General features: G+C 46.3%; 1 protein-coding gene and 1 pseudogene across 2 annotated transcripts; both read left to right on the plus strand.

The window, feature by feature from the left end:
* The first annotated feature begins 5,370 nt into the window (after positions 1 to 5,370).
* CTDSPL (CTD small phosphatase like) lies at positions 5,371 to 119,257 on the plus strand. Of its 2 annotated transcripts, XM_037148277.2 has the most exons (8): positions 5,371 to 5,805; positions 86,431 to 86,585; positions 94,848 to 94,880; positions 101,388 to 101,489; positions 104,582 to 104,638; positions 107,993 to 108,085; positions 111,435 to 111,620; positions 115,656 to 119,257. In XM_037148277.2, exons 1-8 carry the CDS (start codon positions 5,502 to 5,504, stop codon positions 115,779 to 115,781), a joined length of 1,056 nt encoding a protein of 351 aa, XP_037004172.2. In that variant the 5' UTR covers positions 5,371 to 5,501; the 3' UTR covers positions 115,782 to 119,257. The 2 variants fall into 2 exon arrangements, with proteins under 2 accessions (XP_037004172.2, XP_037004173.2); XM_037148278.2 differs by lacking the exon at positions 94,848 to 94,880.
* Positions 19,740 to 25,059, plus strand: LOC119051472 (uncharacterized protein C3orf38-like; annotated as a pseudogene).
* Positions 119,258 to 123,624: the final 4,367 nt, after the last annotated feature.

A 123,624-nucleotide genomic window follows, 5' to 3' on the forward strand; every position in this document is an offset into this window, starting at 1 on the left:
AGGAGCCAAAGCCACTCCTGCCAAAGGGCTGAGACACACAGGGCTGCCCTGCCCACTCTGCTCCGGTGGCTGTTTCTTTGTAACAGGTTTCAGGGTGGGGCCACGTCCTCCCCCCTGCCAGTCCAGTGCTCCCCAGAGAGGGCCCATGCACAGCGATGTGTCCCCTAATTCCACCCAAGTTCCCTGGGCCCGCTGGGCCTGGGATTTTCGAGGTAGGAAGAAGTGACTGGGGTGTCTTCCTCTAAGAAAGCTTCTTGGATTTCTGTGCACCTCAGAGTCTGTCTCAGACCAGGCTGTGTTTGGCTCTCAGATTTCCCCAATACTTCCTGACCACCAGCTCTATACCAGGTGCCCTTCTCTCTGTCCTCTGGACCACAGGCTCCCTGCCCTTCTCTCCATCACCTGTAGCCAGCATCAACTCCGCCATTCTATCTCTACTCCGAGGCTGGCTGCCAAGTGGGGTACATTCTCTCCCACCCCACCCCAGACATGCACACAAGCCCTTCCATTCCTGGGGGCTCTTCTGCTAATACCCTGGGGGAAGCTGAACAGGAGTGCAAAGCACAAGAGCTAGGTGAGATGAAGGACAGGACTGGGCCCAAGGAGCTGGCAAGGGACGAAGGCCAGCTTTTGTATCCATTTGGGCACATGGAAAGGACCTCACAACACAGGGACCACCAGGGGGCGGGCTACACCTGCTGGACCACTGGGCCATTAGGGGGCCTTTTTTGTTCAGAGTGAAGTGTCCTTAGGTGACAAGGATGCTTTACACATGCCCCTCGAGGGGCCAGTCGGAAAGCACCCCTGGGGATAAAAGCAGAGGAAAAAGAGAGCTAGGGTGTCCTAGGTGTCAGTGGACTTAGGCATTTGGTTGGAGAAACCCACGCATGATGGGGAAGAGGGAGCCTTGGAAAAGAAGGATCAGGATTCTGGGAGCATGGGTGCTGAGGGCAAAAGGATGAGCTCTTGGGAGCCCTTAGGGATCACGTCCTGGAGCAGCTAAATGGGAAGACAAGACAGGATGTGTAGGGACATAAGAAAGCCCTCTGGCTTCCCTAACAACATCCTGGCCTTCCAGGTCATGGGGAAGAAGGGCAGCTGGAGTTCACAGCCTCCCCCTCAGGACCTGCAGCTCCACACTTCAGGGATGCTGCTCCTAGACCACTCCGGCCCAGGCATGCAACCCTGGTTTGCTCACATGGACCAGTGGAGTCCCCATTGTTGCTTCAGCCGGTTTGAGTTGTTTTCCACCTCAACCTACACAGAAGAGAAAAAGCAGCCTAAGAACAGAGGCTGGAGGGGAGAGATTCCGAGATGGTGAGCAGAGGAGGGGCAGGCTGCGGAGGGCAAATCCAGAAAGCATCATCATTCTCCTCTCTGGATTAATGCAACACCTTCTGTGCAGTTCCCTGCCTCTTGCACTGCCCCTGACCCAACTTGTCAGTCAGTGGGGAACTTTCTAAACATGTGTCTGAATGCATCATGCCCATGCCCCCAAAGCCCAGATCCTGTTCCTGAGTTAAAGGGCTCTGTTCGATGTGAGCCTACACAATACCAGACCCTTAAACTGCAGCCACTGCAGACAGCCCCGAGCATGCTCTCCCTTGCCTCTAAGCCTGGAAACGTGCTGCTCCCTCTACCTGAGACACTCCTTCTGTACCACTGCCTCCCCGGTTCCCCTTTCCTCAAAGCACCACCTCACTTTGACCTTGAACTCAGTGTTCCTTTGCCAAGGGCAGCCTCTCCCTCACCCTGAGAGCAGTCTTGCCACTCTCCCCCACCTTCTGGTTCAACTGTCCCCTGCACACTGGAGCTCTACCCCAGGGCTCTAGCAGAGACCCCAGATCGGGCTGCCCTCACCACTACCTGCCCCGTCTTCCTGTCTGCTCCTGTCCTTGGCCCCTTGGGGCCAGGCTTGTCAGCCCTAGTCCCACATCCCCCTGCCAGTCTTTGTCCCCTCGCTCTGTGCAGCTCTTCCTTTCTGGGATCATGGTCCTTCCTACATTTGCCATTTGTCCTTAAAAAAGTCATATCCACTAATTTTCTGTTTTAAAAATGTATTTAAACAAAAATGTATTAAACAAAAACTAAGTTAACATAAAGAAAGAATTAAATAGTACAGGTGGCACATTTGGGGAATGTGACTCAGACAACATTTTGGTGCCCTGCTCAGATCCCCTTAGGTCCCTTTTACCATTTCTGGGCGTTCCTCTCTGGGCTTGGGTGTGCTTTGGCCTCAGTGGTGGGCGCCTGGCCTCGGGTCGTAGGAGCTGCTTTGCTGTCATTCCCAGGGAGCCAGGACAGCCCAGGTTTAAGGGACGTGTGAGTGTGATAGGCCAGCTCCCGAAACCTCCTTTTGGACAATTCGGAGATTCTGTGTCTAGAATGGAACCCAGTACATAGGGGGCACTCAATAAATGTTTGTTTGATGAACAAATGTAGCCAAACTTATCAATCTTATCCTTTGTAATTCCTGGAGTTTTTGTCACTCTTAGGGCTTTCCCATTGAGGACGAAAAAGGCATTTACTCATACTTGTTCTGCTGTATTTACTTGCTTGTGAATTTTGTGTATTTAATTACTCAATCTCTCTGAGGTAAATACGGCTACTCAGTTGTCCCAATAGCAACTCTTGAGTTTCCCCTTTCCTGTAAAACCAAGATGCTCTCGTACTTACGACTCGCTGAATGACAATGGTAGTTATAATGATTATATCACCACATGAAACAAATACTCACCTTGTAAGTTTAAACATTTCCTTTAATAGCTACATAAAAATGAGGTCGACATCGAGGCAAGGACAGGAAGAAATGGAGGGAAATAGGTTGATTGAAGGATGGGGCCATGAGTGGGGTGAGTTTTTCTTTGATTTCTATTACTATGCATGGCATTTAAAAACCTGAACCTTTAAATGAACAGACTGTGGAATAGGACTTAAAAAAAATAGCAAGCTGTTTCCTTGCCTGGACCTGAGACAAACACTGGGTGAAGGTAGGTTTAGGGGGTTTTTGTTTGTTTTTTGGAGGTGATCTCAGGAAGCTAGAGGATGCAGGTAAGGGAAGGTGGTTACTGGAAGGCCCTAGGGAGTTACTAGTGGAGGCAAGGCCAGACAGTAGAGAACCTGCGTATGAAAACCACTTCCTTTGGCCCTGCACCCTGAGCTCTGAACTCCTCCCCAGGGTAGACCAAGTGAGCAAAACCTCAGCAAGCCCCCCACCCAAAAGGAATCAGGCCCCAGGCATGTGGACCAGCAAGTCTAAATGCTCCCATTACCTTGTGCTGGCTAATGGGATGCAGCAACATCCAGGCAGCAGGGATGCTCAGCTCTGTGGTTATATGCTGAGAATTGTATGAGGAACCCTATCTCTGGAAAATCCCTTGCTGGCCCCTTAGAATTCAGTAATTTTTAAAAACTGAATTCAGAAAATATTTTAATTCGCCAGACTCTGGGGCAGTCATACCCTCCGCATAACAAAAGTGGAGAGCATGGTACCCTCCCTGGGTACCATGAGGGCCTAATCCAGTCTGCACTTGGGAGGGCTAGGCACGGCCTGTCCTGGAGCCCAGACTACTTAAGTAGGGATTGCCTTCCTAACCAAAAGGGCGCTTCACTAACCCTTCGGGGCTTGGCTGTCCCAGGCAACTCACTGGGGGCCCAAAGGTGAAGCAGAAGCTACTCACAGGTGAACAAACGCCAAGGCAACGGACGCCAAGACCCATCCACGGGCAGAGAGCCAAGATGTCAGTTGAGGTATAGATTTAGGGGCAAAACACCCACTGCTTGCCTACCTACCTATCATAGAAGTTGCCCTGAAGGGCTCTCCCACTTGCCTCAACCCCAGAAGCCCTGTCCTGGAGTCATCTAAGGCAGTGACTAGAGAAGTCTGCCGGCTGCCCCTCCCCAGAAGCACCCCCTGAAGTCTACAATACGTTTTTGGAAAGGCTCGCTGGTTCCCCGTGAGCACTCGACCTGGTTGCATTGGGATCCGTGCTCCAGGGTATACAGAGCAGAAAGGTCCCATTGGGCCTCTCCTTCTTTAAGGCACAGCAAGCCTGGGCGAGCCTACGAGGCCTGAAGTGCGCGCGCAGCACAGCGCCCCGCCGCAGGGCTCTACGAGCGACGTCCCACCCCCTTAGCCTCCTCGGTACGTAAGGCTCCCGCCCAAATCCTCCTGATTGGTGGAGACCGCGCGCGAGTGCCCCTGCTCCGCCCCCAGATCCGAGCTCCTGCGGCACTGCACCGCCCCCTGATTTACAAAGCTGCCAGTGTGGCTTCCAAGTTGGAACTCGAAGGCGCGGGCACAAAAGGGCTCCGACTTTCGGAGGCTGAAGGGGCACTTTTCCGTCATGCTCCCGCTCTGGACGTCGCCCCAGGCTTGCCAGTGGCTGGCAACTCTTCAGAAGCACAGTTCGAGCGCAATTCGACCCTCCACAGGTCCCTTCTCTTCATCCTGCGATCTTCTCCCCTAGCCCCCTTTCTGCAGAGCACCCATAAATTCTCATTGCCTGGCGGTCCCTCGAAGGCGACACCACCACATGCCAGGAGGCTGATCCTCGAGGACCCGGCAGTGGGCTCTTGGGCACAAAGCTGATGCGGGTTCCGCCGGCACCCACTCCCGGAACCTCCAGCCCGACCTGCAGGCGCCCCCTTCCTGAGGCCCACTCACTCCTGGGTCCCTCATTCCCGGGCCCCTCCGAACTTCCCCGCAACCCCGAGGTCTTCCTTACGGCAGCCCCCGGGGCCCCTGCGCGGCCCGCCGCCGAGTAAGCCGCCACTCCTTAGCAGCCTTTGCGTCGGCACGCCGGGGCCCTCCAGTACACCGCGTCCCGGCTCCTCGGTCCCCCCCAAGGCAACCTCACGGGACCCCCACTCCCGTCCCACACTCCTCTGGCCTCTTCCGGGTAGATATCCATCTTCGCGCCCGCAGCCATGCGATCCTTCCTCGGCGCCCCGGTCCCCGCACCGCGCACCGCACTGTACCCTACCACACACCCACGGGCCCTGACAGTCGCCCCGCGCCGTTCCCCCCACGGGTCTGCCCGACTCCTTCCCACGACCCTCACCCCCCAAACCCCGCACCCCACTCATTTTTTCCGGCCCCCAAACACCCCCATACACCCCGAGCCCCTCACATCTACCGCCAGAACCCCTCTGACCCCCTACACCCCAAACCCTCACCTCGCCCATCTGCCCAGGACCCCCCGAGGCGCGCGGCCCCGCCCGCCCGACCTACACTCACCGCCTCCGTCTCGCCCCGCACCCCTCTCCCCCCGGGGCTGGCGGGCAGAGCCGCTGGCGGCGGCGGAGGCCGGTCCCTGGGCCGGGACACACCCACCCGCCCGCCCTCCTGCCTTCCCTCGCTCCCTCCCTTCTTCCCTCCCTCTCTCCCGCCCGCGCTCCGCGTTCACTCCTTCCCCCTCGCCAGCTCCTGCTTTCCTCGGCGCCCGGCCTCCCTCTCCGCCTGCCCGTGCGCGACTCTCCCGGGCGCGGCTCCGGGGTTCATGGTGACGAGGCGGCGGCCGCTCCAGCCCAGAGGCGGCGGCGGCGAGAGCTGGGACACGGGCGCGGGCCGCCTCTCCCAGAGCGCGGGGCCGGGCGGCGGGCGCGCCCAGGCGGCGGCGGCGAGCGCCCCCCGGCCCGCGGCCCCGCGCGCCCCCCGCGCCGCGCCCCCGCGCGCCTGGCCGGCGGGGGGCCGGGCCGGTGGGCGGCCGCCGCGCCGCGCACCCATGGACGGCCCGGCCATCATCACCCAGGTGACCAACCCCAAGGAGGACGAGGGCCGGGCGCGGGGCGCCGGCGAGAAAGGTGAGGAGGGGCGCGGGCGGCGGCGGCGGGCTGGGGGTGTGAGCACAACCCGCGCCGCCGGAGTTCGCTGGTACGGCCTGGAGGACTGGTGCGCCCGGGTGCGAGGGTGTGGGGTGCGCCCGCGGGGGAGGCCGTGAGGGTGCGTGTGCCGACGGGGATAGGCCGAGCGTGCCTGCGCCCGCGGGGAGCGTGTGGGTTGTGTGTGTGCATTCTCCACAGGAGGTTGTGAGTGTGCGGCGTGACCCTGGCCGGCGGCGAGTTTGTGTTCGCGCACACGCCGGCGGAGAAGTTGTGAGCGGGTGTGTGTTCCTGGCAGGTTTTGAGTGTGCACTAGACAGAGGGGTTGTGAGGGTGTGTGTGCACGAGACAGAGGTTGTAAGTGTGTGTGTGCCAACGTGCGTGCACACTCCAACTAAGAGATTGTAAGGATGGGTGTGTACCTAACAGAGGCTGGGAGTGCATGTTTCCCTAACGGGCTGTGAGTTAGTGTGTGTCTCTAATGTAGAGGTTTGTATGTACTTCAGAGGTTGTGATGTGTGTGTGAGTGAGAGAGATGGGGCGGGGGCTGGGCGGCATGAGAGAGACACACGGAGACACCTTTGCCTGCATAAGCGTGCAGAGATGTATGTATATTCACTCCTGATGGAGTTTGTGTGCGTGTGTGGGATTGTGTTCCCACACCACTCAACTGGCACTGGAAGGGGGTGTGTGTGCATGGGTCCACCAGACAGGCTGTGTGCCTGGGTGTGTTTCATTGGCTGTGCAAGTGCTAGTTTGGGGGGGTGGACAGCACTAAGCACCACCCCCTTCTCTGTCCTGGTGACACCAGCCTGTCAGGAGCACCTGCCAAGCGTTTCTCCTGGGCCCGTTTAAGGCCCAGCTCTAACAGGTACTCCGGGAGCCCTGGGGTGCCAGGGGTGCCCTTTCCCAGCGAGCTGGCACTGTGCTGCAGCACCGGGTGTGACTTGGGCACATTTTGGCCCCGCGGCCCTCTTCTGTTTCCCTCTTCCTCCTCTTTTTGTTTCTGCCCCCCTCCGAGACTCAGTGTCCCCTCTTTCACGTGCCCTGCTCACAGTTCCTCTAATGCACTGTCCTGAGGGTTGGACAGACTGGTTTCGAAGGGCCAGGGAATTCCACTTGTTTGTTCTGGTGACTAAAGTTCACCTCGCTTTCTTACTGCCTTACCCCAGCAAATACCTGGATGGAGGTCGGGCGCAGCCCACCCAGGCCTCTGCAAGCCTGGCCTGGCCACACCTGCCTCCGAAACAGGGTCAGATTTCTTTCCCTGTGTTGTCACCTTGGCTGTGCCCATGGGGTGAGGTGTGGGAACACGCCACTGCCTCTCCCCACACGGGGACTGCCAGCCCACCAGGAAAATGCCAGAAACCACGAGAGGTATCCTCAGATTGGAGATTTGGCAACCCATTTGCACTTTTTTAGACTGTAAACATTGTGTCTGTAGTCTGGTTTTCTTTTATGTACAATGAGAATTCAAGCTCCTACAGGCATTTTTCTGTGCCTTACAAACTGGCTAAAAAATTCTATGGGCGGGTGCTTCAGGTGAACCTCCATGTCCACCTGGGGCCCCAGCTGGCAGCACCTAGGTGGCCTGGTCTTCCTGCCATAGGAGTAGTCAGTTCTGGGGCCCTGGCCTTTGGGCTCTGGGCTGGGTGTGACCCCTCTGAAGGTTTAGTAGAAGGCATCAAGGAGGTCTGATGCATGTGCTCCTCACCCGCTGTGGGCTGAGTGCTTTGTGGGATGCTTTGCCAGAGAGAGAATCCACAGCTCTGCGAGGAGAGGCATGGCGTACAGCAAAGAAGTATTGGTCAGGGCCTCGGCCCTCCTGCCGCCCCACACCTGACTCCAGGAGCTGGGGCCTCCCCGGTTTTCTGTTTTCCTCTAGCTGCTGGGCTTTCTAAAGTAGAGTCAGTCTATCCAAACTCCAAACCATGTCCAAATACTCAGGACCGTGCATGTTCTGTTCTACTTGTTTACATTGCTTCTCACCACAGTCTTTTATCGTCTTTAACAGCTCATTCTGTTTGTTTTTTCTAGTGTCAGACTGCCTGATTGTTAACTGACGAGAGGAATTCTTTGCCTTCTTGATCTGGGGTGGGATAGCTAGCTAGTAGCTTCTTCTTGCTGAAGTATTAAAATCCTACTCGTTTTTTTTTTTTTCACTTTAAAAAAATGGAAATAATTTTGGTTAACTGCAGTGTGGCTCCAATAAACTTTGGAGCCAAACTTTGGAACAGTGTCTTCGGATTCATGAACCACCAAACATGGGGCAATGCTTCTAAGTTAAGCATGTTGATGTATTTAGATAGACAGGCACAATATATTTCACATATTTGTAATTTTAGATAAACACATAATCATTTTGTTTTTAAATGTGAGACCTGGACTGTTGTTAAGTTTTGTGGTAGGAGCGAAACTATTGGTTTTGAAACTTCACTTTCATCACTTACTCTGTAAAATGGGAGTAATAATGACTACCTGGTAGGTTTGATATGAGATGATGTATGTTAAGGACTCGGCCCAGTTCACCAGCAGGTCGCTATTTCATAAGTCTTCCTTAAGGTGCAGATTTGTAAAGGAAGTGCTAAGCATGGGCTGTCGTGTTTTGCACGAATTGAATTACTGCTTGACACACTGCTCTGTGATAGTGTACCAGTCAGAGATGACTGTCACAATTGTCACCGTCAGCCTGGCCTGTCATGGAAGCTTTATTTCTCAGTTGCATTTGACTGGATTGAGAGTGTAAAGATGCAGAGACAAATTTCCCTCTGAGTTTAATTCAGTCTGCTTTGCTATCTGGAAACTGACTCTTACAAATCAATATGAAAAAGTCAATGCAGTAGAAACATGGTCAAGGGATATGAACAAGAAAGTCACAGAAGATGAAATCCACATGCCCAATAAATGTACGGAGTGAAGTGATGCTCCACGTCATAGGAAACATTTTCGTGACAGCTTGGTTAAACATTTAAATGATTGACAACATCCTAAGTAAATAAACGTTTTAGGTAATGGATACTCTTAAAGATTTTTGTGACTACAGATTTTTTTAGGGAGTAATTTAGTACTGAATCATTTGGCTACAAGTGACAGAAAACCAGACGTATACTTCGGCTTATACCAGTGTAGGAGCTCATTCTTCCCACCTAACACGCGGTCTGGAGGTGGGCTGCTGCCGGCTTTGGTTCAGCAGCTCATTGGTCAGGTGACATCACCGTGATTCTCTTGGCTCTCCTTCATGTTGTAAAAGGACCTCCACCCCTCCAAACACCACAGCCACCGTTAGGGCAGGAAACAGGGACAGTGCCAATCATGTCTATCCCTTTCACCTGCAAAGGAAAAGCATTCCTAGGGACCCCTTAGCATGCTTTTGCTGATGTTTAAGTGGCCAGAACTGGGTCCCATGGCACCCCTAGCTGTAAGCAAAATGAGTTTCCAGCTTTTTTAGCCTTTGTTGTGGCAGGAGGAGAGGAGACGATTGGAAATGAGTGGGAACAGGTGGTGGTTCAGTCAGGGAAACCATGTTGGCCATTCCTTCAAAGCTCCAGAACCAGTTCTAGGTTTCTCTCCCAGGGGAATAAGCCTCCTATGTGCCCTCATGTCAGTGAAGGCCTTTCACCGATGGCTCCATTACTCACAATAGCAAAAGCTGGAGCCTTCGTGTCAGCAGGCAAACAGACTACGATACATCAGTACCACAGAGGACTGCAAAGCAATTGAAAAGAATGAGTTAAATCAGATCTAAAGATACTGACATACAAACTTCCAAGACATTTTAGGGGCGGAGGGTAGGAATTTCAAAAACGGTATAAATAGTATGATTCTATCTTTGTAAAATCACACACACGCAAAGCTGTACATATGTCTAGAACTACACATACAAAAAAAATCTAGAAAGAAATACTTCAAACTGACAACAAAGATTTTTCTCTGGGGAGAAGACTGGGATGGGAAGTGAGGGAATTGACAGTGTGCTTGTGTTTTACAGATGAAATTTTAAAAACTAAAATAGAAAAGAAACTTTCCCTAGCTGTTTGGAGGAAAATAAATATTAATAATTTAAGGGAATTGAATGATAATGAAACCAAAAAAGCCTCAATTAATATACAGTATTAGCAAGAACATATCAACTGTAGCTAAATGGTTGATTTGTAAGCTAATACATGCCCCTCAATGAGATTTTTGCAGACACATTTGGTTTTGGCAGATATTTTGGCCTAAGGTGCTAGGTAGATTTCTCCCAGATGTTTTCCGCCCTTGAGCTTAACTCAGAAACCTTTAACCTTTGAGCTGCTAACAAAAGTACAGCAAGAAGAATCTTGGAAGCTATAGTTCTTTCAGATGCCAGAGAGATTTGAAGTAGATTCAGTTTGCTCACCGTTTTTAAATGAAATTTTTTTATTTAGAGATAACTGTAGATTTACATGCGGTTGTCAGAAATCACACAGAGACCCCCTGTCGCTTCTACCCACTTCCCCCGCATTGTCAACATCTCGCCAAACTATAGTACAAAATCAGAATGTCAGCTTGGCCATGATACAGGAAAATTCCATCACCAGGAAGGTGCCTTTTATAGCCACCCCTACTTTTCTCCCATCTCTTCCCGCTCCTTAGCCCACGGACAACCACCATTCTGTTCTTCATTCCTAGAACGTTGTCATCGGGGATGCATATAAATGGACTCAAACAGTATGTGATCTTGGAACTGATTTTTTCACTCAGGATAATTCTCTGGATTTTCACCCAGGTTGTTGTTTGTCTTAATAGTTTGTTCTTTTTTATTGCTGAATAGTATTCCGTGATGTAGATCTACCACTGTTTGTTTAAGCATTCATTCCTTGAAGGACAGCTGAGTTGTTTCTGGGTTTTGGCTGTTACGAATAAAGCTACTATGAACATTAGTGTACAGGGTTTTTTGTTTTGTTTTGTTTTTTAGATTTTATTTATTTATCTTTAGAGGGGAAGGAAAGGAGAGAGGGAGAGAAATATCAATGTATGGTTGCCTCTCATGCATCCCCTGCTGGGAACTGGCCTGCAACTGGGAATCGAACCTCGATCATTTGGTTCGCAGGCCCACTCGAGATCCACTGAGCTACACCAGCCAGGGCAGTGTACAGGTTTTGTGTAAACACAAGTCTTTATTTTTCTGGGCTAAATACCCAGACATGCAATTGCTGGGTCATGTGGTAGTTGTACATTAACTTTTTAAAGAAACTGCCAAACCATTTTCCAGAATCAATGTGCCATTTACATTCGCACCAACAATGTGTGAGTCATCCACTTTCTCTGCTTCCTCACCAGCATTCAATGTTGTCACGTTTTTTATAGTGGCCGTCCTGCTAAGTGTATAGTGTTGTCTCGTTATGGTTTTAATTTGCATTTCCCTGATGGCTAATGATGTTGAACAACTTTTTATGTGCCGTATAACTTTGGTGAGATGTCCCTTTGTATGTGTTGCTTGTGTTTGGTTTTGTTATTGTTGTTATTTTGCTGTTGAGTTTCGAGAATTCTTTACATAGTTTAGATATCGGTCTTTGTTATAGAAGTGGTTTGCAAATATTTTCCCTTGTCTGTAGATTGTCTTTTCAGCCTAACAGGGCCCTTTGCAGATAAAATTTTTTAAATTCTGATGTGCAGTATCAGTTTTTCCTTTTATTGATCATACTTTTGATGTCAAGTCTAAGAACTCTTTATTCAGCACTAGATTTCAAAGAATTTCTTATTCTTTTTTTTTGTAGTTTTGTAGTTTTTACATTTTACATTTAAGACCGTGATCCATTCTGAGTTAATTTTTTTTTAAGGTGAGAAACTTGGGTTCAGGGTTTGTTTGGGTTTTTTTTTTGGCCTGAGGGTTCTAATCACTTCAGGCACATTTGTTGGAACGGCCATCCTTCCTCTTTTGAATTTCTTTTGCAATTCTGTCAAAAATCAGTTCAGCATATTTGCGTAAATCTTGTTCTGAGTTCTTTATTTTGTTCCACTGATCTGTGTGTGTTCTGTCTATACCATGCAGTTTTGATTACTATAGCTAAATGTTACATTTTGCATTAGGATAGACTGATTCTTCCAAATTTTGTTCTGTTTCAAAATTGCTGTAGCTGTCCTAATGTTACTGTCTTTTATATAAACTTTACAATAATCTTGTCTATATCTACAAAAATCTTACTGAGGTTTTGATAGGAATTGAATTAAACCTGAATATCAATTAGGGGAGAATTAATATCTTTACTATGTTGAGTCTTCCTTCAATCCTTGAATGCAGTATATCTCTTCATTTATTTAGATATTCTTTGATTCTTTCATCAGGATTGTATAATTTTTAGCATACAAATTCTGTTAATGTTTTGTTAGATTTTCATCTATGTTTCTTTTTTTTTACTTTGAAAGTTTCTTTTTTTTAATTAATGTTCAAATACAGTTGTCTCTATTTTCCCCACCACTTCACCCTGCCCCACCCTCTAAGTGTTTCTTTTTTAAAGTGATTTTATTATATTTTTAATTTAGGTGTTCAAAAGTGTTCAGTATATAGAACTCTGTAGTATAGTACAGCTAGTATGTAGAAATACAATGGATTTTTGTACGTTTTTCTTTTATCCTGTGACCTTGCTGGGGTCCCCTGTTATTTGTAAGCAGCTTTGTAGATTTCTTGGGGATTTTTACATAGATAAAGATGTCATCAAATAAGACCGGTCGCATTTCTTCGTTTCTGATTTGTATCCCTTTTATTTCCCTTTCTTGCCTCATTGCATTGACTAGAACTTCTAGAGGTTTGCTGAGTGAGAATGGTGAGAATGGATATATTTGTCTTGTTTCCAGCAGTCTTTGCCCATTAAATATGATGTTAGGTGTAGGGTTTATTGTAGATGTCTCTATCAGGTTGAAGAAGTTCCCCTGAATTCCAGTTTATCTGAGTTTTTATCAAGAATGAGTGTTGAATTTTATCATAAGCTTTTTCTGCATCAATTGATATGATCATGTGAGTTTTCTTCTTCAGTCTGTTAATATTACATTGATGCAGTTCTTAATATCCCTAGAATAAGCCTCATGTTGTTATATGTAATTCTTTTTATATATCACAATTCTATTGGTGAGTTCTATTTGCTAATATTTTGTTAAGAATTTTTTATATCTGGATTCATGAGTGATATTGCTCGATAGTTTTTTGTTTTGTTTTGTTCTTTTCTAATTATCCAGTCTAGCTCAGCTTCATAAAATAAATTGGGAAGTTCTCTCTTCTCTTTTCTGGAGGAGATTATGTAGAATTGGTGTCACTTCTGTAGTGGAGTCATCTGGACGTGGAGACACCTATTCGGGGGAGTTTTCAACACAAATTTAATTTTCTCAATAGTGATAGAGCTAATCAACATATCCCTCTCATATTTCACTTTGTTTTTTGAGATTTTATCCATTTCATCTAAGTTGTCAAATCGGTGTTCATGGTACTGTTCCCTTCTTGCCTGTTAGATGTCTGGGGGACCCAAAGGGACATCCCCTGTTTTATTTCTGATATCGTTCATTTGTGTCTTCCATCTTATTTTTTGTCAGTCTTACCAGAGGTTTCTCGATTTTCTTGATGTTTACAAAGAACCAACTCCATGTTTCATTGATTTTTCTCGTTTCAACTCCATGATCTCTGTTATCTTGTTATTTCCTTCCTTCTGCTTGACTTGGGTTTATTTTGCTCTTTTCCTAGGTTCATGGAAGAGAGCTAAGGTTATTGATTTGAGACTTTTCTTCTTTCATAATGTCTGTATTTAATGCTACATATTTTCCTCTTAGCTCTACTTTTGCAATGTCCTACACATTTTGGTGTGTTTTATTTTCATCTTCATTCGGTTTATTGTACTTTTAATAGACTTCATTTTTTAGAGCAGTTTTAGGTTTACAGGAAAGTTGAACACAAGGTATAGTAAGTTTCCACATAATGTTGAACCCCCCCCACTATTAATACTATTAATATAGTATTATACTATTAATACTGTTGGTGTCTTGCACCAGAGCGATACAGTGTTACCTGTATCACACTGTACAGTTGATGAACCTGTATTGACACATCACCCAAAGTCCAGGTTTACACAAGGGTTCATCCTTGGTGTTGCACATTCTGTGGGTTTTGACAAATGTATAAATGGCCCGTGTCCATCATACAGAATAGTTTCACTGCCCTAAAAACCCTCCCTGTTCTGCTTATTTGCTCCTCCCCCCCACCCCACCTCCCCCAATTCCTGGCAAACACTGATCTTTTTCACTCTCCCTAGTTTTGTCTTTTCTAGAATGTCACATGGTTGGAATGATAAAGTATGCAGCCTTTTCAGATTGGCTTTTTTTACTTACTAATAGGCATTTAAGTTTCCTCTCTGTTTCTTCATGGCTTAATAGCTCGTTTTTTTTACTGCCAAATAATATTTCATTGTGTGGTATTCCACAGTTTGTCCATTCACTTACTCAAGAACATCATGGCTGCTTCCAAGTTTTAGCGATTATGAATAAAGCTGCTGTAAACATTTGTATGTAGGCTTCTCTGTAAAAGTGAATTTTCAACGCATTTGGGTAAAAAACAAAGAGCAGCATTGCTATCTTGTGTGGTAAGAATATTCTTAGTTTTGACCCTGGCCAGTGTGGCTCAGTTGGTTGGAGCGTTCTCCTGTAGTGGAAGGGTTGTGGGTTTGATTCCCAGTCAGGACACATACCTAGGTGGCGAGTTTGACCCCCATTTCAGGGGCATACAGGAGGCAACCAATGATTGTCTCTCGTATCAGTGCTTCTCTCCCTTCCTCTTCCCTTTCCTCTCTCTCTAGAGCAATAAAAAAAATGTCCTTGAGTAAGGATTTAAAAAAATAAGGAATATATTCCGTTTTGTAAGAAACAAACTGTCTTCCAGAGTGACATTACCATCTTTAGTTTTCAGAAGTTTAGTTATGAAATAATTTGGTGTGTATTTCTTTGTGTTTGTCTGGTTTGTGGCTCACTCAGCTTCTTGAAAGTTTGTAGGGTTGTGTTTCTTGCCGAGTTTTCAGCCATTACTTCCTGATGTACTTTTTTTTTTTTTTTTTAATCTTTAGAAGGGAAGGGAAAGAGAGAGAATTATCAATGTATGGTTGCTTCTGGTGCATTCCCTGCTGGGAACTGGCCTGCAACCCAGGCGTGTGCCCTGACAGAGAATCGAACCACGATCTTTTGGTTCACAGGCCCAAGCTCAATCCACTGAGCTACACCAGCCAGGACCCTGATGTACTTTTTTAAATGCTGCCCTTTGGCTTCTCCCTCTGGGACTCTGCTGACACAGGTCCTTTGTTGCAGTCCCCCAAGTCTATCAATACCGACTTTAAAGAACATCTTTTCTTTCTGTTGATTCAGGTTAGGTCATTTCTTAATTGTTCTGCCACCGAGTTCATTAATTTGTTTCTGGTCCCCTCCATTCTGCTATTGAGCGCACCCATTTCAATTTTTGTATTTTTTAGTTCTAAATTCTCTCTTTAGTTTTTCTTTGTATCTTCTCTTTGCTGAGGCCTTCTATGTTCTCTATTTGTTTTAAATGTGTTCCTAATTGCTTTTATCATAGCTGCTTTCAAATCTCTGTCAGATAAGTGTAATATCTCCAGCATTTTGGTCTTGGCATCTATTTTATTTCATTTGAGATTTTCAGATCCTTTGAGTAGCGATTGGATTACAGTTGACACCTGAACAGTTAAAACTCTGCATCTTATGTAAACCTGCTGTTCTAGTTGGTTCTCTCTGACGCTGCTCCAGTAGAAGAGGCAGCTCTGCCTCAATACTGCCAGGTAGGGGCGGAAGTCGGGCACCTCCACTTGGCCTCTTCCGGGAGCTCCACCTTCCACGTGGTCTCTACCTGACCTGCAGTGGGAGTGGTGTCATTACTGCCAGGCAGTGGCGGAAGCTCTGACTCGGCCTCCGCCTTCTCTGGCCCCACCCCAGTTGGGAGGAGAGGAGCACTTCATTACCGACGAGTAGGGATAGGAGTCCCAGCCAGCTGTGTGGTCTGCACTGACCACATGGGAGAGGAGAGGACTCATAACCATCTCTGAGGGGTGAAGTTCTTGGCCTTCTCTGACGCCACCCCAGCAGAGGGTGCGGGTCCTTTCTCCCTGATGAGGGTGGAAATCTAGGTGCCCATTGGATTTTGCAGGCACGGGTGGGGGTGGGGCCAGTGTGTGTGTTGCAGGGGGTGTTAGGCTGCAGTAGAGCAGTCATTGGGAAAGTTTTCTGTCCTGCTAGACTGTCCTTTTTTCCTGGTCCCTTGATTACAGCTGTCTGCGACTGTTGGCATTTCTCTGTATCCAGCCTCTCCAGCTGCAGGTCTGGGCGGCATGAGGCAAAAAGAGAGGTCGGCCTTGCCGTTGTGTCGTTTCAGACGTCAAAGCCCTTAGCTGGGCTGCCGCCTTCTCTCCACCTCTCAGAATCTCCTGATGTGTGCTCCATAAACAGTGTTTTGGTTGTGCTTAGTAGGAAGACTAAGAAGAGCTATGGCTACTCCATCTTTCTGGAAGCAGAAGTCCCCTAATGTACTTTTAGACCTCTCTAAAGCGAGCATTTTCAGGAAGACTGGGGTAGGAAAGTCGCCACTTTAAAGGTTCGTTTCAACAGTGTGCTAATGACCTGTGTAAAAGGCAAGCTGGGTTAGTGTTTTGAGAATTCTGATTGTCCCCTAAAAAAACAGTAATGGTGATGAATTTGATGTGAAATCATGTCTAGATCAATAGCGGTCCAGGGACAAATGTCTTAAAAGAAAGGATTCATAAGTTTGGGTCGTAACACCAAAATTGTAGATCAGAGTTCAGGAGTGTCCTGATTTCAGTGTATTTTTGATCTGATATTCTATTTGACTGGCAGGCAAGTGCATTTAAACACGTCTTATCTCTCATTGGATTACTCAATAAAGAAAGAATTCACTAAAATAAGTAGAGAAGTTTTCATGGGGCCAACTCCAAGGAGCTTGTCTTTGGACCCAGCACTCCTGACCACTGGACATTGTCCCTGGCCGGTGACCGGGAAAGACTGGTTCCAGTCTGCACCGCCCCGGAAGTGGGTCTGAGGGCTTCAGAGGCTTGCCCCGCGCTGCACTTGACCAGAGTGCCCTGGCTGCAGAGGAACCCCCTTTGAAGTGGTAAGACTGGGTTTCGGGAAGGACCACCCAACCTCCAGTTTCATGCTGAGGTATTAGTTTGTGTATCTTCTAGTTTTATTGAGCTCTGATGGACACACAGCACTGGTTACATTTAAGGTCTGTAGCATAATGACTTGCAATATGTCTGTATTGTGAAATGATGACCACAATGAGTTTAGTTAACACCTAACACTTCATAGAGTTACAAAAGAATTCTTCCCTTATGATAGGATTTTTACTCTCTTAGCAACTTTTAAATATATAGTATTGTTAACTATAGTCATTATGTTGTGTATTACATCCGTAATACGTACTTATTTTATAATTGGAAGTTTATACCTTACAACCACCTCCACCCAATTCCTCTCCTCCCACCTCCTTCCTCTGGCAACTGCAATTCTGGTCTCTTTTTCTATGATATTTTTTAAAAATTGCCCATCTAACTGAGATCAGACAGTATTTGTCTTTCTCCGTCCTACTTGTTTTATTTAGCATAATGTCCTCCAGGTTCGTTTGTGTTGTTACAAATGGCAGGATTTCCTTCTCTTTACAGCGGAATAATATTCCATTGTATATACATACCACATCTTCTTAATTCATTCAGCCATCGATGGACACACGTTGTTTCCATGTCTTGGCTATTGTAAATAATGTAATAAACGTGGGGTGCAAATATCTCTTCAAGATGCTGATTTCATGTCCTTCAGATACGTACCGAGTAGGGGGGTAAATGGTGTCGGGGGTGGGAAGAGCGGGCATATGACGTCGCCAGCGGGTTCACTGGGTCCCCTCAGCCAGGACTGGCGGAGATCGGGAAATACTCTGGCCGCAGGTCATTCTAGAGTCAAATAAACTTTTTCCCCCCATTTGCTTTGACAGTGATGTATTTCGCCACAGTCATCAGCATATATTATGGCTACTAAAAAAAAGAAATATAATACAATGATTCTCTTGGGAAATGTTAAAGGTACAACATAAACCCTAAAACTTATTTTCCAGATCTTCAGTCTTGTTTTACCAGACATTTAAAGTTCAGTATTTAGAATGACCTTTCTTTTAAAAATCTTTCTTTAAATACTTTTTGCCTTTAATCTTTTCACATACATTTATCTATTTTTTTTAAAAAATGAGAATGCACATTCTGTGCTTTATTTAAAATAAAATTAAGCAAATATTTGCCTTTGTGGCTTTGAAATAACATCACAGAATGGAGCAAAGACTCAGGACCTGCTTGTAGCACTGGGCTGGGATGTGGACATTTTTACATTTGGGATCGAAACTGAAAACACTGGTGGCTTTAGTGCTCGGAAGCCGGGGCCTAACAAACAGCTAAGGATTATGTAACCGCCCAAGTAATAGCTCATTTTGATTCTGAGTAGCTGCTTCAAGTTAAAAACTGAAAGGTTTCTTTGTAATTATAATTTGTATGAAGGCTATTTGCCAAAATGTTTTAAAAATTTGGTCCTTAAAGCACTTGAAAAACTTCAGAGAGCCGGCTTAAGATTTGATGACTAATTCTATTCTTCTTACCTTTCAAAATTAGTGTTTCACCTAAGCTTTCAGTGTTCCGGGGCATGTTGGAGAACAAGCTGCTCTGCCTTGTCAACATGGCTTGAATAAATGTAGCCTTTTAGTACCAGGGAGAAGTCAGTGTGACAATAAGAATTCATACTGAACTTTAAATTGTATATCATGTCTCCCTCTGCATTCTTCTCAAGATGTAGCTTTCATGCTTAGCATATCATAAATTTGTTCTAAGTACACGGCTCACTTCTGTTCAAGTCGGAAACCATTGACTTGAATTCCACGGGCTTCAGTGAGAGCTGTACTTTCTTTAGCCTCTTTGAAGCAATGGCTCAGCATATTCCTTTTTGTTTTGGTTCGAACAAATACATTTCATAGCAGTAATCAAACGAGGGTATAATTGGAGTAGCTATTAACTCTGTCAAGTGTATAAGCACTTACTGGTGAGCATTAATTTTTCTCCTCTGCGGTATGCCCTGACTCACTAGCACAGGCCTGACTTCTCTCCTTGAACTTCAAGTTTATTTTTTTTTATTCAGGTAAATTTGCATACAATAAAAATCATTCTTTTTTCTGTTACCCAAGGTTATGAAGTTCTGTGTGTGTTCTGACAAACTCATACAACACAAGATAGAAAAATCCAGATAGAAAACATTACTCGTGCTCCTTTGCATTTACCCTCCCTCTACACTCAGCCCCCAGCAGTAACTGTACTGCTCTTTTTTCTGTCATTTTTCACCTTGTACAGAATATCATATGAATGGATCGTGCAGTGTGTAGCCTTTCGGGCTTGGGGTCTTTCACTTAGTGTGATGCTTTTGAAATTCATCCAGGTGGTTGTATGTATCAGCAGCTTGTTGCTATGGTATCCAGATGTATGCCTGTACTGCCATTTGCGAGTGTATATTTAACTTTATTTTTAAAAAACCCTTCCAAATTGTTTTCCAAAGTGGCGGTACCATTTTGCATTTACACCAGCAGTATATGACAGTCCCAGTTCCCCCGTACCCTTGTCAGTACTTGGCATTGTCAGTTTTTTATTTTAGCCTTGCCAGTGGGTATGTAGTAGCTATCTTGTTATGGTTTTAATTTGTATTTCCCTAACTACTAATAGTGCTGAGATTCACTTTATGTCATTCTCTGCCATTTAAATTCCTTGGTCAAATGTCTGTTCAAATTGTTGCCCATTTTATTGTTAAAAAATGGGATTGTTTCATTTCTTATTATTAAGTCCAAAGTTGCTTTACATACTCTAGATACAGTGGTTTGTTGAATTTTTGCAAGTATTTTTTTCACCATCTGTGGTTTTGCCTTTTCATTCTCTTAGCAATGTCTTTTCCAATTTTTAAAGCATTTTTAAGTGTACAATTCAGTGGTTTTAAGTACATTCATATTGTGCAACTATTAACCACCATTCCATCTCCAGTACTTTTTTCCTCTGGTAAAACTAAAACTCCGTACCCATTAAATAATAACTTCCCATTCCCCCAACTCTCCAGCCCCTGGCAACTGGTGTTCTTTCTCTCTCTGATTTTGACCACTGTAGGTATTTCCTATAAGCAGAATCATACAGTATTTGTTTTTCACTGAGTATAATATTTTCACTTACTGGCTTATTTCACTTAGTATAATATTTTCACGGTTAATCGGTGTAGCATATGTTAGAATTTGTGGAGCGGCCATACTGTGTTGCCCAGCAGTCGAACCAGTTTACGTTCCTACCAGGGGCACCGGGGCTTCGGTCTCTCCCCGTCCTCACTGGCACTTGTTGTTTTATGTCTTTCTCACGGTGACTGTCCCGATGGGTGTGAGACGTGAAAGGCATGTTTTGAGAAGCAGAAATTGAGATTTATTTGTTTGTATATAGATGCCCAAATGTGTCCACATCAGGTATTGGAAAGACCATTTTTTCTCAATTGCATTGCCTTTGAACCTTATTAAAAATCAATTGACTGCATATGTGTGGGTCTATTCTGGACACCTCTCCTTAAATTTTGATCAGCCTCCTTAATGTGAAGCAGTGTTAAGCTTAATATAGTACCAGCACTCCCTCAGAAGTAAATTTTGGGTTCATGATTTAAGCAGAAGAGAAGATCAAGACATTTTACAATCTGGCAGGGCGGACTTATTCTGCATTTTGCAGTGGAGGGCGGGGGGTAGACTCTGAAAGATAAAATCTATGACTTTCTCCAGTCTTTTTTTAGGAGCTTACCCAAACACATTCTGTACAGTATATCTTTTCCTCAAGTTTAAAATTGGGGCTGAGAATTTCTTCTAATCATGTGTATTCTTCCACAGGAGGCTAATATAAAAGTACAAGATAAGCTGAATAAGCATTTGAGTTTATAGTCTCCTGCAGTTATACAATAGTAAAAAAAAATAGTGACTATCTTGATGGAGGCTAAGAGAACAAAGGAATAGAATATCACTAGAAAAGAAACAAATGGGCTGAGGTCCCAGCTCTCCAGAGAGAGCCTGAGCTCTGGAGAGTGTGGGGACACCTCTCAGACCGTCCCCAAATGTCTGCGGTAGAAAAGGAAGTGCTGGTACTGCCTGAAACTGTAGGGAGGAGCTGTGCTCATTCACTGGGTCGCTTGAGTTCTTTGGCCACCAGTTAAATAAACCAGGCATGACTTTTCTAAGAATGAAATCCTCATCCAGGAAGCGTGACCCAGTTTGTAGAGAGATCAAAGTTCTGTTTGCCACTAATGTTAAGACATCACTTAGAAAATAATGTGGATGGTGATCGGAGTCTCCGAGGTGGGACGAAAGGCTGGGCAAATGGCCAACGTCACATTCTGTCTTCCTGCCTCCTGGCCGGGCTCTCATTCCAGTGCTGCCTTGGTGAGGCCGCTGGGTGTGCGTTTCTAAAGCACAGCTCTGATGGTGCTGCCCCCGGATCAAGCTGTCTCAGTGGTTGTCCAGCGGCCCCAAGATGACAACAGGACATCTCACTGCTGCAGCCCTTCCCGGGCCGACCGCAGACCACCTCCACAGCCTCCCCTCCAGGCACACCTTTCATGCCGTGATGGACTACTTGGGAAGCCCAAGCAGGCTGTGCTTTTCACTCCACTATAAGTGTACCGGTCCCTCTTGTCAGAGCGCCTTTTCCCTCATGTGCCTGGTAGATTCTTAGTCACCCTCTAGGCTCCAGTTGAAGCACCACCTTCTCTTGACACCTCCCCGCACTGCCTGAGCAGGATGCAGTAGAGTGTGATGTTCAAGGCCATAGGCTTGGGTTTTAAATTCCAGCTCCAACACTTAGGCATTGTATGAACTTTAACATGTTACTTCATCTCTCAGGTTATTATGAGGATTAAGTAATATATATGTATTGCATAGTACATATCAAAGTATATGTGTTTAATAAATGCCTTTATTAATACTATCTCTAATTCGTGTATTCCGTAAACATATTGTGCACCTTTTCATTTGTACCAGGTGCTTGGATTGTGTACCAGGTGCACAGATGAATGAGACTGGGCCAGGTATCTGAGGTGCTCAAGTACAGTCCCTTAAGAAGAAGGTACGCAAAGTGCCATGGAAGCTACCATTTATTTTGTGACTACTGTATGCCATGCACGTTACACGTGTATCCCATTCCATCCTCCAACAACCTTAAGTTGTAGGTGTTACAATTCCCATTTTACACCTGTGGGTACCGACTCTCAGAGAGGTTACATAACATGCCTATGTAATTTGGGCATATACCTATCAAATCATACAGGCAGGAGTTAGACCTAGACTGTCTGACTCTGTTAAAAGGAAACCTAAGAAATATTTGGGGAATATTATAAGCCTGTTGAGAGTCACATCCTGAAAGGCACAACTATATTTTTCCAAAAGATGCTTCTTTCTACTTCTGCCAGAGACAGCATGAGTTCTGGGGCTTACCCAAGTTGACAGGCCACATCGTCTCACAATCCATGTTCTATAATTTGAACAGCAAATTCTGTTTCCTCGAGTCTTGCTCTTAACTCTTAAGCCTCTTCCATGTTCACTTGTACACTTTGAATAGCAATAATGAGAGAAGTTAAAGTCTATAGTAAAGGTCGAGAATGCAGTAGCTTTTGTCCCTAAACCTCTGAAAGAAGTGACAGGCTTGACTCATCATTTATACACTATATCTAGGTGTATAAATGAAAAGTAAAATTTTAAGATGGTTTTAGTTTTCCATAACCAACTCCCTTTTGGGAGGTTGATGTTCTCGGTGCTTCCCTAAAGTGAAATCCATGGGACTTTGCCTGGCCCTGGCCAGCCCAGAATGAAAAGTTGGAACACGGCATCCTGATTGACCTCACTGGTGATCATATCTGCCCAGGGGTCTGGAACACCCAAGGCGCTCCGGCAGGGAAAACCAGGAAGGCACTGCCAGTGCCATTTGCCAAGTCGCTGGCCCCTGGGGCCTAAAGGAGCAACATGTTTGTCTTTTTCCTCCCCTTCCTGGGGGTCGGGTTGTCAGGGCTCAGCTGCCCAGAGAGAGAGAGGTCTGCCTAACCTGCTCGGCCTGCTGGATAACGACAAGGTCATGGCCCTTATGCAACACTATCCCCAACTGCTCGGAGCAGCCTGAGGCCCGCCAAGATGCTATTTGTGCAATATTAGTGTACAGTCAAAAAACGCCCACTGAGATGTCACGTTTAAGTACTTGACATCACAAGGGGTCTTTATACCTCAGCTACTAAAAGATACAATCTTATCCAGCGCGCAAAGGATTCCTGGATCAAGCAGTTACATCTGAAATTGAAGACAACATCAGAGCCAGTTAAGACCTCTAAGGACATTAGAGTCTTTCAACAGCAGGAGAAAGAAGATTTTAAAAAGATGAAAAAGTTGATTTTCGTCAGGAGAGTTCTGTCACTGGTTCTTTGAACTTCTTCATTCTCAGAATTCTTTTCTTGGATCACCTCAAGGTGAATGGGGCCACAACACTTCTGGCATGATATCAAGCTTGGGTTTTATTACACTGTGTCTGAACAAAATGTGGTAGACTTTCAAGGAGCAGAAATTGTGAGTCTTCATCTGCTTCTGTCCCCAGTGAAAGAAGATCTTTTTCTCAGTCCCAACCTTGATTTCCCGCTCGGCTGAAATGTGCTGCCTCTCCCCGTGGTCTGGTTATGGTTGCAGTTGCCAGGACTGTGCACCAAGTAAACACTGGTTTGGGCATTGTTGAACAAATTTTTGAACTCACCTGCAGCCCTTTTGTGGAGAATACTCGGAAAATCAAATGCATCAACCTGAGAGTCATTGGAGAGGCTGCCCTTGTTCCTGGAGCATCAGTGGAATGAGCTACAGTATTTGAACCCAGTGACCTAGAGGCCTTTTATAACATAATCACTTGATATGGTACGGACAAACTACAACATAAAGTAAGGCAGGCACTGGATAGTGGGACTGGAGACCAGGCTTTGTGTAGGGGAAATGAGGCATTCTTGACCAAAAGAGAACTGAGTTTAGGCCCCCCCGGAAGGCAGTAGGGCCCAAGTTTTTGGCACCTCTGGGCCACCCTGGAAGAAGAAGTGTTTTCTTGGGCCACACATTAAATACATGGTGACCCATAATCACAAAAAAAGTCTCATAATGTTTTAAGTAAATTTACAGTTTTGTGTTGGGCCGCGTCCATACCCCCCTGGGCTGCATGCTCCCTCAGCTGCAGGTCCGACCCCCTGCGGGCACTGAGCACATATGTCTGCACAGAAACTTTCCCAGGTACTAACGTGGACACATTATAGTCAAAATATCTTTTTTTGACTACAGACTGACATATTATGTGAATACCTGCCTCTTTCTAACTGAGTTGCAGCAAATATTCTGAGTGCTTAACGCAGTTCATCAAATCTCACTTCAGATGCTTTAAAAAAAAGATGTTTTTAGAATGAAAGGGTGCTAAGAAGGCTTTTAAAGATGTTTGAATCCCATTTTACTGGTCATAGTTATTAGTGGGAAACACAGACTCCAGTTAAACTATTTTAGTTGGAAAGGAGTTTGTCAAAAAAATTATAGTGGCTTGTAGATGGATCTTCTCTTATGGCCAAAGAACCAGATTTAGCTGTTTCACAGCCAAGAAAAAAAAAATGCTTAACTGCACCTTAAAGCTATTCCAGTGAAATATACTGCTGCCCCCACCTGCTGGTGATTGAACTTAGAAGCTTTAACGTAAAAGTCCTTATTCTCCCTTAAACTTGGTGCTCATTTTCCAGGAGCTACTACAAATAAAAGAAAGGCAGTCCTTATAGGTATATTCGATTCTATTTAGCTGTGCACTCTCTCAAGGAGCTGAGCTGAGATCTAGTTAAAAGAGGTCCTGTAAAAACAAAATCCAAGTGCAGGCATGTTTAAACAATGAAATCATGTATAGCAATGAAAAGGAATAAACTGGAGCCAGATCTATTAATAGGGCTAAAATTTTAAAATGGGATGTTGATCAAAAAAAGCAAGTTCCACAACAGCACATACAGTGGGATACCATCCATACAGATTTTGAACACTTGCAGAAATTGTTTCTTATAGAGTGTGGATATATGCATATACTGGAAAACCGGACAGACATCCTGAGGAATGACGAATAACGAGCTCTTGATAGTGATTATTTCTAGAGGAAGGAGGAAGGGGGGTGGGGTCAGGGAAGGGGACACAGGCAGCTTTAGTTGTATCTCTAATGCTGGATCTGAGTAGTCGCTTGCCCAATAGACAGTTGTTCGTTATATTTATTCTCTGTAAGCTTAAATATGTCATAATTTAAAATGTTAATCCTAGACTTTTGAGTATTAAGATACATTTTAGTTGGGTATTAATACACATTTTTTAAATATTACGTTTTTTTACATAGAGATGAATTCAAAAGAAGTGGTAAAAGTGCAGTTACTGACTTTAGTTGGTTCCTTTCCCTCTAGGAAAGCGTTCAGGAAGATAGCCAAAGCCTTGGTCGTTGAGCTTTCCAAAGGGGGTTCATACGATCCTCAGTGGCAGCTCGGGCTCTGCCAGGTATGTGAGCTGGAGCCAGGTCACACCCCAGTCCTATTATGTTTCTCTCAGGTGACCTTCCAAAGGATGTCATGAGTGCTTGGTCTAGAGCCAAGTTGGCTTTGTGTTGAGTTCTGGCCACAAAAGTCCATGTTGGTTTAAAATGTTCTGTTTACAAATGTGTAGTCAAATAGCCTGGGTGTCATCAAAGGAATGATTTGCTTGACTTTGCCAATTCTACCCTGTTATCGTGGGAATTTATTTTGGGAATAAAGGAACTGAAATGTTCAGTCAAGTCCTTTATAATAAGCAGAGTGAAATCTCATTGGAAGGAGAACAAAGAAATGTGTGAAATGCAAAATCAAGAGGAGTCATCTTAAAAGAAATCAACTGAAAAAATGTTTGAAGACTTGGGATGTCCCTAGCAGAGAGGCCCCCCTGAAGGCTTTGAACTGATGAGATTTCCATTTGGACTCTAGCTCTGGCTGCCTCCGGCATTGTTTTTGTTTGTTTGTCTTGTTGGTTGGTTGGTTGGGGTTTTTTGTGCGTGCGCAGTCATTTTCAGCCTGGCATCCACAAATCCCGAAGTGGTACATGAATAGACTTCAGAGATTAATTTTTATGGACCTCTAACTAAAATTTCTGTTATGGAGGTAATGGGCAACAAACCACTGTAGTATTTTTGTCTCTATTGTTGACACTATTTCAGACGTCCCCATTTTCCCTTGCTTTGCCCACCTCCACCCAGCTTCCCCCGCCTCGGGCCATCAAACCGCTATAGTAAAAACAGTGCCAGTAACTTTATCATTATGTCCAAAACAGACTGGGCTGGTCTGTGATTTTCTTCTCTTTACATCTCCTTGTGAGGTTTTGGTGTCAAGGTTATGCTGACCTCAAATAAGCTGGTAAATTATATTCTCTGGGAGAATTTGTGTAAGGTTGGTGTTATTTTTTCCTTAAATATTTAATAGAATACATTGGTAAAGTCTGGAGCTTTTTTGGTAAGAAAAATTTTAAATACCAATTTAATTTACTTAAGAGAGGCAAGACTATTTAAATAATTCTATTTCTTTTCAAATAAGTTTTGGGAGGTCTCTTTGTCCTAGGAATTTCTCTATTTCATCTACAGTTTCAATGCTAATTTTAACTATTGATTTGAGAGAGAGAGAAAGAAATATCAGTTTACTATTCCATCCATTTATGCATCCATTGGTTGATTCTCATATGTGCCCTGACCAGAATTGAACCTACAATCTCGGCATATCAGGAAAATGCTCTAACCAACTGAGCTATCTGGCCAACCTCTTATCTTTTTAGTGACTGTAGTAATGCCATCCTCTTTTTAATTCTTGAAATTTTGAAACATTAAGAAAACTTAGGATTCTTAAGGGTTTAGGAAAATGACAACAATTAATAGGAGTTTAAATTCATACAATCTTTTTGGAAGATTGTTTTGTAGTGTATATCAAACAGAAAAAGTAAGTATGTTTTATTTATCCAACAACCCCTTTTAAAGAATTCACCATAACTAAATAACTTCACAAGTGCCAAAAATATTGAGCACAGCATTATCTATAGCAGCAAAAAAAAAAAAAACACTTGTAAACAAATGAATGGAGAACAAGGAAGTAATTGTGTTATTTACGTTCACTAGAATACCTTTCGTCGTTACAAAGCAGATGCTGTTGACATGGAAACGTGCTGTGGAAATATCGTTGGCTACCAAAAGCAAAGCCTAGAAGAGCATGTACAGTGTAACCTCTTCTGTGTTAAACACATGCCTCTATATGTGAATTGGTACATAGAGAATAATTTGCAGGCACGCTCACCAAATTTCTAGCAGCAGTTATCTATGAGCAGTAGGATGTTGGGTAATAGTTATTTTCTTTTTGCTCTTCTGCATCATTTAAAATGTTTGCATGAACATGTATCACTTTAACAAAAATAGCAAAACTTTCTAAAGAACTTGGCAGTAGCAAGAAGATGAGAGGGTGTTAGGGGAAGGGAGTGTCAAAGCATTTTTCTTGCTTGATGGAGGAAAGCTTGAAGTCTACAAGAAGGAAGGAATAATCAACTGAGTAGACCTTTAGAAAGACAGGGAGGCCTGGACTGAGACACAGAAATTAGCCTTAAAGGGACCCGTCCCCACTTTTCTTTCCAGAAAGGGGGAAACAATGATTGGAGGGATGCATATGTTCACAGCCGAAGAGGAGGGAAAAGGAGAATGTTCATAACTCAGGGCTGTCGATTTCTTAGTGAAACTGGAGGTAAGACCGTTCACTAAGGTGGGGGGAATGAGAGTGGATCGAGGGTCTTAAGGACAGTGGTAAGGGTCTCCAATAGGATCGACAGTAGCATTGGGATTAAGTGGGGTGTGGACAGCTGAGCAGACCCGGAGCCTTGCTGAACTTTCGTAAAGGAGCCCGTGGGTATGCCGGGCAATTATTCTCTGGTTGGTACCAGGCTTAGCAAGAGCTTCAGAGGATGCTGGTGGGGGCGATGTAAATAATTGGCTTTAGAATCCAGGATGCTTGGCAGGAAGTGAAATTGAAAGTGTCCAACAACTGGATATTTAGTTGGAATATGGACATCCAAGAACTGAGAAGACAGCTGTCCATGGTGAAAATGGGGTTCCAGAGTTTGACATGTTACAGGAGTTCTGGTGGACATGAAGTTCTGCTAGGCAGGCAGTCACAGGCCTACGGGAATGGTCCAAGAGGTTGGGAAGGTCAGAGGAGTGTGATACTGGCAGCATTTCCCGAGGCAATGACAGGAATTCTTTTGGAAAAGATGTTGAGGCAGGTACTGTGCAATTGGCCTCAAGGACTGGAAAGAAAGCTAACTCCTCAGAGAACGTTCCGTGAAGAGAGAGGTGGTGTCCTGGCCTGGAGTCCCTGTGGGATCGCAGGGCGTTTATTGGCCTCCTCTCCCAAGGCCAGGATTCTGGGATCCCCTTAGGCAGAGAGGCAAAGCCAGGTATGCGCTTCGAGAAGCTGGCAGGAGGAATGTCCAGAAAAGGAGAAGGAATGATCTGCAGAAGCTGAGGGACAAGAGGTGTGCGGTACAGATGAATCGATAGAAAATACGAGAAAGGGGTTTCTTGAGAGAAACAAGACTAGCGAGAGGAAGGGCTAAGCTGCAAGAGTGGAAATTCGTTTGCTGGTTTCCCGAAGGAAATGCTGAACTGTATGTTTCTTTTTCTTATCACAAAGCAGTATCTGCTCACTACAGAGAGAACAGAAAATACAGATAAGCAAAAAAGCAAAACAAGTAAACTGAAAGAACCATAAAAACTACCCTCGATCCCAGGGTCCTGGACTTTTTCCACTGACGTGTTTTCCCTGTTCTGTTCCCACTGCCACAGGTCCAGGTCAAGGCCACATCATCTCTAGAATAAGCTTGTCCTCTGGGTCACAGATGTCTCCCTAGCCGAGCCACCAGGCCTGCCCCAGCCTGCCCCCCCCCACTCTTCCCGCCTTGCACCCTACCCTGCACAGGCCATGCCGTCATCTTCCCAAAACACCACGTTCCACTGTCGCTTCTCTTTTCAGTTTCCATAGGACACTCCATCACCTCCCTGGCTTTCAAGGGCGTCTGTCTCCTGAACCATCTTACCTCCCTACCCTGCTTCCAGACCTTTTCCTTCCCTCAGACCTGCTTTATTCCCCCCCAACTCACTTCCCCCACATCCAGTCTCTCTTCGCTCACCATGATGCCTGCCCTGTATGCGTAACCAAGGCCCAATCCAGATTCTCCGCATTGTCAAGGCCTAGTGCTCTCCTCAAGCCCATGCCGACTGATCTTTGCCCTTCTAGGTACTCCCCTGACCCCGCCTTTTAGGACCTCATCTGCTCCGTGTGAGTAGCAACTCAGGTATGGTGAGCATACTTAGGCACACCTAGGTAGGAAGCACTGGATTCAGAGCTGGGAGGAACCTAGTCCCCCAATCTTACTGATAAGGAGCCTAAGATTCACAGAAGCCAAGGGACATCCCCAAAGGCACCCAGCAAGCTATTAATAGAACTGAGACAAGATCCCGATTCTCAGACCTGAATGCTACTAGTTGAGTCGAGCATTGACTTTAAAGTACGACTTTCCGCTGATGCCTGACAGGAAACCTGGGAGACCCGAAGCAGTGGTTCCCAGTGTTTAGAATACCTCATAATTACCTGGGGCTACTTCTAGAAATCCAGACTTCTAAGCCCAATAGTGGAAAACCCTGATTCAGTAGGTACAGGGTAGGGCCTCAATATCTGCATTTAAAACAAAACAAAAAACTCCCCAGATGATCCCCAAACAAGGAGCCACAGATCACCCTCTGAAACACAGAGGTCACACCTTGGTTTCTGCTTCCCTCTTGAGTTCCTGGTTACTGTCCCTACGGACGCAGTTAAGCTTTTCTGAAGCTTCCCGTCCCAGATGCAGGTTTGGGTCACCCCACCTCCAGATTTCCATCCCGAATGTGACCGCAGCAGCTCACTGCTATAGCCTGTGTACCTTCTCCAGCTCAAACTGGCCTGGGTCCAAGCTGCTGTCCATCCCAGGAGCCAAATTATTTTTCAAGGTACTTTTGGGCATACCTTGGCAAAGCATTGAGTGTAGTGGAATTCTTGCTGGAAACAGCCCATTTGCCAAGGTGTTTCTGAGCACCTTCTGTAGTGTGGGTGCCCGGCCTCTGTGGTCCGCCAACTGCCCGTGCCACGGAACACCCAGGTAAACCAAAGCCAAACATGTGCCTAGAGGTCCCCACACCCCAGCACACATAGCCCTGCGCCAGAGTGACAAGGAGGAAAGGCCGTTTGTGTCGTGATTAGGGCGAGACTCTGAGCACACTGATTGCCTGGCTTTGTGTCTCAGTTCCACCATTTCTAGCCACAGGACCTTTAACATCCCTTTGCCTCTGTTTCCTCATCTATCAAGTTAGGCTAAAACTTATAAAAATAGTATAATTATATTATAAAAATAATTCCCGTCACAAGATAGTTGTGATAACAAATAAATGCATGCAAATCACCTGATACAGTGTTTGGGGCATAGTAAGTGCTGAATGAGGGATTGCAATTAATACAATTATTTCATGAAAACTGCAATGGATTGAGAGTCTAAAAAGGTGACTCACTGTTCTCTCTGCACAGTTACCAGTCTGCAGGTTTCAGTATGCTCCTTTTACATGAGCATAGATCAGAGGAATGGCAAGCAGTGTGGTAATCGCTCTTCAAAATGTTTCCTAAACCTCTGTAGACAATTGAAATATGCTAGGTATTTTCTAGCAATAAGGTCAAGCCTTGTATAAGTTAAGAAATATACAGAAGTTCAGCATTTCGGTGCCATGATAAGGCGGCAGTTACATAACGGGCTGCAACCACGCAGATGAGCAGAGCCGAGGGTGGGAGAAAGATATGGTGCTTTTAAAAGATATGTTGCTGCTGGAGTGAAGGGTGTGATAGATGGAGGACATGGCAGCAGCTGCAGGCTTCATAAAAACCGATTCAGGGAGATTCATGCACTCCCTGAGCCGTTTTGGGGGGCACGTGTTGGCTTGACAGCAGGAAAAACAGCTCCCGACATTTACTCTCAGGCTCACACCAATGGGAGGTATGAAAGCTTGTCTTGCGTTAGCCACATGGCCAGCATTTTTAAGCTAAAACTAAGATTGCATCAATCTCTGAAGTGACACAAAGCTGAATCACTCTCTGAAATCGTATGTTTTATCAATCTTTTCAGTAAAAACTGAACCTAACAGAGTTACCAAAGCATCAGCTTTGGTTAACCCTGCATCACGTCGCCGGGTTAACCTTCCTGGTGCTTCGGACTTAGAGGCGCCGTCCTTCAGATCCCGAGCACAGGAAGGTGCCGGGAAGCAGATTCTCACAGCTTATTTCTGTTTGAGCATGCGAGATGCTAGTCCACGAGCGCTTAGCAAGTGATCTCAGGGACTAGCCACCAAAATACTAGGACTGCCCTGTTTGACTTGTGCAATATTTCTTTAAAGAGGACTGATAGACGTAAACAGACTGCTTGGTGCTTGTCACAACAGAAGGCTCAAACTTCTAAAGACCAGAAAGCCATCTTGTTTCTGGAACCATGTGTAGGCCCGGCATCCTCCTCCTCTCCTGCGAGGGGCCAGAACAGTCATTTGTTGCCCAAACAAGGGTTCTTTGGATCCACGGATGGGGAGAGTTCTAGACGGAGCCGCGGCCAGCCAGACCCGGCTCACCACTTCGTAGCTTGCTATTGGCTGTAGCAGGAAGTTGCCGTGGAGGGAGTTCCTGGGAACAGATGAGGCCAGGGAGGCCTTGTCGGACTGAAATCTGTAATCTTACCTCTAGGTCTTAAAATAAATAATGTTTAAATACTTCGAAAGCAAAATGTGAAGTGAAGATACTCTTTTTTATTGCTGTCTATCCAAGCAACGTGGGGATCAGAATGCTGGCTCGATGGCTGGGCGGCAGGCACTAGCCAGGAGGCCCTAACTAGCCACACCTTTTATTTATTGACGTAGTGCCTCCTTCATACTGGACACGGACCACACGGTGCTGTCCAGGAGGGATGGTGCCTGGGAAGTCTCGCTGAGCACATGTGCCTTAAGGCGTTATTTTGAATATCAGACTTTGACATTCTTTATAATAAAGTTTTTAGGTGAATATTTGAGAACAGGAAGGAGACCTTGGAAAATTAAAGTGTAACTAACTTAAGTTACTTTTAAATGTAATGAAAGGACAGAAAACAAAATCACTGAGTTTCCAAAAATAAACCAAAAAGATGAAGAGATAGAAAACAGAGGCAAAATAATAAATAAACACTTTAAATGGCATGTCTAGGAGTTTTAATATCTGACTAATAGAAGTTCCATAGTGAAAGAACACAGAAAGGAGAGAAAAGGAAATTATCAAAGAAATAATAAAAATACATATTTCAGGACTGAAGATCAAAACTCATACCAAAAGGTGCTTTAAATCTAGGGCCCAGTCCCATGAATGAAAAGAGTAAAATAACCCATATCAAGGCATGTTATCCTCAATATTTAAAACTCAAGACACAGTGAATTATAAAAGCTTGGAGGGGGGAAACTTGTCACAAATGAATTCTGTTAGTCAGAATGCTATCAGAGTTCTTAACTTCAATATGGAGAACTAGAAAATGATAGAACAAAGTCAATGAAATTCCAAGAGAAAATCATTTTCTTCCTAGAACTTTATATTCAGCTGAACTTCCAATCAAGTGTGAGGCTAGAACAAGGACATTTTTAAATCTGCAAGCACTCAAGATTTTGCTTCCTGCTACTCCTTCTCTAGGAAACAACCAGAATAAGTACTTCAGCAAAATGAGGAAATAAAAAAGGGCAGAAGAAGGGAATTCAGAAAGCAGGGAACCAACACAGAAAAACAGCCTGGAGAAGCCAAATATGTATAAAACAGGCCCGGTTACTGTGGAATTCACAGATTATCTGATATATTTGGCTATTTGGAAAATAGCATTTATGTATATTGGTAATTCAGATAGAGTGTTTAGGAAATTCAAGTGTACGTGAAAGGAAAACAAGCAAATGAAATAAATAGGAAAGTGTTAAAAGAAAGCAATGTCAGACTAAACTTGTTTTTTCAGCAAACAGTTCTTTATCATAGTAATGTAAGGGAAGGGGAAATGTGGTAGGTTGTGTAAAAAACTAAAATCTAAACTATTATAACAGGAATTTAATAGATAGAGGATAAATAGATAAACCAGGAAATGGCAATATTAATGTATTATTTGGTTCATAAAAAGCTAAAATCATTGAAAGTGTTTGCTTCAGCATGATGTTTTTTGATTTCAGTATTTTTGAGCAGTTTGATTTAAAATGCGATTTTGTTTTCTTTGATAAAAATGAAAAATAATTTTAAAATTATGGAAAAGGTCCAAAGTTTGACCAACAGGAAATTCAAATCTGCATCATCTAACAAGCTTTTGCCGCTGACAACACCGCCATCATGGTGGACGGTAGTGCACAGTCGAAATCTTGAGCAAATCTAGGCTCTCTTCTCTAGGTTCTTTGTCACAGGATATACCCTCCCTTGTCCTTTGGCAGGTGACTGGGCTGTCTGTTGCCAGAGTCATACCAAGTTACAGATGAGGTTAGAAGGCTGAGCGTCGTGCCTGCCTCGTAACAGGAAGGAAGGAAGGAAAGAAGAAGAAGAAAATCCCTTTATGATGGATTTAGAAAACAATTTGCCACTTTGCTCTTGAGGCAGCAGCTTCAGGGAAATTCTATCTGAAACACACCAACCAGCTGAATATGGCATCAAGTGACGATTCACCTTCTTTACTCTCTGAAGCTTGCTGGTATGACTCAACAGTGTGTCTCCAGGCCCTCAAGTGGCGGGTGACCTTCGCTCCAGCCACCACCATTGCTGACTGCTGACTGCAGCCTATAGGGCTGGGGCCTCACTCAGTCCAGACTAATCCATGTTTGTGCTCACTGAATCTGGTTAGAATTGGACCACCCAGACCATGGCAATATTCAAGCAGCCATTCACTTCTCTGTACCCTATTGCTGTTGACCTGCACCCTCTGAAAGAAGTGATTGTACAGGGAGGGGCCTTTCTAATTCTACACGCAGGTGTGCAGGGCACCAGGCCAGACACAAGGTAGCACGCAGCTGTTTGCGTAGACTGGTCTGCATCAAAGCCCAGACTGTCCTCCTGTTCCCGGCATGGGGTGCCGGTTTATAGTGGAAACTGTTGTTCAAGACTCCTGGGTGGGGAGGGCTCCTTGTACTTTCAATCAGTTGTAGTCTAACCTGTTTACGGAAGTGTTTTCCTTTGAAAAAAAATTACACAAGCGTGTTTATTATATGCTTATAACAGATGAAAACAATACAAACGTATGTTAGAAAAGGATAGTATATACGTATGTTCATAGCACAACTTTGTACAACATATATAAGTATATGTATGTACATATGTATAACATGTACACATGTATTTCACAACTGTGACTACACATGTATAGTTATTCAACAAAAGCGAGATTTTACCTATGAAATGGAACTTGGTTTTTTTATTTACATATAGATATCTTTTCATATGTAGATTTGCCTCATTCTCAGGAATATTCTTTATACAGATACACTTTGATTTACTTCAGTTCCCTACTGATGAGTATTTAGATGCTCCCAGACTTACGATATTATTCACGCTACAATAACACCCTTTACTCTGAAGTCAGACAGCCTTAATTCAGACTCACATACCCCATTTCCTTACTTTGTGTCCTTTAGCAAGTTATTTAAAAATCTCTGTGCCTCAGTTTCCTGATCTGTAAAATGGGGATAAAATTAAATCACAAGGTCCCTGTGAAAGAAAAGCTAAGTTGGGTAATATGTGTATATATCTAATGCACTTAATGTATTATAATGACAGCTGTCATTTATTGAGTGCTTACTATCAGCCAGGCACTGCAGATAAACAAATATCACACTGGTTTTATGTGTTAGCCTTATAACATATTTTTTTAATACCTGTAAAGGCATTGTTATTATTAAAATGACAGCTATTCCTGTTCATTTACTCCTCCAGGTAAATTTTTAAATCCACTTTCCACCTACTTCCCATCAATATGACAAGTTATTTTTTTAAATCCAGTTGGAATTTTGAAGGGTATATCTACTCTTAAAGGTTGTCAGAGTGGAATGACCCTTGGCCTTGAGTCAAAGAGAACTGGATGTTCACATGGTGTCCCTCCAAACCCACGACCATGGGAAGTTCATTTAAATTCTCTGAGCAGCTGTAACTTTCCTACCTGTAAAATGGGAGAGACAGCCCTCACAGGAGTGTGGGGATAAGAAAGCATTACGACGCTGCCTGACACTGAACAAATGTGCTTGCTTCAGAGGCAGGGATTTTCACATTATCTGCTGGCCCTTTGTCACCAGCACCATTTTCAGTGGCACCTCTTAAGATGATCGATCTCCAGCAAAAAGTGTTTGTGTACGAGCAAGAGCAGCAGTGTGTGCGCAGGATGAAGTGTAAGGCTCCTGCTTCCTGTGCTAGACGAGCGGAACATTTATGACCAGTGAAGATTAGCCAAGAGGGAGGAAAGGGAATCGGGACAAACATAGGCCATTCCATTGTGCAGGCATGTGCCACCAACCATGGAGTGGACTTCCTGCTGCAGGATACAGCTGACCTTTGGAGAGTCACTGTCTGGGCGAGGCTGCCCATTCGCAGGATAGAACACAGCTGCTGTTCAGATGTCAGAGGCTAGTTAATAACTGTTGGGCAGTTAGCTTGGGATGTTAACAGTTTGGAAAACAGTCTGCTTCTAGGTTTCAGGAAGGCCGGGATGAAGGGAATCTTTGTTTTGTGTGACCAACAGGTTGTTTGGTAATCCTTCTTTGAACAAAAATTAACACTTAGCAGCAGTTTTAAAAAATATTAAGAGAACTCATAAAAGAGCAGATGTGCAGCGGAAGGTCACACTTGCAGAGCTCTCTGGGGCACTATTTCTGGACTAACAAGTCCAACAAATGTGTTAATTCAGGTTGAGATTTCTAATGCAAATATTGACTCAGTCTCAATCTCTGCAGTTAATTCTGCGACTTGAATGTGTTCTTTCAGGATGCCTTCTCCTATATGTTTTCTTTCCCCCTGCCTAACAGTTTGCCCACCCTTCATTTTCAGCTGTTAGCAGGTGAGTTTTTAATGGTCAGTTCTGAATTCTTTCTCTAGATCTGAAAAATGCATAGAGGAATGAATTGAAGTATTCCTTCATCTTCCTAGTAGCATAATTGCGGAAAAGGAGAGAGAAGAAGAGACAGACACTTGAATCCAGAAAATCTTGGCAAAATGTAAACGATTCTTAGTCTTAGATCTGATTACATAAAAGTAACTTCTTACGCACTATCCAGTAGTAAAGGAAAACTGAAGACAGATTTTGTTGATTCCCCCCAGTTCACATGATACTTTAATTAATATTAATTTAAAAACGTGTTTTAAAGTTTCTATAAACTGGTATGCAAACTGCTGCATGGCTAACTTTTAGTATAAAGGTGAAAGTTTTGACTCAAACATGACAAATATAGTATATATTTCCTTCACTTCATTCTCGAAGGGTATTTTCGCTGGATATAGAATTGCGGGTTGAAGACTTTTTTTCCAGATGCTATCATACCACGTTCAGGCTTCAGGGGTCACCAGAATCTTTGTTATCTGTATGTAATGTATCGTTTTTCTCTGGTTACTTTCAATATTTTATTCTTTTTATATTTTGTTTTCTTTTGTTGTATTTACCCTGCTTGTAGTTCATTGAGATTCTTGAATCTGTAAATTTAGGTTTAATACCAGATTTGAAGAACCAGGAGCCATTATTTATTTTTCCACCCCATTCTCTCTGTTCCTTCTGGGCCTGTAGTTACACCCATGGGAGGCTTTTTAGTGTCTAGAGGCCTGAGGTTTTGCTCAGTTTTTTTTTCTTCCACTTCTTCAAACTGAATTATTTCTCTTGGTCTATCTAGAAGTTCACTGACTTTTTCCTATATTATCTTTATTCTGTTCAGCTCATCCAATGATTTTTTTTGAAAGTTTTATAGATTGTTTGTTTTAGTTCTAGAATTTACAGTTGGTTCTCTTTTATAGTTTTATTTTTCTGCCCAGGTTTCCTATATATTTCACATATTCTTTTATGCCATTGAGCATAATTATAATAGCTGCTTAAAAAATATTTTATTCTAATTGCAACATTCGGGTCATCTTGGAATTGTTATTGTTTTTTTTTTCTCGAGTTCAGGCTGCAGTTTCCTATTTCTTTGTTTAATTTTCATTATATTTTGAACACTACTATTATGTTACAGAGACTCCGGATTCTGTCCCTCTGAAGATGTTTATTTGGGAGCAGGGTGAACTGTTGTTTCTTTTGGGTTTTGCCTTAGCCAGCAATTAACCTAGTTGAACTAAAGCCCCAAACGTTGCCTCTGTGGCAGCACCTCCGTTCTCGGCTCAGTCTTTTTATCCTTCACTAGTTGCTCAGAGGCCGTTGCATGCGAACATAGTCAGGAGTCATCCAGCAATTTCGGCAGGTAGCGCCTTTACGCTGAATTGGAGGCTCTTTCTCTCCGACTCCATACTTACTGGGGTGCCTTCTTCACTTTCTGGTGGCTGTGGTTGTCCCCAAGTCTGTCGCCCAGATAAGCGTGCTTTCCGTCGCAGGTTAGCCACTCAGTGTGGCACTGCCTGCAGCCTGCCACCAGGCTAAAGGCCGTGAAGTTGAGAAACACATCTAGTTCTTGTCCCGTCTTCCAAGTGCCAGCCCTCCTCTGGAATCGATCTAAGTTTTCGTCTTTCCGCAGTGCCTTTAAGTAGTTGTTTTTTTATATTTGTCTCGAGTTCATAGTTCTTTTCTCCAGGAGAATCGGTCCCAGTAGGAGCTTCCTTGACCATCCCGGAATTGAAACCAAAGCACACTTTTTAAAATTAAATTTATTGGGTTGACATTGGTTCCAAAGGCACACTTTTTAAAGAACAGTTGCAATGCAGGCTGCTCCTTCTCAAAATTAGTTTAGGTTGGTGCTATATCTGTAAATACAGAAAGACATGGAACTTGAAAACTTCTAAAGGAAACTGTTAGTGTTGGGGCCTTAGTAAACAATACTAATGTAACACCCAAATAGGAAGCATAGGTCATTGTACACTTCAACAATGAGTGAGGCACTAAAAACATCTTTGTCCTATCATTTAGTCAAAGCTTTTTATTTCATTCAAGCCAAGTAAAAGTTGCATCGCAGGCACTTAGATGCCAATTGATGGAACTAAAGGGAGAAACGAAACATTCCTCAATCAGAGTTGGAGATTTTTCCTGTCAGCAATTGATTGAACAATTATACCAAAAAAAAAAATCAGTAAAGGCGTAGGTATGGACGTAAACCTATGCTACATTCAGTGGGCACATCCTTTTCAAGTGCAGATGGTATGTTTACCAAGTTGCTCAAATGCTAGACCATTAGACAAATCTCAGTACACTTTGAAAATTTGAACTGTTTAGAGAATACAGGGTATCCTCTGATCACAGTGGAATTAAATTAGAAATCAATAACAATATACCTTGGGAAACACCAAGTATTTAGAAATTCAACAGCATACTTGTAAATAACCTGTGGTTTAAAGAAAAAATCATAAAGGTATTGGAAGATATGTTCAGCTAAATAATAATGAAAGACATCAGAATTTTAGGGTGCAGCTACAGAAGTATTTAAAAGAAAGTTTATAATGTTAAGTGTTTGTATTAGAAAAAAAGAAAGGTCTTGAGTGTGCTCTCCAATAGAACTTTCTGTGATGATAAAAGTGTTCTGTGTCCATGTTGTCCCGTCTGGTAGCCACTGACCGTGTGTGGCTATTGAGTACTTGAAACATAGCTAGTGCAACTAAGGAACTGAATTTTTAATTTATTTAATTTAAACTTAGATAACATGCATGTCCTTCTTACTACTCATTTTTAATAAGTATTTAAGTGGAAACCTTTAGTTACTATAAGAAGGACATGATAAGAGCATAAATTAGTGGGGGGAAAAATCAGAGACAATCCATAAAACCAAATGTTTGGTCTTTCAAAGATCAGTAAAAATTATTAAATATAGGAAGAGCATGCAAATGATCAATATCCAGAATAAAAGAAGGGTTATCAACCCTACAGACATTAAAAAATTAATAGGGCTATGTGGTGAACAACTTTATGCCAAAAACTCAATAACTTAGATGAAGTCTATACATTCTTTGAAAAATACAATTGATCGAAACTGACACGAGGCTGCTGTGGCTCAGTTGGAGCAGCGACCCATGCACCGGGAGGTTGGGGGTTCAATTCCTGGTCAGGGCACATACCTAGGTTACAGGTTCAATCTCTAGTCAGGACATCTATGGGAGGCAGTCATTCATGTATCTCCCCACCTCTCTCTCCCTTCCTCTCTCTCTAAAATCAATAAACATATTTTTTTAATGTAAGGAAAAAACTGACCCCAAAATGAAACAAAATAGGAATAGCCCTAGTCTATAAAAAAATCTAAGTCAACATCAAAACCCTTTCCACAAGTCATTTGGAAGCCTCACACGATATTGGTAGGAATGTAAAGTGGTAACAACACTCTGGGAAAAGTCATTTTTCATTCAACTAAATATATATCTCTTTGACCCAATCATTTTACTCAAAGCTATTTATGCTAGAGAAGTGGAAATATATGTTGACACAGAAAACATGTGTAGCCTAGCTGTCCCCATCAATAGGAAAATGATAAACAAACCATGGTATATTCATACAGTAGAAGACTGTTCGGCACTACTACAGAGAAAATTACTAATACATGCGACAGCGTATGTGAAACTAGTAAACTTTCTGAGTAACAAAAGCCTTCCACAAAAAGGTATATACTTCGTGATTCCGTTTACATGAAATTCTAGAACAGGCAAACAAGCTATAGTGGGGGCAGGAAACAAAACAGTGTCTCCCAATGAGGGAGTGAGGGTTTTTTTTTTACTCAAATGTATATTTTTGTTTCTATAAAAATTCAGGAAATGTACACTTAAGAGTTGGACACTTCATCAAATGTAAATTTTACATAAGAAGAAAATTAATATTGAATGTTACTTAATGGTAGGCATGCTGAATTATTTAGGGGAAGTTGAATGATATCTGTAGTTTACTTTGAAATACTGGGTTGGCCAAAAATTGCATTTGATTTTTTCCCCATCAGATGGCTCCCGGAGGGCTTAATTGTCTTTAACTTCATTTGAAACAATTTTATTGGATTGCCTTGTGTCAGCTGTCGTATCAGCATGCATTTTTTTTAAAAACGTATCAAAGTTGGTGAATTTTGTGTAGCCATTTTAATATTGAAGATGGAAGAAAATACACGTTTTCAGCCTATTATGCTTTATTATTTCAAGAAAGTTAAAAACATAACTGAAACAAAAAAGATTTGTCCAGTGTATGGAGAAAGTGCTGCAATTGATCAAACATGTCAAAAGTGGTTTGTGAAATTTTGTGCTGGAGATTTCTCACTGGGTGATGCTCCACAATCGGGTAGACCAGTTGAAGTTGATAGCAATCCAATCGAGACATTAATTGAGGACAGTCAGCATTACACCATGCAGGAGATGGCCGACACACTCAAAATATCCAAATAAATAGTTACCGGTGAAAATGAAAAATGTCACTTTCATCTTATGGAAAAAAACTCTAAACAGACTTTTTGTCTAACCCAATACATCAAAAGGATCAGATGGATTGATAGATGGATAGAGAATGGATATGTGTATGGAGAAGGGATAAAGCAAATATAGTAAAATGTTAACATTAAAATCTAGGTGGCCTTAAACATATTTTGTTGTATATTTGAAAATTCTCATAAAAAATGTTGGGAGGAAAAAGTGTGCTTTCAATTTCATGTACACAGAATTACTGAAGTGCAGTTAGTTGAATCTTCATTGGAATCTACTTTTATAGACAAAAAAAAAAAGTGTAATGAATACATTTGTTCTGTTTCTTGAGAACTACCATAAGCAAAAAGACTGGAGTAATGAATATGAACCAAGCATTTTCCCTGTCCTCTAGAAACTTGCAATCCGAGGGATAGAAAAGAAATACACAAATTAGAGTGCAAAGTGAGATACACTCTCTGATAGAGATATGTCTATTCAGGAGAGCAAGAAGAGCGTGTTAGTTTAGAGAAACCCTGGAGTCTGCACAGAGGAGGAGATATTTCATACAGCAGGACAGAGGGTTTGATGGAGGAGACAGTATCCCTGACTCACCAAGGGGCCTGTGCAGATGTTTGGAGAGATGCAAGATAAAGCTAGATAGGTGGAAGACATTGTGTCCTTGAGTAAGGGAGGAAGATGAGTGTTTCAACATTAATGTCACTTATTGGTCCCTAGAAATGCTGGACACCCAGGTGGGAGCCCTGCCCCCACTCACTGTGAGGCTTTATTCCAATTACGCCCCCTTTAGAGGGGAACCCAGGCCCAGACTTTAAATTGAAAGAGTTAGATGAGCACATCTCCAAGGTCCTCACTGGTTCTAGCATTCCCTAATCAGGTGGCTGCTTTAAAATCTTGTTGCCCAGATTAAATATTTCCCTTTGCTGTGTTACATTGCTCTGTTAGCCAACTCCCTTATAAAGTCTGGATTGTACTGGTAGGTATGGACATATTACAGATAACATGTTTGGAGTGGCGGAGCTCATAAGCTGTCACTGTGTGGTCATCTTGTTTTTCACAGAGGTGTAGCATTTCAAGCTGTTGAACTTTCACCCTATGAAAAAGCGACTGTGTCGTTCAGCTAGATGAGGGTCATAGGGGACGCCTTACAGCGCTTGTCTCGCGTGGGATCTAGTAACTCTGCCTGTGCCACAGATGAGTCCAACTAACCCAAACTTGAGATGAAACTCTTTGTAGAATGCTTATATCATTCTGGCAATTCCCCAATGCAAGGAAATGAAACCTTAAAATTGTACAGGACAACACAATTTCCTCTGTTGAAAAGAAATCTATTACTACATGAGTTTTTCATACTGCTTTTATCATTACCTCTGATGTACTAAGTGTTTTGATCTTTAGCCCAAAGGGGAAGAAAGTCCCAAACAATATATTAAACCATTGGGTGAGTGATGAAAAGTTCACTTTTCATCTCTAAGCATCCCAGTCTAGCTGGATATCTGTGTCGAGAGTGAAGACAAGATGCTGGAAATTCTGTTACTTTCAGACCCCACTGGGGTCAAGTGTTGATGTGAAGAAGGAGCGATAAGCGGAGGAAACTGTGTGATGTGGGAACACAGGCCTCTGGGAGGAGAAACAGAAAGAAAGGTGGCCCAGGGCACTCCCGACCGTGAGCTTGCCATCGCCGTGGCGGTGTGATGCCTGGCTCAGACCCAGTTCCAGAGACACGAGCTTGATCCGCAGTGGAGGGCCGGTTATGCAGAGAGCAGACGGAACGTGTTTCTTAGCATCCCATTCACTTTTCCTCTTACGAGGGTGGAAAACCATGTGCTGACTCCATCCAAACCGTGTGAATGAACCGAGCCGCACTCCTCCAAGTGTCCCACGTATTTGTGCTCTGTGAATTGGGCAGAGGTGGTTCACATTCAGATTTATTGCTGGAATGAGTCCCGAGCCATTTCAGAACCACCAGAGTCTTTTACAAAGGGCGTTTTCTCGCAGGGAACCGCAGTGAGAGCGGTCTCAGATCAGAGCTGCTTCAAAGGAGTAAGGGATGCGGCTCCAGACCCAGGCCCCACTAAAGAGAGGAAGTTCTGCTGGGAGGTGGAGAGGCCACACCAGGGACTGTCTTTCCATTTTCAAAATACTTCACTGACATGTGCGCTTTCTGGCTCTTAGCAAACAGCATGTTTTGAAGCCAGATATCCTGTCCAAATAAAAACTGTGTTGCAACTTCTATCATTAACATACTTTCGCCTCTCAACATATTTCTAAGGGTTTTCCTTATGGCTATAAAAGGAGGTATAGAAATCTTAGAATTATAGAAAAATGTAGAGACCAGAAGGTCATCCATAATATGGCAAATGAAAGAAGTTAACCAAGTTCTTCTAGCTTTTAAGATTTTCCTTCTTGCCTTTTTAACTTGGTTACATATGTATACGCATAAATGTCATAAGGGGATCTTGGGAAATGCACCACATGGATAGTTTAATATGCCAGCTATTTGTCACACAACAAGAATTTTTCCATAAGAAAAGATGAAACACTGCCGTTTGTGACAACATCGATGGGTCTTAAGAATAACACGCTAAGTGAAGTAAGTCAGCCAAAGTTAACGGCCATATGATTTCACTCATCTGTAGGATATAAAACTGAAAGCAACAAAGGAACTAACCATGAAGATACACAAAAACTCATGGACACAGACAACAGTGTGGTGGGTACCAGAGGGAAGGGAGGTGGAGGTGGTGAAGGGTGAAAGAGCCAAATACACGGTGACAGGAGACCTGACTTTGTGCCGTGGGCTCATAATGCAACATACAGATGACGTACCAGAACTGTACGCTTGAAACCTACACAATTTTATTAACCGACATCACCCCCAATCAATTTAGTTTTAAAAAATAATTTTCCCATGTTATAAAAACCCTTAGAGAATATCACATTTGATGACTACAGAATATTCCATTTTGTGGGTATAACATCACTTTTTTAAATAGTACCTTACTGTTAGACATGTAAGTTGTTTCCGTTGTCCTGTTGTAAAGGTGGTGGTATCCATTGTTTTAGGAGACACACTTCTGTGTCTGGGGGAGGAGGAGGAATGTGTGAGTTTGCTATGGTGCCTGATACCCCTAACTGAACCCGTTCAGCCCTCTTCTTAGGCCTCTGTCTGGCTTCCTGTGTGTGCTCCAAGGGGACCTGGGTCCAAATGGAGGGAACAAGGAGGGAGCACTCCATCTGCCAATATGCCAGAGGCCATTTTTTATCTGTGCTGCTCCTCCCGGGGAACGATCAGGCTCTGGGAATGGGAGTTGATAGTGGACAGCCCCTCTGCTCTCAGGATGCCTGTTAGGGCAAAAGGCCTAGCCCTTCCCCACTCTCTCTTCCTTTTTCTGGGTTCCCATTTGTCTTTAGTCTTGGGTCTATGGTCTCCTAAATCAGGAGCGTTAAGCGGCTTGGCCTAATAATAATGGTAATAACAGGGACTCATAGGTATTAGGCATTTGCTATGCTGTGTCCAGTGCTTGACGTATATATACAGCATCTTGTTTAATCTGCATACCTCGTGTTCCGAGAGCAAGAGATAGTGTGCTGAGAAATAAGCAAGGGGGGCTCTGATGTTGTACAGACCTTGGATTCTCAGCTTCGCTGTTTACCAGTGACTCTGTGACTTGGACAGCTGTTTCATTTGGGAATGCATTCAGCTGCAAACTTTGAGAGTGGCTCAAACAAGTAGGTGGTTCTTTTGCAGACATAATGAGAATTCGGGAGGGAAGCCAGCCCTGGGCTCATACCATGTCCTGAGGGACCCAGTCTCTTACCTTCCTCCCAGCGCTATCCTTGGCACACAGCCTTCATCCTCATGGTTCCAGTGTGGCTGCTGCATTGTGAGGCCTCGTCCCTCAGTGATCCAGGCAGGAGAAGTAGAGAAGGGGAGGCGGGCAGGGGCAGTTCAATCAAGAAAGCAAAAGCTTCTTTTGAAAACCTCTCAACTTACGTCTCATTGGCCAGACTTTGTCACATGGCCTCCTAGCTGTAGGGAGCTCTGTGGGAGAAGTTTTAGCTGGGCTCATTGCCATCCCTAAAGAAATCAGGGTTCAGTTAGAAAGAGAGACAAGGGCATGTTTGATGGGTTAGCAGCCATCACCGTCTGTATCAGCAAGTCGCTTAATCTCTTTGAAGCTCAGTTATTCCTCCAGTAAAAATTCCTCCCTAATCTAGCCAGGCCCTTCCAGTTTCTTTCCAGTTTGCCTCAGAGTAGGGAGCCCCTTGTGGGAAGGAAGATCCCCGGGGCCATGGGCAAACTCAGGCCCAGGCCCCAGCAACACATAGTCCATTCACCGTGGGTTTTGTGTACTTCCCAGTGGGCCCATTGACACCTCATCGTTCAGGGGATGCCAGAGATCTGGGGACTCCCTGTCATGCCATCACTTTAGAATCCAGCGTCCGTGCTCGCCACCCAAGGGAGACCTCCAGGCACGGAGAGCTGGCCTCTTGCCCACCTCCTTCTCTTGCTTCTGCTCCTCTCTCCTGCCTCATCCCAGCTCTTGTCTCTGCTGCCACTGCTGCATCTCACATCCAACCCACCCCCAAAAGAGATAACGTCCTAGGTTGGTCGGTCACTACTCTGTAAGGAACATCGCAGTCAGGCAGTCTTATACCAGGCCATCCCGGTGGTCACTGACTGGTCATCCTTCAGCCACAGAACACATTGTGGCTTCTTTCCTCAATAGAGCCTGATGGCTGTGGCAAGTGCTAGTGCACCCCAAATCCTCTCCAATACCGCACCTCAGAGAGCCTCAGGTGCCCAGGGCTGCACACGTCCAGGGGCACCACCCATAATAAAAATGGGAGTTGTTTTCCAGGAAACGCCTCTCCCTGAGGTTGAGTAGCAGGGAAGTACAGGCCCCGGGTGGGCCTCAGCTGTTTGAGACCATTCGAGATGGTGGCGGGTTTCCTGTTACCTGGCGGTTAGAGCCCCAAGCAGCAGCCTGGGCCACTGGCATACGAACACCGGGCACGGGGACAGGGTGGGTTCTGAATGAGGGGAGGACGTGGGAAAGAGCAGCGGATGGGCTGGCCAACATTCCTGAGCAGGACCTTGTCATTTGAAAAGGAAGCTGCTGGTAGCCACATTCCTCTTTATCCCAAGCTGCTGAAAGGTGAGGGACGTTTGTTAGGACAAATGAGGGAATGTTTGTGCTCAGATTTTGAACCGGTGACTCACTTGAGAGGCCTCCTTGGTGCTGTTATCGCAGCTGCTGCTGCAAACAGCTTTGAGCCCCGAGGTATCAGGCTGCCCTGGAGGCTGGGCAGCGTGTGGGGCAGAGTTGTTTGGCGACAGAGGACGTGAGAGCTTGCATTCAGCAGTGGGGGATGGGCCATGAGGAGGGTTGAGGAATAAGGCTTATCCGTTTCCTCAATAGTCTTTCAGGTATTTGTATAATTCTTGATGCAGACAGAGAAGAAAAAGCACAGCTGACCCCTGAGCGTCAAACGCAAGGGTCAGGCAAGGATGCCTTTGTTACCCAAGAGTTATGACAAGGTTGTCTCGGTGAACAATCAGCAAAGGACATGTCAGACCTTCTTCACTAGACTCTTCTTTTGGGGGCAGGGAGTTAACTTCATAGCAAACCACTTACAAGCTCAGAGCCTCTTGAGATGGAAGCCCAGTAGCTCCTCCTCCCTTGTCCGCCCTGCGTTTGTACTCGTCCACAGAGAAGCTACAGTAGGCGGGGAGCTGCCGCTGCTAGAGTAGAGTTCTTCCAAAACTCACGTGCAGTTGCTTCTGGCTGGTCAAGGTCCCCCAGCCAGCTTTCTGCTGCCACTGCCTCTAGCTAACTGGTTCATTCCAGCAGCACATGTGTGGGCCGTGACCGTGTAAACAGAAAATAACCAGATGGCTCCGCCTTCCTCACAAGGTCCCTGCCCCATGTTCCTGGGGCTCCAGGACTCCTCCTGCAGCCTGCCCTTTGGGCTGGAGGTCTGTACAGTAAAGTCTTCTTAACACGAAGAATTCTATACAAAAAAAGTTGGCTCCATGGGCTGGCCGCTCCAGGCTAAACACCGAAGCTCTGAGCTAACTGGATTGTGTGACGTTTGTATCTTAAGCAGAGAAGGAAGCCAGACTGGACTGCTGAGCGGAGCCACCCCCCGGTTACGGTTCATTTTTTGGCTGTTTAGCCCTATCATTCCCTTTGAGGGAGGGCCTTCACGCGGCCCCTTCTTAGACTCCCAGGAGGAAAAGGAGTAGTGTACTCTGTCAAGGTTCAGAGGGAAGGGGCCTCCCCAGTGGATGGATGGCCCTGGGTACTATTCCCACCCGAGCTGAGAAAAGACCTCTGGTGTGAAGAGCTGTACAGAGGAAGAAGCAGTGACCCCACTGGAGCAGAGATGGGAGCAGGGGGAGCCTGTCAGGATCAAGAGGTCCCCTTGTAACTCCCTGGCCAGAGCATGACTGCCCCAGGCTCCCAAGAATCGGCACCTGTGGCTGCCAGACTCAAACTAGGTACCAGGAATGGTGCAGCCCCCTTGTGCTGGCACTCAGCCCGCAGCTCTCTGCCCAGCCTCCTGGTGTTCAGGGTACATCTTCCCCCTGCTGCATCTCGCTGGCCTGGCACATGTCTCAGCAACTTCCTCCTCCAGATTCTCTGATCTGGGAAAGTGGTCTGTCTGCCCCTCCTCACCTCTTAAGGGCAGTATTACAGTGGCCTCCTAACTAGGCTTCCTGCCTCTGCGGCTCATCATCATCCTGTACCTGTTTGCAGCATAACTTGCCTGAACATGATGCAGTCCCATCGCTCCCCTGTTCAGAAGTTGTCAATACCTCACCTCTGCCTGTAAGAGTCAGGAGAAGGTGGGAGAACCTTCCTTTGTGATTTGGAACCCACCCGCCTGAGTCTTACTGCACTGTGTTCCGCCTACACCTCTAAACAGAAGGACTCAGGAAACATTTCAGAGACAGACTGAATGAATATAAAAATTAGGAAGTCAAACAAGAGTTCTCTGGTGTTTTTCATGTTGTAGTTAAATGGAGCTATCATGCTAATAGCTGCATTCGATTAATCATAATGGGCTTTTCATGGTTACCTTAAAATAAGCCTATCGTGTGAAGAACTGAGAACTTCCAAATGTCTTACTTTACAAAGGGGGCAAGGCTTATGAAATATATATGGAAACTGAGAGTCTAACATTTGGATCTTCCATTTTGAATTTGTAGATCAGTTAATGCCAACAAAAATGATCTCTGTGATTTGCTCCTTTTTTAGCCAGCCAGTCGATTCGAAAAAGGCTTGGAAGAACATGTGAATTTTTTTTTTTAAATATCCTGGAGGATTTTTCCAGGCCTGGGCAGCTCATAGGTCAATGCACTGTTGCTATTTCTGCATGTAAATAGAGTGGGAGAGTGCTCTGCTGCTTCACCGAAGTTGCCTGCACCGGGAAGGCGGATGGAAGGACTTCCTTCTCGCCTCATTGTGCCGCAGCTGGGCTTCACTACAGAACCGCACCCAGGTTCTCCTCGCCCACCTGCATTTGTGTGCCTGTACCTGCTTCAGGGTGTCTTACTCTGAGCCGGTCCCTTTGAATTGAGAATTCTGACTCCCTTATCAAAGGGGCAGCACACAGGTGTGAACAAAGTTAGCATTTGGGGAGTGGCCCTGGGGAGCGGAGAGTTACCGCAGTAGGGTAGCTGTGGACACAATCCCTGAGAATAAACAATTCCCAGCTGATTTAAAAGCCTGTTCGTTTTCAAGCTTTGAGTCATGCTTATTGGAAAAGGAATCCTGGGGTGAAATGGAGAGTGGAGGAGTGTGGACTGGCACCCAGGGTTCCCAGCTGAGCTCCGCAGCATCCACTGATTTCGCCCTGAGGCTCGCAGTACCTTTCCAGTTAGGAGGTTGGGTTAGCCGGTTCTGTTTGCCCCTCCGGGTTCACTCTCCACCCTTCTCCACCCAGTCCTGTGCTCTAGTTGACTAGTGGGGACTGTAAGGAGGGGCTCCCTTGCTTCCTGGCCCTCTACTGTGTTCTTGGCGCCGCTGGGGTTGGAGGAGGGAAGGGGAGCACAGAAAAAGTAGTGCACACCCTGGCTCCTCCCAGTGGCATCGCCAGGTCCAGACTCCTGGCAGGCAGCCCTCGCCACAGGACACTCTGTCTCAGGGTTCCAGTTGCCTTTCCTCCCTCACCCCTTTGGTCCTAGGGGTGTAAATGTGACACTGTTCCTGGTCCCAGAACACTGTGCTGTGGTTCCCCTAGCCGTGCCCACCCCTCTGTAAATGGTCCCTTTATGAAACTCTCCTCACGTTACCCAGTTTGAGAGCGCCATCTGTTTCCTGCCAGGACCCTGGCGGATACGGTTCCTGAGATCTTTTCCAGCTCCGAACAAAGATGCCTATAAGCAGGGGAGGAGCTGGTCCTTTGGGGCTCCCGTTTTTCTCTGGTGCCTCCCTGTCCTGCACGGCTCACCAGGATCATGGGAGGGAGGGACTGGTGGAAACACGATCTCTAGAGCCAGAGGCCCCGGGACTGCAATCTCTGGTGTCTCGGTAGGCACAGGCCATTTGTGTCCTGATTTCGAAGGAGTGCACAGGCATGCAGTCCCACTGAGGACCGTCAGGTCACACCAACAGAGGCTGGACTGTCCCTCTCACCTCTTTCTGCCTCTGTGATTTCTTTACGTCACTTTACCCCTAGCTTTGACTTTTTCCTTCCTCACCGAGGGCTGATAACACCTACCCTGGCCCACACTGGATCGTTATGAGGTGCAGAGGGGGGAGTCTGTGTGAAGCCGCCTTGTTAGACATAAAGTGCAGGACTGAAGAGAGTTGCAGTCATAAACAGCTTTTACTGTGGCAGGGGTCACAGGCAGGGCACAGAGCCCAGTGGGGACATTACTCCTGCTCCTGTCCCAGCTGAAAACCTGCTTTCTTACTTCCCTGCTGTGCGTGCTTGCTGAGACATGCGTGTTTCCCAGAGTGTCAATTTCAGGATCAAAGCTTGACCTCTGAGATACCAGACTGCAGAATCATGCCATCAAACGGCGGTGACAGCCTTCTGACATCTCTGGAATTCGGATCCTGACCTTGAGGGCCTCAGGTGGTCACGTATGGCCCTTCTGAAAGCAGCAGCTCCGAAAGAGGTCTAAGAGCAGATGAGGGAATTAAGACTAGAATTTTTTTATTACATTTTTTAGTACAAAGTTTGAACATGGACTTCTCGATATACAAGAAAAGTACATTCTTGAAAGCTACACATCTCAAATACAGCTTTCTCTTTAAAAAATAAAGGGATTTTTAAGAACTTTAATCATACTCAGCACTATCAATGTTTTGTCACGCCGTATACATACAATCTGCGTGCAGTTCATCCTCAAGGTGAGTGGGAGAGTTGAGGAAGGAGAACAGGAGGGAGGGATGACAGACCAGGAGAGTCCGCAGCATTAAAGGCGGGATACATACCTGATTGTGTTTATTACAGAGCAGTTAGGAACTCAGCAGTGGATCTCAAGAACATAGACAGTGTGTAGTGGGAAGAATAAGAATGAGATGCCCAAACTGATATTTCCATAAGTTAAAAAAAGCCTATTGCACATTTTGTGATCATTCTCGCAAACAAAGGTACACCTCTAACACATTAGAAAGCTTGCCTGTGGGGAATGGGAGCAGCCTATAGGGATAAAAAGGAAATAAAGCATAGTGCGGGCTTTTGTCCAGACGGTGTTGAGCGTGTGCCAACAACTATTGCATATGGTAAATGTGACCTTCCGCCCCAAGGTGCAAAGCAAAGTCCTCAGGTTTTCTTTCCCTTTCAGGTTTTCAAAGAAACCTAAAAGAGCTTTACCTTAGGTTTGCTATCATCTTCCTCCGTAGTCCTCAGTGTAGCCCCTTAACGACAAGTGGTTAACGGAACAAAAGTAACCTTTGTAGGGTCAGAACACAAACACTACACAAACGCTTCCTAGAAACCACATGAAAGGAGGGATGCTGGGAGCCGCCCTTCGGGCTCACCTCTGGGAACTCAGCACCTGGCCGGGCCGCCAGGTGGGCCAGCATCCGTCACAACAGGAAAGAGTATTCCAAATGGGCTTCTCTTTTGTTAAAAAGCAAAGTGCCTGCTGGAAAGTGCAGAGACAGCACATGCACGTAAACCTGTCAGAAGAGTGTGCATAAAATATTTGGAAAAATAGCCCTGGCTGCTGTAGCTCAGTGGACTGAGTATCAGCCTGCGAACCAAAGGGCCGCTGGTTTGATTCCCAGTCAGGGCATATGCGTAGGTTGTGGGCCAGGTCTCCAGTGGGGGGCATGTGAGAGGCAACCATACATTGATGTTTCTCTCCCTCTTTCTCCTTCCCTTCCCCTCTCTCTAAAAATAAATAAAATCTTTAAAACAAATATTTTGAACAATATACCCTCTTGTCTTTTTTGGGTATATTTTCTCTTCATCTCCTGTCATGGGTAATTTTTTTTTTTTTTGCAAAAGTGATATCACCTGTCTACATAATCACATGCTGCATCAATTACATTGCTTATAGCGTTACCCCAGTTATTCTTTCCTTAATGTTGCATTGACCAGTATTTTCCAATGTGATACACAGACTCTTGTCACCATCATTTTTAATGGCTGAGTAATACTTTATTGACCAAATATACCAACACTTATTAAAATGACAGGCTGCCTTCCACTTATCTCCCACTTATAAGTAGTGTAGAAAAGGAAGTTCTGTGCTACATATAATGTCTTCATATTTTAAATAAATCCCTTAGGATAGGTTCAGGAAATGGAATTACTGGTTGAAGCTTCTATGACTCTTGGTACAAATTACTAAATTGCTTTCCAAAAGAATTGTAGCAATTTACACTTCCAGAAGTAATATGTTCTTGTACAAACACTGTGTTCTGTTAGTTCATAATGGCCAATTTAATAGCTAAGTTACGTTGACTTTATTTTTGCATTTCTTTGATTAATAATGAGGTTGAAATTTTTTCAAGTTTGCTAGAGATTAGTATATCTGTTTATATTACTATTGGGGGTGATCTTGGACTTTTCTTTTCAATTTGCATGCAGCCTTTACCCAATATTGATATTTAATCTTTGTCAAAATTCTGCAACTATTTCGTGTGTCCCTTAAATTTTTTGTTGTTGTTGCACAAAGTGTTTTTCTTTAAAGGAACTGATGCTGATTCATTGGTGTTTTTGTTTACCTTGGTGGCTAGATAAAAATCAAGATACCCTGTGGGTTAAACCTGAGAAAGAAATTTTATAGCACAGCACGATGAAAAAAATGCATCCAGTGGAAGACTTTGAAAGAAGACAAAGCCAGGTTCCAATCCCCGCCCGTGATGCCTTGGCTGAGCAAATTAGTCAAGTTCTGTGAGCCTCACTGTTTTCACTTATGCCATGGAAATTATGACCCACGTTCCAGGTATGGAGCTGGGATCGTGAACAAACAGTGGCATGGTGGGTGCCCAGGAAGCATGGACCCTTTGCCCGCTCCTTGCTCTCCACGTTTCTGAGTCTGGCAGGCTGCCTGGGGTGGCCAAGTGGCTGGTTAGAAGGAATGACTCCTGTGGCTTGCCCAACACTACCCTGGGGCTGGCTGTCTCCTCCCAGGCAGGAGGCCCAGGGACACGGCTGTGCTTCTTGCCAGTGGCTCAGAACAGCGGAGTTGTTGTTCTTGCGTATCTGGTAACCGGCTTCCTGTTTTTCCTGGTGTGGTGTTGTTCTTTTAGTCAGCAGTGGGAGGGAAAGAAATAGTCCTGGATGGGTAACCTCACTTCTGTAATCCCTCCTGCAGCGAGAAAGGCTGGCCCTCTCCACCAGGCCCTCGAGGGTCACAGTCACAGGCTGTGTGACCTTGAGCAGGGCCCTGACGCCAGCTCCCGCCAGCGGTGAGGGAATGAAGCAAGAGACAGCAAGTTGCCATTACTTGGAATTCAGGATCGCGGTGCCCATGAACTGATGCTAATGGATTATTTAAACATAGGCTGATTAAACATTAAACTTTTGTTTCCCACAAAGTGAATGCCTCCCACATTCCCATTCTCTTCACATTCTGGGGAGAATGGTTGAGACAAGCACTGGAGCCAGACTGCCGGGATTCTAATTGCAGCTCCACTTATTAGCTATGTGATTTTGGGCAAGCAGCTTAACCTGTCTAGGCTTCAGTTTCCTCATCCGTAAAATGAGAGAATAATAGTACGTACCTACTAGGATTATTGTAAGGTTTAAATGAGCTTGGGCGAGTAAAGCATTAACTGAAATCTAGGCCACATAGTAACCATAGGATAGCATGAGGTCTTAAGATTTTATTTGCAAAACCCCATTCGGATCTATGGTACTCAGAGGCTGGACTGCATTTTAGAGATCTGGAAATTCAATTTAAAGGTAATTTGGTGAAATAACTCAGCCCTTTATAAGTACATGGTATTTATAAAGAATATGCATCAATAGTATAGTAGATATATTCCTTAAAATTTTACTGTAAAATATAACTTTTTTCCCATTGGCTTTGATTTTTTAAATTCAGGGATACATTCCCTAAAAAAAGTTTGCTTGCTGCTGAAATAGATGTCCCTTTGTCTCAGGGAAACACACCGAGGCTGAATGACTCCGTTCCACAGGGCAAGAGGTGTGAGCTCACCGCATGTGAATGTGGGCCCCGATGTCTGGGGGAGGTGAGCAGTGGGCTCCAGCTCTGCTCACGCTCCAGTGGTTCCAAGGTCAAGGCTCCGGCCCTGTGTACACAGTTTCAGCATCTGCCCTGTTTTATGTACATAGGGCTTTGTCAGATGATGGTGTTGTCCTGTATCTTCCAAGGGTGCTGGACAGATGTGGAGCTTACATTGAGCTTGTAGGTAATTTAGGTCACTTAATGTCCTTGCCTCTTTCAAAACAGTTTCTCACAGGAGACTGCCTTGGCTTATTGCTAGACTCAGGACATCAAAGCAAGGGGTGAGTCCTAGATGTGATCACAGCATCTGCTGCATTCACTTTTCCACAGTGTGCTTTGCCGAGGTGACTGAATACTCAGTCAGAGTGTAGTACTCTTTAGGTTGTACAAATCGAGGGGATCACAATTTTTTATAACACTTTGCAGTGTAAACTGAGTCTGGGCTGGAGGGCGATGACTTCCCTTTTGTTACTCAGTGAGAACTGGGAGTGAATTCAGAAGAGGGCCAGCAAGACCCGAGAGGGCAGACCCTGGAGGGGGGTAGAGCCATGTGGCCGGAACAGAGAAGGCTGAGGGATGGCTGAACAATGACACCTTCATTTGGGGTGCAGATTAGCCGCTTCTAGTTCCACTGAACATCCAACAAGAAGAACATTTGACAAATAACAGGGACAAAGTACCATTGGAGAAAAATGGGGGTTTTTAAAACATGTCATTAGATTTTCAAAACAGGTGCAGGTTCTCTTAACTGGAAGGGACAAGAGGAAGGGCAGCAGCAAGAATTAGGAAGCTGTACAAACACCAGGGGGATAGGTGCGACCCTCTGCAGTGGAAGGAAGAGCAGGATTCTCATATGCTTGCAAGTAAAAAACTGTCACTAGGAGAACCTCTTCCACTAATGACAGTGTAGCACATGCATCTGTGACTTTAAACACACCTTGATTTATAGTGTCTTAGGGGTTGGGGGCATTCAGCACACTCCCCCTTGGTAGGGTCCAAAAGTCATATGACTGTTTCAGCAGGGAAGGCCCACTCCTTCCCGCAGTCAGGCCTGGCCACTCCTCCCTTCCTGGCAGATGTTTTCAGGGCTAAAGTATTAAGCTCTACAATATGGCTTTGTAGTACCCAGATTTTTGTTGATTTTGAACTATTTCCTTTATAGGCTGGTTTGTGTGAGGAATCTCTGGGTAAGATGGACCCTCAGGAAAGCACAGGTTTACAAGGCAGAGGGGCCCCCCCTATGTTCAGGATGGGAAGAAGGGAAAAGATGTTAGCTGAAGCCAGAGGTAGGTGGATGGGAGGGGGGTGGGTGTGTTTGTGTGTGGTGGGGGTGGTTTGGGGCCTTGGGAGAGAACCCAGTCTTTAATGGAAAGCAGAAATGTATTAGGAATCCAATCATCATTTCAAAGCAAGCCTAACACTATAAACAAGGGGACATTAACTACAGGATTGGTGAGAGAGCCTGGTAAATTAGTAACTGCTCCCTTCCACAGATATTTATTAAACAGTAACCACACATGAGGCACTGTGTGATAAACCCTCACAAGTCTAGTTTCTTATTCCCGTTAATCTGTCTTCATCATTAGGAAATAGCCCCAACACCCAGCCCCACTGTATTTTCAATAATGGCTTTCACTGTTTAAATGCTTACTATGAATCAGACACTGTCCTGAGTGCTTTACAAGCATTAGTCAATTTAATCTTCACAATAACTGTCCTTTCACAGATAATTGAGGCTCAGAGAACGTAAAGAGTTTGATTAGAAACTTGATAGACATAGAAGCGACAAACAGTATTTAAAAACAAAGGCCTACCTGATTCATCCGCTACCTTGTCTGCCTTCTCAGTGAGCAAACATTGCAAGACTCCGCGGTTTATACTCTTCACACTCAGACTGCCCTGGAATATTTTGGACTAACATCTGAGGGTGGCAGGGCACAGTGTAAGTCCCCCGCTTTTCCCCTTTCCTGGACAGCAGAGTGGAAATGGTTTGCTGGAAGACTGGGAAGACCCTGCAAACTGGAAACGCTTATTAACCTGTTTATTTTGGTTTCAAAACAGAATTTTGTGACCTAGTCCAGATTACAGACGTTGTAGATGAAGAAACTGAAGTCCAGGCAGGGGAAGAGCCTTGCCCAGAATTACACAGAGAGTAAGGCCCCAGAACCCTAATAACGCTGTTGTCTCTCTGTGTGAACGTAGAGTGCCCGAGACTTTCTGGGCCTTCTGTTCTAACAGACCGATGTCATAGATCTCTGTCCCTTTGCCGAGTGTATACCTTCGTAATCACTGCTGCTGTGTAAGTTTCAGTATCCAGCGGAGCAAGTCTATTATTGGCCCTTTGCATTCCCACGCAGTTCTTAGAGTCAGCTTCTCTGTTTCCAGTTTCCACAAAATGAACAAACAAACAAAAACCGCTATGGTTCTCATTGAGAGTACGTGGAATCTATAAACCACTCTGGGATGATCTGACATCTTTACAGCATTAAATCTGCAAAACCATGAATATGGTATGTCCCTCCATTTTTTATGGGCTTGTAAATTGTCTTCAAATAAAACTTTACGACTTTCCACATATGGGTTTTGCATCTTTCAGTTTATTCTTAGACATTTTATATTTGGATATTCATGTAAATTATAACAAATTTTTTCCTTTTTCTAAATGTTTATTCTCGGTGTTTAGAAATGCAAGAAATATTTCCAGATTGACCTTATATTTCCCAACTAATTGTGGAGTCTGGAAATTTCTCTGAAGATTCTTCTGGATTTTCTGCGCACACAATCGAAATATCTGTAAATGAGATTTTCCCCCTTTCTTATACCTCTTTTTGTTCCATTATAATGTTCAATAGAGATGGTGAGTCAGGCGTCCTTGTCTTGTCCTGGATCTCATCAGGAAGCCGTCCACATTTCACCATCCAGTGTGATGAGTGCAATAGGTTTTCGTAAATACCGTTTATCTAATCCAGGAAGTCCTAGTTTGCAAGGTATGTATCATAAAAAGAGGTTGAATTCCATCAAATTATTCTTCTGAATCTGTTCGTGTTTTCCCCTTTACACTGTAAAGGGGATGAATTGCATCCTTTAAATCCATTTGCTAGAGATGTATTATATTATCATTTTTCTATATTGTTGGATTCACTTCCCGAATATTTTGTAAGGATTTTTACATCTATGCTCATGACAAGGATTGCCTATAGTTTTACTGGTTGGTAGTACCTTTGCCATGGTGCAGGTAGTCCCATAAAATGAGTCGGGAAGTACCATGCTTTTTGTTCTCCAGAATTTATGTAAGACTGCTGCTATTTCTGCGTTGAGTTTGTTTAAAAGTAGTGCCTGTTGTTTTTTAAACATTTGGATGTTTTCTTTCAGCGCTTTGACAATATTCCAGTGTCTTCTGGCTTCCAGTATTTTCGTTGAGAATTAACTGTCAATTTTACTGTTACCCATTTGATAATAATCATCTGTCTTTTTTCCCTCTGGCTGCTTCTGAGATCTTCACTGTGTCTTTGGTGCACGTCAGGTTACTGTGTGCCTAGGTACCATTTTCTTTTTATCTATCTTGTGTGGAGTTCATCCACTTAAGATCTTGGATCTGTGCTTGATGTCTTCCTTCTTTCACTTTGAAAAGTTCTTGGCTGTTATTTCTTCTGCCTAATCTCTCCATCCTCGCCTGTGATTCTAGTTGCATATGTACTAGTCCTTTTTTTTTTTTTTTTTTTTTTGCTGTGTTGCATCCCCTGTGTCTCTTACCCTCCCATCTTTATTTTCTATCCTTTTGTCTCTCTGATTTTCAAACCAGATACTTTCTTTAGACCTATCATTTAGTTGACTAATTTTCTCTTCAAGCTGTATTTAAGCTGTTGTTAAACCTACCTATTGAATTCTTAATTTTAGTTATTTTAAAGTTTCAGCATTTCTATCTGTTCTTTTTGTTTTGTGTTGTTTGGAGTATTCTGAGAAACTTTTTGCTCTTTTTAACTCTTCAACATAGTTGTTTGTTTGGTTTTTTTTTTCAGTTCTGTGTCAGAACTTGTGAGTCTGTTCTATTGTCTATTGTTTTACTTGCAATCCATTCATATCATCTTTTTTTAAAGATTTTATTTATTCTTTGAGAGAGGGGAAGGGAAGGAGAAAGAGAGAGAAAAACATCACACCCAGTAGGTGTGGTTGTCCCTCGTTGCCCCCTACTGGGGACCTGGCCCACAACCCAGGCCCCTGGCTGATAATGGAACTGGTGACTCTGGTTCACAGGCCAGTGCTCAATCCACTGAGCTACACCAGCCAAGGCCCATTCATATCATCTTGTGTCCTCATCCACCTGGTTGTTTTTGATTGAGCGTAAGACATCACAGATAAAAATTTACACAAACAACTCGAGGCCTTGGATGATGTTACCTTCCTTTAGAGAGGACATATATTTACTTCCAGCAGGCCAGGGAACACTGGCAATCTGTTACCACTGTAATCCAGTTCCAGGGATTGAGAGGGAAGGGGTACCTGTGGGAACCAGTCTGCTTGTGGTTCACCCTTACTTTAGGAATGGGGCCCCCACTTCAGTTTCCCGAGCTCCCCAAGTTGTCCATGGTGCTGCTCAGCCTTTCCGCCTCTTGGCCAACTCTTCCGTAAGCGGCAGGCATCCTTAGAGAAAGAATGTCCCCCAGTGCCAGGCTCACCTCTCTCAAATGCTTCTCTGCCTTTTCTCACTGTTTTCAACTGAAGGGATAGTCTGAATGGCGAATCTATCATTATTTCACTGGTTTTCAAGTGTGGTGCTTATATTCACATGGCGCTTTTAGGGATTAAGTTATGTACTGCAAAAAGATAAGTTGAAGTCCTAACCCTCGGAACCTCAGAATGGGACCTTATTTGGAAATAGGGCCAGTGCAGATGCAGTTACGGTCAAACCTTGATTCTCAAATGTCTCCCGTTGCTAACAGTTCTGTTGTTGAACAACACTTCAGTTCCTGACCCAACAGCTCTTTCATACTAATACCAGTATGATCTGTCACGTGTCTCTCAGGTGACAAAAGAGCAAATGCTCAAGTATGAGTACGATTTGGTTTTTGAACAAATTGCTTCTCAAACAGGCTTCCAGAACAAATTAAGTTGGAGAACCAAGGTTCTGCTATAATTAAGATAGAGTCTTACAGGAGAAGAGTGAACCCTTAATCCAGTGTGGCTTCTGGCCTGGTAAGAAGAGGAGAAGAGATACAGAGAGGCACACAGAGAGAAGATGCCATGTGATGATGGAGACAGGGATTGGAGTGATGCAGCTACAAGCCACGGAAGCCAAGGATGGCCAATGCATGCCAGAAGATACAAGGCAGAAGATTCTCCCCACAGGTTTCAGAGGGCCGTTGGCCCTGCCGACACTTTGATTTCAGACGTGTGGCCTTCAGAACTGTGAGACAAGAAATGTCTGTTGTTTTAAGCCAGCCCACTTGCGGTACCTTGATGTGGCAACCCTGGGAAACGAGTACAGTGCTTTACTGCACACAGAGCACTTTCCCGGAGACCACCCGCGCTGTTCAGCATGACCCCAACAGGAGAGCGAGAGAGCAGGTGGTGCTGGAGGAGATCAGAATTAGAGAAACCGAGGCCCAGAGAGGAGGCATAGCATTCTGGGTGCCACAAGCCACAGGCAAACTTTGGGTGTACCTAAGTTGCCTGCTTCTTTCGACCCCACTGAGATGTCATAATTCTTGTCCATCTTCATCCCGGTGACCCTGCATTGATGCCCATTGCCTTGTAGGTGAAGAGGGCAGGGCATTTCCCTGACTGGGCAGTGCATGCATTCATTTGGTCAGCAGAGACCTAGTGAGGACCACGGTCCTATGCCTGGGTGAGGGCAAGGGCTTCGTACACAGGACAAACGCAAGAGGGACGGAACAAAGACTCAGTCCCTTTCCATGGGAGCTCACAATGGCAGGGAAGATTCATGTTTGCACTTAAACTATGGTCGCTTTTAAGATAGAAATCAGCAGAGTATGAATAATTTTACTCATTTAAAGTGGATTTCCCACTCTGGTTTACATACAAATGAAATGTAAGAAAGCATTTGTATATCCTGTTGAATATTTATGGCACATCCTTTGCCCTAAAGCATTAGACATTCTCGCTGTAATTATTTAGAAAATTATCTGCTGATAAATTGTCCTAAATTATATCCCAATATAGATGAATAAATTTAGACCTTATTAGGTTGATGTCATCTAGTTAGGAATGTAGACTTCCAGCAAATGCCAGACCACAGTGTACTGGAGATAGTTTTCCTAGTAAATGTTTCTCTTCAGTACACCGTGTTACTCAGTCATCATATTTTTACTTAGAACTTCCAAAGGAGTATAAAGGAACTGTCAGGTGGTTCTTGCGCTCAGCCAGAGAAAAACTGTTAAGGGATGAAACCTTTATCTTCCCATTAGTTCAACCTTAATTTGAATGTCCAGGCAGTAGGGGTATGGTATTGAGTAAGACATGAATGAGCCAAGTATAAAATTCAGTGCTATTGTGTTTAACAGCAGAAAGTTGAGAGAAGAGCTGGCTGAGTAGGTTTGGGAAGAGAAGCGTGGTTTGGCGTGTTTACAGAAGAATTCCAGAAAGCCTCATGGAACTGGACCTTACAAGTAAGAGGAAGGCAGAGGCAGGTCTGGGGGAAGCACTGAGTGAGGCAACACGGGGAGCAGAAACAGGGGCGGGAGGAGGCCAAAGCACGCAGAGAGGTGCTCCGGAGGGAACAGACGCCTCGTGCGCTCGGTTGCGTGCCTACTTGCTTCACTGGACAAGAGAACAGACCGCAGGGCCTGGAGAGCTGAGTGACGTCTCTATCTGCCTCTAACCAATTCTGACATCACGCAGGTCCCTTCATATCTCTGTGCCTTTTTACTAAGGGACTCAAGAATCCTGCTGGCATCAGAACATTCCTCCAAGTCTAATTTGTGAGAGCTCCTTGCATGCCTACCTAGCTTGCCCCCATTGCTTTCCTCATCAAGCCAAGGTCGTCGCCCCCTTTGGAAGTCCCTGCGTCCGCTCCGGCTAGCCGGGGTCCTTGAGGCCCCCTGCGAGGTGTGCTTGATCTTTTCTTAGCCTCGTGCCTGTGCTCCCAGACTGGCTCACTACCTTCGGGGACACATATGGAATATTTCCCAAACCTCCTTGCATTTCATGTGTTTCTTGAAGTCCTGCAGCCCAGAGGTGTCATCTGGGCTCACATTCCCAGAGGACTGTAATTCCATTCTGTCCTTCCTGGCACATTCCGTGTTCTTAGCAGTCAGTTCTCTTCCTAGTTTTCCCATCACAGGTTCTCTTGATTTAATACGAACACAGGCTGGATAGGCCAGAATTTACATTGCTCTACAGTGACACTAAGAAATTGTATTCCTTAATTGCGGTCGGGTTTGTTCGTTTGTCTTGTCTTTCTGCATCACACGGATAGGGTCTTAGACAAAGAACAGCACGAGGAGCTTGGAAACAAGGTGGACCGCTCACCCAGCGAACCTGATGAACCCGCGAGATCTGGGCCCTCTGCTGTCGGCCTGGTCAGATCGAGCAGAACCGTCCCCTGCCCCCCGGGAGCCCCCACTCTTGTCAGGGAAACAGGCCCTGTTCTGAATGAGAAGAGTAGACTAGGGGACGTTGTGGGGGTAGCAGCAACACCTTTTATTTAACAGGATTGGTGCCAGTTGGAATATTTATTATTACGAAGATTATGCAAAATCTAGATTCTGTGTGATATCAGTGGCTTTCGAGCCTTGAGCTGAGTAGATGGAGACAGTTCTTTCTCCACTCTGCCCTCCCCCGCCCCTTCTCCCCTCCCCCCGACATAGCAGCTCCCCGGAAGTAGGTGCCCATGTACAAGTCACTTTTTAAAAATGATACCCAGTATATTTATAAGTTTGAAAAGGAGACTTTTCTATGGAAGGCACTTCATCAAGGACTCTTGAACTTGGACTCCTGAACTTGAGGAGGTGCACTTAGGGGTCTCGAGAGCAGAGGATCTTTGTTGTTTTCGGGAGGCTGCTCCAGGATAGAACCCCTCATTCAGAACAGTGTCCTCGAGATAGAATTTAAACCTTGCCCCTTCTCTGGGGAAACGGGATTGGAATTTTGCCTCAAGTTGATAATTAACATGACATACCAGACGGACTGATTCTCTGAATATATTCTCACCTCCATCTTTATTTTAAAATTGAAGCGTGAGGTGGAAACCCGGACAGGAAATAGGGGTAGGTATCGAGGACAGTTTCCTTGAGAGATTATTTAATGACAACCGGTATTTTCTAATCCCAAACCAGAGGAGTGTGTGGGAGGCTGCGGTTTGGAGAGCTGGAATGTTGGCTGGCAGACGGGAGCCTGCCGCTGAGGGCCGGATGGGAGAAGGGCCAGGGCTCCCCTTCCTCAAAGTAGTGGGCTCTCCAGCAGCATCAGGCTCCGTCTGGGTTGCAGGAGTCGTGTGGGAAGATCACTGTTTGGTTGACATCACACATCCCCTTTCACCTGCTGTGCTCTCAGTAACTGGGGTTTTGATGTGGTGCATTTCACTTGCTGTTTGCAATAAGGCAAATGTTTTGGTCTGATTAGCTCACCGAGGTTTAAGAGGAGCTAATAATTCGGCCCAGTTCCAGCCTCTTCTCTGCCCCCAGCCTCCTGTGAGCCCCGCTGCCTTCCACACTTCCTCGGCCCTGTGGGCCTGGCTCCAGCCTGCGCAGCGCCCTCCCTACCCAGTGCGGGGTTTGAATCAGAGCCCTCAAGATAGGAGGATAAAGGAGAGCGGGACAGTCCTCCTCTGCCCGTGTAGCCATCCAAGTACTTTCCTGCCCATTATTTTATCTCTCACAACAGCTCCTGGAGGTGGCCAGCTCATGGCCTTTTCCCCCCAGATGGCAGAGTCAAACTTCTGATTGGCTAAAGGACTTGCCTGGGGAAAAGGATGCTGCAGACTAGATGCTGTCTGGGATTCTTTCCACTGCTCCTGTGGGAGGGGTGGCACCCCTGGGCTTGGTGACTGTCACAGCAGTGGCCCCTTGGTGCTGTCTCCCAGACGTGTTTGCCCTAGGTCATAGTCAATACCCCCAAGTTTAGAGACTGAACTGTGGGTAGGGATGTGTACTGTCTCCTCCCACTAGTTTGACTGTTTCCCCAGGAGAAAAACAATGTCTTAGTTAACTGGTCTTCATCTCTCGGTGCCTGGTCAGCACCTGGCACATGAATGGTGGAAGAAAGCAATCCCAGCCCCTAACACAACCACCCCACACACACACAGTGTGTGTGCAAGCTGTATGCTGATTTAGAACTGTTGTGAAGCCTCAACTCTGGGGGAAGGGGACACACCCACGGTCAGAGCGTCGTCCTTACAACTCCTGGTCAGGCTGGGACATCCTGCTTCTTTGCGCCCTCTTCTCTTGGGCTTGTCTCTGCCGAGTTCAAATGTGTTTCAGGGCCTTTTCCTGGGTCTTGGGTAGGAGAGCACTCGTGTGCCTGCAGATTTCTCCTTGGCGCAGGAGTGGGAGGGCGCAGGAGTGGCACAGCCCCGTGGAGTACCCAAGGGAAAGCCCTGAAGTCGACCACATCCAGTGGCCTTTTATAGGTAACTCGGAGTTTGGTTCTTGAGTGCTGTCCCCAGACTGAAGGCTTGCAGGGCTGTGAGTGTCAAGGCCAGGGTCTGTCCCCAGAGTGAGCCCAAGTGGTCTGGGAACAGTGCCCTGAGGAACCGGGAGCAGGGACAGTGGTGGCCAGTTGGATTCCCAAGGTGAAAGTAGATCTCAAGACAGGAAATAGGCCAGAAACACCAATTGCTCCATCCTATTGGGAGATTCTCTTTCCTCAGCTCAGGAGAATCTTTACTAAATACGTTGCTACTCTTTTTCCTTGCAAATGTGGGTCTGTTGAGTTATGGGTTAAATTGGACCTTATGGACCAGTGTGGGCACCCCGTCACTCTTTATCACGTGGTATTCATGGGAAATGGCATTCCAGGTCCCAAACAAGTGACTGGCAAGTGAGGCTTATGAACACAGTCTGCTCACCTGCGGGGCCTTGCTGCCTGCTGCCCTGAAGCACTGAAGTGCATGTCCAGTGTCAGGGCTGCTTTCCGGGCTGCCGCCCAGCCCAGGCCCAAGGCCCACAGGCCTGCAGGACTGTGCCAACACTGGGTATTTGACAGGCCAGGACAATGCTTCCATCAGGGACAGAGAAGGGTGAGTCCACCAAGCAAGCATCCTTTCCTTCCCTGTGTCACTTGATCTTATGCGACATTACAACAATCCAGTCCGAGTCAGGTAGGGCCACCACGGGGCTATACGCAGGAAAGGGGCCTTACCACACCTGCGCTTGAGAAAAGATCAGTCTGAGAGAGTGGGTGGGGAAAGAACTGTCAGCAGACTGTTGCACGGTTTCCAGGGAGGGCGGGGCGGCGGCGTGGGCCAGGATGACGGCTGAGCAGATGGGGAGAAGAGCCCCGGCCTGATCGCTGATGGATCGTGGGGGATACAGGAGGAAAAGCTGGGAGTCGGTGTCCACATTCCTGGTGTTCTGAAAGTGACAGCGAAGTAGTCAGTTGGAGAAAGGAGCCCTGAGGTCTTCTTTTTGGGAAACCCTGAAAATGCTGTGAAGACTTCCAAAGGAGTGCCATCCCAGCTGATAGTTCAAGTGTGTTCTTAAAATATCTGATCTTGGCAGAGCGGAACTCTGTGTAGGAAGGATCACGTGGTTCTTCTTCTGCCATGTTCAGTCCCCAGAGTGTGGCGTTTATTTAGAAATACATGGTATATGCTTTTTCACCTAGAGCGGTTTCTTTGTTAATATTTTTCCATTTAAAGGTCTTATACCCTAGTAAATTCCTAGTAAAGGAACAAATAACCCAAAATACTTCTTATAAAGCCATGCTGTTATGGGAATTCAAATTGTACAGTTAAAAACAATAGGCCATTGACAGGGACATTTTAATGCACGTATTTCCATCTGAATTATTAAACTGTTAGCTAGTTAATACAAACAAGCCTTCTAGGTTTTCCTTGCTTTTCTCTGCTTTTTTTTTTTTTTAATGAAACAATACACAAACCAAGACAAAATCCAAACAGTATTAAACCACTCATTTAGGCTCTCAGACAACTACAATAGTAGGAGGGACACAATGCAAACATATCATTTAATGAAATTTTCAGAATTAATCTGAAAACACTTGCCCATACGCATTAGAGCTGATGCCTCTTCTGATCAGAACGTGGCAATAAGCGTAAACTTTTATATTTTACCCTCTCTTGTGGAAACAAAGCAGAGAAGAGTTTCTATGTTTGAAACCTGGGAACGAAAACAAGAGGCCTTTTGCCAGGTATAGCGTTCACACCAGTCCAAGGTGCGATTTTCCCTGTCTGAAAATTCCCGAGGCAAGAATTCAGAGTTCATTATAGTTCATGCTGGCGCTGTTTCCATTATCCAGCCTAACAGGAGAAGAAGCACAGTGTGTCCTGTTTATAGGATGGAAATAAACATCTCTAGGTCTGCCGTTTGCTCTTTTGTCCCTTGTGGTTGCTGTCCCACCATTGGAAGGCTTGTTTGTCCCTGTGAACAAGGAATTTGGAAGGGTTCTGAAGTCCAGAGTTGAGGTTTAAGAGACTGAAAACCAGTGCTGACCGACCCTACGCCAGCAGTATTTACTTCTACCAGGAGACTCCCTTCTGTCGTCCCTGCCAGCTTCTCAAGTAAGGGACCCCAGTGGGCAGCCTGAGGGATTGTCCTGGTGGGTAACATGCACAGCGTGCTGTGGCTCGTGTTGATCTTCCTGCCTCCACCACTGCAAAATCATGATAAAAGTAAATATTTGGGGCTAGGTTTATTTTGGTGAGACGAGTTCCAGTCTGGTTTCTAAAATTAGGAATTCTGCGGGATGCACGTGGTTCGAGGCATCCTGCCAGAGAACTTTGTCTCGGGGATGTGCCGTTCTCTTGTTTGTCGCCGCTTGCCTGGAAATGTGCGTCTGCACCTCCTCTCAGGTCTGTCCATCTGTGCGGACCCACCACCAAGGGTAGGAAGGTTCTACCCAGCTAATCTGGTGGCTTCCCGCCCCCCTGCCCTCACCAGCCTGACCCCTGCTTAGATGAGGATCTAAGCCTGCCTTCTGTCCTTCATACACTGCCAGACAAGCCTTCCAAGAGCACAGCTCTCATCCTGTCCCTGTCACTCCTCAAAGCATTCCCTGATAGCCCCCCACACACACTGCCTTCAGGCTGAAGCCCGCCCCCCGCAACTCTGGTCTCACTTGGTGGGACATCCTCTGCCACCGGCCACATTGGCCTCCTCGTTGCCCCTCAAACACACTGGCTGCTTGTGCTTTCCTCTGTAACCTTCCATTTTCCCGTGTAAGTGTTCCTCCATATGCCCTCTGTCCATCCTTCCGGCTCAGCTGCAGTCCCACTTCCCCAGGAGACTGCCCTGCCCAAGGGAAGCCTCGACCGACCTGCATCATTCCATTGGTGTCTCTTTCCCTCAATGCCCAGGGCCAAGGACACACTCGGGAACCGTCGCTGTTTGGCCCTCTCTTTTAGTGTCAGCCTTCCCCTCCTGGAGCTGGCCTCGCCCTCTAAAAGGCTGCCCTCCCAGCACTGGTTCTTGGTAGAGTGTGTCAAGGGCTGCTGTGACCCTACACCTCCACCCAAGGCTGCGTTGGAGGGGGTGGGGCCTGCATTCCCCTCCTACCTGTGTCTGCCACCTTGGGTAGAGCAGGAATGAGCAGGAACACTGGCAGAGGCCCCTCTGCCCCATCCCTCTGTCCCCTACATTGGTTCAATGCTCTGCTATTTCTTTCTTGAAAGTCTTACTTTTTGAACAAGGGCCCTGCATTGCTCTTTGCACTGGGTCCTGCAAATAGGTATGTATGTGGTCTTGGGAACAGAGCAGGTGCTGACAGGCAGGGAAAGGTGGGGAGCGTTACGGAAGGAATGCTGGGGGAGGTCTGTGCGGAGGCCAGGGGAGGGCGGGTAACAGAGGGGGAGGAAAGGTGGAGGACGTACATCACCCGTGCAGTTCCTGCCCTGTGGAGGTGATGGTTCTCCAAAGCCAGGAGCGCACCTCAGGTGAGGTGGCTCTGCAGCACCTGATTCGGGCCCTAAATAGCATTTTTTAATTTGTCATAAGCCTGCCACGGTTATGGCGCTGTTCCAAGGACTTTCCTAGCTCAATCAGAAGAAGAACCAAGTTCTTCCAGTGACCTGCAGGCCCTCCCTGACCCAGCCCTTCACCACTGACAGGGACACTGGCCTGACAGGTAGGTGTGGGAGGGCCCTCTGAACAAGGGACCTTCTTGGCAGAATCACAGGGAATCCAGCGGTCCGAGTCTTGCCTCATAGACCACAGAGACTCAGGATAAATGATGCACATATCACAGTTGATTGGTGGCAAAGCTGATGCAGGAATTGAAGATTTACTGACCAGTAGACAGGAGCTTTTTGTTTCGTTTCTGGCCTAGGAAACTGTCAGTTCTTTGGGGAGGATAATTGAGGACTCTACGGCATTATTTGGGGGGGATTATTCCTTTTCTAAGTTTTGAACCAGTACTTGGTATGGCGAAGAGAGAGCAGAATGCACACAGGGTGACATTTTAATTGCAGAACCAACGTAGAAGTGGAATAATCTGAGTGAGCTGACTTGCCACTTTAGTAATTTTCATTAAATACATTGGAAGAAGTTTGACCCAATCATAAGCACTTTTAGTGCAATTTTGGCTTTTGTCAACAAGAATAAGAAGCAAATGCATTCATTATCTAAAGAATACCTACAGAGGCCAACGTTCGGCAGTGGTGGCGGTGAGCCAGGAGGGAAGGAGCCCCTGCACTTGGGTCACTGACCAGCCAGAGGGAGGGAGAGATGTCTCCCACCGTGCGTTAGTCATAAAGGTGGTGGGCAGGAAAGCACAGGCTTTGCGGTCTTAACAACCTGAGTACAAATTCCAGTTGCACCACTTAGCATCCTCGGGCGAAGTCTGCTCCACTTCTGACCGCTGACACGGGGGTGATGATACCTGCCTGCGGTGAGGCTTGTAGAAGGTCAAGCACATGAACCACCAGCACAGTACAGAAGGCATTCGGTCAGCAAGGTGTTGTGGCTTCCACCAAAGCCACCTTTTTTTAAATGTGCCCAAGCAAACTCACAAACACTTAACATGAAATCTGCCCTTTCAATGAATTTCTAAATGAACAGTAAAATGATGTTAACTGTAGGAACACTGTTGTACATGAGATCTCTAGAACTTCTTCATCTCGAGTGACTGAAACTCTGCACCACGGAACAACAAGTCCCCGTCCCCCTACTCTGCAGCCCCTGGCAACCACCACTGTACTTTCTGCTTCCTGCTTTGGGTGCCCCCCAGAAGCAGAATCTAACAGTACCGGTCCTTTGGTGCCTGGCTTATTTTGTCACTGTAATGTGCTCCAGTGTCGACCATGCATAGCACGTGACAATACTTTTTCTTTTTTGAGGCTGAAGACTGTTCTACTACATAGAGACCACATTTTCTTTATCCACATTCATCCATTGATGGGCTCTTAGGCTGTGTCCATATCTTGGTTATTTTCAGTATGGTTCAGTGAACGTGGGAGTGCAGCTGTCTCTTTGCTACGCCATTTTCAGTTCGGTTTAAGTTGTTAACACATTCTGTTGATTTTTGTGTATGGGGTAAAATAAAGATCCAGTTGTATTATTTTGCATGGAATATCCAGTTTTCAGAAACACCATTTATTGAAGAGACTATACTTTCTTCACTGTGTCGTCTTGGCTGTCTGGTTAAAGATCATTTGACTATGGATGTGTGGGTTTATTTATGGGCTATTTCGTTCCATTGGTCTATTATCTGACTGTGTGCCAATACCATGCTGTTTGGAGCTTTGTAATAAGTTTTGAAGACAGAAAGTATGAGGCCTGCAGCTTTGTTCTTTTTTCTCAAGATTGTTTTAGCTATTAGGGGTCTCTTGTTCCATGTGAATAGTAGGATTGTTTTTTTCTATTTCTCAAAAAAATAAAAAAGCCACTGGAATTCTGGTGAGGATTACATTGACTTTAGATTGCTTTAGGTTGTGTGGACATTTTAACAATATTAAGCCTTGCAGTCCACGAACAAGGCTGTCTTACCATTTATTTGTATCTCTTGTAATTTCCTTCAGCATTGTTTTGTACTTTTTAGTATATAAGTTTTTCACCTCCGTGGTTAAGTTTATTCCTAAATGTTTTATTCTTTTCAATACTACTGTTAATGCAGTTTTGTTCTTAATTTCCTTGGGGATTTTTCATTGTTGGTGGATAGAAATGCAGTTGATTTTTATGCTTTGACTTTGTAGCCAGCAATTTTGCTGAATTTGTTTATTAGTTTCAATAGGGTTTTTTTTGTGGCATCTTTGGGGATTTTCAACCGATAAGATCATGTACTTTGTAAGCGATGCAAGTGTCTAATTACTAAATTGTACTTTTGAAATTAATATAATATTGTATGGCAACTGTAATTGGAAAAAAAGATAAGATCACGTCATCTGCAAGCGGAGATCATTTTACGTATTCCATGCCAATTTGGGTGCCTTTTATCTCTTTCCCTTGCCCACTTGCTCCAGCTGGGACTTCCAGGACTGTGTTGAGTAGAAATGGGAGAGTGGGCATCCTTGCCTCGTTCCTATTCTTTGAGGAAAAGCTTTCAAATTTTTCACTTTGAGTAGGATGTTAACTATGGGCTTTTCATATACAGCTTTTTTTATATTCAGGTAATTTTCTTTTATTCCTAGTTTTTTTAGTGTTTTTATCATGAGAGATGTTCAGTTTTGTCAAATGCTTTTTCTGCATCTATTGATCCTGTGATCTTTATCTTTCATTCTGTTACTGTGATGTATCCCGTTGACTGATTTGTACGTTCAACCATCCTTGCATTCCAGGGATAAATCCCACTTGGTCATGCTGTATGATCCTTTTCCTGTGCTGTTAAATTGGTCTTGCAAGTATTTTGTTGTGGGTTTTTACATCTACCCTCCTCAGGGATATTGCCCTGAGGTTTTCTCTTCTTGTAGTCTCTTTGTCTGGCTTTGGTATCAGGATAATGCTGACCTCATAAAATCAATTTGAAGTGTTCCTTTCTCTTTAACTTTTTGGAAGTGTTTGAGAAGAACTGACATTAATTCTTCTTTGAATGTTTAGTAGAATTCTCTAGTGAAGCCACCTGGCCTTGGGCTTTTCTTTATTGGGTGATATTAGATTACTAATTAATCTCCTTATTGGTTATGGGACGCTTCAGATTTTCTATTTCTTCATAATTCAGGCTGGGTATATTGCATGTTTCTAGGAATTTCTCCATTTCTTCTAGACTCTCCAGTGACACAGTTGTCTCTTGTGATCCTTTATATTTCTGTAACATCACTTGTAATGTTTCCTCTCTAATGTTTGACTTTATTTGCATCTTCTCTTTTTTGTTAATCTAGTTAAGGTTTGCCAATTTTGTTGATCTTTCCAAAGAACCAACTCAATTTCACTGATTTAGTTTCTATTCTTTGTTTTATTTCTGCTCTAATCTTTGTCATCTCCTTCCTTCTACTAACATTGGGCTTAGTTTGCTCTTCTTTTTCTAATTCCTTGAGGTGTAAAATTAGGATATTAATTTCATCTTTCTCCTTTTTTAATGTCAACATTTTTTACCACTATAAACTTCCCTCTGTGTACTGTTTTTGCTACATCCTATTAATTTTCATATATTGTTTTCATTTTCATTTGTCTCAAGAGATTTCGTCATTTTTCTTTTGATTTCTTTTTTGACCCATTGGTTATTTAAGAGTATGTTATTTCATTTCCAACCATTTGTGAATTTTCCAGTTTTCCCTCTGCTGTTTATCTCTAAGTACCTCCCATTGTAGTCAGAAAAGATACTGGGTCTGATTTCAGTCATCGTAAATTTGTTAAAACTTGTTTTGTGACCTAATAGATGATCTATCCTAGAGAATGTTTAGTGTGACCTTGAAAAGAATATATGTTCTGCTGCTGTTGGCTGGAATGTTCTCTGTGTGTCTGTTAGTTCCATTTGTTCTACACTGTTGTTCCAGTCCTCTATTTCTTTGTCTTCTAAGATGTTCTGTTCACAAGTGAAAGTGGGGTATTGGAATATCCTATTATTGTGTCATTTCTTCCTTCCATGCTGTCCATATTTGCTCCATGCATTCGTGTGCTGGGTGTATATGTATATATTTATAATTGCTATGTCTTCCTGGTGCATTGACCCTTTTTCATTAGGTAACATTTTTCTTTACCTGTTGTGACAGCTTTTGACATAAAATTTGTTTTCTCTAATGTAAGTATTGCCACTCTCCTTTCTTGGTTAACATTTGCGTGGGATATCTTTTTTCCATCCTTTCACTTTTAGCCTATGCGTCTTAAATGTAAGGTTTAAATTTAAATTTATATGCTCTCTTGCAGACAGCATATAATTGAATCTTATTTTTTATCCATTCAGACTCCTTATGTCTTCTGATTGGTGGTTTTAATTTATTTAAATTTATAGTGATTATGGATGGAGAGAAACTTACTATTGCATTTGAATTGTTTTCTGCCTGTCTTATAACATTTTTGCCCCTCTTTTCCTTTCTAGCTGTCTTCCTTTGTGTTTTGTTGATTTTTATTCACAATTTTATTCTTCTTATTTTCTGGTGTATCTACCGTAGGTATTTTCTTTGTGGTTTCCATAGGACTTACATAAAAACCTAGTTATGACAGTCTATTCTAACCTGATAACCAAGGCCTCTTTTAATCTTGGCAAATTTTAGTAATAAGGTACAACAAATGGATTTTTTTTTTTACTTTTCCATTTTAACCTTTCTTTAATTGCTTTAATGGAATTAACTATAATCAGTGTATGTATATTTTATGAGCCTAATGTAACTAAATCCCAAGGGTGTTTTTGTAAAACTTGATAAAGTGATTCTGACATTCACCTGGAAGTGTAAAAGGTTAGACTATCCAAAATTTTTTTGAAAAAAAAAATAGCAAAGGGGAACTGGTACTATTAAATATAAAACAATAAATCTATAGTAGCAAAGCTGTGTGTTACTGGCATAAGTAGAAGAGTGGAGTGGAGTGGAGTGGAATGGAATGGAATGCCCAAATTAGTATATGAAGATGAATTGTTCAATAAATATTGTTAAGATATTGGTTTACTCTTTTGTGGGGAATAATAGATTCATCTAGCCTACTAACAGCAGAATAAACTCCAAACAGATAAAATATTTACTTTAAGAGATATTTGCTCTAAACTGAAAAAAACCCACAACAAAAATATGAGTGAATAGTATGTTATATTAGGGTGGGAAAGAATTATTAAGAAAAGGTTGTTAGATTTGACTCCCTATAAACTTAAAATTTCTGTTTATCCAGAACTACTACAAACAAAGGTTAATGCTTAAAACAAACTGAGACAATTTCTAACATACAGAACAGTGCAAGGATTTTTGTTTCTAATACATGACAGAGGAACCCTTAAAAATCCAAAGGACAAAATAGAAAAATAGGCAAAAAAACTTATAAGCACATTCTCAAAAGCATCAACAGAAATGGGCAGCAAGCATACCAGAGATTGTGGAACTTGAGTGGCAGTCAAAGAAATGCAAATGAAAGCAACGAGGAGTTGCCACTTTTCCCTTTCAGACTGTCAAAGGCTGTTTAAAGTCCCAGTGTTGGCACAGTCGTGGCGTAACACCCCATGGGTGGGAGTGCACATCAGCACAGCCTCTCTGAATGACAGATAGTCCATAGGTATCAAGAGGCTTGACATTTTTTGAAAGGCTTTGGTCTCAGCAATTACACTTCTCAGATTTTCTTGTAAGGGAATCATCAGACATGCACATAAAATTATGGACGCTATGCTCACTGCAGTATTATTTTTGATGTTTTTACTTTTTACTTATTATAATGCATAATACATGATACAGAGTTACTATTTTAATACATAATACAAAATTCAAAGAATACAAAAGTGAATAGAGTGAAAACCTAATTCTCCCTCCCACCCAGTTCAGTCCTCTGTTTCTCTCCTATGAAGAAGCAACCCGTTATTTATAAATCTTTCCAGAGATACTCTTTACACATATAAGAACTTACACATCCTTGTGCCTATTATTTTGTTAATTTAAGCACAAACTTAATTTATTTAAGTTTGTATTTGGAGGTTGATAGTAATATGCTCTATGTACCATTTGTGTTGCTCTCAGAAGGAGCTCCATTTTCAGTAGGCAACACAGTGCAGAGGTTAAGAGCACAGCACTTGGGTCTGAACGAACTCGACTACTTACTAGGCAAGTTCCTTAACTTCTCTGGACCTTAATTTCCTCATTTGTAAAAAGAATATAATAACAGTCCTTACTTCATAAGATTACTGAAAGGATTAAATGAGTTAATGTACATCAAGTGCATAAAATAGCACCTGGCACATCTTACTTACGGTAAGTGTTGGCTATCATCTGTACAGATGGAGCTGCAGCCTTCTTGTTAATGGCTGTGTACTATTCCACCCAGAGATATATTATATTTTGTCCCATACTGATGGACAACTAGATTATTCTCAGCATTGCTGTTGTAAACAAATTGCAGTCATTGTTATCCAACATGTTTCTAAAGGAAACAACATAAATATCCAAAGTTAGTTTAAATATGGTACAGTGTTCATCCATACTGTGGAATAGGACACAACCTATAACAATTAGGTTGTAGACTCCAGTCAAGATGGCGTAGGCAGACATGGCCTGCCTCTTCATACAACCACATCAGAATTATAACTAAAATATAGAACAACCATCACTCAGAACTATCAGAAATCCAAGTGAATGGAAGTCTCACAACTACGGAATTAAAGAAACCACATCCATCCAGACTGGTAGGAGGGATGCAGACACGGAACAGGCTGGTCCCACACCCATGTGTGGTAGATAAAAATTTGGGAGGGATCTCTCAGGAGCGAGGAGTCCCAGCCCCACACCAGGCCCCCCAGCCCAGGGTTCCAGTGCCAGGAAGATAAGTCCCCACAACTTCTGGCTACAAAAACCAGGGGGGAATTGAATCAGTGGCAGAAACTTCTGGAGCCCCAAGCAGTTCCTCTTAGAGAACCCACACACAGACTCACCTACTCAGGCTCACTCTCTCTGGGCTCCAGCACTAGGGTGGCAGCTTGAAAGGCCCCAGTGGTACACAGGGAGAAACTGAAATGTCTGGCGTCAAGGTGAGCAGAGGCCGTTGTCCCTTTTCTAAGCCCTCCCCCCACAGAGCCGGCAAGCTTGTGCCATAACTGAGACTCCATCAATCTGGCTAACATTGTTTAACCCACCTTGGAGACCCCTGGAGACTCTGACCCATCTAACTTACAAGCCCACCCAAGCTGCTTTTCCATATGAATGGCCAGTCTCAGCTCATGCTACTCAACTTCCTAAATTCTCTCAAATAAGCAATACCTGACCTCAGTGAGCCCCATGCCTGGCACTAGCAGCAGCCAGCCTAGATTCACAGCTTGGCTTCACCTGGGAATCTCCAAGCACAGCACAAGTAACAGCCATCTTAGATTGCTTTATAGCTCAGGCAGGGTGGTGGCCCTGGGCAAAACACAGGTGGGGCCTGACCTTGGCCTACACCACCTGGGAAATCCCAGAGCCAGCACACCCAGTGGACAGCTACAGACCATGTGAGAGCATTATCACCCTGCCCTGCACAGCTGATCCTCCACAGAGGGTCGAGGTTGGTGGTCAGTGGTCACAGACAGTCCTTGCAGCTGACTGGCATGGATAAAGCCTTCCCATTGATCTGCCAACAGCAACCAAGACTTAACTACAAGAGGAGGGTGTACTCAGCCCACATGAAGGACACACCATGAGTACTCAGCTTGGGTGATAGAGGAGGCTGTGCCACTGGACCCTACAGGACACCTACTACACGAGGCTGCACTACCAAGACACGGAGTCAAAGGAACTTTACTTAATACATAGAAACAAGCACAGGGAGGCTGCCAAAATGAGGAGACAAAGAAACAGGGCCCAAATGAAAGGACAGATCAATATTCCAGAAAAAGAGCTAAGTGAAGTGGAGATAAGCAATCTATCAGACGCAAAGTTCAAAACACTGTTTATAAGAATGCTCAAGGAACTCAGTGAGGACCTTAGCAACATAAAAAAGATCCAGTCAGAAACAAAGGATACGCTAATTGAAATAAAGAACAATTTGCAGGGAACTAACAGTAGAATGGATGAAGCCAAGCATCAAATCAATCATTTTGAACATAAGGAAGAAAAAAAACTACCAATCAGAACAAGAAGAAGAAAAAATAATCCGAAAAAATGAGGCTAGTCTAAGCAGCCTCTGGGACAACTTCAAGAGGTCCAACATTCACATCATAGGGGTGCCAGAAGGAGAAGAGAAAGAGCAAGAAATTGGAAATCTATCTGAAAAAATAATGAAAGAAAACTTCCCTAATTTGGTGAAGGAAATAGACATGCAAATCCAGGAAGCACAGAGAGTCCCAATTATGATAGATGCAAAGAGGCCCACCCCAAGACACATCATGATTAAAATGCCAAAGGTTAACAATAAAGAGAGAATCTTATAAGCAGCAGGAGAAAAGAAGTTAGTTACCTATAAGGGAGTTCCCATAAAACTGTCAGCTGATTTCTCAAAAGAAACTTTACAGGCTAGAGAGGATGGGCAAGAAATAGTCAAAGTCATGAAAAGCAGGGACCTACAGCCAAGATTGCCCTATCCAGCAAACCTATCATTTAGAATCAAAGGGGATCTAAAGAGCTTCCCAGACAAGAAAAAACTAAAGGAGTTCATCATCACCAAACCATTATTATGTGAAATGTTAAAGGGACTTATTTAGGAAAAAGAAGATGAATAAAACTATGAGCAATAAAATGGCGATAAATACATATCTATCAACAATTGAATCCAAAGAAACTAAGCAAACGAGAAGAACAGAGACAGAATCATGGATACAGCGTGTTTTGATGGTTGCCAGATGGGAGGGTGTGGAGAAGAATGGCTGAAGAGGGGAGGAGTTAAGAAGTACAGAGAGGTAGTCACAGAATGGCCATGGGGATGTAAAGTATAGGAGAGGAAGTAGCCAAAGAACTTATATGAATGACCCAGGGACATGAACAATGGTCAGGGGATTGCCTGAGGGAGTGGGGGGCTGCTGGGTGGAGGGGGGGCAAAAAGAGCAAAATCGGGACAACTGTAATAGCATAATCAGTGAAATATAATTTAAAAAACAAAATTACATTTTGAATTTTAAAAAACTAGGTTGTAGAAAGATATCTGCTAATATATAAAAATGTTGCCATATATTTTATTAAGTAGAAACATTTTTTATATTTACTCAGCTTTTTTTGCTATATTGAGAAGATGATAGAAAAGGATAAAAAATATAATAATCAACCTAGCCTTGTAATCCAGAGACTATCCTGCTCACTTAACATATCAGTGAATTTTACCTACTCTCTCCTTCTGAAAGCTTGCGCTAATTATTTCATAGGAAGCAGGGGTTGCCATCTTCACCAAAGGTGGCATGGAGCTGTAATTTAGGCACTGCGTGCGGAGGGGGACTGGCCGTGTGTGGATGTGCAGAGGAGGGAAGCTTGCTGTGGGCCAGAGGCCTTCCTGGGCAAGGGGTGCTTCTTGAGCTGAACACTTGCTCGAAGAATCGCAGGAACTATTTCTTAAAATACCAGTCATTTTTCTTGTTCTGTGTTTCCTTTCGTACATTCACTTTTTTAAAAAGATTTATTTATTTTTAAAGAAGGAAGGGAGGGAGAAAGAGGAAGAGAAACATTAAAGTGTGGTTGCCTCTCATACGCCCCCTGCTGGGGACCTGGCCCGCAACCCAGGCATGTGCCTTGGATGGGGATTTCAACTAGCAACCCTTTGATTCTCAGGCCAGCACTCAATCCACTGAGCCACGCCAGCCAGGGCTACATTCATTTATTCGACAAACATCTATTACAACAAGCACATTTCTAGGTCTCAGGGATGTGGACATAAACAAGATAGGTCCCCAGCCCATGTCCCTGGAGCCTACCTTCCAGAGCTTGTCCAGAAGCACAGTACAGAGTTACAGACACAGGACACGCCCAGGGTCTGAGATGCTTCCCCTGAAAAGACCCCCCACACACACACTGCTGCACGTTTCTTCGTAATGTTCATTTCTTAGGGCAGCACAGTATTCTCCCCAGTTGCTGTGCGCCGATTTAATTAACTGTGTCTACTCTCCCGGACATTCAGATTGTTTGGTCTCTGACACCTCACGGGTCTGCTTTTCAAATGCGTTGTTCCTGTTTGCAGAGTTACCAGCAAAGTGTGAATGAATGGGCTCGTGCCATCAAAACCTTACCACCACTGGCTCCATGTTTTTATTTTTATCATTTCTGTGCCTTTACTAGGTGCAGCACCGGCCTCACTGTTTAAACATTCATTTGTCGGATTACTGTTAAATTTTAACCTTTACTTCCTCCGAAGTGCGTTATCTGTTTAAATCCTTTGTTCCATTAACTTACTTTGGCTCTCCTGTGAGAAACAGACTCTGTACAGTTAAGAGCTCAGAGTGTAGGCTTGCACAGACCTGGTTTATATCCAGCCCTGCCACTTAGGAGTTGTGTGACCCTGAACACAAAGGTCTGGGGAAGTACTAACACGAGGAAGAGCATTCCCAGAAGAGGGGCTGTCCTGGAAGGCTGAGTCACAAAGAGTTTGGTGGCCTGGGTACCTTCACAGCACAGTGGCACGACCACTGCGTCTGGCTTCATCTGATAGGGCTGCTGCAAAGATCATTGGTTCATTTTGTTTTCAAAAATATAAAATTTGCAGTGAAGGCAGGTGGCATAAAGCCTCCTGCCTAGAATTTCACCCTTGAAATAACCCCCCAACCCAGGGAGTGCTGGGGAAAGGCAAGGAGGGTTGTGGGATGGCTGGGAGCCTCGCCATCAGGCTGCGCTGGCTTTGAACCCCTTGCTGCAGAGTCGTATGCTCTCTTGAGTCCCTGTCTTCCCATCAGAAAGGTGGTCATATTGGCATTGCATACTTTGGAGGCCAGAGAGGATTTCTGTAAGAGCCTCGCACAAACCAGGCACTCAACTATTGTAAGCTGTTCTGAGCCAACAGTGAACTGGGGAACCACATCCTATCACGGGGTGGGGTGGGGTGGGGGGGTGGAAGGATAAGAGGGGAATTGCTCCTGCGCAGCCTCAGCCAGCAGTCCTGCTCCTCTCCTTGATTCTCACTGCTGGAGGGGCCTCGGCCAGTTCCAGGCTGTGGTGGGAAAATGGGCTTTCAGAGGTGCGTTTCTTTCATTGAGCCTTGGGTGGAATTCCCTGGGGAAACGCATCACTCAGAAATAGAATAAGAGCTGACTGGACATCTCACAAAGTGACTCGGTGCCTAAGCCCTTTTTCTAGGAGAAAAGGATGTTTGGATTCTCAGCAGCTACATCTGCTTTTGAACTGTGCGTAGTCTGTGCCCCGGCTGCTCCCCTCCCTCGACACCCCCCTTATACTCAAACAGAGGAAAGTTGTGGTTGTTGACCACTCTTGCGGGGTGGGAAAGGAATGTAATGTATGCATAGACTGCCCAGAATTTCCTGTTAGACACCCATTGCAAACCACCGCCCTGGGACGCATTCCAGAGATTGCAGCCCAGCTCCAGAAGAGAAGAAATAGTGCATTCATTTCAATGCCGGCCTTTAGGAGGGAACTCCTCCTCCTCCCGTAAAAAAGGTATTTAGCTTATTCCACAGCAACGTGGTTGTGAATTGAGCTGTATGGTGTCTTCAGGGTTGTAAAATTCTCTGACGTCCCCGTGTTTGAATGTCCCTGTCTCGGGAAACTCCCATGTGCAGTTTTGCGGCCTACACAGCATTAGTGTCCACACAGAGACTTGGAACAGGACGTATTTTTATTTTTTATGTTCTGCTATAAATACTTGGGCGATACAAATCTGCTGTGGAACACCTTTCTTAATTCTTCTCTTGTGACAAGAAAGAAGCTGGTTTGAGAGCAGGTTTTAATGCTTTGGGTGCATTAGCAGTGGACTCGGTGTGAGAAGTTGCTTTTCTCCTAGAAATCCTGTGACACTGGCTATTTGGCCATCTGATCCCTGTGCTGGCCCATGGGCTGGACACCGCGGAGGTTAAAGACAGACCTTCTTTGTTCTCTGTAGCATCAAGATACAGTTTCTTTACTTGGGAAGAAACTTGAATGGTGGAGGATGGACTCCCAGTGAGCAGCATGTGCCCCCCATGCACCCAGCTGCTGGGATCTTTATCCTGAACTACCCCTCGGGTTGTGTGGAGAGGTATTTGTGGGGCTCTGGGAAGGCTACGGCAGATGAGAGATAAGGACAGACGGGTGGGGTCCTCACCAAGGTGAGTCTGTGAAGCTCTGAACTGGTGTAGACCCCAGAGGTTTGGGTCCTGAAGCCTCCCCGCACCCGAAATCCAAACCAGGTCAGAACCCAAGAATTGTAAAAGGGTAGTGAGTACCAGCGTGGGCACCTATCCCACTAATTAAAGAAACACTGGCTGTTTGGGGTCAACATTTCAATTTCCGGGTATAGAAGGGAATCAGTTAGGTCAGGATGTGTAAGAGGATGAACAGAAATGCCACCTCTCAGCCTGTGTGTACCAGCGGTGGTGAATCCAGTTGTGCCTCCCGCGTTGGCGTAGACATGGTTCGACAGCTCCTTAGACCAGTCTTCTTGTCCCACTAAAGGACCAGACCCCACCGTCGGCCTTCGGGGACTTTCCCTGGGCATTTGGTCTTTCTAATTACAACACTTTCTTTCTACCTGTATTTCATATGAGTTTCTACAAAAGGCTTGAGTCCTAGGGCTTGCTTTAAGCTTTACACATAAGGTGTTTTTTGTTGACTTTCTGTTATTGTTGTTGTTATTATTATTATTCAAAGGTTTCCTTCACTGGCTAGGTGAAAGTTTCAAAGAGCCACCGTAAGTTCTGTGTTTAGAATTCGCACAATGAAAACCAAAGGGGCCTGTCTGCGCGTTTTCTTACAAAGCCGGGCAATTTTGGTGAAGACCGTTGTCTGGATAGGACAACTTCTGAGTGTTCGCACGGTACTGCGTCTGAACCAGTCCTAATTTTCCATCGCTGTGCTTCAAGCTACTGGTAGATTTTTTTCTCTAACACAAACATGCATGCTTTTGCTGCATCCGCACAGGGAACCCTGTGGGATAAGCAGTATGATACTCATGTTACTAGTGTGGCTTAGTCAGAGGAAGTCACACCGGCAAGCAAATGGCAGGGCTGGGACTTGAACCCAAATATAATTCCAAAGCTCATTTTCTTTCCATGGAACTTGTATTTAAAGTCAATTTTTGAATAACAAATTCCCATTCTGTTTATACAAAATGGTCCCCGTGTCTAATTTGCAAATGCTCTGACGATCTTTGTTGCCGATCAATATTCTGCATTAGTCACAGTTTAAAATGCGAAGTCAGCAGTTCCAGATACAGAAGTGAGACAGTGACATGCATACCATTGATCACGTCACTCCCCATTTTCATAGAATCAAACCCAAACTCGTCACCCCCATAGCCTTTGCCACTTCTTTTTGGTCCCTCACGTATTGCACGCCCTCTCTCACAGGAGACCCTTTACACAGTGTTGTTTCCCCACTTCTCTGCACCCTCCGACAATTTTATGAAATCTTCAGTTCAGCTTAGAAGACACTTCCTCTAAGAAGTCACTGCTACCTCCCTAGCACACCCCCGATCTGGACTGTGGCCCTTCTCTGGGCTCCAGCGGAGTCCGGTGCTGCCCGGCCATCACAAACCTCAGAATTGCTGCATCAGAATCGCTGGTTCAGGCGTCTCTCCCAGGACACCCGAGCGCCATGAAGCAGGGACGGAGCCTGTGCGCTGTATCAGTCTTTCCACACTGCCCAGCCCAGGAGCTTACGTTTCAGAGATGAGCCTTCCCATTGCGATAGCATCACCCCAATTCAGAGTGGCTTCAGAGAAAGAGCGGATTTATTCTCTTACGCAACTGAAAATGCCAGGAGGGCCTGGTCTTCATGGAGCCAAGCCCTCAGATGATATTGTCAGAGATCTGACCCTGTCCACGTCTTAGCTCCCTTTTCCCAGTGTTGCCTTCATGCTCAAGTAGGAGCTCTTCACTCCATGGCAAAGACGGTCACCCAGGGGCTCCAGGCTTACAGCCTCCCAGCTTAGAAAAACAACTTCTAACAGCTGTAGCATCTGTCCTGGGGCCTACTCTCCTTGGCCCAGGTTGGGCACGTCCCTCAGCCAATCACGTGGCTCTGATTATGCAGGCCTTGGTAATGGACTGGAATCCGGTGTGCTGAGAGTGGTTCCCTAGAGGAAAACTGAGGCACTTTTACCAGAAAGATGAGTAATGGATTCTGGCAGGCCAAAAATGTTAACTGTCTACTATGCTTCCCATCGCTAGCTGGTGCTTTGAAGACCCTGGTTCTTGCTACAGGGACCCGAGAGACCAGGGAGGTATTTGGGAAGTTTCCCATTTGCCTTTAGGATTAAGGGCTCAGGAAGGCAGCTACCTGTGCCTCCACTCTGAGCTGCCCTGTCACAGGCCTTCTCGAGGCCCCTCCTTCGCTGGGCTGGAGGATGGGAGTCCCCGCCCTGGGAGGAGAAAGAGAGGGAATACATATATGAGTGGGGAGCAGGGTCTTAGCTTGCAGGGCTGCGGTGACACCGGGTCCACCGCCTGGACAGGAGCATTAGCTCCCAGGATATATGCAGGGAAATAGCCATGTGCCTGTTCATCCTCGGTGTCAGTCACGCTCTCCCTGAAGTTGTCAGAGGTCACAGGAGGCCGGGATGAGGCCCGCGCCCAACAGCTCTGAGAAGTGGAGTTAGTTAAGTCTTAGGATCACCGCATCTGCTCCTGCTGGCGATCTCCCTTTCTCAGCCTGTGGGATGTTCATGCCCACGGCCCAGCTGTCTGTGTGAAGAGAAAGGCAGCTGCTGGGACTAGCTAGGGGCTTGTCTTCACAGGCAGGACTAGGGGAGAGGAGAAGGGGTGGTCCTTCTTCCGACAGGCCTGCACTGCTGGAGCCTTGAAAAGAGGGCAGCACCATCAGGGCATGGCTACCAGCGGGGTGGCGAGGGAGCCAGCAGCAGGGACCCTGCCAGATCTGTCAGCCTCCTTGGTGGTCCTCATGTGGCTCCAGGGCACACAGGAGGACACTTGTTTTTGATGCACAGCTTGGGGCAAGGAAACCCTGGGTCAGATGAGAACTGGGCAGGCGCAGTGCTCAGCAGAGGGGAGAGCTTAGGTGCAGCCCCAGGGCGAGCTGAGTGAGGGCAACGCGGGTAGCAACCCCCGCAGAGCACATTCGGGCCCTTAACTCTTCCCTACATCCAGTTTTTAGAGCAATTTAGTAGAATTACTTCAGATTTTTTTCCTACTTTTGCTTTCTAAATTACAGTTTATATAACCAAGGTCTGTTATAGTAAGTTATGCCTCCTACTTGTGAGAAGCCAGAGAAAAAGTGCACACCCACAGAATCTAGCCTTTGATTCAGGATTTACCTTCAGAAGCCCCACTCCTTTAAAAAGCAAAAGCTTTTAAGAGACCAATGATAATAATGAGAGCTAACATTTATGAAGTGCTTACCCAGTGCTGGACACTGTTCTGAGTGCTTTATAATAACGCCTTTTATTCTCCCAACAAGCCTACAGAGGGGTACCTTTATTGTCCCCACTTTACACGTAAGCAAACTGAAGCACAAAAAAAAGTCACACCATATTTTGCCATGTATAATACACATTTTACCCAAGTTTTGGAGGGAAAAATAAGGATGCACATTATACATGGGTATAATGATTACCTACCATGGGTTAATAATCCCATGTGTAATGCACACAAAAATGTGGTTGTGCGTTATACACGGCAAAATACGGTAACTTAACCTAGGGCCTGTACTACGGCAAGCTGACTTCAGAGCCCATGCACATAATGACCAAACAGTCTACTCACTCGTTGGCTTTCCCTGGGTGAGTCATGTCGATCATTAATTATAGGGTACAAAATCGGCAGGAAAGCAAGTGAAACGACTATTACAGTTGTTCAGGGACAAAATGACGAGGGCCTCAGCTGGGACATGACAGGGACAGGGAATTGCTGTGGACAGAGGTAAGAGCTGTTAAGGACATCAAAACCAGCAACTTAATGAAAGGGAGAAGGGTAGATTTTTACACCAGGCGATCGATGGCCTGGAACTTAATAGCGAGGAATGAGCTGAAGACACATCTCAGACACACACACATCCATGTGGGAATGCAGTGGCCAAGGAACGAACCATTTCCGCTGGAGTGGGCTTCCTCCAAAGGGGTCTTTGGACCAGCCCCTGGAGAATGGAAAGGTTCTAAGAAGTGGGTATGTGAGGCCAGAAGAAGAGAGAGGTGGCATGGATGTCAGTGTGCTGAGGAGCGTACCAGGGAGGAAGCGGGGAGTGAGGGAGCAGGTGTGGGTGTGGCCGTGGATGGGAGTGGGAGTGGGAAGGTTGGAGGGAAAAGCAGCAGCAAACTTGGGAATGATTTGCGATGACTTTTTCTTCCTAAGTCTGATTAAAGAAGGAAAATCTCTCATGTAAATTGCAGATGAATGTTCAAAGTTGCTACTCCTTCTCCAAAGTAGCCTTAAAACCAACGGAACAGGAAGACGTGTGCGTTAAACCCTCTTTAATATCCTACTGGAACAGTCCTCGTACAGACCTCGTTCCTGGATACCTGAGCCACCAGGAGACGTCTCTCACTTGTAGGTTAGCAAAGGCAATATTCAAAGGGACTGAGGTCAGGTGGTGAGGGGCCCAGTCCTGGTTAAGAATGAAGCAGCAGCCAGACAGCCTTTGTGTGTACAGGGACCTCTGTCCAGTGGGGCTGCCAGATGAGGACACCCCTGGGAGCACTCTGCTGGGGAAAGACACTTTCACCCTGGCTGGTGTGGCTCAGTGGATTGAGCACTGGCCTTCAAACCGAAAGGTCACTGGTTTGATTCCTAGTCAGGGCACATGTCTGGGTTGTGGGCCAGGTCCCCAGTTGGGGGTGTGTGAGAGGCAACTGACTGATGTTTCTCTCACACATCGATGTTTCTTGCCACCTCTTTCTCCCTCCATTCCTCTATCTCTGAAAATAAATAAATACAATCTTTTTTAAAAAGAAAGAAAGACATTTACTTGGTGTCTTCTTTCTACGTGGGCCTCCTCTGGTCTTGAGGTTGGTGGGTTGGAGATTATCACGGTGCAGGTGGGGCTGTGGGCCGGTATAGTAGCGCGGATTACTTCCTGCGATGCTTGTAACCACGCCGCTGTTGCCTGGTGTTTGCTTCGTGGGCATGGAGTGGAGAAGAGTGGGAGTGAGTCTGAGCATTATATTTAGAAGTAGGCTATAGTTCCTCCTGAGCATCACAAAGTTGCCGAAAGAGAGCTTAACAGGATTATTTGCTCTCCCGTTGTTAGTGATACATGATTACCATAAAACCTTTGGAAAGTATAAAGGGAAGAAATACAAGCACCCATAACCTGCCAATTATTGTTAACATTCAGACACATTTTTGCTTATCTTTTCTTACATATAATCTCTTTTGTTTTGCATAGTTCTAATTAAGTCAGATATACAATTATTTATCTAGCTTTTCTGATCTAATATAATATAAACATTTGGTCCATTAAAACTATGAGCTTCCATTTTGTGTATCAACCAAAACCCTCCCACCAGACTGTAGCTGGAGAGGCAGCAGCCTGGGGCGGGAGGCTGTAGGATGGTTGGATCCCGACAGCCCACACCTGGAACCCGGTGCAAAGAAATGAGCCCTGAGGGTAGGGTGAGGCCGGGCCCCTCCCACGGCAGCGGAAGCAAGGGCTTGGGCTGCTCATCTCTTCATACTGAGAAGGGAGAACCTGAGTAAGGTGCCGGTTCCCATCCAGGCCTGACAGGCTCCCAAGTGACTCAAACTCATTTAGTGACTCTCACTGTCTATTTATGGCCTCTACATGGTACGTAATCAATCACACGGTAGAAATTATAAGTAGCTCGCAGGCTGCGGGTTTAGGATTTTTTTAGCATATAAGTTAGTTAGTTATAGGGAGGATTCTGTGATCCGAGGATGGAAATAGAATCTGGGAAGGTGCTTTTTCACAGAGCCATTTACTGCCCAACCTGGGTATTATCTGCTCAGTGTCTCTGAGATGTGAACAAATAGCTCGTTCTGCAGAGAAAGATGCTATTGGCCAGGAAAGCAAGAGGGTATTTTTTCTCCTCTGACTAAATGATTTGTCTGTGGCACAAAAACTAAAACACCCCGTGTAACAACAAAACAGTTTAGCCAATCACATGTACTAAATGAGAGCATATTACAGTAGTTTTCTCTCCACTGGGCCTGGTCCCTCCTCTCCTCAATCTGACCCAAGTTGTTTCAAGACTGCCTTCATCATGGCACGTGGAGAAAGTACCCAGCCTTGGAAACAGGCCCACTGGGTTTGCATCCCGGCACACACAGTTACTGGTTGTATTTTCTCAGCGGTGATGGGGAAGCAGTAACACCTGTCTCCTCAGGTAGCTGTAAGGATTGCATGAAATGGGGGTTGTCAAGTGCTGGAATTCAGAGGGCTGGCCCTCAGTAAACAGTGGTCACAGTCACTTCCCACCACTGCTGCTGGGACCGCCTCTGTGTCTGGCGGTCCCGGTGGCCTGGCCTGGCATGTGGGACCTGAAATGGTACCCCAGGGCCTGCACCCAGAGATACACCAGGCAGATGAAACAGCCAGCTTTTTCTCAGATTTATGGTTCTAAAGCACATCTTTAGTGAATAATGGTCTTAAATTCACACTTCCTGGGCCATTTGCCCTAACGCAGGCTAGAAACCATCCGTGCCTGGGGAGTTGCTGGCAAAACAGCTTTTCCAATCTTTTTCAGAATTTCTACCTGAATGCATTTGCTTTGCTAGAATACCTACCCCAAGACTTTCAGCAAAGGTTTTGCGATCTCTTGAGAGGGAAGGTGCTATACAAATCACTCAAGTGTTCAAAAAATAGAAATTGTGCCAGAATTGCTTTTTGGGAGAGATAAACTCCAGCAATTATCACGGGGACTCAAATCATTTTTCCTAATTGGTGATTTTCCCATTAACCCGAAGCGTGGTCCTTTGCCTGTGGCCTCTTCTCTGACGCACCCAGAAATGGCATGTGGTGGGACCGCCCTGGCCGCGTTCCCAGGCGGAATGCTCCTCCCTCTCCAAGTCCTCAGTTTCCTCCCCCCAGGTGTTTTTCATCCATAGTACTCTTTGCCTTCTATTTCGGACTTGTGGGGGCTTGTCTTGTACCCTGGATGACAGAAGGCTCCATCACTCCCCCTGGAGCTTTAGTCCAGGCCAGGGAATGAGTCCCTGGCACAACACTGCCCTGGGTCCCGTGAAAATGCTCTTAGCCCTGGCCAGGCCCGCTCAGGCCAGAGCACACCTTCTCTGCCCCACATTTCCTGCCGTTTGGGTTTTAAGCGAAGCTTTCAGCCCTGAGCTCTGTGAGTCTGGGCTCCTGTTAGTTTCTTGACAAATGTCGGAGATGAGGAAGGGGGCTCCTTTGTGCCCTTCCACATCTTATTTCTTAACCCATGAAATTGGTCATTTCCATGGTGAGCAGGGAGCATCTAAGAACCTAGTGTCAAAGTGCTGTTGGTACCCTTACTAGAGAACTGCTTCTCAGAGAGTGTCAAGTGTGATTTGTGCCTGAGAGGATCTTTGTTTTGAAGCAGTGCTGAGCGCAGGGTCAGAGACTGTCCCTGCTGGGTTCAGGAATGCAGATGGTGCCTGACCCTACGGAGGGGTCACTTACTGAGCCAGCAGCCCCCACTGGGCTGAGGCCAGAGGAATTCTGTCCAGCCAGCAGGACTGGCCTCCATCGACCAGCTGGCCTTCTGGGATTTCCATGTTGAATAACAACAGTCCTTCAGAGCAACTTCCTGGGGCCCCTCTCTTCTTGTCCGGAGCAGGTCTCCCGGTACCAGGGCCGGAGTGGCGGTGGAGGGTAGTGGGCTGCACATTCACGTTTTCGCACCGCGTGGCAACTGTGAGGACGTGCTGCAGTTGGCCACAGTGTGCTGTGTTTCTCTTCCCAGCATCCCAGTGTAACGTCAGCTTAAAGAAGCAGAGGAGCCGCAGCATCCTCAGCTCTTTCTTCTGCTGCTTCCGCGACTATAATGTGGAGGTCCCGCCAGCCAGCAGCCCCAGTGTGCTTCCGCCACTGGTGGAGGAGAACGGCGGCCTACAGAAGGTCAGTTCTGGTGGGGACCTGCGCACTCAGCAAAACTGCAGCAGCTGCACATCCGTCACATTCTGGACTAATGTCCTTAATAAATAGAGCCTATGACAGTATGTGTGCAGCCATTTACTTAAGGATTTGAAATTACCAGTAAAGTCATCTTTCTTGTTAAAGGATATCAGCCATTCCCGTGTAGCAACTACAGGTCATATTTGATGAGAGTTGTAAGAGTTACTTCACATTTTTACAACAATCTTGGCAAGTTGAATGTATGAATAGAGAGTTAACCATTAGCAGACCAAGAAATGGAAAGACAAAAGGGGAAACAGAGCTGTGGGAAAGAGCCAATAATAAATAGAAATGGATTTAACTGTCTTGTTTATTGACGAACATTTGTTATACTTTTATAGGTATCAGATAAAAATGTTAAGACAATGGTCACAACAGGTGGAAAAGAATAAACAAATTCTACCTACATGCTGTCTACAGACATATTTGAAACAAAGTAACTCAGAACAGTTCAAAGCACAAGGATGAGCAAAAAGACATCTCACAAGTATAAGCAAAAAGAAAATGGGTTACAATATTAATTCAGTCAAAATAGAAGTTCAGGTAGAAATCACTGAAAGAGGCAAAGGGGATTATTCACTATGAAGGCAGTCGAGATTGAGGACACAAAAGTCCTAAGTCTTTATGTCCCAAACAAAATGAGCGAAGGTCATGAACAGGCATTTCACAAAAGAAAGAATACAGTGGGTCACTAAACATAAAAATTTGCTCAACGCAAATATAAGCTAAATGAAATCCTTTCCCATTATCAAATTATCAAAGGTAGTATTTGGGTATGGTGTGGTGGTCGTGAGAGGGAGGGTAGAGGGTATAAATTGGTTATTTGTAGGAATGTTCATTGGTTATACCTTTCTGGAGGAGAATTTGGGATCTGATCTTAAAACCTTAAAAGATATGCCTATTCATTTCCCGAAGCAGTTCCACCTTACTAACATAATCGTGGATGTGTAAAGATGTAGCAATAAGCCCCGGCTGGTGTGGCTAAGTGGATTGAGTGCTGGCCTGCAAACCAAAGGGTCACCAGTTCAATTCCCAGTCAGGGCACATGCCTGGGTTATGGGCCAGGTCCCCAGTAGGGGGCACACAAGAAGCAACTGCACGTTGATGTTTCTCTCCCTCTCTCCTTCCGTTCCCCTCTCTCTAAAAATAAATAAAGTCTTTTAAAAATATATTTTAAAAAAGATGTAACAATAAAATATGATCCAGAATACATTATAATGTTGCAAAATTATAAGCAACCTAATGATGAACAAATAGACAGTAAAAGACCTACAGAGTAACCATACACTATGCAGCTGTTAAAAATTATGTCTCATAAATATTACTAATATAGGGAAATGTTCACAGTATATCACTTTAAAGAAAAAAGCTAAAATATAGTAGGTGACTATATTCATAATTCTGTATGTAGTCATATACACACACACAAGCATTTGTAACACTAGGTTGATGCCCTGGCTGGTGTGGCTCAGTGGAATGAGTGCCAGCCTGTGAACCAAAAAGTCACTGGTTCAGTTCCCAGTCAGGACACATGCCTGGGTTGTGGGCCAGATCCCCAGTTGGGGGCGTGTGAGAAGCAACTGATTGATATATCTCTCACACATTGCTGTTTCTCTCCCTCTCCTTCCTCCTCCTTTCCCTTCTCTCTAAAAAGTAAATAAATAAAAATCTTTCTTTAAAGAAAAGACTAGAATGATGTATGCCAAAATATGAAGAACTTATCTCAGGCTGGTGGGATTCTATGTACGATTTTCTCCCCTGTGTTTTTTTTCTTTCTCCTTTTTTTTTCTTTTTCCAATTTTCACGGAATAAGTTTAAATTACTTTTGTGGTTAGAAAATACATTATTTGGAAAGGATATATGAGTATAAGGAAGGAGATTCTGGGAAGATGAAGGCCTGAGCACATGGCCCAGCCCATTTAAACTCCCTCTTTGAATGAACCCAGGCGGGCCTACAATACAGCTGGGAAGTGCATTAAGGCCTCCAGCTTTCCTGACACCTCCAGGGGAAAGAGCGGACACAGGAGTCATTCTCTCTAGTCCTTAGTGAGAAGCAGGGACCCCCAGCAGAGGGAACTGCTTGCCTCAATGGAGCCCTAGAACAAAGGCATAAAAGGTATAGTCCTTCGAGGTCAGCCAGCCAGCAGCAGCCTGTGGGCCGACCTGAAGTGTGTAGTCCTTGGAGCGGCCTTACTGGGGAGCTGAATTGCTCTCCGTTCTCGTGCCCTGGACGAGCCCCATAGTACCAGGACTTTCTTCATCTCTCTGTGGTCTGTCAGTTTGGGCTCTGCTGGACCATGAAAACATCACTCCCCACTGGGCCTTGCAGTGCTTACTCATTCAGTCCAAGTCGAAAAATGAGAATATCAGACTCTGACTGAGGTAAGACTAATAGAAGAGGTAGATGAGAACTTTAACAGGCAACTCAGGAAATGATATTTCAGGGACTGAATTTTAAATATGAAAGTAACTTTTAGAACTCAAAAAGTATCCCATGATGTCTAAATATAAAAATTCAGAGAACAAACTGAGAAAAAGGAGAATGAGAATGGTCACTGAGGAGGCCTGAACTAATGTTCTAGAAGAGCAACTGGAAGAAATATCTTACAATTTGGACCAGGAACAGGGAGATGGCAAGAGGGTGAGGGTGAGGGGGACATCCAGGAGACCTAGCGTGCAAGTAATAGGAGTGCCAGAAAGAGAAAAAGTAATAGAAGACATTTTTCTTGTGCTGAAAAAACTTGAATTTACAGATTGAAAGGGTACCAAATCTACATCAGGATTAATAGGGGCAAGCAAGGGACCACAGGCCTAGATATATGCTTATTACATTGTAATGCTTATTACATTGTGAAATTTAGGTATAAAGAAAAATCTTACAAGCTACCAGAACAAGTTATTATTTATAATTATTATTATATTTATTATTATTATTATCATTATTATTATTATTATTATTATTATACTAGACTTTCATCAGCAACACTGAAAGCCAAAAGGCTATGAAAAAATGTTTGTAGGCCACTGAGAGAAAAGAATTACAAACCAAAAACTCTATATGTGATCAAGGTAACATTTATCTGTTAAGGAAAAAAGATGTACATTTTCAGATGTACAGTGATTCAGAGAAGGGGGCAAAAGAAATATGGGTGAGATTGATATTCAGTTACAATATAATTATAGAAAATGTAGAAATAAACATAACAGTAGTAAAACTATATATAACAAGTAGTACAATAAGAAAATAGATCCTCAAAATTAACAGAGAGTGAAAGGGGAAATAAACAGAAATGTGAACAAGCCATAAAAATTAAGGAAAAAGAAAAAGAACAAGCAATAAAGAGTAAACCTAACATAAAGAGTAGGCATAAAACCAAGTTTAATAAGCCAAGTTTGATAAACCAAATTCTCCTAACAAAAGTCCAAGACTGTGTGCCTTGAAAAATTCAGCTGTGTGTGTTTCCAAGAATATACCTATATCAGATAGGAATGATTTTGGCAGCAAGTAAAAGAAAACGGACAAATATCAATAATAGCTTAAACAAATAGGGAACTATTTTTGTCAGATAAAAAGCCTGAGACTGGTCAGTGCTGGGGTTAGTTCAGGTGCCTGAGGATACCATCAGGCACCCAGACTCTTTCTGTTCCTTTGTCTTTTCATCTTTCTGCTCCACCATCCTTGGCGTGTTTGCCTTCATCCTCATGCTCGTTGTCTATTATCTCAAAGTCACAAGCTTCAACCATCATAGCCACATTGAAGGGAAAAACAGAGGGAGGAGTCGTCTAGCCATGTCTGCCCCTTTTATGGAAGGTAATGGCTTTTACAGAAAACGCCAGGAGACTTCTGCTTATGTCTGATTGGCCAGAACTTGGTCACATGGCTTCCCTGCAGCAGCAAGGGAGGCCCCAAAGGGGAAAAATTTAGACCAGCAAAAAAAATTAGAAAACAAAACTGGAGCTCTTTTCACAAAAGAGAAAAGAGGAGTGACTACTCAGTGAATGTACTTACTAGTCAGTGGTGGTTCAGTTACGCCACATCAGTAACATCCCCCCAAACCCCGAAGCTTAAAATGATAAAAAAATTATTTTTCACTCACACTGCATGTTTATCATGGGTGGGCTGGACCTTCCGCTCTGTGGCACAGTTCAATAGAAATATACTGGGAGCCGCAGATGAGTTAAATTTTTCTAGTAGCCCCATTTTTATATATTTTAAGATAAATTAATTTTAGTAATATATTTTATTTAACATAATATGTCCGAAATATTATTTTTACATGTACTCAGTAGAAAAAATTGTAAATGAGATAAAATTTACATTCCTTTTTATCTCATAATTCTCCGAAATCTGGTGTGTTTTACATTTATAGTGCATCTGAATTCGGCCACATTTTACATGCTCAGTAGCCTCATGTGACTAATAACCATCACTGTTGGATTGTATACCTCCTTCGTATCCTCATTCATTCATGGACCTAGGTGAAGGAAGGCCCCATGTTTGTCACAGCAAGAAAAAGGGAACGTGGGACTCACACTGGCCCCTGAAGTTTTCACTCAGAAGTAACGTGCCTCCTTGCTGTGGGTCAACCCCTAGACTAAGACACAATAACGTGGCAGCTAAGAATGTGGGGCTTAGCTTGTGTCCTGACCATAGCAGTTTCTACTCCCATGACCATAAACCAATTACTTTAACTATATAATGAGATCTAATAAATGTTTGTTATACCACTACTTTAAAAAAAGAAGTAACATGCCTTGTTTCAGCTTGCATTTTATTGACCGAGGCAATTCAAGGGCCATAAAAACGTAACCCTACCTTGTGCCCACAAAGAAGGCTGGAATTCTTTGATGAACTGTGCTAATGACTGTTACAGTAGGTGGCTAATAGTTTCCAACCCAGTATCTAACATGCCGTGATTTTTTAAGGCGGAAAATAAAAAGATGGGCAAAATGTACAGAGCAGATCAAATAAAAAGCAAAAGTGGCAATATTCATATTAGCCAAAATTTAAGACCAAATTTAAGGCCAAAAGCATTAAACACAGAAAAAGGGACATTTTATAATGATAAAGGGTCTCATATGTAAAGTATATAATAGCCATAAACCTTTATATACCAATGCATGATACAGCCAAATAACTAAAAGAAAAGTATTTAAACATGATAAAAAGCTATTTTCTAAAAATAAACAGTAAACAGCATAGGAAAATCATTGGCAGTTTCTGGCCCATATAATAAGAAAATAAAACAATTGGTACACATATGGAAAAGATGCAAAATCAGTTATATTTGCAGATGACATGATTACTTATCATAGAAAACCCAAAAACACTACCAAAAATTAGCATTATTAAAAAGTTCCAAGATGGTAGCTCTTTCTTATTTATGAAGAAACATGCTATGTTTCTAGATAGGGAGACTTCACATTTATGCAGAAGAAAAATGTGTAAGAATAGCTGAGAAATTTCAGGGGGGAGTAACAAGAGACGAATTGCCATAATGGATACTGAACCTTACTCTTCGCTGGTGGAGAAAAATATGTCAGTGAGATTAGTGTGAGGACACTCCACTGTAAACGGTATCATAGCCCCAGATTCTGATATGACCCCTCAGTGTGCTCATAATCCCTGCCCCGCCCCCCATTTAAAACTCTTTGCTGCAGAAAATCGCCATTCTTGAAGGGAGCACAGTTCGTGCCCTGGGCCTGCAGAGAATAAAGAAAGAGAAGAACCACTGCTGTCACAGTAAAAGTTACTTTACAGTCATTTCTGCACAGATGCAATGACCTGGGGAAATGGAGGCGCACCCACCGACGGTTCCCTAGAGGAGTTAGCTGTTGTGTCTGCGAGGAAAGGCCTCCAAAAGCAGTTCTCTGGCAGAGCTGAGCTCCTCCGGATTTCGTGTTCATTCATGGACTTCCTTCAGTTAACATCATCAAAATGGCATTTTGAAGAATGAAGTACAGGAACTCTGAGTAACACATTATTTGCATAACACTTGACTGTATTCAGTCTGGGAGACCAGACCCCATAGAAAGAGCCCGTGTCTATGTGGACCAGCGAGTTCCCAGAGGAGGAACTCCTTCTGCCCTTTGCTCTCAGCTCGGTCGGGACACCTGGGACACCAGCCCAGGCCCATTAGATGGAGAAGCAGATTCTAGGCCTTGCTCTTCCGCTGACTCCTCAGCTCTCCCTGCTTCTAGGAACGCAGCATGTCAGAGGAGGGGGGAAGGCTGTGGGCAGAATGCAGCAGATGGCCTCTGGGCTGGCAGCCCTTGCCACCGTCCTGACACACCCTGGACCTGCAGGCCAGTGGCCCAGAGTAAGTGTCTGCAGACAGTGGCAAGAGGCTAGAACATGTCAGCACCTAGAAGGCCCCAGTGGCAGAGACACAGGAGGACTTCTAAGGATGAGGACAAAGTAAACGGGGTTTCTGGACACTCACTAGTACATGTATGCTGTACACACACACACACACACACACACACACACACACTTACACGTAACCTCTAGGGGAATTTTCAAGCCCAAATACCTGTCTAGCATTGCACCATCGGTCATTGTCTGTGTTTGTCAAGCCCTGCGGGTGTTATCGTTGTCTCTCTCGTCACTGACGTGCTCATCTCCTTGAAGGTGTACGTGTTGGGGGGTGCGTTTTGTGCGGTCTCCCAATAGCACAGTGCTCCCAACTGGAGGCTATGTTGCCCCCTAGGAAACAATGTTGGGGACATTTTTGATTGTCACTACTAGAGGATCTACGGGGTAGAGGCCAGGGATGCTGTCAAACATCCCACAATATCCAAGACAGCCCCCCATGGCAAAGAGTCATCAGATCCAGAATATCAGTAATGTTGGGCTTGAGAAACCCGACTCCACAGTGACTGAGTTTGTGAGGCTTTGTGAGCTCCTGGTTAAAATCTCCCCCACCAAGAGCAGCGACCTGCTCCCGGGTCCCGAGGCTGGGAATAATACTATTTCAGAGCTTCAGAAATGAACTTCTCTGTGTATGTTTTTGAAAACTGGCATTGGATTTGAAAGCACCAACGTGTTGAAGAGGAGCCCAGCTCTACCTTGAATAATGGCAAAAGGCAGTGTAGAATCCTTAAGGCGAGTCCCCGGTGTCCTGGAAATGTCAAGAGCCATCAAGACAATCTCAAGAGGAAAGAGTATGTTGCCGTCACACTGCAGAGGTGAAGACCAGGTCTGGGGACAACCAGGAAGGTGCTAAATGGCTCTGAGAGTCAGAGCAGAGCTCAGGAAGGTGCAGCCACCTGCCACTTTGGACAATCAGGTTTGGCCCCTTTCTAGGAGACCCCTGTCACCTGACCTCCCGTGATAAAAGATGGTTACACTTCCACAAGTTGCTCAGCGTGGGAGACTGTGAGAGCACCCCTTTACCAGGAACCATCGTGCTGCTGTCTTGCCCCCCATCCCACCATCTAAAAAAGAAAAAGAAGCACAAAAAGTGGAAATGCTCAGTGGAGATAAATGTGTGTTTTTATGAGCATTTTTTAGTGATGCTGAAATGAAGCACGTCCCTCAGCCACATGAATGGCCAGCGTTCACCGCTGAGGAAGGGTTTGAGGTTCTTCCGTGGGACCTGAATTGTCTTGACAGTCCCTGTGATTACAGGTTCCAATCCCCTTAACGAGAAAGCTGTCCTGTGTCTGTGGCCTTGGAGGGCACTTCTTGTACCTTGCCTTGTCCCCTCTGCCCAGTCCTCCCTAGACGAGGACCAGTAAAGACCAGTCAGGGTGTTCCTCATAATCTGATGAACTTGTCTTCCTTTCCCTGCCTGTAGTATAGACTTAAGGCTTAGTCTTCTCAGGGAAAAACTTGCTTAAAAGAGCAAACAAGCCACTTACTAGAAGGAGCCATGGATCAAAGTAAAGTATGAGTTTTCATTTTTAATTTCCAATTAAGGTTTGAATTTCTGGGAGTAAGGGAGGCATGATTCGCATAAGCAAGATGGTTAGTGAGCCTCAGGAGCCCAGCCTGGTTTGTCAGGGGCGGGGTGTCTGGGAAGAGAGTGGCGCCCCCCCAACTGTGGGAAATCCTCGGGCGCTTCCTGTCCATTTACGCCACCAGGGTACAGAGGACCAGAAATTGAATGCCTGGTCTACACTCTGGAGTGCTTGGAAATTTCTTTTGAGTGTATGTTCACTTCTCTTTGAACCTGACAATGACTTTTTTTTCTTTTTCCTCAGGGTGACCAGAGGCAGGTCATTCCCATACCAAGTGTATGTATATTTATTCAATTTTATTTAAACATTCGTAGAGTCTTGCAGCTCTGGGCTACTAATATAAAAGATTGTTTTCAATGTTCTTGCTTATGTTGCATTTTATCACATGGTATAAATAGCTCTGTTCTGTTAAAAAGAAAAATGAGGCTACATTTTAAACTGTAAGCAGGAAGTTCTTTACAGAGAGTTTCCTTCTTCAGTGTCTCCCGGGCAAATTCTCACTTTTCCTTTCCGTCTGCCCTCCAGGGCTGAACAGGCTGAGGCAGCTTGCTGCACCCCAGCTCAGCACGGCAGACCCGGCCCCCTGGGGGAACACACTCTTCCCAGACATGGTTCTTTGCTGCAGGTGCTGTCCCAGATGAGCAGACAGACCATTTCTGACTTGTGCACCAGTGTCAGGAGCTTGGCCATAGCTCTGAGATCGGATGATCACTTCTGAACTCATAGGACCCACCCTGACTTTCACAGACGGTGGTATTGTAACTCTGCCCCAGCTGGGCTTTCCTCGGACCACCCACTTCTGTCTTCAGCCCTGGGATTTGCGAGAATAGCCGTACCCGTGTTTGACCACAGCACAGGCCTGGACCAGCCACCTCTCAGACCTCCGCTGTCCCCACTGCTCCTTCGCTTCCTCCCGCTCGGCCCACTAAGCCATTTGGGCTGAGGCCATTCCAGGGACCAGCTCCCACGAGAAACTTGCTTTTGAGATGCCCATAACCACAAGACCTTTCTAGCAGTCCTCTGACCTTAGAGAAGGCTTTAGGTCTTAAGAGATGTCCATACATTGATATTTCAATCCAAAAGATCCTCTTACTCAAATTATCTGATTCAAACCTGTTCTCTCTTTTTCCTTGGACTTTTTCACCTATTTTCTGGGAACAACCAAAAGACACAGCTATCCTGCATTTGAAAGGAATGGATTACGTTAGTACAGGTTGACTTCAAACTTGGTAATGCTGGTCACTTTTCAACTGCCCAGAATGTTTCTGATAGTGTCATTTTTCTCAGAACTTTAACTCCCCATTTACTAACAAGTTGCAAGGGTTTGTGGAGTGATTCCGACTTAGCAGCACAGCTCGGGGTGGTGGGCTTTGTTGAGAGAACTGACTGACGCAAAAGGTAGGCAGGCAGTATGGTCTCTTACCCAGTGTTTGAGTGGGATTCATATCTGTTCATCTACCTCTCCTGTTTTTTTCACAAATTATCAGTCCCCAGTGGGGTTGTAACCGGACGTCTCTTTTTAACCCTCATACAAAGTAGTTTCATATACTGATTCTTTCTGCGAAGGTTTCTGTTCTAAACAGGTGACTATTGGCACCTCTCCCCTTGCCTCTGATAATCCCAGAGCACTGTTTTTTCTCAACGGGTTAATTCACTGCTATCTATAAAGTTAGGTGCTGAATCAAGCATTGGTCATGGTGAAAACTCTACTGAGAATGATGGCCCTTTCCCCACAAACCTACATTCCTTCTAGAATCCTGGAATAAAATAGCCAAGGGGAAAAAGATTCCTTGTGGAGTTTAGCCCAGTGCTTGATCAGTAAACTGCTGGCTGCCTCTGACACCTGAGACACTGGGTCAGGCCTTCCGTACGAATCTGTGAACTATCTTGCAGAAAGACAAAGCCTAGCTGAAGTCACTTACATCTTCCAGTGGTAACGTCCAGCAAAGCAGTTCTGCTGATAGGCACGGTGGGGTCTCTGCTGCCTGCTTTGTATGCAAAAGCAAACTGAAGTCCCAGCTCAGCCCTGGGATCCGAGCCTGGAGATCCCCTGCAAAATCTGCACCCACCCGTCAAGGCCACAGGTCACATAAACATACTAGCCCTACCTTTGGGGGACCACAGCGGGGCCTGGTCAGGGCTGAGAGCCCCTGAGAGGTTGGGGTGTTGCCCCATAGGACCAGAAATCCAGGCTTGTGCTGAGCCTACACACCAGGACCCACAGCCTCCTGAAAGCATTTTCCAGGCCCCAAACATGAAAGAGACTCCTGAGCCACGGGTGGTGCCCAGAGCAGTCCATCAGGCCTCCCCCATCTCTGCTTCTCGCGTCTTCCCCTCTGTTCACCCTCATGCTGTTCTATTTACATGTGCAGATCTGGACTTTCGATTTTTCACTAAGCAATCACTCGAGCTCATGGTTTAAAAAACACTGAAAGATTCGAGTAGAAAGAAAAGAAATCCCCCAATTTGGTCCCAACTCCCTAGAATGAACACTTTTGATACTTGTGATATAGCCTTCCAAAAATGTTCTAAATAGACACAAGCATATTTACACAATGAGAGTTTTGCAAAAAAGTGTTTTTCGCTTTTAACAAGGTACCTGGAACATCTTTCCAAGTGTTAGTACATAGCTTCACCTCATTGCTTTCCATGTAGTTTGTGGCATTTACCTCATTTCCACTGTGTGCTATTACTAATATGTCTCTTGTGAATATTCTTGCACATGTGTGTTTATGGACTTGAGTGATAGTGTCTGCGTGACCAGTCCCAGTTGTGGAAGTGCTAGATCAGAGGGTACACTTCGCATTTTGGTAGATTAAAGCCCCATTGTCCACCCAAAACCTAATTTACATTCCAACCAAGAGCTCGTGGGGTCACTATTCAAATATTTTCATCTTGGTTAATCTGAAAGTAAAGAATGGTATTGATTTATCGCTTTTGATTTGTATTTCTTTATGAATGAGTATTATCTTTTCCCAAGTTTGTTGTCCACGTGTCTTTCTTCTTCTCTATTCATTTCTTCTAGATTTTATATTGTGTATCTCTTTAAATTTCAAAGAAATTAGCACTTTCCTCTAAATTTATGATAGATCTTTTGGCCTTATTTATAAACAGTTTGGCCACAGAGAAGTTTAGTTTTATGTAGGCAAACGGGGTTTTACATCATACTTAGAAAGGTCTCCCCAGTCTATGACCGACCTATGTTTCCTCCACTATTTCATGGTTTCATCACTACACTTAAATCCTCCATCCATCTGGAGTTTATGTTGGTGTCAGGCACGAAGTAGTCATCCAGCCTTGTTTCCCTTTCCCGGTGGCAAGTCAGTTGTCTTCAGCGCCATTTATTGAGTAGTCCTTCCATTCAACACCTGTTAGAAGTGACGGCTTTCTCTGGACTTGATGTTAAATGTCCCACTAGTAACATCTGTGTCCTGACTATGAGCTGGGACTTGGGGCTCGTCACACATCCTGTTGGGAGCCCCTGGGCTGTCCAGTAAAAGTTAGGTACTGAAGGGTGAGGAGAGGTTGCAAGGGACAGGCTCAGGGACCACGGAGGTTCAGGTGGCTGTGGCCCAACTCCTCCCGTTCCCATGCGCTCGCTTGAATCACACCCTGCAGTGACGCTCACTCACCACACAAGGTTGTCGGTGCAGCCGAACCACAGCCATGCTCACGGGGAGAGGAGAAATTTGTTCTCTAAGTTAGGTTTTTATGCTGTGTGCCTAAGCTATTCAGTCAGCATTAGTATACTTCTTCCCACCAAACCTCAGGAAGAACATACAAGCAAAGCAGCTCTTCTACTTGAAGATGGTCTAGGCAGCGGTGTCCAACCTGCGGCCCAGGACAAAATCATACATTTGCTTAAAATATTACAAGATTTTTTTGCGATTACACGTCACAGTGTATTTAGTGTGTGGCCCAAGACAACTCCTCTTCTTCCAGGGTGGCGCAGAGACACCACAAGGTCCGACACCCCTGGGAGTTTCCCTGGCCCCCTCTGCAGTGGGCCCTGAGGTCTCTGCCCTGAACTCTCTCTGAGACTTGGGGATCATGGCGTGCAGACACTGAGCCTGAGAGCTCTAAGTACCAAAAAAAAACTCTTATACCAAGAAGAGGCACTGCATCTGTAGGATTTGTGAGGGTGTGGGCGGGGGTACTCAAAAGAAAAGAACTGTAGAGTTTACTACTCATGGTGGCTATTCACTACCAAGGACAGGAAATTTCAGATTTCCTCCCGGGGAGAGAACTCCCAAACCTTGGATGGCAAGTTACGGGTTCCTTCCTCCTCCCCCTCATTCCCACACCCCTACTGCTTACCTCCACCTCCAACCCCTACCCCCCCACAATGCCCTCCATGTGCTCTGGAGCAAACGATTTTGTATGTAAAAGGCTCCTCTTGATATAACTGGTGTTTCTCTTGTTCTTCAGCTTTCTGATGGCCTGAGAGAAAATTTGCTTCAGGACATTCCTTAGTTAATGATTCAAGCATCACCTGAACAGATCAATTGAAGCAGCAAAGCACTGTTGCATTTATGTGGTGCCCTGGCATGTCCCAAGGACACTGGACAATTCTTACCAGTGGTCTGGAGAATTGGCATTCCATCTAAAGCCAACCTCTTGGAGAAGTGGTGTGCATTTAGGAACCAGGCTAAGGACCAATGGGACCCTCTGGCCCATCCCCCCACCTTGCTCTCTGCAGCACAGTCTCCATCAATAGCTTGCTTAACACCCTTCTTGCTCTTTTCTTCTCTCAGAGTAGTACAGCGAGGCATTTGGCTTACTGTTAACTCAGAGAATGCTCATCAAGTGTGGGTTAAATATGGTAAGGAAGCGATTTTTATTCCTGGGTTTGGAAAGTAACTGAGCCACTTTGGGCAGATCTTTGATGTTCTCAGATACGCAAGGGGTAGCATTTCTAGATCCCCATTTTCCAGACTAGCAATTACATAAAGTTAGGCTGTTGTTTTAGTGCACAAATGCAGAGAGAAAGGGCTGGGCAGGTACACACCAAACTGAAAAGAGAGACATCTGGGCAGAGGAACGGGAGGCATGGAACAGCAAAGAGTTGTGTTCTCCTGTCTATATTCTCTACACTGAGAATGTGTTTTTATTACATAATTGGAAAATAAAACATTAAGACAACGTTTATTCTAGTCACAAGCATGCTACGGCCCAAACAACAGAAATAACACATCCTTATGTTCACTTAGAGACTTTGTCATACCCTGCCTCTTGAAAGCACTTTTTCAGATACATCTTCTCTTGCAAGTTTCATTTTTTTTAATACCCTGCTCGCTTGTTGATTTAAAATGGACACAGCCCTTCCTAGGACCCTGGATCCCATGGCCTGTGTCTGAGGCACATCTCTCCCCAGGACTGCAAGGTTGGGGAGACTGCTTGGCGAGTTCTCCTTAGAGCCGAGGGTGTTGAAAGGCCATAAGGCTTTTTCTTCAAGGGATGTTGGAGAGGATGAAACACCCACACTCATGGGAGAGGGCCCCCCTTCACGGAGAAATGCCCGTGTCCCCACCCAGAGCCTCATCCCGGTCAGCCCTGCACAGCACCCCCCTGCCAGGATGACCATTGCCCTTGCAAATTTACCTAACCTGCTGACCTCCTGGGGCACGGTCACTATTGAACCAGCTAAAGTCCCAAATTCTCTATTGACTAAGGTTCAGTTTAGACAAAAAGAAAGGGGGGGCATATAAAAGGGCACACTTCTTGATTTCATTTTCTTCTCTTTTTATTTGATGAGCTAAGTTGTTTGTTCTTCAGTGGCTAGGTACAGATATTTCTTGTGTTTTGTTTTGCCTTAAATATTGAACAGAGCTCGACCTTCTTCCAGGGTAGAAAATGAGCTTGTTAACACTGGAGACCGAGTATGCCACAAAGTAAACTAAAATACTTCAAATCACTTCTAAAATGAAGCAAGGCCCAGAGAAATAAATACTCTAAATCAAGAATGAGATTCTCTGAAGTTATCTAGCATTTCAGTAACTCTTCGTGACCTTTTTATCTCAAGGTTAGAGTCAGCTACCACAAAGACGTGTAAATAGATGTTCGATTAACAGACAGCATGGGCATTAAAGTACAACTTCAAGAGACAGAATCCGAGGCAAAAACGCCACGCTCACTGTTTTACCACAGGGGCGCAGGTAGAAGGCAGGGCACTGAACCTGGGCCAGTTTTCTTTCTGTTTCCCATTCTTGGAGCTCCCTTTGGATTGCATTTTGCTGCTGGGTCTATAGTTTCTCTTCAAGCGTTTTTTTAAATTTCAATCACTTAAAAAAAAATACCGTGGCTCCAATATAGCTCTGACATATACTTACGTACCACAGTGAATTTCAGACAAAGTGTGACCCCAGGAAATGGGCATGCCTAGTTAGAGCAGCTATAATAATTAAACATTCAAGCCATATACGTGCTAGACAGAATGTGGGCATTATACCACGATTATGGCTGCTGACAACAACCATTCATGTTTAACATTATCGTCCCCACTTACAGCCAAGCAAGAGACAGCTGATGTTCAAACTGAGGTTCTCCTGGTCCCAAAGCCTAGACTGTCATGATCGCCATTCAGACAATGGCCCAGCAGGTGGTAAACCTTCAGCTGCAAACTACTTACTCGTGTTCATTTCAATACAGTTCCATGATGTGCTTAACCAGACATTTAAATGTTTGCTTTCATTTTTAACCTCACCAACATGGTATAATACAGTAATAAGGGGACTGGTTCGTCTTTTACATCAAGGTAATAATAGTGATTTTTTTTTTCTTTAGCCACCAGCTAAATACCTCCTTCCAGAGGTGACAGTGCTTGACTATGGAAAAAAATGTGTGGTCATTGACTTAGATGAAACACTGGTGCACAGCTCGTTTAAGGTAAATCAGCATGAAAACCCATCCATGATCTCGGGGCTTCAGACACAATCGGATGAAAGCTGGTGGTTACTAGCGTGTGACTTCATTGTTCGTGAAGAACTCCCAAGAACAGTTGTTTATTAACCCAGGTGAACATTAACTCAAGTGGTTGAATATTAACATAATTAGTTTGGGGGGGAAATGCTGGGCTGTCCATATTACTGAGACCTCATTCTCATGTATGAGATCGGAGTTCCCAGCACTTTAACCCCTGCAGGAATACTTTTCAGGTGGCACAAGGCAGTGCCTTAGTGCCCCAGGACACCCCCCGCCGTGCATTTGTCACGGTAACCGGGGTGCCGTATGTTTTATTGGGAGGGGCAGGAGAGGCACTGTTAAAGCAACCTGCTATCCTGGAGGTTTTCCCAGACCAATTTTTTTGAAAGATGTTCAACTGAATCAGCTGAAGAAGACTCCCAGAGTTACAGCAGGTGAACGGATTCAGCCATTTATTTTGACTATTTTCATAATAAGAGGTTGCTGGGGATTTTATCAGCTCCACAGCTTAATGAGTATCCGCCTGCGAGACCGCCCTCCTGAAGGGTTCCGGGCTTCCGTGGTGTCAAGGTGAGCATCCGATAGTCTTAATTCTCTCCGCTCCCTCACTCTCCATCGCCCCGTCAGGGTAACAGCAAAAATTAATTACAAATCACCAGGGGACCTCCCTGCAGAACAGCTGTAATGACACTCTTAAGAAATGAGTTAATTAACCATTTTCCATTTTTTGAAATGGAAAAAATTATTTCAGAGAGGCAAATGATGAAAAGCTTTGGAAACGGTATCAGTACGCAGGGGAGAGGAAGCGGGTGTGTAGGGCCCTGGCCCTAATTGCCTTGAGGTGTGTCTGGTGATGGACCGGCTCTGCTATGCTGACCAGTTAGGCCGGGCTGCTCTTCCTGTCTGCGTCGCAGGGCTCCCATACTTCACCAAGGGACACGGAAGGCTCCCTCCATGATGGGGTATGGGTCTCACATGAGCCACAGTCATTCCCCAATGGTCGTATGGGGACTGGAGGAGCCATCGAGTTTGGAGACCTTAACACCAAATTCTTTTTTCCTTCTGCCTGTTGTCACTAAGCAGAGGCCTTTGTCGGCAGGGCAAGGCTGGGTGCTGGTCTTTCAGTCCTTGGGAGAGTGCCGGAGGGGCCACATTTACCTTGAGTGGAGAGAAATGACCCGTCTGGCCACTGGGGGTGTGCAGAACCACCTCATTCCCTGGTATTTCCAGGGTCCTTCCGGGACCGGTGCAGGTGCTGCAGGGGCGTCGCCCAGCTCAGCTCTGAAAGGCACTGGAAGCTGTCCCCCCACCACACACACACCCACTATGAGCAAGTTGCACAGAACTTTTTCAAGTCCCTCTGGAGGGAAGCCCTTTGGAACAGGGGTCATTAGCCGTGACAGCGTAGACAGCTTCCCTGCAAGCAGTCTGGGAGTGAAGGCAACGCTGGCCAGACCGCCCAGGGTCACCTAGAGCTCCCAGCTCCAAAGGCGGGGCCTTGGCAGCCCGTGGTGTCTCCTGGGCCTGCTCGTAGGACAAGCCGATGAGAACAGCATCTTCTTGTTGCTTCTCACCCTGGCCTGCCTACATCTGCAAGCAAAATGTGCTTCATTGCACAGTTTTTAATGCCCAGGGCATTTCAAAGGCCCTCGAGAATCCAAAAGCTGTGAGCCTCCCCGCTCAAGGTGTACAGCTAACTGCACAACTCCCAGGCTCACGGGCCCAAGTTAGGACCCTGGCTTTGGCACGCAAGGCCTCCCTGACACCAACACGTGACGGGGATAGAGAATGGGTGCTTGCCCTGAGTTGGAGAATGAACCTTGTGAGAGTTTCTTCCTCCAGTCTCCCTTTGTTTTTTAGCATGATTCTGTATTTTAGTTGTGAAATTATTGTAGTTGTGAACCCACCCTTGGCCTCACAGCTACAGAAGTGATGAAACTGGAACCCTAAGCCCCAGACGCTCTTGCACATGCTTAGTGATGGTTCTGCGATCTCCTGTGCTCCACGTTTCTCCAGTTTACTGATCAAAGAAGGACGTGTGTCCATACAGTCGTGGGCGGAAAGGCAGGCCCCAGTTCAGAGTCTGACCAGAGATTCTGTTCCCGGCAGCCTGCGCAGTGGCCGCCACACATGTTGTCTGTCCCTGTATCTCTCTCCCAGTCGTCCCTAGGGTTTGCAGCTGTTGAATCTCTTGGGCCTGTTGATTTGAGTGGTTTTCTATCTAATTTGTGGAAACTCATTTAGAAGTATAGGTGAGTTCATCCCTGAGAACCTAGTGACCGCCGAAGAATCATATGTGAATGTTAAACGTCACTGACGCTGTCGGCCTTATTGTAAACACCCAGCAGTTCGTGAGCGCACTGGGTGTTGCATGGCGTAGACCAGAGCAGGCGAGGGTAGTCGGAAACCCCTGATGCTCAGGACTGGATGGGGCCGTGGACACTCATGAGCCCCATCCCAGGAGCTATGGAAGAGAGGAGAGACCAGGGTCCCGAGAGAGGGGGGGCCTGCCCAAGGTCATGGCGTGTGGCCTCTGACTTTTCACCCCCCCCCCAAGTCCTTGGCCCTGCTTTGTGTCATGGGGTGAGCATCTCCTGCCCATCACAGCCACAGGCGCTTGTGGGCCCAGTACCCATTATCGCCCCCATGTAGCCCTGTCCTCCAGGACCGTGGGCTCTCATTGCCCACCCCCACGCTGGCCAACAGTGCTTCCCTATTCTAGCAGGACTTTAGGCTAGAGCTGGGGTTTCCAAGGAGCCTGCCTCATTCCCTAGCCAGGCTACCCCACCTTTTGTGGTTGATGCACTGGAGCAAAGGCAGATGATAAAGAGAGTGGACCAAGCTGCTGAAAATGTAACAATATTCAAAACGACAACAAAAAAAATGTGCTTTTCTGCTTGTGCTTACTTTAAGGAACCCAGGCATGCTTCAACATCCTTCTGAACTGTTTTTCCCAGTAATAGAAACATTGGTACAGGAGAGCTTTGTGCTCGCTAAAATTTCCGATGCTATTTCATCCTTTCAGATGTATTAATTATAGTTTCTTTTCTCTCCAGCCCATTAGTAATGCTGATTTTATTGTTCCTGTCGAAATCGATGGAACTATACATCAGGTAAGAAATCAAAGCTAAATCTGAGTTCCAATTAGCGTTTTTTAGTGACTACACTTCTTCTGAACTTTATTTATAAATTCCCATTCCAGTAATGATCTCATCACTGAATCAAAAGGAAGCAAACTTTAAAATAAATACAATGGTTTTCTGCTTTTTTTTTTCCACTCATGAATTTGTTTTCTACGGGGTTTATAAGGCAAATTATAAGCTATTTGTAAGTACTAGATGTGGTTGCAATTTAAAATAGTTCTTTGATTTGATGCAGACTTTTAGAAGTTTCCGTATCCCCACTGGCCTAGCTTGATGGTCTAATTAACTTCCTCGTGTAATTGCTTTCGGCTACTCTTCTAGCAGGCAACAGGAAAATGCCACAAGTCACCCATTTCTGGTGAATTCCCAGGGAAAGTTGCCCATTTCCAATGCCAGACTTTGACTCCGGCCTGACCTTGACTCTCCTGCATCATGTTCTCCAGAGAATTTTAGCAAAAAACCCTACCCAAAGAGAAAGGGAGAGGGGCGTGAGGTTTCGGGTCGGCAGGCAGCATCGAAGAGAGAAAGACACTGCAGTCAGTTGGCGTGCATTTTTGTTCCGATTGTTTTTTTTCTTATCGGCATGAAGCACCTCCGGGAATGGCTTCGTTTATGAACATATTTGGAAACATTGTAGAAAAAACAGCTGGGGAGGCCGAAGAACAAGGGAGCCCTTGTCAGGGTTCCCACAGAGGTGATCTGGGCACCGTCCTGTCAACCCCACAGTCTTGAAGTGAGAATCTCTGGGCTGATGGGTTCATGTCCCAGGAGGGAAACTGCTCTTGGTGCTTGAGCCATGACATCGTTAAGGATGTCTCTCCTTAACAATGTCAGTAGTCTCTGGTCTGACCAGGCCTTGGAAATCAGTTGGCCGAGCCACCTCATTGTCCAGATGGGCAAACTGAGACTCAGCCAGAGAAAGTGTTGTTTGAAGGCCACGCAACATGAAGAATTAGTGAGACTGCCAGTCTCCTGCCCCCTGCTCAGGGCTCTTTTCCTGATATGTCAGTCCCTTTCCTCCCCTGCCAGGAAGCCGTCCCTGGAAAAGGCAGCTTCGTCCCCAGCATCTCCACACTTCAAGCTTTTAAAAGCCATCAGGGAGCCAAAACGGCAGGCACTTGGGCATTTAACATTTACAAAAACATCAGCTGAATTAACTTAGCATCTGAGAAGCAGTTAAGGCTTCTGCATTTATTATCTTGGCTCGTGTTACAAAGTAATGAGACAAAGAAGAGGCTGCCCGTTGGCATGGCAAGAATTAGGAGAGAAATTAATACCTCGTGACTGTGAGCATGACCCTCGGGGCCTGACCTGCTGTGGCCAGACCACTCTTGAAGGAGCCAGCCCAGCTCCCCCAGCCTCCCTCCAGACTGTTCCATGATGCACTTGGCGATAGATACTCCAGGGCACCAGGGCTGGGATCAAAAACTCTCTCCTGAGGGAATGAAGCCACAGGCGCCAAGAGGAGGACCAAAGCCCTGGCGAAGGCCGTGGCCTCGTTCAAGTAATCCAGGATAGGCTGTGCAGGTCCCGATGGGCCTATTCTCGGTTACTTGCACGGGGACGCGGGCCTGGACGCCGGCATCCGGGCCCAGGACCCTCCTCTCTGCCAGAGGCACCAACACCAGAGTTCTCAAATCAGTCTCCCGCCCTTCACATGTAGCGAAGCTTGATTTCCCATCAGTATTCCCAGGGAGGCTGAAGACCACAGGCCACACTGTTCCCCGCTCCAAGAATCTCATGGGCAAAGGGAGTGCCTGGAGCTATTGCAGCTGCAGGCCCCGCCCTCAAGCCCCCGCCTGTCCTCCCCCCTCCACAGAGCCCTGTGGGCACCCACCCCAGGCCATTCCGCTCCTCCAGCCCCTCACTGGCCCCACAGCCACAGGCCCACATGCACTTCATCCTTTCCGTGGGCCACAAGTTCCCCTCCAAGCCCTGGCTCTCTGATTCCCCTGCCAGTGGCACACCCTCCGGTGGCTCAGAGCCCCTGTTTCCTTCTCTCACTCCTCCTGCAGGATGTCCAGCCCGCTCCCTCTGCCTCACTGGCCCCACACTACTCACTCCCACCTGTCTGTCCCACTTCATCTTCAGCCACTCCTCCTGTCCCCCATTCCCCTCCTAATCGTTGCCTCTGGAGGGCTGCTTGTGCAGGGCTCTGGCCATTCTCTAACACCCCAAGTATTTTCAGTCCAGGCCTCATGTTTATACTGTTTCCTGCCCAGGAGCTCACTTACCCTTATCAGCCTGGTGAGCTATTCATCCTTCAAGGTCCAGGCCAAATGTTACCTTCTGTGATTCCCTCCCCTTGAGAGAGGAATTAATGGCCCTTAATTGATCCCTGTACTGGAACTTTCGGTCTGCATGTTTATTTGGGTATTTTGTGTGTGAGTGTCTGCTCTAGACTGTGAGCCCTTTAAGGGCAAGGCCTCCGTTTTATTCATCCTTGTAACAGCTTCAGGCTGAGCCCAGAGCTGGGGCTCAGTGAATATGAGTTGAATTGCATTTTAACGCATTTGATTTATTTTAGGGAAGTGGCTAATTTCGAATGGAATTTATGCAAGTTTTAATTAGTTCTTCCCTCCTCCTACCGCCTCTGTCTTCATTCACCAGCCTTGCCTTCTCGCCCATCTCCCTTTCCCTCAGATTCGTGCAGGCTCCTGGGCTCCCAGGTCAGGAGCACAGAGCTCAGCCCCCCTAGCAAAGGCCCCTCTTAGCCCCCTTCCTCTGGGTGTCCCTGCCTGATGGCTCCTCCCGAGGCCTGGGATGAGGCTGGCTTCGCATCCCCTGAAGCACCCATTTCTGTAGCAAGCTCAGGCATGGTCACCTTTGTAAAGGTGTCCAGGGGTGCCTTCCCAAGCCCACAAGGGAGGGCTTGCTCTGCAGGGCTTCCTAGGAAGGAGATGTTCCCATCCAAGTACCCCCAGAGCAATCCCACACCTGCTGGGCCAGGCCTGGACCTCCAGAAGGACACCCCCAGGCCATGGCCCGTGTTCACACAGAGCCTGACCCAGAGTACGTGCCGAGAAACACACCTGAAATGAGAGAATTGTTTCTCACAAATGGGGTACACCCTTCCACTCGCTGGTCCTGAAATCCCCAGGCCCCTCAGGACCATGGTCAGCTTTCCCTACTCCCTTGGGAGGGGCATCTGCACCAAACTCAGGCCTGGAGCCCAATCTCAGGAGTGTGAAGTGCCCCCCACACAGAGCCCAGAGGCTGGAAGCAGGAACCATTTTAGGAAATCCTCCTCCTCCAGGGTTTGGGCCCCTGGCCACCTCCAGTAGCTGCCGCACCTGACCAGCTCGCTGCCTCGTGCCGTTGCAGGTGTATGTGCTGAAGCGGCCGCACGTGGACGAGTTCCTCCAGAGGATGGGGCAGCTCTTCGAGTGTGTGCTCTTTACTGCCAGCTTGGCCAAGGTGAGCCCTGCTCCCAGACCAGAGCTCCCAGCCCCTCCACCGCTGCCCCGGGTCTATCAGAGGGCCCTTTGTTAAGGGGGGGAAGCTGTTCCTATGGTGACACATTCCCACCCCAGATGGGGTGGATGCAGGCCATGTGCACAGTGCCAGCCTGAAAGGCTTCTGGGTTACCATGGTGACAGGGAGCCTTTGGAACAAATGCTCCATGAAGTTGCCGCCTGCCCCCTGAAGCAGGCTGTCCATGGAGCAGGAAATCACAAATGTGTCCCACCACACAAGACAAGTGTCTGCATCTCATCTCTACGCTGGCAACCAAATGCTAGAGGATCAGGCTTCTGTGTCCCTGGGTTATACAGGTGTAGGGGGACCCAGGTGCTTGGGCCAGCCCAGTGGCAGTTCTCCCTGCACTGATGAGTCTGTAGCAATCTCAGGCAAGTTGCTTCACTTCTTGCATCTCAGTCTCTTCTATTCTTCCTAGATAACGTCACCTCCCTTGTGGGGTGGGTCCAAATAATGCACACGACGGGCTGAGGACAGCGCCTGACTCATTCAACGGGTATTCTCGGATGCCCGCTGCGTTCCCCGTGCTGTCCTGGGCACTGTCGCGTGGACGTGCTCCCGGTGTCCGTTGTTTACTATCATAATTATTAGTGATGATAAAATAATTCACACCTGCTCTGGCCCTGTAGCTTGGTATGCATCTCTGACCCAGAGTCCCACCAGACGGAGTGGTTTCTTTGCCCTCTCCTGCCGTCTTAGGGAATTAGCAGGTTCACGGGACACCGCCGCTCCCCCCCACCCCATGGTTAGTCTGTCCCGTATCAGGTGCCTGTGTGTGCAGGATGGGCAGGCAGGCCCCACTCCTCAGAGGAGAACTTTGCCAGGACCGTCTTGCAGGCCTAGGCCCTGGGGGGACCAACACCAAGCGTTTCTCGGTGGCCCCATCAGAGTCTCCATGGGCACCTCAGAGCCGCTGAGTGGCCCCAAAGAGGAGTTTTGCAGAGCCCAAGTTAGCCATCTGCCCCGAGGGCTCCCATGTAGCTCCCTCCCCCAGGCCCTGGATCTGGAGGGCTCCTTTCTCTTCGTGTTGGGGTCTCTGACCCTGACGTGCTGCTTTGTCAGCCTGGGCATTCCTGGTTCGGGCCATCTCTCTGTCACGGCCAAGGCGAGAGAGAACCTCACCGGCACCACATTCTGCCAGGCTCATTGCCATGCCTTAAAGCATGAGCCCATAAAAATGGAAGCCAAAATCTGGGCCTTCCTCTTGTGGCTGAACAGTGAACATGGCCTCAGGGAAGACGTCATCATCTCCAGTACTCGGTCTTCCAGATGAATGGCACCAAACCCAATTGTATTGTAGTGCCCTGCTCTTCTGTCAGTGCTCTGGGGCGCTGAGGACCCCAGAACGATAACCAAAGAAATGACAAGCAGCAAGACTGCACCAGACTCAAGGCACTGAGAGTTGTTTTTTTTCTTTGGCAAAATTGGAAACATTCTTCCTTGGCATCATCCCCAGCACCCGCTTAAACATCCTTGTGCAATCTCTTTTCCTGGGCTGCGCCCACCTGCCCCTCCATCTGTCTCTCCAGCCCTTCTCTCGCTGCTCCGCCAGCCCGGCTCAGCCTTCCGGCCTCTGTCCTCCCTGATGCACAGGTTGTGCTGACAGGTGGGCGCTCCCCAGTGCTTGGCTCTGGGCTCAGCACCCAGCCAGCACGGTTGGCGCAGCGACCGCCTGGCCCACGTCCAAGGGCCAACAGGAGCCTGGAGCTGACCGTTAGAGCCCTTCGGTGTCTGCATCCTGCCCTTGGTTTCCTTCATTCACTCATCCACCCAACATTGACTTCGCACCCAGTGTGTGACAAGCACTGTACTAGGCACCAGGGTACAGCAGCGAACTAGAGACAAAGTCCCAGCCCTCGGGAAGCTCACACACCCCAAATTCACCTCTACTGCCTGGAGCCCCGAGCCTTGGACTCTCCCGTGAAAGATGTGCGCCAGCACCAGTGTTAGCGATCTGAGGAAACCAGTTGTCATTCCCATTTCAAGTGAGCCCCCTCACCCACCCACGTGGCGCTTGGCCACCTTCACCAGCAGAAAACCACAACCCGCTCTGGGCTCTGCCTTGTAGCCCTGCTGGCATCTGCCCGGCACTCCAGCCACCGTGCCCTCCCAAACCACCAGTCTTGGTTACTTGTTGCCTCCAGGGCAGAGTCACAGGTCCGTGGTGACATCTGGCTGTGCCCCTCCCTCCCTGGCGTCTGTGTGCTGAGGCCTCACATCCGGTTGCCGCTGCCGCTCTCTTGCCTCCAGCTCCGGGCACTCAGCCTTGTCCAGTCATTCAGTATCTTCATATATGAAGGTTTTCCCTTTATTTTTTTACCTGTTTCGGCCTGCTTTGGGGAAAATTCCCCAGGTCCTGAGAGAGGGCCAGGCAGGATGATCCCCATCTGCAGTCTGGGCTCAAACTGCCTCCCGTCAACTCCCAGGCTCCAAGTAAACAGAGTGGGTGTCTGGGCCCCATTCGGACACAGCCAGGGGCTGCCTGGGCCCAACTGCCTAGAGCACCTCTAGGGGGCAGTGTGGCCTCACACCACTCAAGCCAAACTAAAAGTTGGCTCATGGATTTACCCATGAAACTGGGATCTACTGGGCCCCTGCCCCACGGACCACAGGGTCGGCACTTCACAAGGTGCACAGGACAGGCAAGGCCTGGGCCCTGGCCAGTGGTGATGGGTTCGGTGAGGGCGGTTCCTGTGAGGTGGTAGAGTCGGGCCCTGAATGGAAGGTGCAGGGTTCTCGATGGTGGGTGAGGGACGCCAGGACCTGAGAAACAGGGTTCCGGTGCAGAGAGCTGGGGAGAGGCTGTTCCACCCAGAGGGGACCCTCGTTCTGACTGTGTCCAAAGCCCACGTGGCCCAAGTGATTTGAGATGGAGCTGAGAGGTTGCAGAAACCACGCAGCTGCAGCCCTCAGGAGGTTCGGAGGAGAGGAGCGTGGGCTTATTCCACGTGAGCGGGCTGGAAAGGAGGCCCAGGGAAGAGCGAGATGCGAGGGGCTTGCACAGCCCCCCAGGCCGAGGTTACAGAGGCCTGGACGAGGGTCATGACAGTGCAATAGAAGCAGGTGGATTCCAGATATTTTTGGAGATGGAACTGACGAGGGTTTCTGATGGGTTGGATATGAGAAGCGAGAGAAATAGTGTCTTACACACACACAGAGGAAAATAACCAGGACCCCAAAACCTCCCTGGATTTAAATTCCTTCTTAGAAAAGTAAGCTGCACTTGTGCAGTAGGTCAGTTCTGGGCTCCCCCAAGCACCCAGCCTTCATTACAATGCCTGCTTTGCAGTATGCAGACCCTGTCGCCGACCTGCTGGACCGCTGGGGAGTGTTCCGGGCCCGGCTCTTCCGAGAATCCTGTGTTTTCCACCGTGGGAACTACGTGAAAGACCTGAGTCGCCTGGGACGGGAGCTGAGCAAAGTGATCATCGTGGACAATTCTCCTGCCTCGTACATCTTCCACCCCGAGAATGCAGTAAGTAGCTCCCGAGAGAAAGAACTCGGGGCTCGTCTGAGCTCTGTCCTGCTGGGCAGCCACCGCTTTTGTCCCTTCCGGCACCGATGCCAGGTTTCTCGGCCTCTTCCTTGGTGAAATCCCAACTCTGCCACTTAGCACCTGCAGGACATCACCAGGCTATTTCACCTCCCCGAGCCTCAGTTGCCTCATCTGACAAATGGGGATCGTAGGAATGCTGATCTGATAGGGTCATTGGAGGGTTCGGTGTGGCCGTACGTGAAGAGCAGTTAAAATGGTGCTTGCGGTGGGTTAGTGCTCCATGGGTCTGTCTCTTCTTAGCATTTTCAGTATTATCACCGAGGAGCGTGCTGTCCTGCACCTCCTGGAGCTGGCTGCTGCCCAGGACTTACGACCCCTGTAGGCATCTTCATCAGAAGTATTCCTTGCCCTGGCCAGGTAGGCTCAGTTGGTTGGAGCATTGTCCTGTACACCAAAAAGGTTGCAGGTTCAATTCCCAGTCAGGCCACATACCTAGGTTGCATGTTAGATCCCAGTTCGGAGTGCATACAGGAGGCAATGAATCATTGTTTCTCTCTCAAATCAATGTTTCTCTCTCTCTCTCCCTCCCTCCCCACCTCACCTTCCCTAAACATCAATAAGCAAGCATATCCTCCAGTGAGAATTTTTTTAAAAGGTAATTTTTAAATAAGAATGAATAAAACACTTTAATAAGGTCTTCAGATAAGGCTGCCAGCCTTTACTGCCTCGTAATGACATGTAAAAAGTATACAATGGGGACATTTCCAATATAAAACTCCCCAGAGCGCGGCCGCTCTTGGCATCTGCACATGGGGTGCAGCATGACTCTCAGAGCCACAGCTCCCACCCTGCACTGCGGCAGGAAGAGGGGTCAGCCAGGCCCAGCTGGCCGCTGACCCCCAGCAGAAGCCACCACACCGGGCCCTCAGACCCAGTGGGGGCCGAAACAGGGCTTTTTCTCTTGAGCCCAGAATTTGGCTGCTCCCCCTACAATATGAAAATGAGTTCAAACTTAGATTCCGTTAGTGTATGATCATTATTTTAATAAAGTTTTACATTTATTACATGTAAATGTTTATTTCAATGAGTTCCTCAAATTCAATATCATGCATTTTGTAATGCGTCTCTTAACAGATAAGGATTAGTTTTTCATATAATCACAGTTCCGTTATCCCAGCTGAAAGAATTAACAGTTTCTTAAAGCTAATATTCAGACTGTGTTCATATACTCTTTGCTATCTCAAAATGCGGGGGGGGGGGTATTTTATTTATTTATCTTTTTAAAGTGGGTAATCTAAGGGAGGAAGTGGAGAGAAACATCAATGTGTGGTTGCCTCTTGAGCGCCCCCTGCTGGGGACCTAGTCTGCAACTCAGGCCTGTGCCTTGAGGGGTAATCAACCAGCAACCCTTTGGTTCACAGGCCAGCACTCAGTCCACTGAGCCACACCAGCCAGGGCTTGAAATGTTTTCTTACCTTTGGATTGTTTCAATCAGAATCCAAACAAAACATCTGGTTAATATGCCTCTTAATTCTTTTATAATCTTAACACTTCTCCTTCCCCTCACCTGTTGTCTTTCATGCCTTTGTTGAAGAAATTATAGTTATTTGTCTCGTAGAAATTCCCTACAGTCTGGATTTGCCTAATTGCACTTCATGGTGGTAGTTAGTATGTTTTCCTAGCCACCGTATTTTCTTTTTCTTTTTTTAAGTATATTTTATTGATTATGCTATTACAGTTGTCCAATATTTTTTCCCACTTTATTCCCCTTCACTCTGCACCCCCCCCACCAGCATCCCCCCCAACTTAGTTCATGTCCATGGGCCGTACATATAACTTCTGCCTCCATATTTTTTTTAACCACAAAGTTAGACCACGGCCAGTGGATTAGATACCACATCAGGAGACATAATGCCGGCTTGTCCCACTTTTAAAGATTCTGTATTCCTCTTTGGATTCAGGTGGTGTCCACCTGATTTGTCCATTTTCATGTTCCCCATCACCCTTTCCCCTAAAAATGTAAGCAGTTGCTGATCATTGCCCACATCTACAATTTCATCTGGAATTGCAAAATGGTGATTTCTAAATTTTATTCTTCATTTGTTGGCTGGCATTCTAATCCTTTTCAATGAAACTCGCCCTCACTGATGCCTCCTTACCCCAAAGTTCAGTTTGAATGTCTGAAAAGGAAAGACGGTAAAATCTGGGTTCTCTTCTTTTCTTTTCTTTTTTTTTTATTTTATTTAGTTATTTTTCAATGGGTTCTCTTCTTCAACTATACAATTTCAGAGTGATGAGTTCATATTCCAGCAACTTCCAAAAGTAACCAATGATTTTTTTGTCTTAGGTATCATCATGGATTCATGGATTTTTTTTTTATTGTTTGATTTAAACTATTTGTTATTCTTTTGTATGCTTAAATCTTCCCCTTTGGCCAGGGGACTGCCTTCCAATCACAGTGTAGTCTTTGGTTGCTTCCTGCTTTCGGGCACAACAGAAGTTCCAGGCTTACTTTGTCCATTTCTTTCTTTCTGTCTTTTCAATGACCTGTTATACCAAGGCTTCCATCTTTAATATTTTTCACCTGATCCATTTCTTGCTTCAGCCCTGTAATCAGCCACTTTTCTGTGGAGCGCGGTCCCTGTCAGCAGAAGTGATTCTGAGACCATTTTGGCAGGGCTCTCGTTGTTACTGGGACATCCTTTGCATTTAGCCCTTCCTACTGGGCAGAGCTGAAATAGACATATTTCTTAAGTGAAAACCGAATTACAAATTTACACTGGTTTTCCCAATTCACTTTGATAACAGTTCTTATGTAATTTCCTTGTTTTTGTATTTGTGTCTCCTTTTAGACTGAAAGTCTTCATTCCTAAAGATATTAACATCATTACGTTTGATTTATTCTATAATAAATGTATAATAATTTCAAAATAATAGTACTAATGGCATTCCTAATAAGACAATTGGATGCATCCATGATTTTTTGGAGAAATGTATAGACAACACTAGCTTTTAAAATTACTTGGAATAATTCTCCGTGGTGACATCACCAACTTTTACACACTTAGCTCATTTTTTTTAGCGCTTTTTAATTTTTTTGCTTTTTTTCTTAATGGTTTGATTCTATTTCAGTCACATGCTACGTTGACATGGTTCCAACATCCGAACTGTCAACAAAGATAAATTTAGATGAGCCTTGCTGGCTTCTCCCCTGCTTCTACTGCTTCTCTAGCAGTCGTCATTTGTGGTGTTCCCTACCTTGTTTAGGTTTCTTAATTACCTCGTGAATTATGTTTATAAGCAGTCTTCAGATTTATAAAAGGATCAACTATTACTTTCAAACTTTTAATTCCCCCAAATTTCTTGGTAAATCTCTTCTCCCTGGATACTACCACTCTTCTGTCTAAAACTAATCTTATCATCTTAAAATCTTCTAATTTTAAGGAAAAATCCAGTTCTGGGCCCACAGCTTCAGAATGCCCTGAAACTTTGTACTTCTCCTTTAAACCATCAGTGCTAAGCCTGGGAGGATGTCCCCGCTTCTCTTTGCCTCACAACTTGACACAGTCGCCCCAAGTGGACCCTGCTGTCCCCCACCCCTGGGCTCCCTGGTGTCCAGGGTGGTTAGGAATCTCTGACTCCAGGTTCTGTGAGCTCCAAGGAGTTGGTTTGATGGAAAGAGTGTCTGGAAATTGGCAACCAGCAAGGCTAGTTCTTAGACATTCTGTACCCCGGGCCATCTTTTCTGCGGCAGGGAAAGAGAACAGGCAAAGGTTTCACCCTGGGCACAGGCAGCCCTGCCTTCCGGGGCCATTTTCCCAGCCAGGTTGCTTTGGACGAATCCTAGTTGCAACGAGGAACAAACAAAGTCCTGAGGATGGAGATGATTGCTGGATACCCGGCCTCCTTACCAAAGAAAACGTTCTTAGAAAAAAAGCGGGCCCCCCAGTCCGGTTCGGAGCCGCCCCCAGTGCCCGGGACAGTCCTGCTGCCCCTCCACACTCTGTCTTCCAGGTGCCCGTGCAGTCCTGGTTCGATGACATGACCGACACGGAGCTGCTGGACCTCATCCCCTTCTTCGAGGGCCTGAGCCAGGAGGACAGCGTGTACAGCATGCTGCACAGACTCTGCAATAGGTAGCCCCGGCCTCCGCCCGCCTCCCGCCCGCGCCCTGGAGCCCACAGCCTGGCCTCCAGCTCCCCAGGAGCTGAACGTGAGGACACGCCGTGCTCCGGGCCACGGGGTGATCGTGGCCATACCTACCTGTTTTATTTTTTAAGAACAGAAACAACTATTTTAAAATGAACTCTTTTAATGAATTTCATAAAGGGACACGCATTTTACTGGATTTGCTTTTCTTAAAACATACCAAAAAGAAAAAAATGGGGGAAAAAAAAAAAGCTTGGTATCTGTCAGACTTCCTTTCAGCTGCCCCCCTTCCGCGCAGACGGCCGTTCCCCGCTACCCCAGCCCGGAGCAGCTGACCCAACTCAGAATCTCTTTCCTACAGGATGAAGTGCCTTTTTGAACGTTATTTTCAGCTGAGAGTTAATTTTTCTACACAACGTATTTCCAGACATCTTTTAGTCTTTTATTGTCTTAGATTCTCTAAAAAGATAAAATGACAATTTTCTAGAACCTGGGGGGGAGGGGTGGCGAGGTTTGAGAGCAAGCCGTGGGAGCCCGGCCCCCAACGGGTGTGGCGGCCGGGCCGACCTGTGACGTGCCGCGGGGTCAGGCTCCTGCCAGGGCTGCGTGTGACCCATCCGTGTCTCCGCTCACTTCTGACTCTGGGGATGTGTCTGCAACCGCGTGGCTCAGCACTTCGGAAACAGTAGGTTGTTGTATGCTGTTAGGATTTTCAGTGGTGACAAATTGGTCTCAGAGACACGTTTTTCCTTTGAAAAGTGACATCCTGTCCCTTCCACTGTCACATTACTGCCATACTTCTGTGTGTTTTCTAGTTGTTGTAGTTGTTTTGGGTAGAGCAGTTACAAGAAACTGAAACCCTTGGATTTTTTTTTTAACTGTTTATTGATTTTTACATCTCTCCTTTCCAAAAGCTGGATGCAGGTGGAGCTGTTGGGGAATTTTCTTTGCTGCTACCGCGCTGCCACCAAATGGAACTGACCAGCGGCTGTTACACTGTTCTTTGCCACTGTGCCTATGCCCAGAATCTGCTCACTGCTGCGCTGCACACTTGGACAGGGTTAGAAACACAGGCGTCCCGCCCGCGGCGGACTGCGCCAAGGGCGCCCCTCCCCTGGCTCTGGCTGTGGGAGCTCAGAGGGTACAGGCAAAGGGCCAGCCCACCCCTCGAGGGTGGCGTTCATTTTAAACTGCATTCAACCTCAGAGCCTGGGATGAGCTGACTGTTCTCTCTGGAGAACCTGTGGCCTCAGCCATCCACCATGCTGACTTGGCCCAAGTCCGTCCCCCCTGGTCTCTTTTCAAGCACAGCCTCTGTCTGGGGGCGGGGGGACGGACCTGTGTAGATGTGAGTGGGACTCCTCGCCCCAAGTCAGGGAGAGAAAGGGCTCCCTCCCCGAGCCGGGGCTTCTTTTGCAGCCTTTCCCAGTGAGAAATTTTAAGCAGTGCCATGTTCGTTGCTTGACGACGAGACAGTCTGTAGAGTATTGCTCTTAAAAACAATGAAAAAGAAACCTTTCGTGTTGGCGCCACGGCCTTGGTCCTCTGTGGGCGGGCCTCCACCAGAGTGCTGGTGGGAGCAGCCGGCACTCACAAGACGGGGAAATGGGGTGTCAAAGTAAACTTGCTTTTCTGTTTTCATTCACAAAATAATGAAGCCAGTTGCCAATCACGTCTTCCCAACAGCACTTCGGTCTGTGGACTGCCTCGCGTTCAGAAGTGAGTATTCAGGGGTACCCCAGTCTCCCAGCGTTCTGAGTGTCGTAAACCCAGTAACCCACAATAGAATCGGCCCCCTGCCAGGTGTGACCACAGACAATGGCGGTGACGTGGCAGAGCTGCACGTGCCATAAACCTTGACCTGAGAAACTCGTCATTAAATGAACCCGCTGCCTTAAATGTCCTGAATGTTGCAGTCCAGTGTCTCGTCGTGTGTTGAAACCCACACAGCTCGGTCCCGATGGCAGCCATAGACCCTCGCCTGTGCCCCTTCTTTCTTGGGCATCGCGAAGTCTTGTTTGGAATGGGGAACAGAGAGGACAGAAATCCTAGAATCTTTCAGGGGAATAGAACCTAGAAACAGTGCCAGATGGAGTGGAGACACTCGGGGGCCTGAGCCGGACCCTTCACCTGGGAGCCCCCCGGACAGCGCACGCACCGACAGTGCACGCGCCCTGCGCCTCCCTGGCAGGGAGTCGGGGAGGGCGGAGCCGGCTCCCACCGCAGGGGCCGCGGGACCAAGAGGCCCTCTGAGGGTCCTGGGCTCTGTGCACCTGATTGGAACACACTCCAAAATTCCACTTTTATTTTCATTCTTCATTCTGTTTTATGTACATAATCAAAGTATCTATATATTTTTAATCATCGACATGTAAATGAAGCAATAGATTTCTAACATAAGGCCAAGAAATGAGATGAATGTTTGGGGTTTATGTTTTTTAAGGTAAATACGGGTATTGTTTTTAATTATTACCTTTTATTAAATCGTGGGCTTTAAAAACCTAATTGAAACCAATTAGAGATCTCTCTGTGCCATAGACTTCCCATGTTACCAAAACATCCCTAACTCTTTAGCCAAAAGAGAAATCTGACCTCCTGAGTCTCCACGGCCCCTTCTGTGCCAGGTTAAAATGTAGCCGTCTGGACCAATGTTTTTTTGCACAAAGATCTGGGAGAGGATACCGTGGGGCACGGACTCTGTGCTCTGTGATGCTCCGACATCTCCGGCGGGGCCTCAGTGCAGCCTGGGCGTGTCCGAGGTCGCTGCTGCTCCGTCTTGCAGTGCTCCAGAGCCCTGCGTGTCGGTCTGTGGTTTCACCGTTACTGTTTGTCCACTGACAAGGAACACCACCTGTCACTGCTGGTGGTCAGTGGGGAAGCTGCTTCGACGTGGCGTGCCTTCTGATGAGCTGGCTCTGAAGGTGACCCTGACTTGTCCTGGTCACAGCTCGGGAACGCGGGGTATCTGTAACTCCATATCCTGGCAACATTTTCCAACCCTGTATTCGAAAGATGGCTTTCTAATAAAAATCCAGAACCACACAGCCCTAGGGTCAAACACTCGTGACGTTTGTGCCTCTGCTTTTCAAGGTGCTGTGGTGGACAGTGGCGTGCCAGGGATCGAGAAGAGTGGGTGGCTTGAAGTTTCTTGCAGTTAGTTACCTGTGCCAAACGGACTGGCTGCCTCTGTTCCTTTTTTACTGTAACCTGATGGTGTCTGGTCCTGTTCCGTTCTCCAGGGGGCGCTTCTCTACAGACTAACCCCCGCCCCCACTCCCAAGGAGTGGAGATGCTGGTGTCTGGGTGGTCATGGATTTCTGTTGGACATTTGAATGTGATGAGCAATCCAGCATTACTCGGGAAGCACTACATGTGGAATGTGCACGTTTCCAGGGGCGAGCATTGTTAAGTCAAGAGATTTGCAATGATTTCCTTCCTGCCTGCCAAAAATAAACATGTAAAACTGCGCCCTCTTGTGGATGGACTGCTTCTCTTCCGGCAGCGCCTCTGCTTACTCCGTTCTCTATTCTCTATACCCACTGCCCAGCCTCATGCCTGCACCTTGGGTCTCTTGGTTCTCCAGCTTCTGGAGTTCGGGAGAAGGGCCGCAGGATCTCAGGAGCCCCAGACCTTGACCCCAAGGGGAGCAATAAGCCCATTCTGCTGCATGTTAGGCCCCTGGCTTGTCAGAAGCAGTCTGGCTCACCATCCTCTCACGAGGATTCCAGCCCTTTCTAAGTGCAGCCTGAGGGAACCACAGCCCCCACCCCACCCGAGGTGAGCCACCGGCCTGGTGTGTGCTATCCATGGCGCCCATGGCCCTTGGGCACACCAGCTGAGACACTGTGACTACTGTGTTCTGCGGCCTCCTGTCTGTCACAGGATCTGCTAGGCATGTTATTCATCTCACATGGCACAGGACCGTGTGTCAGCCCGGAAACCTGGAGTTTACCCAGAGACAAAGCCCAAACCCCAGCAGCTAGTCTGCGCTGTGCCCCAAGGTGCCCTCTCCACAGCAGAGCAGCCCAGCCTGCCAGAGAGGTCACCCCAGTTCCCGCCCGGGTTCTAGACTCTGGCTGCAGCCCTGGCCCTCTGTCACCTCTTCCCCATCCCTCTCCCTCTCCCTCTCTTCACCTTCTCTTGCCTCCTCTAGCATCACACCCCCCACCCACGGCTTCACACCTTTGCATGTGAGCAAATGGTTGGCGAAGCTGAGGTGTCCCCGTGAGGGTTCGCAGACCCTCTCACAGGTGGGAGGAGACAGCGGCCACTTATCTGGGACTTGGGCATACTGAGATTTCCCCTCCTGACCAGTTGTTTGGGGTTTTGTTTTTGTTTTTGAGCACTTATCATCAGTGTATATTCCAATACCAAGGAGTGGACCAGAAGCCCGGGAGGGTGGAGGAGGAGCGGCTGGGGAAGCTGGCCTCGGCCGACCGTCTGTTCAGCTTGCAGATGAAGGGCGCATTGGGCCTGTGGCAGAACCTTCACAGGAGCCTGGGAAGATTGCATGGCCAGAGCCTAGGCCAGGGCTGCCCATGGGTCAACAGGCAAATCGAGGCTTAGGGCTCCCACACTGGCCTGCCCACAAGCCCCACCCTCAGGAGGAAGCTGCGTGGGCTCCAGACCTTCCTGCCCCAAACCCCCACTACAGCTGCACCTACTGGCCCAGAGATCCGCAGCTCTGGCTGCCCATTAGACTCACCAGACGGCCCTTCCGAGTCCAGAGCCCCAAGGACCTGAGGCCATTTAACCCAGCTCTCTGAGCGTGGGCCTCAAAGGTGCAGCCTGGGCTGAGAACCCCGCTGTGACCAGCCACGGAGGAAATGAAAGTCCCCCCAAACTGCTCCAGGCCGGACACCCAGGTGTGTCCAAGAAGCTTTCCCGAGGCAGGTGTGGGGAAGGGCCCTGAGAAGGCCCCTCGTGACTAACCGCTCCCTGCTTTCACTCTGTGTCGGGGAGCAGAGCAGGCATCCCAGCCGGAGCACTGGGTCACACCGCCCCCGGAGCGAAACCGAGACTGTCCTGCTCCAGCCGGGTCTGGCCGGGGTGGGTGCACCGCTGAGCCCGGCCATGGTGCCAAAGGCGGCCCCACCTTCCTCCTTTGCAGGGACCTAGACTGTTCGTGGGTCCGAGGCCCTGGGCACTCCACACCACCCCTCAGTAGTGGCCCCACAGGCACAGCCCCACTTCAGGCCCTGGGGGTCTCACAGCACCCCCGCGGAGTCGCCCTCAGGCTGTGGACGCCCCAGGGGCCGGGCCCCTGCTCCTCCGCGGCTTGCAGCCAAACGTGGGGCACCCATGCGAGTGTTTATCCAGACGGTGGAATCCAGTACCCGAGTCAGGCGACCCACCTCCCACCCCACGCTCTGCGCTGCGGAGGGGCGCACTCCCCGCCCCTACCCCGCAGGACCGGGACTCCAAGAAGGGCAGGTTCTGCAAGGACTTAAGGGAGACCAGGGAAGGGGGGGCGGGGCCTGGGGTGGGCCCGGCTTAAAGCACCTGCCCCGCCCACTCTGGGCTGCCCAGCCACCTTTGCCAACATTAACCTCAGTGGGCTGGGCCTTGGAAGATAAGCCGGAAAGGAACAAAGTAACGGGGCAGAGCCCTCAGAACCGGCGGGGCCAGGGTTGGGGTGGGCCACAGGGACCTTGGGGCCGGAAGAGGTCAGTGGGACCGAGGAGTCAAGGCCAGGACGGTGCAGGCGGAGGCAAGCCAGGTTCAGTGACCTTCTGACGACTCCAGGCCCAGATCCGTGGGAGGGTGGCCAAGCACGAGCCAGTGGTGGAGCCCCCTCCGTGCTCTCGAAGAGGAGCTGGGGGAGGGAAAGGCGAGGCACCGCCTCCTCCCTGTTGCACCCTGCCCGCGGACACCCCCCAGGCCCCAGTTTCCTCTCTCTGTTCCCTGGGTGTGATCCTGTGAGCTGGGGGTTGACCCCGCCAGACACAAAGCAGCGTTGCTATCCTTGTCCCCAGGCTGGGCCCTCGGTCCCTCTCTCCAGGGCCTGGGGTCACAGGGTGGGGCTGCTCTGGGAAGGTAGTTAGGCCCACCCAAGATCTTCAGGGACCCACCAAATTCTGAGGGCGAGGGGGGCTTGGAGAGGTCCTTGTGCCCCCTTGCTAAGCGGCCAAGGCCGGGTGGTGCCAGGCAGGTGACCTGCCCACCACAGGGATGGCCGTGATCTCCGCTGCCTTCTCAGGCGAGGAAATGTCAGCTCGGAAACAGCCTGAGAATGTCCCTAAGGTCACTTTAGCCAGGGTTGGAACCCGACCCTGGTGACAACTTCCAGTGCCCGGCTTCAGGACAGAGCCCAGCAAAGGGTCCAACACACCGCACCAGGCCGGGCACCTGCACCTGCACAGGCCACCGGAGCACATCAACAATCAGTTACTCAGTGACCGCAGTGCACGGGGCTCCCTGGGGACGCAGATGCAGCAGGGAGCAGGGCCCTGCCACGGGGCCCCCTCTGCCGCTGGGAAGGCCAACGCGGAATGAGAGGGCCCATCGATTCGGCTGTCGGCTCCCGGAAGCACGAAGAAGGTGGAGGAAAGAGAGAGTGTCTGAGGGGAGAGGGACCGCCCTGCCTAAGGTGGTCAGGGAAGGCCCCTCTGGCCAGAATGCAGAACAGGTGCCTTGGGGGAAATCTAGGGGTGAGGCTCGCGGGCTGAGGGAGCAGCAAGTGCAAAGGCAGCTAGGACGGAGTGAGTGTGATGGGAGGTGCAGCCAGGGGGACAGGCAACGGCGAGTTTATTTTCGGGAAGCCTCTGGAAGGTTGGAAGTAGGAGAGAGAGGTGTGATCTGATTGATGGTTAAAAGATCCCTCTGGCTACTTGGGGCCTGCGGAGACTGAAAGACCCCGAGGGAGGCTTGTGATGCCAGCCAGTGAGAGAGGCCGGCCCCAGAGCAGGGCAGGAGTTGTGAAAGGGCTGGCCGGGCTCGGGGTCCAGGGTGAACCAGCCTGGCCGGTGTGGGTGAGGGAGGGAAGGAGGGGAACCCAGGACTGCTCCCAGGTTTGGGGCCTGAGCACCCAGCTGGATGTTCCCGCCATGCCCTGGGGCTCCAAGGAGGTGGATCGGAGAGGGGCCAGGTGTGGGGCCAGGTGTGAGGTCAGGTGTGGGGGCCAGGTGTGGGGCCAGGCGTGGGGCCAGGTGTGGGGCCAGGTGTGAGGTCAGCAGGGCTGGGAGTGATGAGGAGACAGGCGAGGTCTCCTGGAGACCTGGAGTCTTGCTGGGCCAAAGGGAAACGGGGAACAGGTGTGCGCGGGCGGAGCCAAACTCACAGGCCACGTGCGGGGGCAGAGGGCTAAACAGGCATTCTCTCACACACGAGGTCAGACACACACACAGGAAGCAACCGAGTGCGCTGTGACACCGGTATCCACACACGGGGACCCATCACTCCGTCTAACACGGTCACACGCTGCCAGCAGGTCCTGCTGGGCTCAGACAGCCCAGATTTCCCACAGTGTCCCCACCCCCCACCCCACCCCACCCTGCGACAAGGAGCTGAGGAGGGTGGACGTGGGGAAGGACAGAGTCTCAGGGTCAATGGCAGGTTTCTGCCATGTGTCTTCAGCAGAGCATCTGCACTGGCTGGGCTGTAGCTGGGACCAAGGGCTAAGGTACAGGGTGGCCATGACCCTGGAGTGTCTAGAAGGTTCTCTTTCTAGCAACTTCCCGCCCACAGTCAGGAAGGAAAGGAGGGGGCAGCCCGAGGTGTGGGAGCGGTGCGTCTCGGTAAGAACGGACAGCCTCTCCCAGGCTGGGCACTGGGGCTTCCGGGGGAGGGCTGGGCCAGGCATGAGCCAAAACTGGGGGTGGGGGGGACAGCAGAG

The sequence above is a fragment of the Artibeus jamaicensis genome, unplaced genomic scaffold (assembly GCF_021234435.1).
Source record: "Artibeus jamaicensis isolate MK-2021 breed Jamaican fruit bat unplaced genomic scaffold, CSHL_Jam_final contig_519, whole genome shotgun sequence".
In the NCBI taxonomy this organism is placed as follows: Eukaryota; Metazoa; Chordata; class Mammalia; order Chiroptera; family Phyllostomidae; genus Artibeus; species Artibeus jamaicensis.

What these genes read in the sequence shown, in the direction of transcription:
- CTDSPL (XM_037148277.2), top strand. Translation starts at nt 5,502, where the DNA reads ATGGTGACGAGGCGGCGGCCGCTCCAGCCCAGAGGCGGCGGCGGCGAG. An exon ending in AGGTCATTCCCATACCAAGT is followed by an intron (nt 94,881 to 101,387) that starts GTATGTATATTT and finishes TTTTTTCTTTAG; the next exon opens with CCACCAGCTAAATACCTCCT. An exon ending in TGGTGCACAGCTCGTTTAAG is followed by an intron (nt 101,490 to 104,581) that starts GTAAATCAGCAT and finishes TTTTCTCTCCAG; the next exon opens with CCCATTAGTAATGCTGATTT.